The 144,179-nt window shown below is 45.7% G+C and overlaps 2 long non-coding RNA genes and 1 pseudogene across 11 annotated transcripts; 1 reads left to right on the plus strand and 2 right to left on the minus strand.

Annotated features, from left to right (window-relative positions):
• The first annotated feature begins 2,354 nt into the window (after positions 1-2,354).
• LOC134937819 (5S ribosomal RNA) lies at positions 2,355-2,473 on the plus strand (annotated as a pseudogene).
• A 17,339-nt stretch (positions 2,474-19,812) lies between these two features.
• LOC134933170 (uncharacterized) lies at positions 19,813-51,104 on the minus strand. 9 transcript variants are annotated; one of them, XR_010179632.1, is made up of 10 exons: positions 50,912-51,104; positions 44,834-45,047; positions 43,771-43,967; positions 39,977-40,185; positions 38,914-39,110; positions 35,118-35,331; positions 34,058-34,254; positions 23,267-23,480; positions 22,203-22,394; positions 19,813-20,444 (listed from the first exon to the last, which is right to left on the minus strand). It is a non-coding gene; the product is annotated as an uncharacterized LOC134933170 (long non-coding RNA). The 9 variants fall into 9 exon arrangements; XR_010179631.1 differs by having other exon boundaries at positions 35,118-35,326; positions 39,977-40,190; XR_010179629.1 differs by having other exon boundaries at positions 23,267-23,475; positions 39,977-40,190.
• An 874-nt stretch (positions 51,105-51,978) lies between these two features.
• LOC134935544 (uncharacterized) lies at positions 51,979-94,735 on the minus strand. 2 transcript variants are annotated; one of them, XR_010180236.1, is made up of 5 exons: positions 94,518-94,735; positions 86,684-86,831; positions 85,364-85,478; positions 75,783-75,984; positions 51,979-52,188 (listed from the first exon to the last, which is right to left on the minus strand). It is a non-coding gene; the product is annotated as an uncharacterized LOC134935544 (long non-coding RNA). The 2 variants fall into 2 exon arrangements; XR_010180237.1 differs by lacking the exons at positions 85,364-85,478; positions 86,684-86,831.
• Between the last annotated feature and the right edge of the window lie 49,444 nt (positions 94,736-144,179).

Raw genomic sequence — 144,179 nt, forward strand, 5'->3', positions numbered from 1 at the left:
TAATATTTTCTTCATAATTTTTTCATAACAAATTTTTTTTTCATAATTTTTTCACAATATCTTTTTTAAATACAACGATTTTTGTATAATTTTTGCTTAATTAACAGGCATAGAGAATGGTATCATCATTTTCATTTACACAACAGCCCTTCCTTCCCCCCTTTTTTCACGGCCATTCCATTGTACTTTAATACTTTGCTTTTCACACATCACCTTTCATCCCTAACAATTCTCCACTTACCTTCACTTTTTCCCTTCCTACTCATTTTCCTAACACTTTTCTCCTTACGTTCCTTCACCAGTCTCATAATTTTCACATTTTCATTCACTACTCATTTTGGCACAAGTTATTCACACCATATTAAGTTCCATTTATCACATATCAGTCTAGTCCTGTGTTTGTCCTTACTAATTATCAATATAATAAAATTATTTTTCCCTCACATTTTTATGTCACATTCACACACCTTCTAAATTTCACCCTTTTTCTCACATATTATCCCTACCACTATTACACAATTCTATCTCATTTTTAGATCTGGTTGTTAAACCAGTCACATCCAGCAATTTGTACCAATTAACAATAATTATTTTTGTTTATTTATTTTTTAATTTATTTATTTACTTTCAGACCTTCACCGCAGCTTTTTTCATTTTACACTCTGGTACACACAACAATGGATAGTTATTTAAGTGTACTTATATGTTCATATTTTCAGATTTATTCAACCATTACAATACAGCATTCTAAGTAGTACTACTTTGCGTTATGACATCTGTTTTGCATTCTCCTTATTAAGCTCACAAGTCACAGTGCTTTCTCAGGTTTCCCCGCTTCTGCCGTCCCATTGGTTCTCAAACATGTCCATCATGCTTTCCCACAAGCGCATTGGCTAAAGCTTTTGTTAAGAGACACACTCGGAGGGCTCACAGATCAGACGATCATGTGAACAAGCTCCTCCCAGCGAAACGCGCGTCACTTCCAGTCCGGCACCCGACTTCCGGGACCTCCGCGACGGGGCTCCGGCGGGCGGACTCCTCTCCAGCCTCAGCAGCAAGTATAATACCGCTCTATGTAGCGGACTCAGCTCCCAGGTCAGATCACCTCCCTGTGCATCCTGCACTGGAATAGAGGAGACCTTTTTCCACACTGATTAAAACGGCACCAGACAGGTCTGTTTCCCCCGCAACTACAGAGTAGGGCATAACACCTGTCTAGTGGTTTCCATGGTAACTGTATACATACAGAGCATTAACCCAGAGCAGGGAAACCACTCATCAACCGTTGAATAATGAATGCCCTGTATAGACACTAAATCGATATACATGATATTTATGCGATGCAGGGAAGCATTTATTAGCTGCTTATTAATTCTAAAATCAGTGTGGCAATTATTTGATCATCTGTATCCTGACTACAGGCGAGCTTCTATTATTAACAATACTATCATTGTTTTTCTATTTATAGTTTGTTTTTCTCATTTGAGACAATCAATTAATATAATTGATTTCTTTTTTGTCCAAACAAACCTACAGCTGCTCTCTATATGCTGGATTCTAGATGAACCCTTCTTTTTCATATGATTATATGGGTCAGCATATTCTTTGTAAATATTTATTCATGAGATAATTAGTTGAATACCAATGCGTCTTTTTGCAACAACTGTACAGTTACTCTTGTTATTTATTGTATCTAAGTGAATTCTTATCAGCCATTATACTATATTCTATGTGAAATTATAGAACAAATTGATAGCTGTTCTTGCAGCCTTTGTGCTGTACTCTATATGAATTCTCATTAGTCACTGTACTGTATTCTATGTGAAGTTTCAGGTTGCAGTTATGAATTAGCAATTTTTTCTGCATTATACTCACTAACCCATTTAAGTGATCATTATTGTACCCGTCAGCAACTTATGGTTAACCTTCCAGGCAATCCGTGTGCTGGAATCTTCTAGTCCATATGCTCTATATGATCCAACATAGGTGCACTAGGGACACCATTTCTTACTGCAATCTCCACACCAACAATTCAGGTTGCATGTTTGTGGAGTAATTGTGATGCTTCTGAGCATGTGCTCTCACTTCAGTCCTTATTTCATTGTATTTTGTAAAGGGCTTATCGTGGACTACTTGTGTTACATTTCACACATGCCCGTACTATAATTTCAGTTTGTGGAAAAAATCTTTAGGGGAGAGAATTTGACCTCTCTGTTATGTTTAAGACCCCCCTATTCATTCACAAGTCATTTCAGGGGTGACCTATTGGTCAGTGACCATTGTTGGTCCTCTGATATTTTTTAAATTGACTCCATTAGTGGCCTCCATTTATGCCGATAGGTATTTTCTTGACCTACTACAGTCATACCATGCTGGACATGCCCGATCTCGCCTGATCTTGGAAGCCAAGCAGCATTGGGCCTGGTCAGTACCAGAAAGGGTGACCCTCTGGGAATACCGGGTACTGTAGCATTAAGGAAGATATCTTCCGCTGATCAGCAAATTTCATTACAGATCATCTTGCAATTTATTTACCCTAGCTGACCCATCATACAGGAGTCCTTACTTATACAAGCCGGTTTCCTATTATCATCTTTTTTATGACTATACAGGTGTATATAATATCATAATTCATAGAGATAACAGGATTATCTTATATTTTTGCTTCTGACAAACATCAACACTCACTTATAAATCAGTGGATTTACAGATAAACTTCCTGTCATCCTCTTTATACAAGCGAGTTACACTTTGTCACTTGAATTTTGTTGTTTAATACTTATTTTAACATATTGCTGATACACAGCAATATTTTTATCATCTTTTCGTCTGTGTACAATATTAAAAGTTAAAGTTTTATCTAATTCCATACATAAATCATGATACCTCATCTACATTTCCATTTTTCTATCAATTTACAGAAATTAAGAATGCCCCTGAGAGACATAATTAATAGTCCTTCTCTTTTTGCCTCTTTGCAAAACAACCCTTTAACAGTTTATTTCTGAACTAATATCTGGGAGCACCACCAACCTTGTTCTACTACAAAAGCCGTAACAGGCGAAGTTGGTAGCTTTATGTTGGTTGAATTACATTTGTCATAGATAATAAATACAAATTGAATTACTATCATAGTATAATCAGGACCAGTGCAGATCCCCAAAAAACCCCACCCAATATAGATGAGGAGCTAGTAGAGGGAGATGGCGGTGAGGGGACAGGCTACGCATCAGCCCCCGGGTGTTGCTGTGCAGGGGGGTTTCTGGAAAACCTCTCCAGTTTAGCTGCAGCCACAGAGTTATGATGATGTTTAACCATTGTGGTCGCTAGCAGATTAAAAAAAAAAAAGATCTTTTTGACTGCAGTCAAGCAATATGTTCCAAGTGCAGCGTGCCACTCACCTTCAGCAGGATTTGAGTCATAGTGGATGAAACAGCAACAAGGAGAAAGGTGATATGTAGCACTGAATGTCACAATGTGAGACCAAGGATAATCCCAACAGAGCTATATAGCCACAGCTGCAGGTATACACTGACCAAACTCCAGCATGTATGATAAATTGACTGAGGCTGGTAATACACAAGGGAAGCTTAGCAGCACTCCTCCATAGACTTTCCAAAGCAATTACACAGCAGTAGCCAGACACCCGAGGTATGCAAGTGCAGCAAAGGATAATGCAGCAGATCCCAAAAGAATGATCTCACCAGCAGGAGGGTATCTGTACATGGCACAGAATCGTCCCAGCACCACAGCAACCCGGTCTGGCAGTGGCAGGGCTCTTAGCAGGGGGGCAGAGAGGAAGCCGGGAAAGTGCGCTCCGTAGCAGTGGGAGCCCCACATGGTGCGGCTGTCCCCGGGTCTCCAGTGAAGCAGCGTGGAGAGATAAGCGGGCAGACAGGCAGCAGACCAGCACCTGGCAGCAGGACACAGCAGCTCTCAGTCAGGCGGATGCAGCAGATGAGGGCAGGGAGAGGTGTTCAGCAGGGCGCCCAGCGTTGCATGAAGAGGGAAAGGGAGCAGCATCCCACGTGAAGCGGCTTTCTTCCGTGCCTCACAGTACAATCGTCACACAGCGGGTGGCAGGGGCTGGACAGGCTCAGAATTGGGCACCACTATCCACCACACTTTTATAAAGAAACGCCCTAGGGGACGACGACACATGATGTTGTTGAGGGATGAAAAAGCCAGAGAACTACACAACCTGTGTGCTACTCCATGCACGTCGTAGTCACGCCCGACCCCCCCCCCCCCCCCCCACACCTTCCCTGCTCTTTTCCATCCTCTCCCTCCACTTTTTCTTTGTTTTTAAGTATTGTAAGTATTGGTTAACTGCATATTTTGATTTGTAAAAAAAGGAGATTTACTGTATGGTAAGACTTACCATTGTTAAATCTTTCTGCGAGGTACACTGGATTCCATAGGGAATAACATCGGGGTGTAGAGTTAGATCTTGATCCGAGGCACTAACAAGCTAAAGCAGAGGTTCTCAAACTCGGTCCTCAGGGGCACACACAGTGCATGTTTTGCAGGTAACCCAGCAAGTGCACAGGTGTATTAATTACTCACTGACTCATTTTAAAAGGTCCACAGGTGGAGCTAATTATTTCACTTGTGATTCTGTGAGGAGACCTGCAAAACATGCACTGTGTGGGCCCCTGAGGACAGAGTTTGAGAACCCCTGAGCTAAAGGTTTGACTGTTCCCAGGATGCACTGCACTGCCTCCTCTATTTCCCCGTCTCCAGGAACTAGAGCTCAGTTTTGTTAACCAGTCCAATGCAGTAGCAGGTAAGAGAGACGATAGTAGTTAGCCACATAGAACCACATTCTCATGACAGGAGAAGGTACCAGCAGCTAATGCCATACAAACCCAAAGAAGCTAAGTGCGTCGGGGTGGGTGCCCTGTGGAATCCAGTGTACCTCGCAGAAAGATTTAACAATGGTAAGTCTTACCATAAATCTCCTTTTCTGCAGCGGGGTACACTGGCATTCCACAGGGAATAACATTGGAGATGTCCTAAAGCAGTTCCTCATGGGAGGGGACGCACTGTAGCGGGCACAAGAACCTGGCGTCCAAAGGAGGCATCCTGGGAGGCGGAGGTTTCAAAGGCATTGAACCTGATGAACGTGTTCGCTGAGGACCATGTAGCCGCCTTGCACAATTGTTCTAGGGACGCGCCACGGCGGGCCAGGTGTGGTATTGAAAGTCGACAGTAACTAGGTCGACAATGTCTAGGTCGACCACTATTGGTCGACAGTAACTAGGTCGACAGGGTCAAAAGGTCGACATGTTCTAGGTCGACATGAGTTTTTAATGTTATTTTGGTGTCGTTTTCTTCGTAGAGTGACTGGGAACCCCAATTAGTGCACCGCATTCGCTCGCCATGCTTCGGGCTTCGCTCGGCACAGATTACCTTTCCAATCGTAGTCCACGTGGATCGTTAAGTATGAAAAGGTTAAAAAAAAATTGTGAAAAACTCATGTCGACCTTTTGACCCGTCGACCTAGAACATGCCGACCTTTTGACCCTGTCGACCTAGTTACTGTCAACCAATAGTGGTCGACCTAGACATTGTCGACCTAGTTACTGTCGACTTTCAATCCGGATCCCCGGCGGGCCGCCTAAGAAGGTCCAAAGACTGAGTAGAATGGACCTGGATATCAGCAGGAGCTGGAAGTCCAGCCTGCGCATAAGCTTGGCAACCACTATTCTAATCCATCTGGCCAAAGTTTGCTTATTCGCAGGCCAGCCACGTTTGTGAAAACCAAAAAGGACAAAGAGAATCAGATCTCTTAAGGGATGCAGTTATCTTCACATAGATACGGAGAGCACGTACCACATCCAAAGACCGCTCTTTGGAGGACAAACCAAGAGAGATAATGGCCGGAGCCACAATCTCTTGGTTAAGGTGGAAAAACAACACCTTAGGTAGATAACCATGGCAAGTTCTATGAACCGCATGGTCACAGTGAAAAATCAGAAAGGGTGACCAACAGGATTAGTCACCCAAGTCTGAAACCCGTCAAGCAGAGGCAATAGCCAGCAAAAATAAGACGTTAATCGTAAGCCATTTAAAGTCCACAGACTCAAGAGGTTAAAATGGAGACTCTTGTAGGGTATTCAGAACAGACAGATCCCATGGAGCCACAGGAGACATATAGGGAGGTTGAATCTGTAAAACACCCAGAGTGACAGCGTGAATGTCAGGAAGAGACGCAATCTTTCTCCGAAACCACACCGATAAGGCAGATATATAAACCTTGAGGGAGGACAGTCGAAGGCCTAAGTCCAGGCCCTATTGCAGAAAAGCAAAAAGTTTGGCAGTATTGAACTTATATGCGTCGAAATTCATAGCCGCACACCAGGTGAAGTAAGAATTCCAGACCCTATAATAAATCCGAGCCGAAGCTGGTTTACGGGCTTTCAACATAGTTTGAATGACCGCCTCAGAAAAACCTTTTGCCCTCAGGAGTGAAGCTTCAAGCGACACGCCGTCAAAGTAGTCGGGCCATACCCTGGTAGACTCAAGGGCCCTGAACAAGGAGGTCTAGGCATTGAGGAAGTAGAAGAGGGTGCTCTATCAAGAGACCCTGCAGGTCTGAGAACCAATGCCATCTGGGCTACGCTGGAGCGATTAGAAGTAGTATGCCTCCTTGTTGAACTTCCAAATTACCCTGGGCAGGAGTGACACTGGGCGGGGGGGGAACACGTATGGCAGCCGAAAGTTCCATGGAATTGCCAGTGCGTCCACGAACACTGCTTGAGGATCCTTGGTCCTTGCTCTGAAGACCAGAACCTTGTGATTGTGTAGAGATGACATCATGTCTACATCTGGTAGGCCCTACTTGTCCACTAGGAGTTGAAAGACTACCGGATGAAGATTCCACTCTCTGGCGTGTACATCCTGACAACTGAGGAAGTCCGCTTCTCAGTTGAGGAATGAACACTGCCGATAAGTCTGGCAGATGGCGTTCCACCCATTGAAGAATCTTTGACACTTCCATCATTGCCATGCGGCTTCACGTGGCGCCTTGATAATTTGTGTACGCCACTATGGTGGCGTTGTCCGACTGTACTTGAACAGGCCTGTTCTGTACCACAGGCCAGGCAAGTTTCAAAGCATTGAACACTGCCTGCAACTACAGAAACTTTATCGGGGGGAGAGATTCCTCCCTGGTCCACCGACCCCAAAAGTGTTGCTCCAACACTGCGCCCCAACCCGGCAGACTGGCATCCATCATTATGAGGACCCAGTTGGAGATCCAGAAGGGACGACCCCTGCTCAATTGTAAATCCTGTATCCACCAGCTCAGTGACAGACGAACCTCTGGAGTCAAGATGATCATGTGAGATCTGATCTGGTGAGGCAGGCCACCCCACTGGGCAAGTATTAGCTTCTGCAGAGGGTGAGAGTGAAATTGAGCGTACTCTACCATGTTGAAAGCAGACACCATGAGGCCTAGTACTTGCAATGCCGAGTGTATAGACACTCGTGGGTGAGAAAGGAAGCATTGTATCCTGTCCTGAAACTTCAAGACCTTCTCTGGAGACAAGAACAAACGTTGGTTGTGTGTGTCCAGTAGTGTCCCCAGGTGCACCATGCTCTGAGCAGGGACCAGTGAGGACTTCTTCCATTTGATGAGCCACCCGTGTGCTTGTAGGAATTGGACCGTCAGTTCCAGATGGCGGATGAGAACCTCTGGGGAGTTTGCCAGGATCAGCAAGTCATCCAAAAACTGCAGGATCTGGATACCTTGCCGACGGAGAGTGGCCGTCATAACTGCCATGACCTTGGTGAAGATCCGAAGAGCTGTAGTCAGTCCAAAGGGCAAGGCTTGGAACGGATTATGTAGGTTGCCAATAGCAAACCGCAGATACTGCTGATGAGACATGGCAATAGGTACGTGTAGGTAAGCATCTTGTATGTCCAGGGATACCATATAATCATTGGACTCCAAAGCCAGAACAATAGAGCGTAGAGTTTCCATACGGAATTTGGATACCTTCACAAATTTGTTCAAAAATCTGAGGCCGAGAATGGGCCGGGAGGATCCATTCGGCTTCGGAACTAGGAACAGTGTTGAATAGTTCCCCCTGCCCCTCTGAGACAGAAGTACCAGCACTATCAATCCTATGTCCAGGAGGGATTGCACCACCAAATGTAGAGTTTTTGCTTTTAACGAATCCAGAGGGATAATCATCTAGCAAAACCTGTAAGGGGGGTGTAGTATGGTTTGCCAGTGGTCGGAATCACGGCCACCGGCATACAGACAGCTGGGTGAGCGCAAATGAGCCCCTTGTGGGCACGCCGCGATACGCTATCTATTCTTCCTCCAGGGGGGTCGTGGACCCCCAAGAGAGAAAAGATGTCTGTATGCCGGCGGTTGGGATTCCGGTGCCAGTATGGTGGTCGCCGGGAGCCCGGCCGCCGGCAACCTGAAGACCATCTGTGAGGGGGATGTTTCTTGAAAGATATGGCGTATCCGCGAGTGACGACTTCCTTCACCTAGGCATTTGAAGTGGTCTGTAACCATACGTGGGTGAACCGCAGAAGTTGGCCCCCCACCCTGGGGGAAGCCGCCCCATCATGCAGCAGTCTTGTCTGGTTTGGAAGCAGGCTGACGGGCAGCCCAAGAACATTTAGGCTTGGGCTTAGAGGTTTTGGAAGTACAACCTTGTTTCGGGTATGCCCGACCCTTTGCTTTAGTTGGAGGTCGAAAGGAGGTACTCAACCTTCGGAGCTGAAGGATTAGTACTTGGTAGACATGCAGTCTTAGCAGATGCTGAGTCAGCAACAATCTTGTACAAATCTTCCCCGAATAGTATGTCTCTCTTAAAAGGGATCACCTCCAAAGTCTTTTGAGAGTCCAGGTCCACTGACCAGGACTGCAACCACAGAATGGACGTAGTAGATGCTTTGGCCGTCAGAACACCGGCATCAGAGGCCGACTCCTGAATGTAATGAGAGGCTGTGGTAATATATGAAAGACACTGTCTGGCATTATCAGAAAAATTCAGAGGTAGCTCTGCCTCAACAGCTTGAATCCAGGCTTCAATACCCTTGGCAGCCCAAGAAGCTGCTATAGTGGGTCTATGTACGCACCCGCAAGAGTGTAAATAGACTTCAAGCAACCCTCCACACACTTATCCGTTGGTTCCTTCAGAGAGGGGACGGTAGTGACAGGCAGAGTAGAAGACACCACAAGACTAGCGACATGTGAGTCCACCAGTGGTGGTGGTTTCCCAATACTTACTTAACTCTGCAGAGAGGTGATAACGAGCTAGCATCTTTTTAGACAGGGAGAATATCTTTCCTGGAGATTCCCAGGATTCCTGACGTAGGTCAACTAAACGGTCAGAATGTGGCAAAACTCATTTAGTAACCTTCTGACGTATGAACTTATCAGGTTTCCCAGACGTATCTGGAGGGTCAGTTTTATCATCAATCTGAAGAATCAGGGGCAGATTTACTAAGCCTGGTGAAGTGATAAAGTGGAAGGTGATAAAGGACCAGCCAGTCAGCTCCTGTCATTTTTCAAACACAGCCTGTGACATGGCACTTAGGATCCGACTGGGTGGTCCTTTATCACATTACAAACCTTAATAAATCTGCTCCTCAGTTTAATGGCCTCCAATAGGTCAGGAACATCAACCTGTGTTGTAGATTCCCCTCTAGAAGCATCTGCATCAGTGTCTGGTGGATCAGTATATACCCCATCTTCATTAGCTGACTCAACCGAAACATGAGTGGATTGTGAGGAAGAAATGGCCCGCTTAGATGACCCTTTGGTCCTAGGAGAGCGAGGGTTAGGCTTTTGTTTAACCAAAGACTGATTTAATTGCTGAAACGGAGTTGACAGAGTATCCGCCCATGGCGGATTAACTGCAGGGACAATATGTGGTTGTAATGGTACAGGAGGTCCCACAGGGGGCGCAAGTCTCGTTACTAGCGTAGTCCGTAAATTAGAAAAAGCAGCCCAAGAGGAGTCTTGGTGAGCCACCGATGCTGCAGACTGACTGGGGGGTGCAGAATCCCCAGTACCTAAACCCTCAGCTGGAATTTTTTCCTCAGCTAAATCCGCAACGTCAGCACTGCATGATGCAGGATCAGCCACGGATCTCCACCCCTGTGCAGTAGACATTATATGGAAATGTAGCCTTAGGGCGTAACAGTACAATATAGCCAGACACAGTACCTGACAAAAACCCCCTGTGCAGTGTGACTGCAAATGCAGAACACAGAGGATTTAAGTGGTATATGGTGACTGAAATACACAGAAAAATACAAAACAGTATATCCTGTGAAACACATATATATATATATATATATATATATATATATATATATATCTCTATCCCTAATGCCCTTAGCCCCCTCAGGGCACAGAATACAGTGACAGCAATATGTGATACACTGAATGGAAACCACACAGCAGCTATAGGCACACAGTCACATGTACAATGCAGAAATTATTACACACAACAATAAGACTGCACTGGACTAGTATTACTACATAAAACTATGTATGTATACAGATATAACAATGCACAGTAAACACTGGATGTATATCACAGAATACTTGTACTAAATATCCCTGTAGTTATGCACTTGTTCTTAAGTATTGTACATGTCGTTTAGACAGTGTTAGTTAAGTGTCCCGTAAATGCACAGTGCTGATGAGGCAGGTGGCTTTACAGAGGAGACAGTGTCCAGCAGTCCCAGAATCAACGCAGTTCTGTGCAATGGCGCCCAAACGCTGACAGGGAGTGAGGGAGAAAGAGATGCAGCTCCAGGACGGGAACATCTGCTGTAGATGGCGCCTGGGGGAGGGGCTACAGGTCAGCGTCTTATCCCCTCTGCTGGACTTCACCACCGGGTACTATGGAGTCTGTAATAAATGGATTTTAGAAAATGCGACCTGTGCTCCTTGCCCTGGTGGATATAGTGGGGTCCCTGTATGGCCAGTGTCCACACCAGCAGCACTGCCCATCTCCAGATACCACAGCCGGATCGCAATTTCAGCGGGTCCCACCTGGGGGCCCCTCTTACCTCCTCTCTAACTTGTGCGGCCACGTGATCCAGGAGAGCAGCGGCAGTATGTATGCTTGATGACACAGGAGCGCCTCCGCTGTAAGTACTTGGAGTATACAGCGCCGCTGGGGGAGGTGATAGAGCCACAGCACAATGTCATTTTGACATATAGCATCAAGTGCCTATGCTGCGGCCCTTGAAGTCTTCTTTCTTGTCAGAAAAGCTCTTTTCAGGGCTGCCAAATACAGCCCTCCCTGTTAGCTGCCTGCACTGCAGGCACCATCTTACAAACTGGGCAGTGCATCCTGGGAACAGTCAAAGCTTTAGCATGTGGGTGCCTCGGATCAAGATCCAACTCTACAATACGATGTTATTCCCTGTGGAATACCAGTGTACCTTGCTGCAGAAAATTCTTGAAACAAACAGGTATTGTGAATTTGTCGTCTCCCTGAATAAATAAGGCACCTAGAAGGAAGGGTTAGGGTAGATTAGGTGGAGGGTTAGATTACTTACCACCCCTTGTTGGGATTTCGACTGTCAGGATGCCACTGTCGGTCTTCTGACCGCCACCATCCAGACAGCCGGCATTTTAAACCCAACCCTTCTGAACCTCACTAGTGTTTGGGGTAAATGGAATAGCCAGTGACTTGCATGCATCACCTGGTTTCCGCTGAGACTGCCCAATGTTTTAAAAGGCAAATCGTTTAAAAGGCAACAAATTGTTTAAAAGGGGCAATCATTTAAAAGGCAAATCCAACCTGGTTTTGCCTTTTAAATGATTGCTCCTTTAAAACATTGTGCAGACTTTTGGGATTCGCAGATGCTTGCATTGCTTGGACTATTACATTTATCCCTTTGTCTCAGTCACTTCAATGCACAATGTGGCTGATTCACTCCCCAATCCTGGTGTTCAGGGTCAAATGTATGGGTCAGGTCACCCCTAGGCACAACATTATCAGTTGCCCCCAATCATGTCAATGCCCCCTTTATGTTGGGGCCTCCCGACTGCCAAGCAGCACCAACCTCACCCACCCCGCTACCACATTTTACAGACAATTGCCTCCTCCACCCTCACCAGTTACAAAATAAAAAAGTCATAAATGACAAAAAAAAGAAGAATCGAATCACCTGGCCATCAGCCAAGCCGAACTCTCAAGCAGGCGACTATTTCTCGATAGGAGTCTTTTAGCCTAGGGGGTGCCATGAAAAAATGCTGCTGCTCTAGAGCTGTGATTCAGAAAAGTCTGGCAACATCTGGTCTAGGCAGTCCACTGTGACTACCACTAAACCCTAAATGCAAGTTGGTTGATATAAGGAGAATTCTATTACATGTGAAAAAAATATTTAACAGGCTGATAAGTAAAGATATTTTATTTTATCATGGACATTTTTTTTTTTTTTACTCTCTTTACATCAGGTCTCTTGTCAGTAACCATAATGAAGGCCACAGCAAGAAGCCTTTACAAGTTTACTAGCTGTTCTACTCATTCACACAGGAGTTTCTGATTTTCACTGTTGTAAATATAAAAAAAAAAAAGTGAAAAATGTGGTAAATCTGTAGAGATGTGAATTTTGGACGTTATCAGTAATGATGTCATTACGTCAACCCCCTTGTCATCCCCTTAGGGGAGGTTTATTAAAATTCTGATTGTGTAGATTTCCTATTTCCCACCTGCAGAATACATGTTACATTTCAGCTTCCTAACATATCGGGAAGTAAGAGAATTAGTGATGTGTCAGTGAGTGATAATACCCCTTTCCACCTAAATACTGGGTCCAACCCAGGATTTTTAACCCCGCTCCAATCCGCATCGGACCCGGCTTCAGATGCAGTTTCCACTGCACTTCGACCTGGGTTATTCCCAGGTTGGCTTTGTTTCCACTGAAACCAGGTAAGCTCTGTAAAAGCTTATTGATGTCATTAAAAATGGACTTTTCTGACTCAACAAGATGAAGTCACAAAAAGGAGTGGTGGGAACTGCTCACAGCATTGAAGCAATGGAGGCCGATGGAGAAGCGGTGTCTAGCCTCGAGTTGCAGGCTGCAGTTTTCTGCCGTTTAATTCTGCTACAGACAGCTTGATGTAGCTTCTCACCCTGTGCTACCTACTGTTGCGCTGGAGGAGGGTGCAATTCTTTGTGGAAAAGACTAGTTGTCATCGCTATTATTGGAAAAGGAGTGCTGATGTCAGCCAGCGTTACTTCTATGAGAACGAGCACTGCACCAGGCTGAAGAATGTGGGTGAGAGACCACAGACATGGAGAAGCATTCATGCAGACAGTTTTAGGTTTTTAGGACCAGTGGATGGCACATTTCAGGATGTCTTGTGCTACATTCTAATTTATTTTGGAACTACTGTCTCCCGCAATTACCAAGCAGTCCACCAACATCCGAAAGCCCATTGAGCCAAGCAGGAGATTAGCAATTGCTCTCTGGTGGTGCTACCCCTGGAGAGTATCGCACACACTCCTGTTTATTTGAAGTAGGAATTTGCATGGTCTGCAAGATTGTCCACCAGGTCACATGGGCATCGCTGGATACCCTGACCATCGCTTAATTTCTTTTCTACAAGGACAGCAGCTAGATGACACTATAAAAGAATTCATGAGGTGTGATTACACACAGTGCTGGGGCCACAGATGGGACCCACATCCCCATCATTGCCCCACTGTGACAACCCAGCAGACTACTATAATCGCAAGGGGTGGCATTCAATTGTCAAGCAAGCCGTAATGGACCACAAATACTGGTAAGAACTATTTTACCAATGTGTTTTTTTAATAGGCTCACTTTTTTAACATTTTTGTGTTAAAGCATAAAATGTAATAAACCTTTATTTTTAGTTTCACAGATGTCTTCATAGGGTGGCCCTGATGCTCACGACGTGAGGGTTCTCACAAACTCTGATCTCTTCAATATTGCAGAGGACAAGCTAGGTAGATGGCTTTTCCCTAGAGAGTGAAGAATATTTACTCCTAACGTTCACCCATAAACCAATATTCATATTTTAAACCAGGAATAATATTAAATATTTTATTAACAGAAATCGGTGACTGTAGATTGTGTGGGCATCCCGGGTCCACCTCATCTCCCAAAGAGATATCCTATACTCATGCCTAAGTTCGGCCCGTATGGCAGTTGAGAATGCATTTGGCCGCTGAAAAGGATGCTGGCGATGCGTCATGAAGAGGAATGATGCCAGGTATAGTAGCAGTCTTCTGCATTCTTAATACTGTATATGTGAGATACAAAGGGAAAACTTTCTCCCAGAGTGGAATGTGCTGGATCATGAGGTGGGGGGCACTGTACATGATGCAGCAGGCTATGAAGGGGACATGACATAACCATCGAGCGCATCAGGGCCACCATTGCAGCAAATCTTCCCTCAATGTTGCAGTAGAGAAGACAGACAAGTTTTTGTAAGCAAACAATTGTTTATTTTGTTTTCTACAATTTATCATTTATAAAAATTGCTTAAAAGTTATTAGTTGTATATCTTTTTTGAAACCGTTGGCACACTCTGAATTTACATAAATTGCTAATTCTAAAAACATTGTGAAAATTTTAAAGTATTATAAGGTACACAATTTAGACATTGCAAAACTGAAACACCAGACTGAGACTGGGTATACACCAGAACGATGGTCATATGACCCGTAGGAAAACTACTTGTGTGTATCAAGAAAAGAAGCCATATATATATCACGGTAACCCAAACTGGGTCCTCAGGTCAGGTTAACAGGCAAAGGTTTTAGGATATTCCTGCTTGTTCATTCACCTATGCTTTAATACGCATTCCCTTAACACCTACTCTGTTAGGCCGACCTGAGAAGCCAGTTTGGAACCCACTGCCGTACATCCTTGAGGTAACAATATAAAATATTCAAGTGCACACTCTGTAAAATCCCCATACGTTTGTCTTTCTAGGTATCAGGGTAACCCAAATATTTAGACCCCACATCGTTGAGGTAACAATATAAAATTGTCATCATGGTGAAGTCTAATTAAGGACGAAACGCGTTGGGACTGATGCACCTGAACTTCCCTTATGGGCAGAGAAGCTGTTTTAATATTTATTTTTTGTACGTTTGAATTTCTACTATCTTGGATGTTTATGGAAAACCTGATGTATCCCATTCCTGATATAGACAGATAAGCTTGTCATTCATTTTTATCTTGTACGCTCGCATTACTTCTACTTTTTATGTTTTATGTGTTTTATTAAATATTGTGAAAAATTTTAAAAAATCCCTGGCTGTAGATTTTAAATTGTGGGATTTGCTCTTACCCAGAAAGTTTTTTATAACACATAATTGGTTCATTTGATCTGTAGATTGAAAAATTGCATAAAAACAGTACGCGCTATGTTATCTTGTTCTTCTTGTTTCATGTACCCATACTGGTCTTATGACTGAAGCAAAAGTCTGTTTATGCCAGATAAGTAGCGTCCTGTTCTCAATCACACCAGTTCTTTTTTACATAATCTTATTAGACACTAGTAGGCGCCCTTTTCTTCACTTCCCAAAAAATCTCCATTTAGGTGTTTTCCAAGCACATATTTATTGTTTAAGGTTGCAGCCACTCTCACTTTAGAGGAAGTGTCACTTATCGTATACACTCAATTTTGTATGTATCACTGGTAGTGCACTGTGACATCTGAGCGCCCCCGTGTCTATTTGTTCGATATATATATATATATATATATATATATATATATATATATATGAACATACCATTGATAACGGTATTTCTCCTCATTCCACAGGTTCCGCAGGATAACATTGGGATATGAAGAAGCGACAACGGATTTGCACAAGTCAAAGCTTTTCGGCCTCCCAGCATGCACCAGGCCCGTCCATATATCCCTGCCTTCTGGCTCATGCAAATCAGTTTTTTGTTTGGTGCGGCAGGAGCCGGACCATAGTCAGAGGGCTGCTGGTTTTTAGCAGCCCTAAGCTTTCTTATTTTATTTTTACAGTCTTACTATTTTTTCATGAGTAATCTTTCTAAAAAGAGTCTTACAAGTACCTTGGAAAGAGTTGCGCCAGCAACTCTCCGCCGGGTCGCGACAACCCTTACCCACGAGTACAGTGCTGTTTCGGAGGACGTCTGTGTCGGATATAGTAGCAGGTCCAGCAGACGTCACCAGCCGGAACACGGGGAGAAAGTAAGGCATCGGTTTCGCTTAGAAGGGGTATACGGACATAGCCGCACTCTCTTGGGAGGAGACAACCAGTCGCCGACACGGCTGCCACTTCGGCCTTGGGGATCAGAGGCTCCAAAAATGATGCTGCAATCCCTGGCTCAGGCAAATCGGTTGTATTCCCAAAGCTCAATGCAGGAGCATCACAGATAGCCCTAATCAGGCGAGAACACCACACATACACACCCTTCCGTACAAGAAGGAAGAGGTTAGTGAGTAAAAGGATCCTCAAATCAGGTGCGTCAGGGTGGGATCCCTGTGGAGTTAGGAGAAATATCGTTATCAAAGGTAAGTTCTTACCATAACGTATATTTCTCCAACAGGGTCCGAAGGTTATCCACAGGATAACATTGGGATTTCCCAAAGCAATTTAGTGGTGGGGACGCTCCTAATGCATAGGAGAAGCCTTCGCCCAAATTCAGCATCATGAGAGGCAAAGGTATCTAAGACAATGTCTATTGCAGGTGTAAACAACCCTGTTCTGTTTAGGCACCACATTGTGCTGCCCAAAAAAGGACCCACCTTACGGGTAGTATGAACAGAGACATTAGCAAGAATAGGGAGATCAGCTTAGAGAATATGCTTCTGAAATTGTCCTCTGAAGCTATCTTGCCAGCATCTTCTAATCAGCCTGCCATCCTCTCTTATTAAATCAATAACGAATAAAGAGGGAATCTTTCCTGATGGCACTGGTATATTACACGTAGATCCCTTATGCACGGATCGCGTCTAGTGATGCATCTCCTGCAGCAAAGCCCAGAACCTGAAAAACCGAGACATTTTCCTCGTTAAGGTGGAACTTAGTCATCACCTTGGAAATATACCTCAAACCTAGTTCTGAGAACTGGTTTATGTGGCTAAAAGATCAGGAATGGGGAACAAGACCATGCCCCCAAGTCTGATATTGCTCTAGCTGACACCTTAGTCAGTAGAAAACACATTTCTGACCCATTTTAACCAATGGTTTAAATTGGGCAATTTGAAGGGTTTTTAAAGGACTAACACCAGTCCCACGGCACTGTAGGAGGAACAACCAGAGGCTGAATGCGCCGCATAACCTGGAAAAAAGTACACACATCCTGTAAGTTGTTTATTTAGTTTTGGAATCCTAGTGTCAATGACGACCTTCAAAGCTTTATCCATTCGTACCCGAAAGTATGCTAAGACCCCAGAACTCTGAAAGATCTAAGATCCAACCTCACTGCAAGCCTGAACCTAGGCTTGCCATATTTAGTGATAAAGGCAAGCTAAGGAAGTCCTTGTTCTAACCTCTTGTTTAAATCACCTGCTGCAAATATCATGTTACCTTCAGGACAAATGTATCAAGGCCATGCCATCAAGTAACGTAGATCCAAATATCTGTGATATCCAGGACCCTGCATCAGTAGTTCTGGACCTTGGGAGAGCAGAAATGAAGTATTCATTGCCATTCTCTGCTGGTTTTCCTGTTTAGCTTTCTCACCAACCTGGCTAATAGGGCGACTGGAGAAAACAATAACCAGAAGTCAGTCATCTCACCGATAAGACATCCACAAAGATCACTCTGGGATACATTGTTTTTGACCTCTATGTGAGCACTTTGTTGTTCCGACAAAAACGCCATAAGCTATAGCTCCGGCAAACACCTATAGTTCACCGAAATCTAGAACCCTCCGTGTGTAGAGCCCATTCATTTTCCTGAATGGTGTGTCAACTTGAGAAAGTCCGCTTCCCCTTTAGGATTCCCGGAATGAAAATAGTGTACCCGGTTGAACAACGACGTTCTGCCCATCTTAGTATGTGTTTTACCTTTTTCATCGCTTTTCGGCTGCGAGTTCCTTCCTGATGTTGAGGTACGCGCATAGTCTGCACGGCACTGGACTGGTTTTCCTTGAAGACTCTCCTGTGCCTACACCGGTGGCCTATATGTGGCCCAAGGTTCCACCTTTAATTGGCATACAATCTACTTCTTTGTGAACACAACCTTCCTGACACTGTTCCTCAGTGTCAGAATTTTTCCAATCTGATAACCAAAAGGATTTCCCTTTGTACAGCTGGGATGCCCCATTTCCACCAGGCTGACGACCTTCTTACTTTTATCTTAAGTACCATTCCGTTTTCATTATGTGAAGCCTTCCATAATTACCTACAGCACCTTGTATTACCAGGTGGTTCCTGCAAGTACCAACCCGGAAACCACTGCCCATCTTCCACGATCCAATGAGATTGGGCAAATTTAGTGTGGTGTGACTGTAGATTCTATTTGGTAAAATTCAGACGCTGCAAAGACGTCAAGTGGAATTGTGCATACTTCACTCTGTTGATGTAGACACCATCAAACCCATCACCCGCTTTGTTGCATGAATGGATCAGTTTGACTTACAAAAACTTGAATCTAGACTACAACCTGGATATTTTATTGCAAGGTGAAAATTACTTCTCGCAGACCTGATCCAGTACAACCCCTGCAAGTGAATCATCCGATGTGACGGAACTGGAAACACTAATTGGTTCATTATTGATTCAGTTGTGCCTCTGCATACAGACTGCTTTATGCAAGCCTCGTCCTTTGTCTCTACCCGAGATGGCTGTGAGGGCAAAAACATACCTAGTACTGTGTCAGAACTGAAGAAATCGCCCCACCCCACCCCAAGCCTGGGGTCCCCATGCAGAGGCCCATACCATGCTATTGATGGTTTATCTTTCTACAGCACCTGTCCAGATGGTCTCGCATCAGAGTATCAACCAGACTCAACACTGCAAACTCAGATAACATTGGGCCTATCCAGTGTGGTGTAGCTGTAGATCCAACTGAACTTTTGGAAGCCCCATGCCTTATTAGTCCTCCTAGGAATCAAACCCAGGGTCCGAAAAGCAGAACTTTAAGTTTAAAACTGTATGTGGAAGAAAGTTGACTTTTTGGAGTCTGCTCCTGATTTCAGAATATCTGTTAATTCTTTACCAAAGAAAAACTTTCGAGAAAGGACAATGATTCCGAACCTTTCCTAAATTCTGAATCGACTTCCACCTTCCAGCCAAAACTGTTCTGCGTGCATATGATTGGGGCTAATGCCCTGGAGGAAATAATGGCCAAATCTATTAGTGCTTCTCCAGGATCATTGCACTATATGAGAACTTTGTCGTTATTGAAAAGATTCTCCTTCAGTTGCATTAGCCCAGACAACCACTGTCTTTGCCATTTAAGCCAAAACCAAGGCTTGGCCCTATGACTGCCCTAGACAGGGAAAGAAAATATAAAAGTAGATCACTTGCATAACTACTTTAGGAGCCACCTCTTTTTAAACATACTTAACTGGAAGAAGATAATCAATTTCTTAGGATTCTAACTTTTATTTGGGCATAGCCCCAATCATTTCCCTGATCTGACTCTGCTACGCAGAACCGATGCCTTACCTTCTCTCCGTGCTCCGCCACAGCCTGGAAACGTCTGATGGACCAGCTAGTATATCCGACACAGACGTCCAACAGCACTTGGGTAAGCATTGTCGCGACCCGGCGGAGAGTTGTTGGAGCGACTCTTTCCAATATACGTATAAAACGCTATTTAGAAAAATCACTCAAAAAATAGTAAGACTAATAATAAAATAAGAAAGCTTGGGGCTGCTAAAGAAACAGCAGCTCTCTGACCATGGTCCGGCTCTTGCTGCACCAAACAAAAAACTGATTTGCCTGAGCCAGGCGGTGGGGATATATGGACGGGTCTGTTGCATGCTGGGAGGCCAGAAAGCTTTGACTGATTTGTGCAAATCCGCTGTCGCTCCATCATATCCCATTTGTTATCCTGTTGATAACCTGTGGACCCTGCCGGAGAAAAAGGATGATAATAACAACAACCCCACTTTTCACGTTAAGAAAATAAATTGCAGATAATATTTATAGATGAGTGGGTCCGGTTCCCTGAGAACCGGACCAACCCAAACTTCCTGATCCAGGCCAGGATCCGTGTCCAGCTTCGGTTTTCCCTCCAGGTCTCAAAACGAGGACAAACGTCATCCTCCTGCTGTTGTATTCTCACGGGTTATGGAATCTATATAAGGCCCCCGGTGATCGGCGCCATTTCAATCCGGCTGTGAAGCTTGTAGTGAGCGGATGTGTCCGTGCTGTGTTGTCTATCCAGGATACTGCACTGTTGTCCATCAAGGTGCTAGGGGTGCTCTGTCCATGCTGTATCCATCCAGGGGTGCTCTGTCAATCTAGGGGTACTCTGCCCCTGTGTAAAAAAAAAGAAAAAGAAAAGAAAGAAAAGAATTGAAAAAATATTTATTTTTTAGTGCTATATCCCAGTGTACTATACTATTATTTTTCTGTGGCACTGTCAGTCACACCACAGAACACCATAGAACGTATTGTGAAGTCAATAAACAGAGTCCAGCAGCTTCGGAGACGCAATAGTCTGCAACACTGGATCCAGATGCTCGCATTTAATGTCACCCACACAGCTGTCCTCCGTGTTTGAAGACATTGGCTTCCTCTTGCAAATTTGCAAATGGATGAAGCAAACCATTTTCTTTCAGGTACCCAAAAACCTCAACATTCAATAGAGTATCTGCACTAGTGAGAAGTGGAAACAATACTAGTAAGTAAAGTCTGTAAACAATATAAAACAGACAATTTTAAATGCACAACACCCTACAGGAAGTCAACATGTAACATGATGCCATAATGCAAGGCACCTTACAGAACTGGATATACTTAAAACTTGGACCATTAAGGTGCCTTGAAAACCAAGTTTGAGAATCTCTGTATTAAGATATTAAGTAAAAGCTAGCTGGAAATCGGAGTGAAATCTTTAGGTAGACACCATACAGAACATTGCCATGCCACACCACATCATTTTAGAGAACCAGTACATTCTGACATGAAAACTATATAAATCTATATGTCTGATGAAAACTATTAGGCCAGGCCAGCTGTTGTAAAACTACAAGTCCCATCATGCTTAGCAAAACTGTAGCAATTAGGGAAGGCTAAAACTGTGGCAGGGCATGCTGGGATGTGTAGTTTCACAACATCTGGAGAGCCACAGGTTGGCCAGGCCTGTATTAGGCTATTAAGAGCAAACTGGATATTGGACTCCAAATGTTAGGAAAGTACCATACAGCACAATGTCACACCATATGGCACAAGAGCACATAGTTTTAGAGACGCAATACATTCTGAAACAGAAATTGTTAGGATTTAGGAAGAGCAAGCAGGTTATAGGACTGAAAATGCCAGGCAGGCATCAGACAGCACAATGCCACAATATACAGCACAATGCTATACTTGCGGTTTTAGGGACAATGAAAATATTTAGACAAACTCGTAGGATAATAAGTAAAAGGAAGCTGGTATAGGACTGAAAATGCCAGGTAGACATCAGATAGCACAATGACGCAATGTACAGCACAATGCTATACTTACGGTTTTAGGGACGAAGGATTTATTTAAACTTTAAGGATATTAAGAAAAAGCAAGCTAATATAGGACTGAAAACACCAGGAACCATACAGCACAATGACGCGCCATACGGCACAGCATGATGTAATGGATGTAGGGACAATGATAATAGTTTCGACTGCTAGGTGTAACCCATTAGGATATTAAAGTAAAAGCAAGCTGGATATGGGGCTGACCATGTCAGTAAAGCACAATACTGCATAATGCAAAAGCCGCACAGTGCCATACGGCAAAGCACCACACAGCATGATGCCATACTAACGGTATTCAGGACGGTGATAATAAATTACACCCAGAAATACAAACTATTACGATATTAGGGAAGAGCAAGCAGGATATAGGACTGAAAACACAAGGAAGGCACTATACTGCACAATGCCATACCTTGTATTTCTATACGGCAAAACACCAAAGAGCATGATGCCAACTAAGTGTTTTAGGGAGCATTAAACAGGGTTCTCCCAGCAATACAAACTGTTCCGATATGAAAGGAATCTAGTTGTACAAAATGTATACAGGATATATTTACCTGTGCACTGAACTAAATACACATCTTGTCCAGCAGTATCCGAAACTCTAGTCTGCAGCACTGGATCCTGATGCTTTTATTGCCCACCACAGAGCCATTTAGAACATCCAAGATTGTTTGAAGACATTGCCAATGGAAGAAGCAAACCATTTTCTTTCAGGTACCCAAAAACCTCAATATTCAATAGAGTAGCTGCGCTAGTGAGAAGTGGAAGCAATACAAGTCAGTCTGTAAACAATATAAGACTACCAACTTTAAATAACTGGCACAACACGTCTACACAACGCCATACAGCAAGGTTCCGTACAGAACTGAATATACTTAAAACATGGAACGATAGAGACAGTTTGAGAACCTTTGTGTTAGGATATTAATTACCTCAATATTCAATAGAGTAGCTCCCTAGTGAGAAGTGTAAACAGCAGTAGTAAATAAAGCCTCTTAACAATATAAAACGGCAAATTTTAAATGCACAACACCCTACAGAAAGTCAACATACCACATGAAGACATACTGCAAGGCACCATACAGCACAATGCCAAGCGGCACTATACGGCACAGCATGATCCTATACTAACGGCGATAGCAAGCTTACCCTACCGGCACAAGTGGCAATTAAGTCTAACGGTTGTAGGGATGCTGAATACTGGGTTTAACCCAGATATTCAAACTAATTAGGATATTAAGAAGCAGCAAGCTGGATAGGGACTTAAAATGGTACAAAAGCACCATAACAGCACCATGCCATACGGTACAGCACCGCATAGTTTTAGAAAGGCAAACTACAAGGATTTAAAATGAAAGCATGCTGGAGACGGGACCATATAGCGCAATCCTCTGCCGCACGGCAAGCGGCAATTAAGTCTAACGGTTGTAGGGATGCTGAATATTGGTTTAACCCAGATATTCAAACTATTAGGATATGAAGAAAAAGCAAGATGGATATGGGCTGACAACTTCAGCAAGGCACAATACAGCCATCAAAACATGTTATACCCAGCAATACAAACTATTACAATATGAAAGGAATATTGTTATCTAAAACGAATACAAAAGATATTTACCTGTGCACCGAAGTCAATAAACATTGAGTCCGGCAGCTTCGGAGACACAATAGTCCGCAGCACTGGATCCTGATGCTTGCTTTTAATGTCACCCACACAGCTGTCCTCCGTGTTTCTAGACATTGGCTTCCTCTTGCAAATTTGCTAATGGATGAAGCAAACCATTTTCTCTTTCAGGTACCCAAAAACCTCAACATTCAATAGAGTACCTGCCCTAGTAAAGTCTGTAAACAATATAAAACAGACAATTTTAAATGAAACGCACAACACCCTACAGGAAGTCAACATGTCACATGATGCCAAAATGCAAGGCACCTTACAGAACTGGATATACTTAAAACTTGGACCATTAAGGTGCCTTGAAAACCAAGTTTGAGAATCTCTGTATTAGGATATTAAGTAAAAGCTAGCTGGAAATCGGAGTGAAATCTTTAGGTAGACACCATACAGAACATTGCCATGCCACACCGCACAACACCACATAACTTTAGAGAACCAGTACATTCTGACATGAAAACTATTAGGCTATTAAGAGCAAACTGGATATTGGACTCCAAATGTTAGGAAAGTACCATACAGCACAATGTCACACCATATGGCACAAGAGCACATAGTTTTACAGACGCATTACATTCTGAAACAGAAATTGTTAGGATAAGCAAGCAGGTTATAGGACTGAAAATGCCAGGCAGGTATCAGACAGCACAATGCTGCAATATACAGCACAATGCTATACTTACGGTTTTAGGGACGATGGATTTATTTAAACTTTAAGGATATTAAGAAAAAGCAAGCTAATATAGGACTGAAAACACCAGGAAGGAACCATACAGCACAATGACGTGCCAAAACGGCACAGCATGATGTTATGGATGTAGGGACAATGATAATAGTTTCTACTGCTAGGTGTAACCTATTAGGATATTAAAGTAAAAGCAAACTGGATATGGGGCTGACTACGTCAGTAAAGCACAATACTGCATAATGCAAAAGCCGCACAGTGCCATACGGCAAAGCACCACACAGCATGATGCCATACTAACGGTATTAAGGACGGTGATAATAAATTACACCCAGAAATACAAACTATTACGATATTAGGGAACAGCAAGCAGGATATAGGACTGTAAATGCCAGGTAGGCACAAGACAGCACAATGCTGCAATGTACAGCACATAGGTATCTTTACGGTTTTAGGGACGATGGATTTATTCAAACTTTTAGGACAATTATTAAGAAATAGCAGGCTCATATAGGACTGAAAACACCAGGAAGGTGCTTGAAAAGCAAGTTTAAGAATCTGTGTATTAGGATATTAAGTAAAAGCAAGGTGGAAATCGGAGTGAAAACTTTAGGTCGATACCATACAGAACATTGCCATGCCACACCGCACAACACCACATAGTTTTAGAGAACCAGTACATTCTGACATGAAAACTATTCCAGGCCTGGCCAACCTGTGGCTCTCCAGCTGTTGTAAAACTACAAGTCCCATCATGCTTTGCTACAGTTTTGCTATTCGGGAAGGCTAAAAAACTGTGGCAGGGCATGCTGGGATGTGTAGTTTCACAACATCTGGAGAGCCACAGGTTGGCCAGGCCTGTATTAGGCTATTAAGAGCAAACTGGATATTGGACTCCAAATGTTAGGAAAGTACCATACAGCACAATGTCACACCATATGGCACAAGAGCACATAGTTTTAGAGACGCAATACATTCAAAAAACAGAAATTGTTAGGATTTAGGAAGAGCAAGCAGGTTATAGGACTGAAAATGCCAGGCAGGCATCAGACAGCACAATGCCACAATATACAGCACAATGCTATACTTGCGGTTTTAGGGACAATGAAAATATTTAGACAAACTCGTAGGATAATAAGTAAAAGGAAGCTGGTATAGGACTGAAAATGCCAGGTAGGCACAAGACAGCACAATGCTGTACTTACGGTTTTAGGGACGATGGATTTATTTAAACTTTAAGGATATTAAGAAAAAGCAAACTAATATAGGACAGAAAACCCCAGGAAGGAACCATACAGCACAATGACGCGCCATACGGCACAGCATGATGTAATGGATGTAGGGACAATGATAATAGTTTCTACTGCTAGGTGTAACCCATTAGGATATTAAAGTAAAAGCAAGCTGGATATGGGGCTGACCACGTCAGTAAAGCACAACACTGCATAATGCAAAAGCCGCACAGTGCCATACGGCAAAGCACCACACAGCATGATGCCATACTAACGGTATTCAGGACGGTGATAATAAATTACACCCAGAAATACAAACTATCATGATATTAAGGAAGAGCAAGCAGGATATAGGACTGAAAATGCAAGGTAGGCACCAGACAGCACCATGACGCAATGTACAGCACAATGCTATGCTTACAGTTTTAGGGACGATGGATTTATTTAGACAAACTTTTAGGATAAGAAACAGCAGGTTGATATAGGACTGAAAACACCAGGAAGGTGCCTTGAAAAGCAAGTTTGAGAATCTCTGTATTAGGATATTAAGTAAAAGCTAGCTGGAAATCGGAGTGAAATCTTTAGGTAGACACCATACAGAACATTGCCAATGCCACACCGCACAACATCACATAGTTTTAGAGAACCAGTACATTCTGACATGAAAACTATTAGGCCAGGCCTGGCCAACCTGTGGATCTCCAGCTGTTGTAAAACTACAAGTCCCATCATGCTTTGCTACAGTTTTGCTATTAGGGAAGGCTAAAACTGTGGCAGGGCATGCTGGGATGTGTAGTTTCACAACATCTGGAGAGCCACAGGTTGGCCAGGCCTGTATTAGGCTATTAAGAGCAAACTGGATATTGGACTCCAAATGTTAGGAAAGTACCATACAGCACAATGTCACACCATATGGCACAAGAGCACAGTTTTACAGACGCATTACATTCTGAAACAGAAATTGTTAGGATAAGCAAGCAGGTTATAGGACTGAAAATAAGAATTTACTTACCGATAATTCTATTTCTCGGAGTCCGTAGTGGATGCTGGGGTTCCTGAAAGGACCATGGGGAATAGCGGCTCCGCAGGAGACAGGGCACAAAAAGTAAAGCTTTAGGATCAGGTGGTGTGCACTGGCTCCTCCCCCTATGACCCTCCTCCAAGCCAGTTAGGTACTGTGCCCGGACGAGCGTACACAATAAGGGAGGAATTATGAATCCCGGGTAAGACTCATACCAGCCACACCAATCACACCGTACAACTTGTGATCTAAACCCAGTTAACAGTATGATAACAGCGGAGCCTCTGAAAAGATGGCTCACAACAATAATAACCCGATTTTTGTAACTATGTACAAGTAATGCAGATAATCCGCACTTGGGATGGGCGCCCAGCATCCACTACGGACTCCGAGAAATAGAATTATCGGTAAGTAAATTCTTATTTTCTCTATCGTCCTAGTGGATGCTGGGGTTCCTGAAAGGACCATGGGGATTATACCAAAGCTCCCAAACGGGCGGGAGAGTGCGGGTGACTCTGCAGCACCGAATGAGAGAACTCCAGGTCCTCTTTTGCCAGGATATCAAATTTGTAGAATTTTACAAACGTGTTCTCCCCTGACCACGTAGCTGCTCGGCAGAGTTGTAATGCCGAGACCTCTCGGGCAGCCGCCCAAGATGAGCCCACCTTCCTTGTGGAATGGGCCTTAACCGATTTAGACTGTGGCAGGCCTGCCTCAGAATGTGCAAGTTGAATTGTGTTACAAATCCAACGAGCAATCGCCTGCTTAGAAGCAGGCGCACCCAACTTGTTGGGTGCATACAGTATAAACAGCGAGTCAGATTTTCTGACTCCAGCTGTCCTGGAACATATTTTCAGGGCCCTGACAACTCCTAGCAACTTGGAGTCCTCCAAGTCCCTAGTAGGTGCAAGGCACCACAATAAGCTGGTTCAGGTGAAACACTGACACCACCTTAGGGAGAGAACTGGGGACGAGTCCGCAGCTCTGCCCTGTCCGAATGGACAAACAGATATGGGCTTTTTTGAGAAAAAACCACCAATTTGACACTCGCCTGGTCCAGGCCAGGGCCAAGAGCATGGTCACTTTTTATGTGAGATGCTTCAAATCCACATATTTGACTGGTTTTAAACCAATGTGATTTGAGGAATCCCAGAACTACGTTGAGATCCCACAGTGCCACTGGAGGCACAAAAAAGGGGTTTGTATATGCAATACTCCCTTGACAAACTTCTGGACTTCAGGAACTGAAGCCAATTCTTTCTGGAAGAAAATTTACAGGGCCGAATTTGAACCTTAATGGACCCCAATTTGAGGCCCATAGACACTCCTGTTTGCAGGAAATGCAGGAAACGACCGAGTTGAAATTTCTTTGTGGGGCCTTCCTGGCCTCACACCACGCAACATATTTTCGCCACACGTGGTGATAATGTTGTGCGGTCACCTCCTTTCTGGCTTTGACCAGGGTAGGAATGACCTCTTCCGGAATGCCTTTTTTCCCTTAGGATCCGGCTTTCCATCGCCATGCCGACAAACGCAGCTGCGGTAAGTCTTGGAACAGACATGGTACTTGCTGAAGCAAGTCCCTTCTTAGCGGCAGAGGCCATAAGACCTCTGTAAGCATCTCTTGAAGTTCCGGGTACCAAGTCCTTCTTGGCCAATCCGGAGCCATGAGTATAGTTCTTACTCCTCTACGTCTTATAATTCTCAGCACCTTAGGTATGAGAAGCAGAGGAGGGAACACATACACCGACTGGTACACCCACGGTGTTACCAGAACGTCCACATCTATTGCCTGAGGGTCTCTTGACCTGGCGCAATACCTGTCCCGTTTTTTGTTCAGACGGGACGCCATCATGTCCACCTTTGGTATTTCCCAACGGTTTACAATCATGTGGAAAAAACTTCTCAATGAAGTTTCCACTCTCCCGGGTGGAGGTCATGCTGAGGAAGTCTGCTTCCCAGTTTCCATTCCCGGGATGAAAAACTGCCGACAGTGTTATCACATGATTTTCCGCCCAGCGAAAAGTCCTTGCAGTTTCTGCCATTGCCCTCCTGCTTCTTGTGTCGCCCTGTCTGTTTACGTGGGCGACTGCCGTGATGTTTTTCCCACTGGATCAATACCGGCTGACCTTGAAGCAGAGGTCTTGCTAAGCTTAGAGCATTATAAATTTACCCTTAGCTCCAGTATATTTATGTGGAGAAAAGTCTCCATACTTGATCACACTCCCTGGAAATTTTTTCCTTGTGTGACTGCTCCCCAGCCTCTCAGGCTGGGCTCCGTGGTTACCAGCATCCAATCCTGAATGCCGAATCTGCTGCCCTCTAGAAGATGAGCACTCTATAACCACCACAGGAGAGACACCCTTGTCCTTGGATATTGGGTTATCCGCTGATGCATCTGAAGATGCGATCCGGACCATTTGTCCAGCAGATCCCACTGAAAAGTTCTTACGTGAAATCTGCCGAATGGAATTGCTTCGTAGGAAGCCACCATTTTTACCAGGACCCTTGTGCAATGATGCACTGTTTTTAGGAGGTTCCTGACTTGCTCGGATAACTCCCTGGCTTTCTCTTCCGGGAGAAACACCTTTTTCTGGACTGTGTCCAGAATCATCCCTAGGCACAGCAGACGTGTCGTCGGGATCAGCTGCGATTTTGGAATATTTAGAATCCACCCGTGCTGATTGTAGCAGTATCCGAGATAGTGCTACTCCGACCTCCAACTGTTCCCTGGACTATGCCCCTATCAGGAGATCGTCCAAGTAAGGGATAATTAAGACGCCTTTTCTTCGAAGAAGAATCATCAATTCGGCCATTACCTTGGTAAAGACCCCAGGGTGCCGTGGACAATCCAAACGGCAGCGTCTGAAACTGATAGTGACAGTTCTGCACCACGAACCTGAGGTACCCTTAGTGAGAAGGGCAAATTTGGGACATAGAGGTAAGCATCCCTGATGTCCCGGGACACTATATAGTCCCCTTATTCCTGGTTCGTTATCACTGCTCTGAGTGACTTCATCTTAATTTGAACCTTTGTAAGTGTTCAAAAACAAATTTTTAGAATAAGTCTCACCTAGCCTTCTGGCTTCAGTACCACAATATAGTGTGGAATAATACCCCTTTTCTGTAGTAGGAGGGGTAATTTAATTATCACCTGCTGGGAATACAGCTTGTGAATTTTTTCCCATACTACCTCCTTGTCGGAGGGAGACTTGGTAAAGCAGACTTCAGGAGCCTGCGAAGGGGAAACGTCTCGACATTCCCATCTGTACCCCCGGGATACTACTTGTAGGATCCAGGGGTCCTGTACGGTCTCAGCGCCATGCTGAGAACTTGTCAGACGCGGTGGAACGCTTCTGTTCCTGGGAATGGGCTGCCTGCTGCAGTCTTCTTCCCTTTCCTCTATCCCTGGGCAGATATGATCTTATAGGGACGAGAGGACTGAGGCTGAAAAGACGGTGTCTTTTTCTGCAGAGATGTGACTTAGGGTAAAAAACGGTGGATTTTCCAGCAGTTGCCGTGACCACCAGGTCCGATGGACCGACCCCAAACAAGTCCTCTTCCTGTATACGGCCATACTGTGCCGTTTGGAATCTGCATCACCTGACCACTGTCGTGTCCATAACATCTTCTGGCAGTTATGGACATCGCGTTTATTCATGATGCCAGAGTGCAAATATCCCTCTGTGCATCTCGCATATATAGAAATGCTCTATAGTCAATAAAATACTGTCCCTGTCAAGGGTATCAATATTTTTAGTCAGGGAATCCGACCAAGCCACCCTAGCTCTGCACATCCAGGCTGAGGCGATCGCTGGCCGCAGTATAACACCAGTATGTGTGTATATACTTTTTATTATATTTTCCAGCCTTGTCAGCTGGTCCTTGAGGACGGCCCTATCTATAGACGGTACCGCCACTTGTTTTGATAAGCGTGTGAGCGCCTTATCCACCTTAAAGGGTGTTTCCCAACGCGCCCTAACTCTGGCGGGAAAGGGTATACCGCCCATAATTTTCTATCGGGGGGAACCCACGCATCATCACACACTTTATTTAATTTATCTGATTCAGGAAAAACTATGGTAGTTTTTTCACATCCCACATAATACCCTCTTTTGTGGTACTTGTAGTATCAGAAATACGTAACACCTCCTTCATTGCCTTTAACGTGTGGCCCTAATAAGGAATACGTTTGTTTATTCACCGTCGACACTGGATTCAGTGTCCCTGTCTGTGTCGACCGACTAAAGTAAACGGGCGTTTTAAAACCCTTGACGGTGTTTTTGAGACGTCTGGACCGTACTAATTGTTTGTCGGCCGTCTCATGTCATCAACCGACCTTGCAGCGTGTTGACATTATCACGTAATTTCCTAAATAAGCCATCCATTCCGGTGTCGACTCCCTAGAGAGTGACATCACCATTACAGGCAATTGCTCCGCCTCCTCACCAACATCGTCCTCCTACCTGTCGACACACACGTACCGACACACAGCACACACACAGGGAATGCTCTGATAGAGGACAGGACCCACTAGCCCTTTGGAGAGACAGAGGGAGAGTTTGCCAGCACACACCAAAAACGCTATAATTATATAGGGACAACCTTATATAAGTGTTTTCCCTTATAGCATCTTAATATATATATAAGCATATCGCCAAATTAGTGCCCCCCCTCTCTGTTTTAACCCTGTTTCTGTAGTGCAGTGCAGGGGAGAGCCTGGGAGCCTTCCCTCCAGCCTTTCTGTGAGGGAAAATGGCGCTGTGTGCTGAGGAGATAGGCCCCGCCCCTTTTTCGGCGGCCTCGTCTCCCGCTCTTAACGGATTCTGGCAGGGGTTAAATATCTCCATATAGCCTCCGGAGGCTATATGTGAGGTATTTTTAGCCAAAATAGGTATTCATTTGCCTCCCAGGGCGCCCCCCTCCCAGCGCCCTGCACCCTCAGTGACTGCCGTGTGAAGTGTGCTGAGAGGAAAATGGCGCACAGCTGCAGTGCTGTGCGCTACCTTTAGAAGACTGAGGAGTCTTCTGCCGCCGATTCTGGACCTCTTCTTACTTCAGCATCTGCAAGGGGGCCGGCGGCAAGGCTCCGGTGACCATCCAGGCTGTACCTGTGATCGTCCCTCTGGAGCTGATGTCCAGTAGCCAAGAAGCCAATCCATCCTGCACGCAGGTGAGTTCACTTCTTCTCCCCTAAGTCCCTCGTTGCAGTGATCCTGTTGCCAGCAGGACTCACTGTAAAATAAAAAACCTAAGCTAAACTTTCCTAAGCAGCTCTTTAGGAGAGCCACCTAGATTGCACCCTTCTCGGCCGGGCACAAAAATCTAACTGGCTTGGAGGAGGGTCATAGGGGGAGGAGCCAGTGCACACCACCTGATCCTAAAGCTTTACTTTTTGTGCCCTGTCTCCTGCGGAGCCGCTATTCCCCATGGTCCTTTCAGGAACCCCAGCATCCACTAGGACGATAGAGAAAATGCCAGGCAGGTATCAGACAGCACAATGCTGCAATATACAGCACAATGCTATACTTACGGTTTTAGGGACGATGGATTTATTTAAACTTTAAGGATATTAAGAAAAAGCAAGCTAATATAGGACTGAAAACACCAGGAAGGAACCATACGGCACAATGACGTGCCAAAACGGCACAGCATGATGTTATGGATGTAGGGACAATGATAATAGTTTCTACTGCTAGGTGTAACCTATTAGGATATTAAAGTAAAAGCAAACTGGATATGGGGCTGACTACGTCAGTAAAGCACAATACTGCATAATGCAAAAGCCGCACAGTGCCATACGGCAAAGCACCACACAGCATGATGCCATACTAACGGTATTAAGGACGGTGATAATAAATTACACCCAGAAATACAAACTATTACGATATTAGGGAACAGCAAGCAGGATATAGGATTGTAAATGCCAGGTAGGCACAAGACAGCACAATGCTGCAATGTACAGCACATAGGTATCTTTACGGTTTTAGGGACGATGGATTTATTCAAACTTTTAGGACAATTATTAAGAAATAGCAGGCTCATATAGGACTGAAAACACCAGGAAGGTGCTTGAAAAGTTTAAGAATCTGTGTATTAGGATATTAAGTAAAAGCAAGGTGGAAATCGGAGTGAAAACTTTAGGTCGATACCATACAGAACATTGCCATGCCACACCGCACAACACCACATAGTTTTAGAGAACCAGTACATTCTGACATGAAAACTATTAGGCTATTAAGAGCAAACTGGATATTGGACTCCAAATGTTAGGAAAGTACCATACAGCACAATGTCACACCATATGGCACAAGAGCACATAGTTTTAGAGACGCAATACATTCTGAAACAGAAATTGTTAGGATTTAGGAAGAGCAAGCAGGTTATAGGACTGAAAATGCCAGGCAGGCATCAGACAGCACAATGCCACAATATACAGCACAATGCTATACTTGCGGTTTTAGGGACATTGAAAATATTTAGACAAACTCGTAGGATAATAAGTAAAAGGAAGCTGGTATAGGACTGAAAATGCCAGGTAGACATCAGTTAGCACCATGACGCAATGTACAGCACAATGCTATGCTTACAGTTTTAGGGACGATGGATTTATTTAGACAAACTTTTAGGATAAGAAACAGCAGGCTGATATAGGACTGAAAACACCAGGAAGGTGCCTTGAAAAGCAAGTTTGAGAATCTCTGTATTAGGATATTAAGTAAAAGCTAGCTGGAAATCGGAGTGAAATCTTTAGGTAGACACCATACAGAACATTGCCAATGCCACACCGCACAACATCACATAGTTTTAGAGAACCAGTACATTCTGACATGAAAACTATTAGGCCAGGCCTGGCCAACCTGTGGATCTCCAGCTGTTGTAAAACTACAAGTCCCATCATGCTTTGCTACAGTTTTGCTATTAGGGAAGGCTAAAACTGTGGCAGGGCATGCTGGGATGTGTAGTTTCACAACATCTGGAGAGCCACAGGTTGGCCAGGCCTGTATTAGGCTATTAAGAGCAAACTGGATATTGGACTCCAAATGTTAGGAAAGTACCATACAGCACAATGTCACACCATATGGCACAAGAGCACATAGTTTTACAGACGCATTACATTCTGAAACAGAAATTGTTAGGATAAGCAAGCAGGTTATAGGACTGAAAATGCCAGGCAGGTATCAGACAGCACAATGCTGCAATATACAGCACAATGCTATACTTACGGTTTTAGGGACGATGGATTTATTTAAACTTTAAGGATATTAAGAAAAAGCAAGCTAATATAGGACTGAAAACACCAGGAAGGAACCATACAGCACAATGACGTGCCAAAACGGCACAGCATGATGTTATGGATGTAGGGACAATGATAATAGTTTCTACTGCTAGGTGTAACCTATTAGGATATTAAAGTAAAAGCAAACTGGATATGGGGCTGACTACGTCAGTAAAGCACAATACTGCATAATGCAAAAGCCGCACAGTGCCATACGGCAAAGCACCACACAGCATGATGCCATACTAACGGTATTAAGGACGGTGATAATAAATTACACCCAGAAATACAAACTATTACGATATTAGGGAAGAGCAAGCAGGATATAGGACTGAAAACACAAGGAAGGCACTATACTGCACAATGCCATACCTTGTATTTCTAAACGGCAAAACATCAAAGAGCATGATGCCAACTAACTGTTTTAGGGAGCATTAAACAGGGTTCTCCCAGCAATACAAACTGTTCCGATATGAAAGGAATCTAGTTGTACAAAATGTATACAGGATATATTTACCTGTGCACTGAACTAAATACACATCTTGTCCAGCAGCATCCGAAACTCTAGTCTGCAGCACTGGATCCTGATGCTTTTATTGCCCACCACAGAGCCATCTAGAACATCCAAGATTGTTTGAAGACATTGCCAATGGAAGAAGCAAACCATTTTCTTTCAGGTACCCAAAAACCTCAATATTCAATAAAGTAGCTGCCCTAGTGAGAAGTGGAAGCAATACAAGTCAGTCTGTAAACAATATAAAACTACCAACTTTAAATAACTGGCACAACACGTCTACACAACGCCATACAGCAAGGTTCCGTACAGAACTGAATATACTTAAAACATGGAACGATAGAGACAGTTTGAGAACCTTTGTGTTAGGATATTAATTACCTCAATATTCAATAGAGTAGCTCCCTAGTGAGAAGTGTAAACAGCAGTAGTAAATAAAGCCTCTAAACAATATAAAACTGCAAATTTTAAATGCACAACACCCTACAGAAAGTCAACATACCACATGAAGACATACTGCAAGGCACCATACAGCACAATGCCAAGCGGCACTATACGGCACAGCATGATCCTATACTAACGGCGATAGCAAGCTTACCCTACCGGCACAAGTGGCAATTAAGTCTAACGGTTGTAGGGATGCTGAATACTGGGTTTAACCCAGATATTCAAACTATTAGGATATTAAGAAGCAGCAAGCTGGATAGGGACTTAAAATGGTACAAAAGCACCATAACAGCACCATGCCATACGGTACAGCACCGCATAGTTTTAGAAAGGCAAACTACAAGGATTTAAAATGAAAGCATGCTGGAGATGGGACCATATAGCGCAATCCTCTGCCGCACGGCAAGCGGCAATTAAGTCTAACGGTTGTAGGGATGCTGAATATTGGTTTAACCCAGATATTCAAACTATTAGGATATGAAGAAAAAGCAAGATGGATATGGGCTGACAACTTCAGCAAGGCACAATACAGCCATCAAAACATGTTATACCCAGCAATACAAACTATTACAATATGAAAGGAATATTATCTAAAACGAATACAAAAGATATTTACCTGTGCACCGAAGTCAATAAACATTGAGTCCGGCAGCTTCGGAGACACAATAGTCCGCAGCACTGGATCCTGATGTTTGCTTTTAATGTCACCCACACAGCTGTCCTCCGTGTTTCAAGACATTGGCTTCCTCTTGCAAATTTGCTAATGGATGAAGCAAACCATTTTCTCTTTCAGGTACCCAAAAACCTCAACATTCAATAGAGTACCTGCCCTAGTGAGAAGTGGAAACAATACTAGTAAGTAAAGTCTGTAAACAATATAAAACAGACAATTTTAAATGAAACGCACAACACCCTACAGGAAGTCAACATGTCACATGATGCCATAATGCAAGGCACCTTACAGAACTGGATATACTTAAAACTTGGACCATTAAGGTGCCTTGAAAACCAAGTTTGAGAATCTCTGTATTAGGATATTAAGTAAAAGCTAGCTGGAAATCGGAGTGAAATCTTTAGGTAGACACCATACAGAACATTGCCAATGCCACACCGCACAACATCACATAGTTTTAGAGAACCAGTACATTCTGACATGAAAACTATTAGGCCAGGCCTGGCCAACATGTGGATCTCCAGCTGTTGTAAAACTACAAGTCCCATCATGCTTTGCTACAGTTTTGCTATTAGGGAAGGCTAAAACTGTGGCAGGGCATGCTGGGATGTGTAGTTTCACAACATCTGGAGAGCCACAGGTTGGCCAGGCCTGTATTAGGCTATTAAGAGCAAACTGGATATTGGACTCCAAATGTTAGGAAAGTACCATACAGCACAATGTCACACCATATGGCACAAGAGCACATAGTTTTACAGACGCATTACATTCTGAAACAGAAATTGTTAGGATAAGCAAGCAGGTTATAGGACTGAAAATGCCAGGCAGGTATCAGACAGCACAATGCTGCAATATACAGCACAATGCTATACTTACGGTTTTAGGGACGATGGATTTATTTAAACTTTAAGGATATTAAGAAAAAGCAAGCTAATATAGGACTGAAAACACCAGGAAGGAACCATACAGCACAATGACGTGCCAAAACGGCACAGCATGATGTTATGGATGTAGGGACAATGATAATAGTTTCTACTGCTAGGTGTAACCTATTAGGATATTAAAGTAAAAGCAAACTGGATATGGGGCTGACTACGTCAGTAAAGCACAATACTGCATAATGCAAAAGCCGCACAGTGCCATACGGCAAAGCACCACACACCATGATGCCATACTAACGGTATTAAGGACGGTGATAATAAATTACACCCAGAAATACAAACTATTACGATATTAGGGAACAGCAAGCAGGATATAGGACTGTAAATGCCAGGTAGGCACAAGACAGCACAATGCTGCAATGTACAGCACATAGGTATCTTTACGGTTTTAGGGACGATGGATTTATTCAAACTTTTAGGACAATTATTAAGAAATAGCAGGCTCATATAGGACTGAAAACACCAGGAAGGTGCTTGAAAAGCAAGTTTAAGAATCTGTGTATTAGGATATTAAGTAAAAGCTAGCTGGAAATCGGAGTGAAATCTTTAGGTCGATACCATACAGAACATTGCCAATGCCACACCGCACAACATCACATAGTTTTAGAGAACCAGTACATTCTGACATGAAAACTATTAGGCCAGGCCTGGCCAACCTGTGGCTCTCCAGCTGTTGTAAAACTACAAGTCCCATCATGCTTTGCTACAGTTTTGCTATTCGGGAAGGCTAAAAAACTGTGGCAGGGCATGCTGGGATGTGTAGTTTCACAACATCTGGAGAGCCACAGGTTGGCCAGGCCTGTATTAGGCTATTAAGAGCAAACTGGATATTGGACTCCAAATGTTAGGAAAGTACCATACAGCACAATGTCACACCATATGGCACAAGAGCACATAGTTTTAGAGACGCAATACATTCTGAAACAGAAATTGTTAGGATTTAGGAAGAGCAAGCAGGTTATAGGACTGAAAATGCCAGGCAGGCATCAGACAGCACAGTGCCACAATATACAGCACAATGCTATACTTGCGGTTTTAGGGACAATGAAAATATGTAGACAAACTCGTAGGATAATAAGTAAAAGGAAGCTGGTATAGGACTGAAAATGCCAGGTAGGCACAAGACAGCACAATGCTGTACTTACGGTTTTAGGGACGATGGATTTATTTAAACTTTAAGGATATTAAGAAAAAGCAAGCTAATATAGGACTGAAAACACCAGGAAGGAACCATACAGCACAATGACGTGCCAAAACGGCACAGCATGATGTTATGGATGTAGGGACAATGATAATAGTTTCTACTGCTAGGTGTAACCTATTAGGATATTAAAGTAAAAGCAAACTGGATATGGGGCTGACTACGTCAGTAAAGCACAATACTGCATAATGCAAAAGCCGCACAGTGCCATACGGCAAAGCACCACACAGCATGATGCCATACTAACGGTATTCAGGACGGTGATAATAAATTACACCCAGAAATACAAACTATCATGATATTAAGGAAGAGCAAGCTGGATATAGGACTGAAAATGCAAGGTAGGCACCAGACAGCACCATGACGCAATGTACAGCACAATGCTATGCTTACAGTTTTAGGGACGATGGATTTATTTAGACAAACTTTTAGGATAAGAAACAGCAGGCTGATATAGGACTGAAAACACCAGGAAGGTGCCTTGAAAAGCAAGTTTGAGAATCTCTGTATTAGGATATTAAGTAAAAGCTAGCTGGAAATCGGAGTGAAATCTTTAGGTAGACACCATACAGAACATTGCCAATGCCACACCGCACAACATCACAGTTTTAGAGAACCAGTACATTCTGACATGAAAACTATTAGGCCAGGCCTGGCCAACCTGTGGATCTCCAGCTGTTGTAAAACTACAAGTCCCATCATGCTTTGCTACAGTTTTGCTATTAGGGAAGGCTAAAACTGTGGCAGGGCATGCTGGGATGTGTAGTTTCACAACATCTGGAGAGCCACAGGTTGGCCAGGCCTGTATTAGGCTATTAAGAGCAAACTGGATATTGGACTCCAAATGTTAGGAAAGTACCATACAGCACAATGTCACACCATATGGCACAAGAGCACATAGTTTTACAGACGCATTACATTCTGAAACAGAAATTGTTAGGATAAGCAAGCAGGTTATAGGACTGAAAATGCCAGGCAGGTATCAGACAGCACAATGCTGCAATATACAGCACAATGCTATACTTACGGTTTTAGGGACGATGGATTTATTTAAACTTTAAGGATATTAAGAAAAAGCAAGCTAATATAGGACTGAAAACACCAGGAAGGAACCATACAGCACAATGACGTGCCAAAACGGCACAGCATGATGTTATGGATGTAGGGACAATGATAATAGTTTCTACTGCTAGGTGTAACCTATTAGGATATTAAAGTAAAAGCAAACTGGATATGGGGCTGACTACGTCAGTAAAGCACAATACTGCATAATGCAAAAGCCGCACAGTGCCATACGGCAAAGCACCACACAGCATGATGCCATACTAACGGTATTAAGGACGGTGATAATAAATTACACCCAGAAATACAAACTATTACGATATTAGGGAAGAGCAAGCAGGATATAGGACTGAAAACACAAGGAAGGCACTATACTGCACAATGCCATACCTTGTATTTCTATACGGCAAAACATCAAAGAGCATGATGCCAACTAACTGTTTTAGGGAGCATTAAACAGGGTTCTCCCAGCAATACAAACTGTTCCGATATGAAAGGAATCTAGTTGTACAAAATGTATACAGGATATATTTACCTGTGCACTGAACTAAATACACATCTTGTCCAGCAGCATCCGAAACTCTAGTCTGCAGCACTGGATCCTGATGCTTTTATTGCCCACCACAGAGCCATCTAGAACATCCAAGATTGTTTGAAGACATTGCCAATGGAAGAAGCAAACCATTTTCTTTCAGGTACCCAAAAACCTCAATATTCAATAAAGTAGCTGCCCTAGTGAGAAGTGGAAGCAATACAAGTCAGTCTGTAAACAATATAAAACTACCAACTTTAAATAACTGGCACAACACGTCTACACAACGCCATACAGCAAGGTTCCGTACAGAACTGAATATACTTAAAACATGGAACGATAGAGACAGTTTGAGAACCTTTGTGTTAGGATATTAATTACCTCAATATTCAATAGAGTAGCTCCCTAGTGAGAAGTGTAAACAGCAGTAGTAAATAAAGCCTCTAAACAATATAAAACTGCAAATTTTAAATGCACAACACCCTACAGAAAGTCAACATACCACATGAAGACATACTGCAAGGCACCATACAGCACAATGCCAAGCGGCACTATACGGCACAGCATGATCCTATACTAACGGCGATAGCAAGCTTACCCTACCGGCACAAGTGGCAATTAAGTCTAACGGTTGTAGGGATGCTGAATACTGGGTTTAACCCAGATATTCAAACTATTAGGATATTAAGAAGCAGCAAGCTGGATAGGGACTTAAAATGGTACAAAAGCACCATAACAGCACCATGCCATACGGTACAGCACCGCATAGTTTTAGAAAGGCAAACTACAAGGATTTAAAATGAAAGCATGCTGGAGATGGGACCATATAGCGCAATCCTCTGCCGCACGGCAAGCGGCAATTAAGTCTAACGGTTGTAGGGATGCTGAATATTGGTTTAACCCAGATATTCAAACTATTAGGATATGAAGAAAAAGCAAGATGGATATGGGCTGACAACTTCAGCAAGGCACAATACAGCCATCAAAACATGTTATACCCAGCAATACAAACTATTACAATATGAAAGGAATATTGTTATCTAAAACGAATACAAAAGATATTTACCTGTGCACCGAAGTCAATAAACATTGAGTCCGGCAGCTTCGGAGACACAATAGTCCGCAGCACTGGATCCTGATGTTTGCTTTTAATGTCACCCACACAGCTGTCCTCCGTGTTTCAAGACATTGGCTTCCTCTTGCAAATTTGCTAATGGATGAAGCAAACCATTTTCTCTTTCAGGTACCCAAAAACCTCAACATTCAATAGAGTACCTGCCCTAGTGAGAAGTGGAAACAATACTAGTAAGTAAAGTCTGTAAACAATATAAAACAGACAATTTTAAATGAAACGCACAACACCCTACAGGAAGTCAACATGTCACATGATGCCATAATGCAAGGCACCTTACAGAACTGGATATACTTAAAACTTGGACCATTAAGGTGCCTTGAAAACCAAGTTTGAGAATCTCTGTATTAGGATATTAAGTAAAAGCTAGCTGGAAATCGGAGTGAAATCTTTAGGTAGACACCATACAGAACATTGCCAATGCCACACCGCACAACATCACAGTTTTAGAGAACCAGTACATTCTGACATGAAAACTATTAGGCCAGGCCTGGCCAACCTGTGGATCTCCAGCTGTTGTAAAACTACAAGTCCCATCATGCTTTGCTACAGTTTTGCTATTAGGGAAGGCTAAAACTGTGGCAGGGCATGCTGGGATGTGTAGTTTCACAACATCTGGAGAGCCACAGGTTGGCCAGGCCTGTATTAGGCTATTAAGAGCAAACTGGATATTGGACTCCAAATGTTAGGAAAGTACCATACAGCACAATGTCACACCATATGGCACAAGAGCACATAGTTTTACAGACGCATTACATTCTGAAACAGAAATTGTTAGGATAAGCAAGCAGGTTATAGGACTGAAAATGCCAGGCAGGTATCAGACAGCACAATGCTGCAATATACAGCACAATGCTATACTTACGGTTTTAGGGACGATGGATTTATTTAAACTTTAAGGATATTAAGAAAAAGCAAGCTAATATAGGACTGAAAACACCAGGAAGGAACCATACAGCACAATGACGTGCCAAAACGGCACAGCATGATGTTATGGATGTAGGGACAACGATAATAGTTTCTACTGCTAGGTGTAACCTATTAGGATATTAAAGTAAAAGCAAACTGGATATGGGGCTGACTACGTCAGTAAAGCACAATACTGCATAATGCAAAAGCCGCACAGTGCCATACGGCAAAGCACCACACACCATGATGCCATACTAACGGTATTAAGGACGGTGATAATAAATTACACCCAGAAATACAAACTATTACGATATTAGGGAACAGCAAGCAGGATATAGGACTGTAAATGCCAGGTAGGCACAAGACAGCACAATGCTGCAATGTACAGCACATAGGTATCTTTACGGTTTTAGGGACGATGGATTTATTCAAACTTTTAGGACAATTATTAAGAAATAGCAGGCTCATATAGGACTGAAAACACCAGGAAGGTGCTTGAAAAGCAAGTTTAAGAATCTGTGTATTAGGATATTAAGTAAAAGCTAGCTGGAAATCGGAGTGAAATCTTTAGGTCGATACCATACAGAACATTGCCAATGCCACACCGCACAACATCACATAGTTTTAGAGAACCAGTACATTCTGACATGAAAACTATTAGGCCAGGCCTGGCCAACCTGTGGATCTCCAGCTGTTGTAAAACTACAAGTCCCATCATGCTTTGCTACAGTTTTGCTATTAGGGAAGGCTAAAACTGTGGCAGGGCATGCTGGGATGTGTAGTTTCACAACATCTGGAGAGCCACAGGTTGGCCAGGCCTGTATTAGGCTATTAAGAGCAAACTGGATATTGGACTCCAAATGTTAGGAAAGTACCATACAGCACAATGTCACACCATATGGCACAAGAGCACATAGTTTTAGAGACGCAATACATTCTGAAACAGAAATTGTTAGGATTTAGGAAGAGCAAGCAGGTTATAGGACTGAAAATGCCAGGCAGGCATCAGACAGCACAATGCCACAATATACAGCACAATGCTATACTTGCGGTTTTAGGGACAATGAAAATATTTAGACAAACTCGTAGGATAATAAGTAAAAGGAAGCTGGTATAGGACTGAAAATGCCAGGTAGGCACAAGACAGCACAATGCTGTACTTACGGTTTTAGGGACGATGGATTTATTTAAACTTTAAGGATATTAAGAAAAAGCAAGCTAATATAGGACTGAAAACACCAGGAAGGAACCATACAGCACAATGACGTGCCAAAACGGCACAGCATGATGTTATGGATGTAGGGACAATGATAATAGTTTCTACTGCTAGGTGTAACCTATTAGGATATTAAAGTAAAAGCAAACTGGATATGGGGCTGACTACGTCAGTAAAGCACAATACTGCATAATGCAAAAGCCGCACAGTGCCATACGGCAAAGCACCACACAGCATGATGCCATACTAACGGTATTCAGGACGGTGATAATAAATTACACCCAGAAATACAAACTATCATGATATTAAGGAAGAGCAAGCAGGATATAGGACTGAAAATGCAAGGTAGGCACCAGACAGCACCATGACGCAATGTACAGCACAATGCTATGCTTACAGTTTTAGGGACGATGGATTTATTTAGACAAACTTTTAGGATAAGAAACAGCAGGCTGATATAGGACTGAAAACACCAGGAAGGTGCCTTGAAAAGCAAGTTTGAGAATCTCTGTATTAGGATATTAAGTAAAAGCTAGCTGGAAATCGGAGTGAAATCTTTAGGTAGACACCATACAGAACATTGCCAATGCCACACCGCACAACATCACATAGTTTTAGAGAACCAGTACATTCTGACATGAAAACTATTAGGCCAGGCCTGGCCAACCTGTGGATCTCCAGCTGTTGTAAAACTACAAGTCCCATCATGCTTTGCTACAGTTTTGCTATTAGGGAAGGCTAAAACTGTGGCAGGGCATGCTGGGATGTGTAGTTTCACAACATCTGGAGAGCCACAGGTTGGCCAGGCCTGTATTAGGCTATTAAGAGCAAACTGGATATTGGACTCCAAATGTTAGGAAAGTACCATACAGCACAATGTCACACCATATGGCACAAGAGCACATAGTTTTACAGACGCATTACATTCTGAAACAGAAATTGTTAGGATAAGCAAGCAGGTTATAGGACTGAAAATGCCAGGCAGGTATCAGACAGCACAATGCTGCAATATACAGCACAATGCTATACTTACGGTTTTAGGGACGATGGATTTATTTAAACTTTAAGGATATTAAGAAAAAGCAAGCTAATATAGGACTGAAAACACCAGGAAGGAACCATACAGCACAATGACGTGCCAAAACGGCACAGCATGATGTTATGGATGTAGGGACAATGATAATAGTTTCTACTGCTAGGTGTAACCTATTAGGATATTAAAGTAAAAGCAAACTGGATATGGGGCTGACTACGTCAGTAAAGCACAATACTGCATAATGCAAAAGCCGCACAGTGCCATACGGCAAAGCACCACACAGCATGATGCCATACTAACGGTATTAAGGACGGTGATAATAAATTACACCCAGAAATACAAACTATTACGATATTAGGGAAGAGCAAGCAGGATATAGGACTGAAAACACAAGGAAGGCACTATACTGCACAATGCCATACCTTGTATTTCTATACGGCAAAACATCAAAGAGCATGATGCCAACTAACTGTTTTAGGGAGCATTAAACAGGGTTCTCCCAGCAATACAAACTGTTCCGATATGAAAGGAATCTAGTTGTACAAAATGTATACAGGATATATTTACCTGTGCACTGAACTAAATACACATCTTGTCCAGCAGCATCCGAAACTCTAGTCTGCAGCACTGGATCCTGATGCTTTTATTGCCCACCACAGAGCCATCTAGAACATCCAAGATTGTTTGAAGACATTGCCAATGGAAGAAGCAAACCATTTTCTTTCAGGTACCCAAAAACCTCAATATTCAATAAAGTAGCTGCCCTAGTGAGAAGTGGAAGCAATACAAGTCAGTCTGTAAACAATATAAAACTACCAACTTTAAATAACTGGCACAACACGTCTACACAACGCCATACAGCAAGGTTCCGTACAGAACTGAATATACTTAAAACATGGAACGATAGAGACAGTTTGAGAACCTTTGTGTTAGGATATTAATTACCTCAATATTCAATAGAGTAGCTCCCTAGTGAGAAGTGTAAACAGCAGTAGTAAATAAAGCCTCTAAACAATATAAAACTGCAAATTTTAAATGCACAACACCCTACAGAAAGTCAACATACCACATGAAGACATACTGCAAGGCACCATACAGCACAATGCCAAGCGGCACTATACGGCACAGCATGATCCTATACTAACGGCGATAGCAAGCTTACCCTACCGGCACAAGTGGCAATTAAGTCTAACGGTTGTAGGGATGCTGAATACTGGGTTTAACCCAGATATTCAAACTATTAGGATATTAAGAAGCAGCAAGCTGGATAGGGACTTAAAATGGTACAAAAGCACCATAACAGCACCATGCCATACGGTACAGCACCGCATAGTTTTAGAAAGGCAAACTACAAGGATTTAAAATGAAAGCATGCTGGAGATGGGACCATATAGCGCAATCCTCTGCCGCACGGCAAGCGGCAATTAAGTCTAACGGTTGTAGGGATGCTGAATATTGGTTTAACCCAGATATTCAAACTATTAGGATATGAAGAAAAAGCAAGATGGATATGGGCTGACAACTTCAGCAAGGCACAATACAGCCATCAAAACATGTTATACCCAGCAATACAAACTATTACAATATGAAAGGAATATTGTTATCTAAAACGAATACAAAAGATATTTACCTGTGCACCGAAGTCAATAAACATTGAGTCCGGCAGCTTCGGAGACACAATAGTCCGCAGCACTGGATCCTGATGTTTGCTTTTAATGTCACCCACACAGCTGTCCTCCGTGTTTCAAGACATTGGCTTCCTCTTGCAAATTTGCTAATGGATGAAGCAAACCATTTTCTCTTTCAGGTACCCAAAAACCTCAACATTCAATAGAGTACCTGCCCTAGTGAGAAGTGGAAACAATACTAGTAAGTAAAGTCTGTAAACAATATAAAACAGACAATTTTAAATGAAACGCACAACACCCTACAGGAAGTCAACATGTCACATGATGCCATAATGCAAGGCACCTTACAGAACTGGATATACTTAAAACTTGGACCATTAAGGTGCCTTGAAAAGCAAGTTTGAGAATCTCTGTATTAGGATATTAAGTAAAAGCTAGCTGGAAATCGGAGTGAAATCTTTAGGTAGACACCATACAGAACATTGCCAATGCCACACCGCACAACATCACATAGTTTTAGAGAACCAGTACATTCTGACATGAAAACTATTAGGCCAGGCCTGGCCAACCTGTGGATCTCCAGCTGTTGTAAAACTACAAGTCCCATCATGCTTTGCTACAGTTTTGCTATTAGGGAAGGCTAAAACTGTGGCAGGGCATGCTGGGATGTGTAGTTTCACAACATCTGGAGAGCCACAGGTTGGCCAGGCCTGTATTAGGCTATTAAGAGCAAACTGGATATTGGACTCCAAATGTTAGGAAAGTACCATACAGCACAATGTCACACCATATGGCACAAGAGCACATAGTTTTACAGACGCATTACATTCTGAAACAGAAATTGTTAGGATAAGCAAGCAGGTTATAGGACTGAAAATGCCAGGCAGGTATCAGACAGCACAATGCTGCAATATACAGCACAATGCTATACTTACGGTTTTAGGGACGATGGATTTATTTAAACTTTAAGGATATTAAGAAAAAGCAAGCTAATATAGGACTGAAAACACCAGGAAGGAACCATACAGCACAATGACGTGCCAAAACGGCACAGCATGATGTTATGGATGTAGGGACAATGATAATAGTTTCTACTGCTAGGTGTAACCTATTAGGATATTAAAGTAAAAGCAAACTGGATATGGGGCTGACTACGTCAGTAAAGCACAATACTGCATAATGCAAAAGCCGCACAGTGCCATACGGCAAAGCACCACACAGCATGATGCTATACTAACGGTATTAAGGACGGTGATAATAAATTACACCCAGAAATACAAACTATTACGATATTAGGGAACAGCAAGCAGGATATAGGACTGTAAATGCCAGGTAGGCACAAGACAGCACAATGCTGCAATGTACAGCACATAGGTATCTTTACGGTTTTAGGGACGATGGATTTATTCAAACTTTTAGGACAATTATTAAGAAATAGCAGGCTCATGTAGGACTGAAAACACCAGGAAGGTGCTTGAAAAGCAAGTTTAAGAATCTGTGTATTAGGATATTAAGTAAAAGCAAGGTGGAAATCGGAGTGAAAACTTTAGGTCGATACCATACAGAACATTGCCATGCCACACCGCACAACACCACATAGTTTTAGAGAACCAGTACATTCTGACATGAAAACTATTAGGCCAGGCCTGGCCAACCTGTAGCTCTCCAGCTGTTGTAAAACTACAAGTCCCATCATGCTTTGCTACAGTTTTGCTATTCGGGAAGGCTAAAAAACTGTGGCAGGGCATGCTGGGATGTGTAGTTTCACAACATCTGGAGAGCCACAGGTTGGCCAGGCCTGTATTAGGCTATTAAGAGCAAACTGGATATTGGACTCCAAATGTTAGGAAAGTACCGTACAGCACAATGTCACACCATATGGCACAAGAGCACATAGTTTTAGAGACGCAATACATTCTGAAACAGAAATTGTTAGGATTTAGGAAGAGCAAGCAGGTTATAGGACTGAAAATGCCAGGCAGGCATCAGACAGCACAATGCCACAATATACAGCACAATGCTATACTTGCGGTTTTAGGGACAATGAAAATATTTAGACAAACTCGTAGGATAATAAGTAAAAGGAAGCTGGTATAGGACTGAAAATGCCAGGTAGGCACAAGACAGCACAATGCTGTACTTACTGTTTTAGGGACGATGGATTTATTTAAACTTTAAGGATATTAAGAAAAAGCAAACTAATATAGGACAGAAAACCCCAGGAAGGAACCATACAGCACAATGACGCGCCATACGGCACAGCATGATGTAATGGATGTAGGGACAATGATAATAGTTTCTACTGCTAGGTGTAACCCATTAGGATATTAAAGTAAAAGCAAGCTGGATATGGGGCTGACCACGTCAGTAAAGCACAATACTGCATAATGCAAAAGCCGCACAGTGCCATACGGCAAAGCACCACACAGCATGATGCCATACTAACGGTATTAAGGACAGTGATAATAAATTACACCCAGAAATACAAACTATCATGATATTAAGGAAGAGCAAGCAGGATATAGGACTGAAAATGCAAGGTAGGCACCACACAGCACCATGACGCAATGTACAGCACAATGCTATGCTTACAGTTTTTGGGACGATGGATTTATTTAGACAAACTTTTAGGATAAGAAACAGCAGGCTGATATAGGACTGAAAACACCAGGAAGGTGCCTTGAAAAGCAAGTTTGAGAATCTCTGTATTAGGATATTAAGTAAAAGCTAGCTGGAAATCGGAGTGAAATCTTTAGGTAGACACCATACAGAACATTGCCAATGCCACACCGCACAACATCACATAGTTTTAGAGAACCAGTACATTCTGACATGAAAACTATTAGGCCAGGCCAACCTGTGGATCTCCAGCTGTTGTAAAACTACAAGTCCCATCATGCTTTGCTACAGTTTTGCTATTAGGGAAGGCTAAAACTGTGGCAGGGCATGCTGGGATGTGTAGTTTCACAACATCTGGAGAGCCATAGGTTGGCCAGGCCTGTATTAGGCTATTAAGAGCAAACTGGATATTGGACTCCAAATGTTAGGAAAGTACCATACAGCACAATGTCACACCATATGGCACAAGAGCACATAGTTTTACAGACGCATTACATTCTGAAACAGAAATTGTTAGGATAAGCAAGCAGGTTATAGGACTGAAAATGCCAGGCAGGTATCAGACAGCACAATGCTGCAATATACAGCACAATGCTATACTTACGGTTTTAGGGACGATAGATTTATTTAAACTTTAAGGATATTAAGAAAAAGCAAGCTAATATAGGACTGAAAACACCAGGAAGGAACCATACAGCACAATGACGTGCCAAAACGGCACAGCATGATGTTATGGATGTAGGGACAATGATAATAGTTTCTACTGCTAGGTGTAACCTATTAGGATATTAAAGTAAAAGCAAACTGGATATGGGGCTGACTACGTCAGTAAAGCACAATACTGCATAATGCAAAAGCCGCACAGCGCCATACGGCAAAGCACCACACACCATGATGCCATACTAACGGTATTAAGGACGGTGATAATAAATTACACCCAGAAATACAAACTATTACGATATTAGGGAACAGCAAGCAGGATATAGGACTGTAAATGCCAGGTAGGCACAAGACAGCACAATGCTGCAATGTACAGCACATAGGTATCTTTACGGTTTTAGGGACGATGGATTTATTCAAACTTTTAGGACAATTATTAAGAAATAGCAGGCTCATATAGGACTGAAAACACCAGGAAGGTGCTTGAAAAGTTTAAGAATCTGTGTATTAGGATATTAAGTAAAAGCAAGGTGGAAATCGGAGTGAAAACTTTAGGTCGATACCATACAGAACATTGCCATGCCACACCGCACAACACCACATAGTTTTAGAGAACCAGTACATTCTGACATGAAAACTATTAGGCCAGGCCTGGCCAACCTGTGGCTCTCCAGCTGTTGTAAAACTACAAGTCCCATCATGCTTTGCTACAGTTTTGCTATTCGGGAAGGCTAAAAAACTGTGGCAGGGCATGCTGGGATGTGTAGTTTCACAACATCTGGAGAGCCACAGGTTGGCCAGGCCTGTATTAGGCTATTAAGAGCAAACTGGATATTGGACTCCAAATGTTAGGAAAGTACCATACAGCACAATGTCACACCATATGGCACAAGAGCACATAGTTTTAGAGACGCAATACATTCTGAAACAGAAATTGTTAGGATTTAGGAAGAGCAAGCAGGTTATAGGACTGAAAATGCCAGGCAGGCATCAGACAGCACAATGCCACAATATACAGCACAATGCTATACTTGCGGTTTTAGGGACAATGAAAATATTTAGACAAACTCGTAGGATAATAAGTAAAAGGAAGCTGGTATAGGACTGAAAATGCCAGGTAGGCACAAGACAGCACAATGCTGTACTTACGGTTTTAGGGACGATGGATTTATTTAAACTTTAAGGATATTAAGAAAAAGCAAACTAATATAGGACAGAAAACCCCAGGAAGGAACCATACAGCACAATGACGCGCCATACGGCACAGCATGATGTAATGGATGTAGGGACAATGATAATAGTTTCTACTGCTAGGTGTAACCCATTAGGATATTAAAGTAAAAGCAAGCTGGATATGGGGCTGACCACGTCAGTAAAGCACAATACTGCATAATGCAAAAGCCGCACAGTGCCATACGGCAAAGCACCACACAGCATGATGCCATACTAACGGTATTCAGGACGGTGATAATAAATTACACCCAGAAATACAAACTATCATGATATTAAGGAAGAGCAAGCAGGATATAGGACTGAAAATGCAAGGTAGGCACCAGACAGTACCATGACGCAATGTACAGCACAATGCTATGCTTACAGTTTTAGGGACGATGGATTTATTTAGACAAACTTTTAGGATAAGAAACAGCAGGCTGATATAGGACTGAAAACACCAGGAAGGTGCCTTGAAAAGCAAGTTTGAGAATCTCTGTATTAGGATATTAAGTAAAAGCTAGCTGGAAATCGGAGTGAAATCTTTAGGTAGACACCATACAGAACATTGCCAATGCCACACCGCACAACATCACAGTTTTAGAGAACCAGTACATTCTGACATGAAAACTATTAGGCCAGGCCTGGCCAACCTGTGGATCTCCAGCTGTTGTAAAACTACAAGTCCCATCATGCTTTGCTACAGTTTTGCTATTAGGGAAGGCTAAAACTGTGGCAGGGCATGCTGGGATGTGTAGTTTCACAACATCTGGAGAGCCACAGGTTGGCCAGGCCTGTATTAGGCTATTAAGAGCAAACTGGATATTGGACTCCAAATGTTAGGAAAGTACCATACAGCACAATGTCACACCATATGGCACAAGAGCACATAGTTTTACAGACGCATTACATTCTGAAACAGAAATTGTTAGGATAAGCAAGCAGGTTATAGGACTGAAAATGCCAGGCAGGTATCAGACAGCACAATGCTGCAATATACAGCACAATGCTATACTTACGGTTTTAGGGACGATGGATTTATTTAAACTTTAAGGATATTAAGAAAAAGCAAGCTAATATAGGACTGAAAACACCAGGAAGGAACCATACAGCACAATGACGTGCCAAAACGGCACAGCATGATGTTATGGATGTAGGGACAATGATAATAGTTTCTACTGCTAGGTGTAACCTATTAGGATATTAAAGTAAAAGCAAACTGGATATGGGGCTGACTACGTCAGTAAAGCACAATACTGCATAATGCAAAAGCCGCACAGTGCCATACGGCAAAGCACCACACAGCATGATGCCATACTAACGGTATTAAGGACGGTGATAATAAATTACACCCAGAAATACAAACTATTACGATATTAGGGAAGAGCAAGCAGGATATAGGACTGAAAACACAAGGAAGGCACTATACTGCACAATGCCATACCTTGTATTTCTATACGGCAAAACATCAAAGAGCATGATGCCAACTAACTGTTTTAGGGAGCATTAAACAGGGTTCTCCCAGCAATACAAACTGTTCCGATATGAAAGGAATCTAGTTGTACAAAATGTATACAGGATATATTTACCTGTGCACTGAACTAAATACACATCTTGTCCAGCAGCATCCGAAACTCTAGTCTGCAGCACTGGATCCTGATGCTTTTATTGCCCACCACAGAGCCATCTAGAACATCCAAGATTGTTTGAAGACATTGCCAATGGAAGAAGCAAACCATTTTCTTTCAGGTACCCAAAAACCTCAATATTCAATAGAGTAGCTGCCCTAGTGAGAAGTGGAAGCAATACAAGTCAGTCTGTAAACAATATAAAACTACCAACTTTAAATAACTGGCACAACACGTCTACACAACGCCATACAGCAAGGTTCCGTACAGAACTGAATATACTTAAAACATGGAACGATAGAGACAGTTTGAGAACCTTTGTGTTAGGATATTAATTACCTCAATATTCAATAGAGTAGCTCCCTAGTGAGAAGTGTAAACAGCAGTAGTAAATAAAGCCTCTAAACAATATAAAACTGCAAATTTTAAATGCACAACACCCTACAGAAAGTCAACATACCACATGAAGACATACTGCAAGGCACCATACAGCACAATGCCAAGCGGCACTATACGGCACAGCATGATCCTATACTAACGGCGATAGCAAGCTTACCCTACCGGCACAAGTGGCAATTAAGTCTAACGGTTGTAGGGATGCTGAATACTGGGTTTAACCCAGATATTCAAACTATTAGGATATTAAGAAGCAGCAAGCTGGATAGGGACTTAAAATGGTACAAAAGCACCATAACAGCACCATGCCATACGGTACAGCACCGCATAGTTTTAGAAAGGCAAACTACAAGGATTTAAAATGAAAGCATGCTGGAGATGGGACCATATAGCGCAATCCTCTGCCGCACGGCAAGCGGCAATTAAGTCTAACGGTTGTAGGGATGCTGAATATTGGTTTAACCCAGATATTCAAACTATTAGGATATGAAGAAAAAGCAAGATGGATATGGGCTGACAACTTCAGCAAGGCACAATACAGCCATCAAAACATGTTATACCCAGCAATACAAACTATTACAATATGAAAGGAATATTGTTATCTAAAACGAATACAAAAGATATTTACCTGTGCACCGAAGTCAATAAACATTGAGTCCGGCAGCTTCGGAGACACAATAGTCCGCAGCACTGGATCCTGATGTTTGCTTTTAATGTCACCCACACAGCTGTCCTCCGTGTTTCAAGACATTGGCTTCCTCTTGCAAATTTGCTAATGGATGAAGCAAACCATTTTCTCTTTCAGGTACCCAAAAACCTCAACATTCAATAGAGTACCTGCCCTAGTGAGAAGTGGAAACAATACTAGTAAGTAAAGTCTGTAAACAATATAAAACAGACAATTTTAAATGAAACGCACAACACCCTACAGGAAGTCAATATGTCACATGATGCCATAATGCAAGGCACCTTACAGAACTGGATATACTTAAAACTTGGACCATTAAGGTGCCTTGAAAACCAAGTTTGAGAATCTCTGTATTAGGATATTAAGTAAAAGCTAGCTGGAAATCAGAGTGAAATCTTTAGACACCATACAGAACATTGCCATGCCACACCGCACAACACCACATAACTTTAGAGAACCAGTACATTCTGACATGAAAACTATTAGGCCAGGCCTGGCCAACCTGTGGCTCTCCAGCTGTTGTAAAACTACAAGTCCCATCATGCTTTACTACAGTTTTGCTATTAGGGAAGGCTAAAACTGTGGCAGGGCATGCTGGGATGCGTAGTTCCACAACATCTGCAGAGCCACAGGTTGGCCAGGCCTGTATTAGGCTATTAAGAGCAAGCTGGATAGGGACTTAAAATGGTACAAAAGCACCATAACAGCACATTACCATGCCATACGGTACAGCACCGCATGGTTTTAGAGAGACAAACTATAAGTATTTTAAATAAACGCAAGGTGGAAATGGGAGAAACATCAGGAAGGCACCATATAGAATGGAATGGCACCGGCAAGCTTGCCTTATCGGCACAAGCGGCAACTAAGTCTAACGGTTGTAGGGATGCTGAATACTGGTTTAACCCAGATATTCAAACTATCAGGATATTAAGAAAAAGCAAGCTGGGTAGGGACTTAAAATGGTACGAAAGCACCAAATAGAGCACATTGCCATGCCATAAAACACAGCATAGTTTTAGAGATGCATTACATTCTGAAATGCAAACTATTAGGATTTGAAATTTCAAGCAAGCTGCAAATGGGACGGATGTCAGGAAGGCACCATATAGCACAATGCTATGCCGCACAGCACTTTACGACATAGCATGATGCTATACTAACAGTGATGGCAAGCATACCCTAGCGGCGCAAGCAGAAATTAAGTCTAATGGTTGTAGGGATGCTGAATACTGGTTTAACCCGGATATTCAAACTATTAGCATATTAAGAAAAAGCAAGCTGGATAGGGACTTAAAATGGTACGAAAGCACCATATACAGCACATTACCATGCCATACGGTACAGCACTGCATAGTTTTAGAGGCAAACTATTAGGATCTTAAATAAACGCAAGCTGGAAATAGGAGAAACATCAGGAAGGCACCATATAGCACAATCCTCTGCTCTCGGCAAGCATACCCTACCAGGGCAAGAAGCAATTAAGTATAACGGTTGTAGGGATGCTGAATACTGGTTTAACCCAGATATTCAATTTATTAGCATATTAAGAAAAAGCAAGCTGGATAGGGACTTAAAATGGTACGAAAGCACCATATACAGCACAGTACCATGCCATACGGTAAAACAACGCATAGTATTAGGAAGGCAAACTATAAGGATTTTACATGAAAGCAAGCTGGAAATGGGACACACGTAAGAAAGGCACCATATAGCAGAAATATCTGCCGCACGGCAAGCATACCCTACCAGGGCAAGCAGAAATTAAGTATAACGGTTGTAGGAATGCTGAATACTGGTTTAATCCAGATATTCAAACTATAAGGATATTAAGAAAAAGCAAGCTGGATGGGGACTTAAAATGGTACAAAAGCACCATAACCGCACATTACCATGTCATACGGTACAGCACCGCATAGTTTTAAAGAGGCAATCTATTAGGATTTTAAAAGACAGCAAGCTGAAAATGGGACAGACGTCAGGAAGGCACCAAATAGCACAATCCCATGCCGAATGGCACAGGCAAGCTTACCCTATCGGCACAAGCGGCAACTAAATCTAACGGTTGTAGGGATGCTGAATACTGGTTTAACCCAGATATTCAATGTATTAGCATATTAAGAAAAAGCAAGCTGGATAGGGACTTAAAATGGTCCGAAAGCACCAAATACAGCACATTGCCATGCCATAAAACACAGCATAGTTTTAGAGATGCATTACATTCTGAAATGCAAACTATTAGGATTTGAAATTTCAAGCAAGCTGCAAATGGGACAGATGTCAGGAAGGCACCATATAGCACAATGGTATGCCGCATGGCACTATACGACATAGCATGATGCTATACTAACGGTGATGGCAAGCTTACCCTAGCGGCGCAAGCAGAAATTAAGTCTAATGGTTGTAGGGATGCTGAATACTGGTTTAACCCAGATATTCAATTTATTAGCATATTAAGAAAAAGCAAGCTGGATAGGGACTTAAAATGGTACGAAGGCACCATATACAGCACATTACCATGCCATACGGTAAAGCACCGCATAGTATTAGGAAGGCAAACTATAAGGATTTTACATGAAAGCAAGCTGGAAATGGGACACACGTAAGAAAGGCACCATACAGCAGAAACCTCTGCCGCACGGCAAGCATACCCTAACAGGGCAAGCAGAAATTAAGTATAACGGTTGTAGGAATGCTGAATACTGGTTTAACCCAGATATTCAAACTATCAGGATATTAAGAAAAAGCAAGCTGGATAGGGACTTCAAATGGTACGAAAGCACCATATACAGCACATTACCATGCCATACGGTACAGCACTGCATAGTTTTAGAGGCAAACTATTAGTATTTTAAATAAACGCAAGCTGGAAATGGGAGAAACATCAGGAAGGCACCATATAGCACAATCCTCTGCTCTCGGCAAGCATACCCTACCAGGGCAAGAAGCAATTAAGTACAACGGTTGTAGGGATGCTGAATACTGGTTTAACCCAGAAATTCAAACTATCAGGATATTAAGAAAAAGCAAGCTGGATAGGGACTTAAAATGGTACAAAGGCACCATATACAGCACATTACCATGCCATACGGTAAAGCACCGCATAGTATTAGGAAGGCAAACTATAAGGATTTTACATGAAAGCAAGCTGGAAATGGGACACGCGTAAGAAAGGCACCATACAGCAGAAACCTCTGCCGCACGGCAAGCATACCCTAACAGGGCAAGCAGAAATTAAGTATAACGGTTGTAGGAATGCTGAATACTGGTTTAACCCAGATATTCAAACTATCAGGATATTAAGAAAAAGCAAGCTGGATAGGGACTTAAAATGGTACGAAAGCACCATATACAGCACATTACCATGCCATACGGTACAGCACTGCATAGTTTTAGAGGCAAACTATTAGTATTTTAAATAAACGCAAGCTGGAAATGGGAGAAACATCAGGAAGGCACCATATAGCACAATCCTCTGCTCTCGGCAAGCATACCCTACCAGGGCAAGAAGCAATTAAGTACAACGGTTGTAGGGATGCTGAATACTGGTTTAACCCAGATATTCAAACTATCAGGATATTAAGAAAAAGCAAGCTGGATAGGGACTTAAAATGGTACGAAAGCACCAAATACAGCACATTGCCATGCCATAAAACACAGCATAGTTTTAGAGATGCATTACATTCTGAAATGCAAACTATTAGTATTTTAAATTTCAAGCAAGCTGCAAATGGGACGGATGTCAGGAAGGCACCATATAGCACAATGCTATGCCGCATGGCACTATACGACATAGCATGATGCTATACTAACGGTGATGGCAAGCTTACCCTAGCGGCGCAAGCAGAAATTAAGTCTAATGGTTGTAGGGATGCTGAATACTGGTTTAACCCAGATATTCAATTTATTAGCATATTAAGAAAAAGCAAGCTGGATAGGGACTTAAAATGGTACGAAGGCACCATATACAGCACATTACCATGCCATACGGTAAAGCACCGCATAGTATTAGGAAGGCAAACTATAAGGATTTTACATGAAAGCAAGCTGGAAATGGGACACACGTAAGAAAGGCACCATACAGCAGAAACCTCTGCCGCACGGCAAGCATACCCTAACAGGGCAAGCAGAAATTAAGTATAACGGTTGTAGGAATGCTGAATACTGGTTTAACCCAGATATTCAAACTATCAGGATATTAAGAAAAAGCAAGCTGGATAGGGACTTAAAATGGTACGAAAGCACCATATACAGCACATTACCATGCCATACGGTACAGCACTGCATAGTTTTAGAGGCAAACTATTAGTATTTTAAATAAACGCAAGCTGGAAATGGGAGAAACATCAGGAAGGCACCATATAGCACAATCCTCTGCTCTCGGCAAGCATACCCTACCAGGGCAAGAAGCAATTAAGTACAACGGTTGTAGGGATGCTGAATACTGGTTTAACCCAGATATTCAAACTATCAGGATATTAAGAAAAAGCAAGCTGGATAGGGACTTAAAATGGTACGAAGGCACCATATACAGCACATTACCATGCCATACGGTAAAGCACCGCATAGTATTAGGAAGGCAAACTATAAGGATTTTACATGAAAGCAAGCTGGAAATGGGACACACGTAAGAAAGGCACCATACAGCAGAAACCTCTGCCGCACGGCAAGCATACCCTAACAGGGCAAGCAGAAATTAAGTATAACGGTTGTAGGAATGCTGAATACTGGTTTAACCCAGATATTCAAACTATCAGGATATTAAGAAAAAGCAAGCTGGATAGGGACTTAAAATGGTACGAAAGCACCATATACAGCACATTACCATGCCATACGGTACAGCACTGCATAGTTTTAGAGGCAAACTATTAGTATTTTAAATAAACGCAAGCTGGAAATGGGAGAAACATCAGGAAGGCACCATATAGCACAATCCTCTGCTCTCGGCAAGCATACCCTACCAGGGCAAGAAGCAATTAAGTACAACGGTTGTAGGGATGCTGAATACTGGTTTAACCCAGATATTCAAACTATCAGGATATTAAGAAAAAGCAAGCTGGATAGGGACTTAAAATGGTACGAAAGCACCAAATACAGCACATTGCCATGCCATAAAACACAGCATAGTTTTAGAGATGCATTACATTCTGAAATGCTAACTATTAGTATTTTAAATTTCAAGCAAGCTGCAAATGGGACGGATGTCAGGAAGGCACCATATAGCACAATGCTATGCCGCATGGCACTATACGACATAGCATGATGCTATACTAACGGTGATGGCAAGCTTACCCTAGCGGCGCAAGCAGAAATTAAGTCTAATGGTTGTAGGGATGCTGAATACTGGTTTAACCCAGATATTCAAACTATCAGGATATTAAGAAGCAGCAAGCTGGATAGGGACTTCAAATGGTACGAAAGCACCATATACAGCACATTACCATGCCATACGGTACAGCACCGCATGGTTTTAGAGAGGCAAACTATAAGGATTTTAAATAAACGCAAGGTGGATATGGGAGAAACATCAGGAAGGCACCATATAGAATGGAATGGCACCGGCAAGCTTGCCTTATCGGCACAAGCGGCAATTAAGTCTAACGGTTGTAGGGATGCTGAATACTGGTTTAACCCAGATATTCAATGTATTAGCATATTAAGAAAAAGCAAGCTGGATAGGGACTTAAAATGGTACGAAAGCACCAAATACAGCACATTGCCATGCCATAAAACACAGCATAGTTTTAGAGATGCATTACATTCTGAAATGCAAACTATTAGTATTTTAAATTTCAAGCAAGCTGCAAATGGGACGGATGTCAGGAAGGCACCATATAGCACAATGCTATGCCGCATGGCACTATACGACATAGCATGATGCTATACTAACGGTGATGGCAAGCTTACCCTAGCGGCGCAAGCAGAAATTAAGTCTAATGGTTGTAGGGATGCTGAATACTGGTTTAACCCAGATATTCAATTTATTAGCATATTAAGAAAAAGCAAGCTGGATAGGGACTTAAAATGGTACGAAGGCACCATATACAGCACATTACCATGCCATACGGTAAAGCACCGCATAGTATTAGGAAGGCAAACTATAAGGATTTTACATGAAAGCAAGCTGGAAATGGGACACACGTAAGAAAGGCACCATACAGCAGAAACCTCTGCCGCACGGCAAGCATACCCTAACAGGGCAAGCAGAAATTAAGTATAACGGTTGTAGGAATGCTGAATACTGGTTTAACCCAGATATTCAAACTATCAGGATATTAAGAAAAAGCAAGCTGGATAGGGACTTAAAATGGTACGAAAGCACCATATACAGCACATTACCATGCCATACGGTACAGCACTGCATAGTTTTAGAGGCAAACTATTAGTATTTTAAATAAACGCAAGCTGGAAATGGGAGAAACATCAGGAAGGCACCATATAGCACAATCCTCTGCTCTCGGCAAGCATACCCTACCAGGGCAAGAAGCAATTAAGTACAACGGTTGTAGGGATGCTGAATACTGGTTTAACCCAGATATTCAAACTATCAGGATATTAAGAAAAAGCAAGCTGGATAGGGACTTAAAATGGTACGAAAGCACCAAATACAGCACATTGCCATGCCATAAAACACAGCATAGTTTTAGAGATGCATTACATTCTGAAATGCAAACTATTAGTATTTTAAATTTCAAGCAAGCTGCAAATGGGACGGATGTCAGGAAGGCACCATATAGCACAATGCTATGCCGCATGGCACTATACGACATAGCATGATGCTATACTAACGGTGATGGCAAGCTTACCCTAGCGGCGCAAGCAGAAATTAAGTCTAATGGTTGTAGGGATGCTGAATACTGGTTTATCCCAGATATTCAAACTATCAGGATATTAAGAAGCAGCAAGCTGGATAGGGACTTCAAATGGTACGAAAGCACCATATACAGCACATTACCATGCCATACGGTACAGCACCGCATGGTTTTAGAGAGGCAAACTATAAGGATTTTAAATAAACGCAAGGTGGATATGGGAGAAACATCAGGAAGGCACCATATAGAATGGAATGGCACCGGCAAGCTTGCCTTATCGGCACAAGCGGCAATTAAGTCTAACGGTTGTAGGGATGCTGAATACTGGTTTAACCCAGATATTCAATGTATTAGCATATTAAGAAAAAGCAAGCTGGATAGGGACTTAAAATGGTACGAAAGCACCAAATACAGCACATTGCCATGCCATAAAACACAGCATAGTTTTAGAGATGCATTACATTCTGAAATGCAAACTATTAGTATTTTAAATTTCAAGCAAGCTGCAAATGGGACGGATGTCAGGAAGGCACCATATAGCACAATGCTATGCCGCATGGCACTATACGACATAGCATGATGCTATACTAACGGTGATGGCAAGCTTACCCTAGCGGCGCAAGCAGAAATTAAGTCTAATGGTTGTAGGGATGCTGAATACTGGTTTAACCCAGATATTCAATTTATTAGCATATTAAGAAAAAGCAAGCTGGATAGGGACTTAAAATGGTACGAAGGCACCATATACAGCACATTACCATGCCATACGGTAAAGCACCGCATAGTATTAGGAAGGCAAACTATAAGGATTTTACATGAAAGCAAGCTGGAAATGGGACACACGTAAGAAAGGCACCATACAGCAGAAACCTCTGCCGCACGGCAAGCATACCCTAACAGGGCAAGCAGAAATTAAGTATAACGGTTGTAGGAATGCTGAATACTGGTTTAACCCAGATATTCAAACTATCAGGATATTAAGAAAAAGCAAGCTGGATAGGGACTTAAAATGGTACGAAAGCACCATATACAGCACATTACCATGCCATACGGTACAGCACTGCATAGTTTTAGAGGCAAACTATTAGTATTTTAAATAAACGCAAGCTGGAAATGGGAGAAACATCATGAAGGCACCATATAGCACAATCCTCTGCTCTCGGCAAGCATACCCTACCAGGGCAAGAAGCAATTAAGTACAACGGTTGTAGGGATGCTGAATACTGGTTTAACCCAGATATTCAAACTATCAGGATATTAAGAAAAAGCAAGCTGGATAGGGACTTAAAATGGTACGAAAGCACCAAATACAGCACATTGCCATGCCATAAAACACAGCATAGTTTTAGAGATGCATTACATTCTGAAATGCAAACTATTAGTATTTTAAATTTCAAGCAAGCTGCAAATGGGACGGATGTCAGGAAGGCACCATATAGCACAATGCTATGCCGCATGGCACTATACGACATAGCATGATGCTATACTAACGGTGATGGCAAGCTTACCCTAGCGGCGCAAGCAGAAATTAAGTCTAATGGTTGTAGGGATGCTGAATACTGGTTTAACCCAGATATTCAAACTATCAGGATATTAAGAAGCAGCAAGCTGGATAGGGACTTCAAATGGTACGAAAGCACCATATACAGCACATTACCATGCCATACGGTACAGCACCGCATGGTTTTAGAGAGGCAAACTATAAGGATTTTAAATAAACGCAAGGTGGATATGGGAGAAACATCAGGAAGGCACCATATAGAATGGAATGGCACCGGCAAGCTTGCCTTATCGGCACAAGCGGCAATTAAGTCTAACGGTTGTAGGGATGCTGAATACTGGTTTAACCCAGATATTCAATGTATTAGCATATTAAGAAAAAGCAAGCTGGATAGGGACTTAAAATGGTACGAAAGCACCAAATACAGCACATTGCCATGCCATAAAACACAGCATAGTTTTAGAGATGCATTACATTCTGAAATGCAAACTATTAGTATTTTAAATTTCAAGCAAGCTGCAAATGGGACGGATGTCAGGAAGGCACCATATAGCACAATGCTATGCCGCATGGCACTATACGACATAGCATGATGCTATACTAACGGTGATGGCAAGCTTACCCTAGCGGCGCAAGCAGAAATTAAGTCTAATGGTTGTAGGGATGCTGAATACTGGTTTAACCCAGATATTCAATTTATTAGCATATTAAGAAAAAGCAAGCTGGATAGGGACTTAAAATGGTACGAAGGCACCATATACAGCACATTACCATGCCATACGGTAAAGCACCGCATAGTATTAGGAAGGCAAACTATAAGGATTTTACATGAAAGCAAGCTGGAAATGGGACACACGTAAGAAAGGCACCATACAGCAGAAACCTCTGCCGCACGGCAAGCATACCCTAACAGGGCAAGCAGAAATGAAGTATAACGGTTGTAGGAATGCTGAATACTGGTTTAACCCAGATATTCAAACTATCAGGATATTAAGAAAAAGCAAGCTGGATAGGGACTTAAAATGGTACGAAAGCACCATATACAGCACATTACCATGCCATACGGTACAGCACTGCATAGTTTTAGAGGCAAACTATTAGTATTTTAAATAAACGCAAGCTGGAAATGGGAGAAACATCAGGAAGGCACCATATAGCACAATCCTCTGCTCTCGGCAAGCATACCCTACCAGGGCAAGAAGCAATTAAGTACAACGGTTGTAGGGATGCTGAATACTGGTTTAACGCAGATATTCAAACTATCAGGATATTAAGAAAAAGCAAGCTGGATAGGGACTTAAAATGGTACGAAAGCACCAAATACAGCACATTGCCATGCCATAAAACACAGCATAGTTTTAGAGATGCATTACATTCTGAAATGCAAACTATTAGTATTTTAAATTTCAAGCAAGCTGCAAATGGGACGGATGTCAGGAAGGCACCATATAGCACAATGCTATGCCGCATGGCACTATACGACATAGCATGATGCTATACTAACGGTGATGGCAAGCTTACCCTAGCGGCGCAAGCAGAAATTAAGTCTAATGGTTGTAGGGATGCTGAATACTGGTTTAACCCAGATATTCAATTTATTAGCATATTAAGAAAAAGCAAGCTGGATAGGGACTTAAAATGGTACGAAGGCACCATATACAGCACATTACCATGCCATACGGTAAAGCACCGCATAGTATTAGGAAGGCAAACTATAAGGATTTTACATGAAAGCAAGCTGGAAATGGGACACACGTAAGAAAGGCACCATACAGCAGAAACCTCTGCCGCACGGCAAGCATACCCTAACAGGGCAAGCAGAAATTAAGTATAACGGTTGTAGGAATGCTGAATACTGGTTTAACCCAGATATTCAAACTATCAGGATATTAAGAAAAAGCAAGCTGGATAGGGACTTAAAATGGTACGAAAGCACCATATACAGCACATTACCATGCCATACGGTACAGCACTGCATAGTTTTAGAGGCAAACTTAGTATTTTAAATAAACGCAAGCTGGAAATGGGAGAAACATCAGGAAGGCACCATATAGCACAATCCTCTGCTCTCGGCAAGCATACCCTACCAGGGCAAGAAGCAATTAAGTACAACGGTTGTAGGGATGCTGAATACTGGTTTAACCCAGATATTCAAACTATCAGGATATTAAGAAAAAGCAAGCTGGATAGGGACTTAAAATGGTACGAAGGCACCATATACAGCACATTACCATGCCATACGGTAAAGCACCGCATAGTATTAGGAAGGCAAACTATAAGGATTTTACATGAAAGCAAGCTGGAAATGGGACACACGTAAGAAAGGCACCATACAGCAGAAACCTCTGCCGCACGGCAAGCATACCCTAACAGGGCAAGCAGAAATTAAGTATAACGGTTGTAGGAATGCTGAATACTGGTTTAACCCAGATATTCAAACTATCAGGATATTAAGAAAAAGCAAGCTGGATAGGGACTTAAAATGGTACGAAAGCACCATATACAGCACATTACCATGCCATACGGTACAGCACTGCATAGTTTTAGAGGCAAACTATTAGTATTTTAAATAAACGCAAGCTGGAAATGGGAGAAACATCAGGAAGGCACCATATAGCACAATCCTCTGCTCTCGGCAAGCATACCCTACCAGGGCAAGAAGCAATTAAGTACAACGGTTGTAGGGATGCTGAATACTGGTTTAACCCAGATATTCAAACTATCAGGATATTAAGAAAAAGCAAGCTGGATAGGGACTTAAAATGGTACGAAAGCACCAAATACAGCACATTGCCATGCCATAAAACACAGCATAGTTTTAGAGATGCATTACATTCTGAAATGCAAACTATTAGTATTTTAAATTTCAAGCAAGCTGCAAATGGGACGGATGTCAGGAAGGCACCATATAGCACAATGCTATGCCGCATGGCACTATACGACATAGCATGATGCTATACTAACGGTGATGGCAAGCTTACCCTAGCGGCGCAAGCAGAAATTAAGTCTAATGGTTGTAGGGATGCTGAATACTGGTTTAACCCAGATATTCAAACTATCAGGATATTAAGAAGCAGCAAGCTGGATAGGGACTTCAAATGGTACGAAAGCACCATATACAGCACATTACCATGCCATACGGTACAGCACCGCATGGTTTTAGAGAGGCAAACTATAAGGATTTTAAATAAACGCAAGGTGGATATGGGAGAAACATCAGGAAGGCACCATATAGAATGGAATGGCACCGGCAAGCTTGCCTTATCGGCACAAGCGGCAATTAAGTCTAACGGTTGTAGGGATGCTGAATACTGGTTTAACCCAGATATTCAATGTATTAGCATATTAAGAAAAAGCAAGCTGGATAGGGACTTAAAATGGTACGAAAGCACCAAATACAGCACATTGCCATGCCATAAAACACAGCATAGTTTTAGAGATGCATTACATTCTGAAATGCAGCAAGCTGGAAATGGGACACACGTAAGAAAGGCACCATACAGCAGAAACCTCTGCCGCACGGCAAGCATACCCTAACAGGGCAAGCAGAAATGAAGTATAACGGTTGTAGGAATGCTGAATACTGGTTTAACCCAGATATTCAAACTATCAGGATATTAAGAAAAAGCAAGCTGGATAGGGACTTAAAATGGTACGAAAGCACCATATACAGCACATTACCATGCCATACGGTACAGCACTGCATAGTTTTAGAGGCAAACTATTAGTATTTTAAATAAACGCAAGCTGGAAATGGGAGAAACATCAGGAAGGCACCATATAGCACAATCCTCTGCTCTCGGCAAGCATACCCTACCAGGGCAAGAAGCAATTAAGTACAACGGTTGTAGGGATGCTGAATACTGGTTTAACCCAGATATTCAAACTATCAGGATATTAAGAAAAAGCAAGCTGGATAGGGACTTAAAATGGTACGAAAGCACCAAATACAGCACATTGCCATGCCATAAAACACAGCATAGTTTTAGAGATGCATTACATTCTGAAATGCAAACTATTAGTATTTTAAATTTCAAGCAAGCTGCAAATGGGACGGATGTCAGGAAGGCACCATATAGCACAATGCTATGCCGCATGGCACTATACGACATAGCATGATGCTATACTAACGGTGATGGCAAGCTTACCCTAGCGGCGCAAGCAGAAATTAAGTCTAATGGTTGTAGGGATGCTGAATACTGGTTTAACCCAGATATTCAATTTATTAGCATATTAAGAAAAAGCAAGCTGGATAGGGACTTAAAATGGTACGAAGGCACCATATACAGCACATTACCATGCCATACGGTAAAGCACCGCATAGTATTAGGAAGGCAAACTATAAGGATTTTACATGAAAGCAAGCTGGAAATGGGACACACGTAAGAAAGGCACCATACAGCAGAAACCTCTGCCGCACGGCAAGCATACCCTAACAGGGCAAGCAGAAATTAAGTATAACGGTTGTAGGAATGCTGAATACTGGTTTAACCCAGATATTCAAACTATCAGGATATTAAGAAAAAGCAAGCTGGATAGGGACTTAAAATGGTACGAAAGCACCATATACAGCACATTACCATGCCATACGGTACAGCACTGCATAGTTTTAGAGGCAAACTATTAGTATTTTAAATAAACGCAAGCTGGAAATGGGAGAAACATCAGGAAGGCACCATATAGCACAATCCTCTGCTCTCGGCAAGCATACCCTACCAGGGCAAGAAGCAATTAAGTACAACGGTTGTAGGGATGCTGAATACTGGTTTAACCCAGATATTCAAACTATCAGCATATTAAGAAAAAGCAAGCTGGATAGGGACTTAAAATGGTACGAAAGCACCAAATACAGCACATTGCCATGCCATAAAACACAGCATAGTTTTAGAGATGCATTACATTCTGAAATGCAAACTATTAGTATTTTAAATTTCAAGCAAGCTGCAAATGGGACGGATGTCAGGAAGGCACCATATAGCACAATGCTATGCCGCATGGCACTATACGACATAGCATGATGCTATACTAACGGTGATGGCAAGCTTACCCTAGCGGCGCAAGCAGAAATTAAGTCTAATGGTTGAAGGGATGCTGAATACTGGTTTAACCCAGATATTCAAACTATCAGGATATTAAGAAGCAGCAAGCTGGATAGGGACTTCAAATGGTACGAAAGCACCATATACAGCACATTACCATGCCATACGGTACAGCACCGCATGGTTTTAGAGAGGCAAACTATAAGGATTTTAAATAAACGCAAGGTGGAAATGGGAGAAACATCAGGAAGGCACCATATAGAATGGAATGGCACCGGCAAGCTTGCCTTATCGGCACAAGCGGCAATTAAGTCTAACGGTTGTAGGGATGCTGAATACTGGTTTAACCCAGATATTCAATGTATTAGCATATTAAGAAAAAGCAAGCTGGATAGGGACTTAAAATGGTACGAAAGCACCAAATACAGCACATTGCCATGCCATAAAACACAGCATAGTTTTAGAGATGCATTACATTCTGAAATGCAAACTATTAGTATTTTAAATTTCAAGCAAGCTGCAAATGGGACGGATGTCAGGAAGGCACCATATAGCACAATGCTATGCCGCATGGCACTATACGACATAGCATGATGCTATACTAACGGTGATGGCAAGCTTACCCTAGCGGCGCAAGCAGAAATTAAGTCTAATGGTTGTAGGGATGCTGAATACTGGTTTAACCCAGATATTCAATTTATTAGCATATTAAGAAAAAGCAAGCTGGATAGGGACTTAAAATGGTACGAAGGCACCATATACAGCACATTACCATGCCATACGGTAAAGCACCGCATAGTATTAGGAAGGCAAACTATAAGGATTTTACATGAAAGCAAGCTGGAAATGGGACACACGTAAGAAAGGCACCATACAGCAGAAACCTCTGCCGCACGGCAAGCATACCCTAACAGGGCAAGCAGAAATTAAGTATAACGGTTGTAGGAATGCTGAATACTGGTTTAACCCAGATATTCAAACTATCAGGATATTAAGAAAAAGCAAGCTGGATAGGGACTTAAAATGGTACGAAAGCACCATATACAGCACATTACCATGCCATACGGTACAGCACTGCATAGTTTTAGAGGCAAACTATTAGTATTTTAAATAAACGCAAGCTGGAAATGGGAGAAACATCAGGAAGGCACCATATAGCACAATCCTCTGCTCTCGGCAAGCATACCCTACCAGGGCAAGAAGCAATTAAGTACAACGGTTGTAGGGATGCTGAATACTGGTTTAACCCAGATATTCAAACTATCAGGATATTAAGAAAAAGCAAGCTGGATAGGGACTTAAAATGGTACGAAAGCACCAAATACAGCACATTGCCATGCCATAAAACACAGCATAGTTTTAGAGATGCATTACATTCTGAAATGCAAACTATTAGTATTTTAAATTTCAAGCAAGCTGCAAATGGGACGGATGTCAGGAAGGCACCTTATAGCACAATGCTATGCCGCATGGCACTATACGACATAGCATGATGCTATACTAACGGTGATGGCAAGCTTACCCTAGCGGCGCAAGCAGAAATGAAGTCTAATGGTTGTAGGGATGCTGAATACTGGTTTAACCCAGATATTCAATTTATTAGCATATTAAGAAAAAGCAAGCTGGATAGGGACTTAAAATGGTACGAAGGCACCATATACAGCACATTACCATGCCATACGGTAAAGCACCGCATAGTATTAGGAAGGCAAACTATAAGGATTTTACATGAAAGCAAGCTGGAAATGGGACACACGTAAGAAAGGCACCATACAGCAGAAACCTCTGCCGCACGGCAAGCATACCCTAACAGGGCAAGCAGAAATTAAGTATAACGGTTGTAGGAATGCTGAATACTGGTTTAACCCAGATATTCAAACTATCAGGATATTAAGAAAAAGCAAGCTGGATAGGGACTTAAAATGGTACGAAAGCACCATATACAGCACATTACCATGCCATACGGTACAGCACTGCATAGTTTTAGAGGCAAACTATTAGTATTTTAAATAAACGCAAGCTGGAAATGGGAGAAACATCAGGAAGGCACCATATAGCACAATCCTCTGCTCTCAGGAAGCATACCATACCAGGGCAAGAAGCAATTAAGTACAACGGTTGTAGGGATGCTGAATACTGGTTTAACCCAGATATTCAAACTATCAGGATATTAAGAAGCAGCAAGCTGGATAGGGACTTAAAATGGTACGAAAGCACCAAATACAGCACATTGCCATGCCATAAAACACAGCATAGTTTTAGAGATGCATTACATTCTGAAATGCAAACTATTAGTATTTTAAATTTCAAGCAAGCTGCAAATGGGACGGATGTCAGGAAGGCACCATATAGCACAATGCTATGCCGCATGGCACTATACGACATAGCATGATGCTATACTAACGGTGATGGCAAGCTTACCCTAGCGGCGCAAGCAGAAATTAAGTCTAATGGTTGTAGGGATGCTGAATACTGGTTTAACCCAGATATTCAAACTATCAGGATATTAAGAAGCAGCAAGCTGGATAGGGACTTCAAATGGTACGAAAGCACCATATACAGCACATTACCATGCCATACGGTAAAGCACCGCATGGTTTTAGAGAGGCAAACTATAAGGATTTTAAATAAACGCAAGGTGGAAATGGGAGAAACATCAGGAAGGCACCATATAGAATGGAATGGCACCGGCAAGCTTGCCTTATCGGCACAAGCGGCAATTAAGTCTAACGGTTGTAGGGATGCTGAATACTGGTTTAACCCAGACATTCAATGTATTAGCATATTAAGAAAAAGCAAGCTGGATAGGGACTTAAAATGGTACGAAAGCACCAAATACAGCACATTGCCATGCCATAAAACACAGCATAGTTTTAGAGATGCATTACATTCTGAAATGCAAACTATTAGTATTTTAAATTTCAAGCAAGCTGCAAATGGGACGGATGTCAGGAAGGCACCATATAGCACAATGCTATGCCGCATGGCACTATACGACATAGCATGATGCTATACTAACGGTGATGGCAAGCTTACCCTAGCGGCGCAAGCAGAAATTACGTCTAATGGTTGTAGGGATGCTGAATACTGGTTTAACCCAGATATTCAATTTATTAGCATATTAAGAAAAAGCAAGCTGGATAGGGACTTAAAATGGTACGAAGGCACCATATACAGCACATTACCATGCCATACGGTAAAGCACCGCATAGTATTAGGAAGGCAAACTATAAGGATTTTACATGAAAGCAAGCTGGAAATGGGACACACGTAAGAAAGGCACCATACAGCAGAAACCTCTGCCGCACGGCAAGCATACCCTAACAGGGCAAGCAGAAATTAAGTATAACGGTTGTAGGAATGCTGAATACTGGTTTAACCCAGATATTCAAACTATCAGGATATTAAGAAAAAGCAAGCTGGATAGGGACTTAAAATGGTACGAAAGCACCATATACAGCACATTACCATGCCATACGGTACAGCACTGCATAGTTTTAGAGGCAAACTATTAGTATTTTAAATAAACGCAAGCTGGAAATGGGAGAAACATCAGGAAGGCACCATATAGCACAATCCTCTGCTCTCAGCAAGCATACCCTACCAGGGCAAGAAGCAATTAAGTACAACGGTTGTAGGGATGCTGAATACTGGTTTAACCCAGATATTCAAACTATCAGGATATTAAGAAAAAGCAAGCTGGATAGGGACTTAAAATGGTACGAAAGCACCAAATACAGCACATTGCCATGCCATAAAACACAGCATAGTTTTAGAGATGCATTACATTCTGAAATGCAAACTATTAGTATTTTAAATTTCAAGCAAGCTGCAAATGGGACGGATGTCAGGAAGGCACCATATAGCACAATGCTATGCCGCATGGCACTATACGACATAGCATGATGCTATACTAACGGTGATGGCAAGCTTACCCTAGCGGCGCAAGCAGAAATTAAGTCTAATGGTTGTAGGGATGCTGAATACTGGTTTAACCCAGATATTCAAACTATCAGGATATTAAGAAGCAGCAAGCTGGATAGGGACTTCAAATGGTACGAAAGCACCATATACAGCACATTACCATGCCATACGGTAAAGCACCGCATGGTTTTAGAGAGGCAAACTATAAGGATTTTAAATAAACGCAAGGTGGAAATGGGAGAAACATCAGGAAGGCACCATATAGAATGGAATGGCACCGGCAAGCTTGCCTTATCGGCACAAGCGGCAATTAAGTCTAACGGTTATAGGGATGCTGAATACTGGTTTAACCCAGATATTCAATGTATTAGCATATTAAGAAAAAGCAAGCTGGATAGGGACTTAAAATGGTACGAAAGCACCAAATACAGCACATTGCCATGCCATAAAACACAGCATAGTTTTAGAGATGCATTACATTCTGAAATGCAAACTATTAGTATTTTAAATTTCAAGCAAGCTGCAAATGGGACGGATGTCAGGAAGGCACCATATAGCACAATGCTATGCCGCATGGCACTATACGACATAGCATGATGCTATACTAACGGTGATGGCAAGCTTACCCTAGCGGCGCAAGCAGAAATTAAGTCTAATGGTTGTAGGGATGCTGAATACTGGTTTAACCCAGATATTCAATTTATTAGCATATTAAGAAAAAGCAAGCTGGATAGGGACTTAAAATGGTACGAAGGCACCATGTACAGCACATTACCATGCCATACGGTAAAGCACCGCATAGTATTAGGAAGGCAAACTATAAGGATTTTACATGAAAGCAAGCTGGAAATGGGACACACGTAAGAAAGGCACCATACAGCAGAAACCTCTGCCGCACGGCAAGCATACCCTAACAGGGCAAGCAGAAATTAAGTATAACGGTTGTAGGAATGCTGAATACTGGTTTAACCCAGATATTCAAACTATCAGGATATTAAGAAAAAGCAAGCTGGATAGGGACTTCAAATGGTACGAAAGCACCATATACAGCACATTACCATGCCATACGGTACAGCACTGCATAGTTTTAGAGGCAAACTATTAGTATTTTAAATAAACGCAAGCTGGAAATGGGAGAAACATCAGGAAGGCACCATATAGCACAATCCTCTGCTCTCGGCAAGCATACCCTACCAGGGCAAGAAGCAATTAAGTACAACGGTTGTAGGGATGCTGAATACTGGTTTAACCCAGATATTCAAACTATCAGGATATTAAGAAAAAGCAAGCTGGATAGGGACTTCAAATGGTACGAAAGCACCATATACAGCACATTACCATGCCATACGGTACAGCACTGCATAGTTTTAGAGGCAAACTATTAGTATTTTAAATAAACGCAAGCTGGAAATGGGAGAAACATCAGGAAGGCACCATATAGCACAATCCTCTGCTCTCGGCAAGCATACCCTACCAGGGCAAGAAGCAATTAAGTACAACGGTTGTAGGGATGCTGAATACTGGTTTAACCCAGATATTCAAACTATCAGGATATTAAGAAAAAGCAAGCTGGATAGGGACTTAAAATGGTACGAAGGCACCATATACAGCACATTACCATGCCATACGGTAAAGCACCGCATAGTATTAGGAAGGCAAACTATAAGGATTTTACATGAAAGCAAGCTGGAAATGGGACACACGTAAGAAAGGCACCATACAGCAGAAACCTCTGCCGCACGGCAAGCATACCCTAACAGGGCAAGCAGAAATTAAGTATAACGGTTGTAGGAATGCTGAATACTGGTTTAACCCAGATATTCAAACTATCAGGATATTAAGAAAAAGCAAGCTGGATAGGGACTTAAAATGGTACGAAAGCACCATATACAGCACATTACCATGCCATACGGTACAGCACTGCATAGTTTTAGAGGCAAACGATTAGTATTTTAAATAAACGCAAGCTGGAAATGGGAGAAACATCAGGAAGGCACCATATAGTACAATCCTCTGCTCTCGGCAAGCATACCCTACCAGGGCGAGAAGCAATTAAGTACAACGGTTGTAGGGATGCTGAATACTGGTTTAACCCAGATATTCAAACTATCAGGATATTAAGAAAAAGCAAGCTGGATAGGGACTTAAAATGGTACGAAAGCACCAAATACAGCACATTGCCATGCCATAAAACACAGCATAGTTTTAGAGATGCATTACATTCTGAAATGCAAATTATTAGTATTTTAAATTTCAAGCAAGCTGCAAATGGGACGGATGTCAGGAAGGCACCATATAGCACATTGCTATGCCGCATGGCACTAAACGACATAGCATGATGCTATACTAACGGTGATGGCAAGCTTACCCTAGCGGCGCAAGCAGAAATTAAGTCTAATGGTTGTAGGGATGCTGAATACTGGTTTAACCCAGATATTCAAACTATCAGGATATTAAGAAGCAGCAAGCTGGATAGGGACTTCAAATGGTACGAAAGCACCATATACAGCACATTACCATGCCATACGGTACAGCACCGCATGGTTTTAGAGAGGCAAACTATAAGGATTTTAAATAAACGCAAGGTGGATATGGGAGAAACATCAGGAAGGCACCATATAGAATGGAATGGCACCGGCAAGCTTGCCTTATCGGCACAAGCGGCAATTAAGTCTAATGGTTGTAGGGATGCTGAATACTGGTTTAACCCAGATATTCAATTTATTAGCATATTAAGAAAAAGCAAGCTGGATAGGGACTTAAAATGGTACGAAGGCACCATATACAGCACATTACCATGCCATACGGTAAAGCACCGCATAGTATTAGGAAGGCAAACTATAAGGATTTTACATGAAAGCAAGCTGGAAATGGGACACACGTAAGAAAGGCACCATACAGCAGAAAGCTCTGCCGCACGGCAAGCATACCCTAACAGGGCAAGCAGAAATTAAGTATAACGGTTGTAGGAATGCTGAATACTGGTTTAACCCAGATATTCAAACTATCAGGATATTAAGAAAAAGCAAGCTGGATAGGGACTTAAAATGGTACGAAAGCACCAAATACAGCACATTGCCATGCCATAAAACACAGCATAGTTTTAGAGATGCATTACATTCTGAAATGCAAACTATTAGTATTTTAAATTTCAAGCAAGCTGCAAATGGGACGGATGTCAGGAAGGCACCATATAGCACAATGCTATGCCGCATGGCACTATACGACATAGCATGATGCTATACTAACGGTGATGGCAAGCTTACCCTAGCGGCGCAAGCAGAAATTAAGTCTAATGGTTGTAGGGATGCTGAATACTGGTTTAACCCAGATATTCAAACTATCAGGATATTAAGAAGCAGCAAGCTGGATAGGGACTTCAAATGGTACGAAAGCACCATATACAGCACATTACCATGCCATACGGTAAAGCACCGCATGGTTTTAGAGAGGCAAACTATAAGGATTTTAAATAAACGCAAGGTGGAAATGGGAGAAACATCAGGAAGGCACCATATAGAATGGAATGGCACCGGCAAGCTTGCCTTATCGGCACAAGCGGCAATTAAGTCTAACGGTTGTAGGGATGCTGAATACTGGTTTAACCCAGATATTCAATGTATTAGCATATTAAGAAAAAGCAAGCTGGATAGGGACTTAAAATGGTACGAAAGCACCAAATACAGCACATTGCCATGCCATAAAACACAGCATAGTTTTAGAGATGCATTACATTCTGAAATGCAAACTATTAGTATTTTAAATTTCAAGCAAGCTGCAAATGGGACGGATGTCAGGAAGGCACCATATAGCACAATGCTATGCCGCATGGCACTATACGACATAGCATGATGCTATACTAACGGTGATGGCAAGCTTACCCTAGCGGCGCAAGCAGAAATTAAGTCTAATGGTTGTAGGGATGCTGAATACTGGTTTAACCCAGATATTCAATTTATTAGCATATTAAGAAAAAGCAAGCTGGATAGGGACTTAAAATGGTACGAAGGCACCATATACAGCACATTACCATGCCATACGGTAAAGCACCGCATAGTATTAGGAAGGCAAACTATAAGGATTTTACATGAAAGCAAGCTGGAAATGGGGGACACGTAAGAAAGGCACCATACAGCAGAAACCTCTGCCGCACTGCAAGCATACCCTAACAGGGCAAGCAGAAATTAAGTATAACGGTTGTAGGAATGCTGAATACTGGTTTAACCCAGATATTCAAACTATCAGGATATTAAGAAAAAGCAAGCTGGATAGGGACTTAAAATGGTACAAAGGCACCATATACAGCACATTACCATGCCATACGGTAAAGCACCGCATAGTATTAGGAAGGCAAACTATAAGGATTTTACATGAAAGCAAGCTGGAAATGGGACACACGTAAGAAAGGCACCATACAGCAGAAACCTCTGCCGCACGGCAAGCATACCCTAACAGGGCAAGCAGAAATTAAGTATAACGGTTGTAGGAATGCTGAATACTGGTTTAACCCAGATATTCAAACTATCAGGATATTAAGAAAAAGCAAGCTGGATAGGGACTTAAAATGGTACGAAAGCACCATATACAGCACATTACCATGCCATACGGTACAGCACTGCATAGTTTTAGAGGCAAACTATTAGTATTTTAAATAAACGCAAGCTGGAAATGGGAGAAACATCAGGAAGGCACCATATAGCACAATCCTCTGCTCTCGGCAAGCATACCCTACCAGGGCAAGAAGCAATTAAGTACAACGGTTGTAGGGATGCTGAATACTGGTTTAACCCAGATATTCAAACTATCAGGATATTAAGAAAAAGCAAGCTGGATAGGGACTTAAAATGGTACGAAAGCACCAAATACAGCACATTGCCATGCCATAAAACACAGCATAGTTTTAGAGATGCATTACATTCTGAAATGCAAACTATTAGTATTTTAAATTTCAAGCAAGCTGCAAATGGGACGGATGTCAGGAAGGCACCATATAGCACAATGCTATGCCGCATGGCACTATACGACATAGCATGATGCTATACTAACGGTGATGGCAAGCTTACCCTAGCGGCACAAGCAGAAATTAAGTCTAATGGTTGTAGGGATGCTGAATACTGGTTTAACCCAGATATTCAAACTATCAGGATATTAAGAAGCAGCAAGCTGGATAGGGACTTCAAATGGTACGAAAGCACCATATACAGCACATTACCATGCCATACGGTAAAGCACCGCATGGTTTTAGAGAGGCAAACTATAAGGATTTTAAATAAACGCAAGGTGGAAATGGGAGAAACATCAGGAAGGCACCATATAGAATGGAATGGCACCGGCAAGCTTGCCTTATCGGCACAAGCGGCAATTAAGTCTAACGGTTGTAGGGATGCTGAATACTGGTTTAACCCAGATATTCAAACTATCAGGATATTAAGAAAAAGCAAGCTGGATAGGGACTTAAAATGGTACGAAAGCACCAAATACAGCACATTGCCATGCCATAAAACACAGCATAGTTTTAGAGATGCATTACATTCTGAAATGCAAACTATTAGTATTTTTAATTTCAAGCAAGCTGCAAATGGCACGGATGTCAGGAAGGCACCATATAGCACAATGCTATGCCGCATGGCACTATACGACATAGCATGATGCTATACTAACGGTGATGGCAAGCTTACCCTAGCGGCGCAAGCAGAAATTAAGTCTAATGGTTGTAGGGATGCTGAATACTGGTTTAACCCAGATATTCAATTTATTAGCATATTAAGAAAAAGCAAGCTGGATAGGGACTTAAAATGGTACGAAGGCACCATATACAGCACATTACCATGCCATACGGTAAAGCACCGCATAGTATTAGGAAGGCAAACTATAAGGATTTTACATGAAAGCAAGCTGGAAATGGGACACACGTAAGAAAGGCACCATACAGCAGAAACCTCTGCCGCACGGCAAGCATACCCTAACAGGGCAAGCAGAAATTAAGTATAACGGTTGTAGGAATGCTGAATACTGGTTTAACCCAGATATTCAAACTATCAGGATATTAAGAAAAAGCAAGCTGGATAGGGACTTAAAATGGTACGAAAGCACCAAATACAGCACATTGCCATGCCATAAAACACAGCATAGTTTTAGAGATGCATTACATTCTGAAATGCAAACTATTAGGATTTGAAATTTCAAGCAAGCTGCAAATGGGACGGATGTCAGGAAGGCACTATATAGCACAATCCTCTGCCGCTCGGCAAGCATACCTTACCGGGGCAAGCAGCAATTAAGTCTAACGATTGTAGGGATGCTGAATACTGCTTTAACCCAGATATTCAAACTATTAGGCTATGAAGAAAAAGCAAGATGGATATGGGCTGACAACTTCCGTAAGGCAAAATACATGTTATACCCAGCAATACAAACTATTACAATATGAAAGGAATATTGTTATCTAAAACGAATACAAAAGATAATTTACCTGTGCACTGAAGTCAATAAACAGAGTCCGGCAGCTTCGGAGACAAAAGTCTGCAGCACTGGATCCTGATGCTCGCTTTTAATGTCACCCACACATCTGTCCGTGTTTGAAGACATTGGCTTCTTGCAAATTTGCTAATGGATAAAGCAAACCATTTTCTTTCAGGTACCCAAAAACGTCAACATTCAATAGAGTAGCTGCCCTAGAGAGAAGTGGAAACAATACTAGTAAGTCTGTAAACAATATAAAACAGACCATTTTAAATGAACACCACCCTACAGGAAGTCTACATATCACATGATGCCAAGATGCAAGGCAAATTACAGAACTGGATATACTTTAAACCTGGACCATTTGGGTGCCTTGAAGATCAAGTTTGGGAAACTCTGTATTAGGATTTCAATTAAAAGCAAGCTGGTTGTTTGGATGACGAAGAGTGGGATCTCACTAGGGAATCCCTACGTACGGCTACCAAATCTCTTCGATTTCAGCAGTTCCAGTTTTATATACTTCACCGTAACTATATGACCCCTGTGACACTGAGCAGGATTGGGGATGGTCAATCCGCAATGTGCCCTAAATGCGGTGCTGCCCATGGTACCTTTCTGCATTTGCTGTGGGACTGCAATACTTTGCAGATATTCTGGATGGGGGTCAGGTCGATCCTGGGGGACACGGGTATTCCTTTAATATTATTGACTCCGAAAATTGTGTTCTTTGAGTGGATGCTTCTAGCTCTCCCCCAAATGGGAGGGTCTGTATGTTCATAATGTGTGTGCATTAGAGAAAGTGTGTATTGCTAGGGGATGGATGGCACATAAAGGTCCCACATTATCCGCTTTTAGAGCACTTGTTATTGACACCGTTTTTAAGGAACGATATGTTTACATGCAGAATAATGCTAATTCTAGTTTGAGAGAATATGGTCCTTTTGGCTTGATTCTCCTTATTCAGTATCGGATGTTTCTATATTATCTATGTGAAGACATGCTCAGTTCAGAGCGTATAGTCTTGGTCTTTCGGTTTATACTTTATTTGATATTGAATGTTAAGGTTTAAGTCAGCTAGTTGGGATCTTCGGATCACCTTAGGTTAGTTATAAGTTTTGTCAATATAATTTTTGTAAAATTGAGTATAATACACGTACAGTTCTTTCTTATTTGATCCTTTTATTGCATCACAGATTCAATGTTTTGTTGACTTGTTTTATGTTTGCTGAATATTTTTGCAATTGACTATGTATACAGCTTTTCCCTCTATGTGACACTGTTTATATTATGTATATATGTGCTACTCTTTCTTTTCCAATAAAAAAATTACTCTATTCAAAAAAAGCAAGCTGGTTATGGTAGTGACATTAGGTAGGCATCATACAGCATGATGCTATACTTAGTGCAGGGTTCGACCAATCCTGGATTCCAGGTCGCCAATGGCGATCAAATTCTGTTTCCTGGCAAACATTTTTTGCAGAAAGGGGGGAAGCAGATCCCGCACGTGAGCATGTCTCTATCATTGCAGTAGCCATTGTATGGACACAAGAGTGCATGTGCTGACTGCCTACTGTCCTGGCCTCTTTCCCAATTTCAGCTGGTATGCAAGGTCTAATATTGCTGAAGGGCTGTGTTGTGCGCCTTGTGGCTGTGGAGGTTGGTAGCTGTGGTTTACCCTATAAGCTGTGTGGCCACAGGTCAGGGGGTTTCATGTGGAGACGTCTCCAAATTCAGCCATCTATGGCGTCCTGTCTTGTTTGACAGGCTGTCTATCTCCGCTAGCCCCCTGACACCTATGGGACTCTCTCAACATTTACACACTGATCATTTCCTTGCCCCAGTACAGCCGGGCAGAAATGCCCGAAACCTCCCTCTCCTGCCAAAGCTTAAATTCAGCCACAGGAAGTGATGCCTGAACCCCCTCCTGCCGGAGCTTACATTGAGCGCGGGCATTGATGCTTGACCCCTCTTCTCGCCGAAGCTTATATTGATCGCGGGCAATGATGCCCAACACCCCTCCCCCTCCTGTAGAAGCCACCACCATCCACCCCCTAGTACCATGCTGTCATGGACGGTAATAGCTGCCACCCCTCCTCCCATGCCCCTGCAGCTTGCTGCAGCAGCTGGAAACATCCGCCACCTCCCAGGTCCCTTTGGCTTGCTGCTGTCAGCTGGTAACCATTCCCCGGGCTTACACAATAGTGTTCACGCTAGGTTTTGGGCAGGGTGCCGGACTGTGGGGGGCACAAGCGTGTGGCGAGCCGAAAAAGGGACATGGCCACCCAAAATAGCGAGCAGTTCAACCCACAGACGATAAAACAGGTGGCGTGGGCGGCCGGTGGCGTCACTGTTGGGGGCGTGCCCAGCACCTACGGAGGTGCCGGGATTCCCCAAAGCGCTCTCTCACCGTGAATGGAGCATTTGAGCTTTATACCAGCTGAGTGGATATATGTTGTCAGGACATTTCACCTAAGTGATGTTTTATATCTCCACTGATGTTACTATGTATATACCTTTAAAAGTTATTTGAATGTTAACCGAACCTGCCTATCTTGAGAAAGACCCAGTTATGGGGTCGAAACGTCGATCAAGGGCGAGTTGGTGCAACTGAATATTCGACTATTAAACTATGAATGTTTTATGCAATTTAATTGTATGTGTTATTCAACGGTGAGTGCCCCTTCCACCTGTGTGGAACCCCTGTTTTTGTATTTGTGGCTGACTTTGTCAGTTTCACTGGGTGCACCCTAAACATGTATGTATTTTTTTTGATGTGAGTGCGGATCTCCAATGATATAAATAAATATATATATATATATATATATAAAAATATAAATAAATATAAACATATATATATATATATATATATATATATAAAAAAATATATATAAATATAAATAAATATATATATATAAATAAATATATATAGATATATATATATATATATATATATATATATAGAGAGAGAGAGAGAGAGAGAGAGAGAGAGAGAGCGATGTGTGTATGTGTGTATTTAAATGTGTATATTGATACAAAAATGTTATAATGAATGCTGAAGTAAACTTTTCCTTCTCATGTGCTGGTCGCTCAGTTTAATAACTCAAGGTCAGCCGGGACATGATGATCTCAAATCACCACGAGGAGTCCGAGTGTTTCTTTTCCCGCCGTGAATAGAATAAAGTGAGAGTCAACCCCTGTCCGGCATGGGGCCCTGTCACAAAGGATCGTTTACAGGAAGCTAAGCGATGTTTTAATTATATGCTTTGATTATACTTGCATTACATGCGCAGAGGAGCGTGCTTGTATACAGGAATGGTCGGTTACTTTGTCATCCGATATAATTACCCTGGGGAGGGATGTGATACTCCTTAAGTTGGGTCATATCTAGCACTTTGTAGCATACTGCCGTACGACTACAAGGGTTGAGACTCTTGGGTGCGCGGGCCACTTCCATGGCGGTCTCTGGAAAGAAGTGGAGTCTCTTCCCCATGAAGGTGAAGCCTGGTTTGGTGATGGCCTTGTTAATATGCTCTCTGCAGGTGCCACGGGTACGTCTACCTTCTTCCCCTGTGTTCCCTCACAACAGTTGGTGACGCATTGTTGTAGGATGCAGTCATTTCGACCGAATAGATAAAGATTCCCCTTTTCCTTGCATGTAAAGGAAGGTAAAAAAGGTAAGAGATCAGCTGCCTTTTCAGGTTCACGGAAGCAGAAATCATCCGTTTGTTTCTGCCACCTCCAATGCAGGATGTTGGGTCTACCGGTGGGACCACGTCTAAAACTCTGCAGTCAGTCCTCGGAAGGACATGGACCAGTGAGTTAAGGATAGAATCCCTAGGAGGATATATGGGAGTTCCAGGCGTTCCCCTCACCGATTTTTTTCAAATCAGCCTTACCAATCCTCCTCATGACGGGGAGGTGGTATGTGAAGTGGTGTCAGGATCAGGTCGTGGTCCTGCTGTTCTAGTAAAAAAAAAAAAAGAGAAGCTGTTCTTCAAGCTTTTTCGTGCTCCCGAGGCCAGACGGCTTGGTCGGACAAATCCCAATATCCCTGCTTCAACTCCATGAGGAGATCTCTCATGGCGGGGTTCTCCACTCTGAAGGAAGATGAAGGAGGTCTAGTTACGGTGTCTTCCGCATTAGGCTTCCCTGAGGATTGTTGTTGCCATTTCACCAGGGTGATGGTGGTATGCTAGGTTTCCTTCGATGTTAAGGAGTCATATTTATTCTGTACTGGATCGCTCTCCTTGACAGTTCGTCAACAGGACTTGCCAGAATTCCTGTTGGTCCCAACGACACGGTGATCGGCTTGGGCAATATTATTAAATGCAGTACTGAGGAGACCTGCAACGGTGTAAATCCATCAATACATTCAATTGCTGAAAAAGATGGTTGCAGCCTATGAGGCCATTCAGTGAGCAGGTTGCAGGCCTGAGTGTTTAACGGGACCTGTTGGACAAGTGGTCCGGTTCCCATCTAAGATAATCATGGTTTTAAGACCAGTATCTCGCTCCTGGGGTAGCGATGTAATTCTCACCGAGGACAAAGGTCAAGTTTGGATACTTGTCACCTCATTAACGGTCTACAGTTACGGGCTGTTATAACCGTTTTCCACAGACAATAACCGGAGATGAAACAAAAGCTAGAGAGATTTCCCACTGGGCGACGAAAACAGTTACGCGCTCTATCAGCAAGGTTCGTTCCATGAGTGGCCAACCGGGGAAGCAGACTTCCTCGGTGGACACATTCTCCTTCCAGGAGGGTTGAGTCTTCATCAAGCAGTTTTGACAGAAGTGACAAGTCTTTGAAGAATTCTACAAATAGACAAGATGGCGTCTCGCCTCGACAAGAAAGTTTAGTCCAATAAATTTTTATAATATTTTGTAAAGAAAATATAAATGTGCAGGTGTAATACAGTAAATGTGTTGTTGGACTTGATTAGGAGGACGTTTTCAATCTGAAATTTGTAATGTTATTTACGGTCTCTTTCTAAATCTCCAACGAAATGTGGGCAAACTTTTTTTTTGGTGTTTTGCATAGCAGAAACTACTGAACGTCAAAACACTCATGATAGTGGGATAGATACAAATGATACACCCCTTTTACTGCAAAAAATCACAAGCAACATCAGAAACGCTCCACTGTGTCAGGATGCAGTTTGAAAATGCTTGTGGAAACAGGTTTGTATTATAAATTGTACCTTACTTTATAAAATATGGTGATTTTGCACACACAGGTTGTGTTTACAAATTAAAATAGCCAGAGATGTTTCATAGGTCATGCAGCAGGAGTTTTTGTTTTGTATATGCAGAGGTTATGTGCAGATATATCACCACATCCACCATGTCTAAGTGTGCCACTATGTCTTTGGAAACGTTTGGGATCCGTCACTAGCCTTGACTGTTCTAACACTAACAGGTGGTGTATTTAACAGATGGTAGTGTTCAATGACATTTCAGTACCTAAAGTGACTGTTGGCCCTGGGTGTAGAGTCTTGGAATTTCTGAACAGTGGCAACGATGCCTACTAATATTCAAGTTAACGTACATGTCAAGAGTATGCTTTTTAGAAGAGTCACACTGCATCAGCAGTATGTTGGTGAGCTGTTTGCTGATGATTTTGAAAGTTAATTGCGAAAATTTGCAGCTATACACCCAGGCGGACTAGTTGGTACTACATCTGGTGGTTACTATTGATACTTCCACTTTGTTTGTAAAGAAACATCAAGTGGCCCTGCTGCACCATTAGTGAAACTACTGTCCATGTCCTTGGGTTATTTCTTTTTTAATTTTTTTGTTAAACGTTACATTTTCACCACTCAAAAAAACAATCCAAAAATTAAATTCTGCTAACACTCTCTCTTTACAGACTCGCCATTACCCCCTGTAGACATTAGTGACATTGGCCACATTACTTATGTCATAGATCAACAAAGTATAGACACTATTTCAACGTATTCTCTACACTTTTGAGAAGTAACTCATTTTAACAAGTAATGGTTAGTTTTGCAACATTGCTTATGTATTTTTTTCTTTCATTTTGCATTTTCTAGAATCTCACATTACAGACTCTTCAAGTCAAGTCTGTGAGGTTGTCCTGATGATGGATTCATTTGAAAATGATTACATGTCTCTCCCAAATACCCTTTCTTTGTTGGACAATTGTGAGCCTGTGGATAATGATCAAATCAGCGTGGAATCGATAGTTTTGACACAAGAATCTGATTTTTCTGCTGCCTCAACACCGGCACCCTCTGAGATATACTCTCAACAAGATGAACAAAGTCACATATTCAATACCAATCATATGTCTCAGGGCCTTAGTGATCCCTCCCAAATCAATAGAATGTTTGTCGAATACATGGAAGAGTATAGAAATGTATTACGAAACGAGTTTGGTGAGATTGCCAAAGGAATAAATAGTTTCCATAGTACAGTTAGTGTAATGATTGAAAAACAGCTAAATCAAAACACCAATCTCCTTTCGACAATAAATTCCATAGCCAAATCTTCGGAGACCCTGGTGGTGTTAAAAGCAAAGGAAGTACAGTACCCCTCAAATTTGTTGCCCAGGTCAGACAATAGTCAAGTGTTTGGTGCTAGTACGGTGGATCCAATTCCTGCTTGGACAGGACCGGTACGTGATTTTAAGTCTGGTGCTTTGGAACATGTTAGTGGCAATGATTTTTTTTTTTTTTTAAAGAAAAAAAACCAATATCTACTAAGATAGTCGAAATTATATGTTCACAAACAGTTTGTTTTTACAGTAATTTCAAACGAATATAATGTAATTGGAATACCACACAAAAACAAATTTGGATTAGTGGAAAAAATGGCCAAAACACTGGTTAAAAAAGGCTGCATAGATCAGAGGAAACCACCACACTGTTCCGCATTAAACCCAATTCTAATTAAACCAATTTAGATTGGGTCACACAGAAGAACCAAACCCACATACCGTATATACTCGAGTATAAGTCGACCCGAATATAAGCCGAGGCACCTAATTCTACCACAAAAACCTGGGAAAACTTATTGACTCGAGTATAAGCCTAGGGTGGGAAATGCAGCTCTAGCCGTACACAGCCCTCAGTGCCAGATATGCCCTCATAGTGCCAGATATGCCCCCACAGTGCTGCCAGATATGCCCCCACAGTGCTGCCAGATATGCCCCCACAGTGCTGCCAGATATGCCCCCACAGTGCTGCCAGATATGCCCCCACAGTGCTGCCAGATATGCCCCCACAGTGCTGCCAGATATGCCCCCACAGTGCTGCCAGATATGCCCCCACAGTGCTGCCAGATATGCCCCCACAGTGCTGCCAGTTATGCCCCCACAGTGCTGCCAGTTATGCCCCCACAGTGCTGCCAGTTATGCCCCCACAGTGCTGCCAGATATGCCCCCACAGTGCTGCCAGATATGCCCCCCACAGTGCTGCCAGTTATGCCCCCACAGTGCTGCCAGTTATGCCCCCACAGTGCTGCCAGATATGCCCCCACAGTGCTGCCAGATATGCCCCCACAGTGCTGCCAGATATGCCCCCACAGTGCTGCCAGATACGTTCCCTCCCCAAGTGCCAGGTATGCCCCACAGTGCTGTTACTTACCCCTCCGTCGATCCCGCGCTGTCTTCTGGAGGGACACGAAGCACACAGCGTGCGCGGCTCTCCTGTGTCCCTCCTGCATCTTCGGCGGCCGCGGCGGGTCTATTATAGGAAGTGCCGGTTCGTGATCAGAGGTCACGAACGGGTATTTCCTGTAATAGAACCGCCGCTGCTGCCGCCGGAGATGCAGGAGGGACACAGGAGCGCCGCGCGCTGTGCGCTCCATGTCCCTCCTTCACACTGCTCTGCCTCTGCCTGCACTGACTCGAGTATAAGCCGAGGTGGCTTTTTCAGCACAAAAAAAAGTGCTGAAAAAGTCGGCTTATACTCGAGTATATACGGTAATTGTCATGGGGGGGACCTCCACAATAAGCTAAAAAGTGTCTGCAATGGTGTTGCTCTGATAGTTGGCATTTTGTTTTTTTAAACACATCACTAGCAACCCAATACTATCGTCTTCTGTATAAAGTAGCTACGGTTGTCCATTTTGTCAGTTTGGCAGATTGTCGGCCAGTCAAGTAATGTCTATGGCCCCTAAGCCAATCCATATCTCCAGCTCTTTTTTTCTAATCATGCCCCATTAAAACAGTGTGTTACAATACCAAGACAAGGAAACATTTACTATGCCTGAACTAACGGCTGGATTTTGGATTCACAATGCTATTTGGCTTGCTACTTCTCAAGATATTTCCGTGAATTCAACATTAAAAATACAACAATAACACTATTGCAGTAACTTGGTGCTTTTTGTGGGAGGGATACTGAATCAGCTTTTCAAGGTGAACCCTCCCCGATAAACTTTTTTTTATTCAGTCTTCTTTGATGGACTCCAAGGTGTATGTGGCCAAATATTAATATTGTGCTTAAAGTCACACAAAATGGGCAGCCAAATGTAAATGCTACACATAACAATAAACATTCCACCTTGACATTATTTTATGCGCAAATATGCCCCACATTTTCTTGCCCCAAATATTGTGTCAATGGTTACTTTAGTCCATTTTGTCATTTAAGACACGTTAGCCCTTTCTACTGTTTTTACGGTTATCCTTATGTTGAGACCGCTCCAAAAACAAGGTTCAAAGTTAGGCATACAATGTAATTGCTACAAGTTCATGTACTTGCACATCTCAGTTACAGTATCAATGTGAATTGCAGGCCACATGGTGCTTCCTTGCCAGCAACACATCAATTGTAGTAAGATGCGTTGGAGACCTTTAATCTGTGTTATAGACTATAATCCTTTTTGAAAATTGGAAACGTATAGTTGCAGATTGACAATTGCCTCCTTATAAGTTGTTTAAATACTTTAGATAATTTTTGGAACAACAATGTAATGTATTTTTAAAAAACTGGATTGTTCACGTTACCCTTTAGCAGAGGAAAGTGAATTGTACACTTTGGTGGTTACTGTATGTTGCACAATAAACTGTTGCCAAATTAAGCATTAAAAATATTTGGATGAGTTCAACCATTTCCAACTGATGTTTAATTTGAGAATTTAATAGTCCTATGTCTTTGTAGAATTATATTATGTACATTTAAACAATTAATACATTTCCTAATGTTAACATGTTACTTTGCAGCAGGACTGGTTAGCTCCTTACTTTTAATTTATTTGCTTTTTTCAAAAACTAAAACATTGTGGACATCACAATACAACTTACACAATAATTTTCACAACATATGTGTATGCGTCTAAAGATGTAAACTGTACGTAAACTGCTCTCTATTTATATTAGTACTAACCCAAAGTTCTCATTGGAAGTACCCTGAAATTAGGTTACGTCTAATGTAATTACCTTGACCTGTACAATCGTCATTAACTGGTAACATATTGGGCTCTGGGTTATTTAGTTTCCTCCTCTTAATCCTAATTTTTTGGTCAATACAAATGTGTATTATACAAGATACCACAAACATTTTGCAAATTTTCTGAGGGGTATACAGCAAAGTGCCCCCACTTTTGTCCAGGCACCTGAACCTACTTTTCAACAGGCCAAAAGTCCGCTACATGTGCTTTGTTGTACTTTTTATCAGCTCGAGTAAGGGGTTTAGAAACAGGAGTCAGAAGCCAGGGCATGGCTGGAAAACCAGCATCACCTGTGGACGCCCAAAAAAACAAATATTACTGAATTAATTCAACTTCAACATGTCAACCAAACAGATTCAAACATCATAATTTACAACACCACTCCATCGAAAAACAAATGTAAGTATAGAGTCCACTATTACTAATTGGGCAAGCATTCAATTCCAAGACCCCTATCCTTGTTCGGGGTATGCATATTTGCATATAATTACCAGTTCCAACTAACTTGTGCCTACTGTTAATGGATTGTGTCTTACGACATTATATTTCTTTGTGGACACATTTATGTTACATAGAATTTGAGTTAAAAAGGTATCTGCACACGTGATGCAGAGTATTTTACCCAGTTCCAAAAGTGCAAGCCACTCGTGCCTAATAAGTTTCTGCTATTAACAACTTAAATCACAAATATACATGCAACATAAAAGTAAGGCAAGCATAGCTGACCTGCCAGACACCTGCAGATGTTCATTTGAGCATGTGCACGCACCAATGCATTTTCCCAAGCACAAAAACAGATTTGCTCCATAGCTGTGGAGAACGCTGTCTGCAAGCTATAAAGAAGATGTCCATTGGAGCATTCATCAGCGCTAGCCTAATGTAGTGTCTACTAATAGGCTAAGTTGGAGAGGGGAGCTTACACTCCCTCCAGGGTCACACTCGCAATGGACCTGATGATGCTGCTGCTCCAGGTCCACTACAAAATATGCCCCCATCTTATGGTATAAATTCCACATAATAGAATTCTGAGATCTTCGTTACACATATTTGCGCAAATGTGTGAAAATGCCCCAAAGCCGCATCAAGGCGTCTCTGTATATTTGGTGTCCCGAGCGCTATATCTAGGTGCAGGGTGTGGCACCCCAAAACACCAGCATAAGCCAGAAAGCCCAGCATAGCATACCATTGAAAAAACTATAGTGTTAATAAATTAGTATTTAGGAAGCCAAAGCTATAGAGACAGTGAGTCAAAAATTAAATGCAATTAAAATAAAGAAATAGTGTTAAAAAATTAATAAGTGAAAAGTGTTAGTAGAATGTAAAGGTATGCCCCACTAACCCTTTTAAAGTCTTAAAGTGCCCATGTCTCCTGTAGATCCCGTCTATACCCCATGGTTCTATGATGACCCCAGCATCCTCTACGGACTAAGAGAAAAGGATTTCCCGCTAGGTATTAAAATCCTATTTTGAAATAAAAAAACAAAGATATACATACACCCAATCGATAGATACTAAGATCGGTCATATCTTTGAGTATTATCGCCCAGTGCAGTGGTTCCCAAACTGTGTGCCGTGGCTCCCTGGGGTGCCTTGGGACACTTGCAGGGGTGCCTCGGGTTGGTGGTCCAGAACCAATTCAAAATCTGCATGGTCAATGTAAAAAGCAAAATTAGTGTTAATGGCTGCCAATCATAAAATATATTGACAATCAGAAGCAAATCTGGTCCCTCACCACATAAGGATGACATATAGAGACAATTTACTTAATTTAATATTTATTTTCTACATTTTTCAATAAGAAACTATTGGCTTAGGGGTGCCGTGAAAAAAATTCTGATACTCTAGGGTGCCGTGATTCAAAAAAGTTTGGGAACCACTGGCCCAGTGTGTAGGGCCTATAAAAATGTCTTGCTTGTCATCATTCCACATTCCTGTCAAATTTTTGAAATGGTTAAACTTAAACGTCTACTATGTCATGGGACAATGTAAACAACAATATACCTACCAACTAGCCAACCTCCTGATATTTTTTTACTTTCAAACTCAGTGTAGACTGATGAATTTCGTAAGATATGCGAGTCATGTGTGGATCCAGGGAAAGCAGCGCACACACTCATAATTCTGCAGTTCACATCACAAATAGCCAACATGTTCATAGAATGATAATATTTACGATTCCTAGAGACCTCTTCCATGTTTTCTCTGGGCATATACGCCACATGTGTACAGTCTACTGCTCCTAATACATTTGGCAAACCTGCCACCTTATAAAAAGACTGCTTCAGTTCCAGCCACTCTCCTGAACTAGTCGGCCAATGAATTAATTCCTGTACATGTTCCAGAATTGCATCAAGAACTCTATTGAAGAACCTTGAAAAAGTGGCCTGTGTAATTCCACCTACTTCAGCTACTGTGCTCTGGAAGGAGCCAGAAGCAAGGAAATGCAACGTTGCACGTAGTTTGCAAATACCCGGAACTGCATTTGATCGCTTTGTGGCTGGCTCGATTCTTTCCTTTATTAAATCAGATAGCATTTTGATACTGGCACTTGATAAACAATACAATTGAATTACTTTTTCCTCATGCAAAGTAGATAAAGTGTGTCTGACACAATACACCCGAGGCTTTCGAAACCGTATTCGTCTACGTCTTTGATTTTTAGCCCGTCCTGACTTGACATTTGTGGTACTAGAAGCCAGTTTGGAAATCACGTTAATACGCATATACTCGAAAAAAAAAGATCATTTTGGTATCTTCCTGAGTAGATATAGATCTACCTAAAAGTATCAACCTAAAAAAACCAAAACACAATTATGTGAAAAGACATCATCTAATTTAAAAAGCATGATTTTTAATGATTTACAGTCACATGGTTTCATCCGTATTTAAAAACTGATTTATGCTACGGTACTCAGCCACTACATGCTTTAGTCACAGATGTGTACAAAAAAACTCACGCTGAAGTGCGAATAGTAGAGAGACAAACATTATGTATTGTGTAGCCATTATTATTACCAATGTATGCGTATTTATGTATTCCATGTTGACCTATAGTCATAAAAACAAACACTCTTATTGGTGACACCTGTCTCTGCGTTCTTATGGTGCCAGAAGTGTGGCACCAGTTTAAAAATTTTTTGGGAGACTTGGGGGGCACACACCCAAGCTGCCATATTTATGTGATTTCCAAATTATTATATAGATATATATACACACACACACACTTAGACTAAGCCTAATCCACTCCCTCCCCCTATCCAGGAAAAAAGCTTCCGGTGGCCAAGGTGCAAGGTCTCCACAATTTCTCTATGTTGTGTCGTCTGTACGTTTCCCAGCTCATGTATTATGTCCAGATGGAGCCACTGTCATCTAATGCAGCTCCTTGCAAACGTACCTTACCAGCACAACTACCCAATCCTGCACCTACACACACTGCGGAGGGTGCACATAGACATTTCCACTGCAGTCAATCGGGTGCATGCACGTCCAAAATGCTGCCATAGGCGCAACCACCGAGGCAAATGGAGACACGCCTAACATGGCTCCGTGGGTAATTGTCCAATTCAGTGCACCAGCAACTTTCCTAAATAGTAGTTTTCCTTGGACTACGTTAGCTGCATTCCAGAAAATCTGGATAGGGATGGAGAAACAGGGCGTAGAATCCTGCAGTTTGGCAGTTATGTGAAAATTGCAGGCCAGACTGCCAGTTCGAGAGGATTCACCTCCCAATGAGACTGCCTGTAGTGTCTAAGACCGACAGGTAGGACTTCCAATAGAAAGCATCTGCCATTCTCAATGAAACTAGTGCTGTGTCACAGACTGCATCTTGGTTTGGTGCCATGAGCTGTTTGCCACCTTTTAGCAGCGGGCGTTGCTGTCCTGCAGCACATAGGGGGGTAAAACAGCCCACACCCTAAATCACCGCAGCCTAAGCCTCCCCACACAGCCTAGATTACCCTCCCCCTAAAGGCTCAACCAAAACTCTGGTGGACTTCTGTCCACCTTTCTGCCTGTGAAAATGGTGCCAATGATAATGTGACAAGTGTAGCCATGGCGGCACCATCAATGGAACTGTCAGCATCCCAATCTTCAGGCTTCCAAATAAAGGGGCTCATTGAGACCTGAACACTGCTATGCGCTTACAGATAGCTGCAATTGAGTGTGAACTGCGCAACGACCCAGGCCAGACTGCCAACATCTGTCTTAGCCCTGCATTTGCCTCTTCCGGATTCACAGGCAGAGGCAATTGCTGTGCGAGAAGGAGCAGTCCAACAGCATTTACATATCATTTAGGAGGCGTGACCATACCGTTGGAGGGGCGGCCCACAGGTGAATGCATGATGTCACATGCAGCAGCTGCAACCTGAGAAACGACAAGTAGCTCCCTGGCAGCTTACAGAAACTGCGCTGGCTGACAGCTACTCTTCCAGTCCAAAAGCTTGGCTGCTGTGCGATTATTTAGAGCTAGTGCATAGGGGGTTAGCCCTGACAAGCGGCCCGGACTAGCCCTGTGCTAGGCGTCCCCCCGCATGTATAAACACTGATCGTAGATGTGCTAAATATAGAACATCTACAATCACACCTGACTTCGGTCCGAAATCCCATATATATCTAAACATATATATTTACACACAGTGGTCAAAATGGGTCGCTATGCAGCAGGATGGCATACCAGCACTTCCTTACCACTAATCAGGAAGTGCCCTCTGTTTATAAAAGAGAAAAAATGCAGCAGGAGCCTGGGATAGACGGCAGCCTGTCGCACTAACAGGATGGTCATGTCCCTGTGCTCACTTGCGTTGCAGCCAACTGTCCTGGCCAGCAAGAAACACATGTGGATTGTGCCAGGGTCTTAACCCTGCCACCAACGCAGACCCAACAGCTGTCCATGTGTGGAGCACACGGCTAGCATCATTGCTGTCGCCATAGCCCCTGTACCTGGTGCCGACAGGTAGGCAACAGGCTTCAATAAATTAAAATCAACAATATGTCCCTCTCCCACCCTTCTACCCACTCCCCACCACCCTGCATCCTCTCCCCCCCAACACAACTGGCACCCCACACCCACCATGTATCCTCTACCATCCTGCAACCCACTCACCCTGCATCCGCTCCCACCATGCACACCACTTCCACTCTGCGTCTTCTCCCAATCTTCACACCACTCTCAGCCTGCGTCATCTCCCACCCTGCACCACACTCAGCCTGCGTCATCTCCCACCCAGCACCCCACACTCACCCTGCGGATTTTCCCACCCTGCACCCCACTTTCACTCTGCATCCACTCCCACTCTGCAGTCCACTGTCACCCTGCATCCCCACTCACAGCCTGCATGCCCACTCACAACCACTAACCACCTCTTCCTCTGTCCCCCTCCACAAAATAATCCTCCATCATCCTTGCATCCCCGTTCTCCCTTCGTACCCCTCTACCATCCTGCATCCACCGTCTGCCTCTTTCCCTCTACCCAATATGTCCGACTCACACCCCGCAACCACGCTCCTACCCTGCAACCCTCTCCCATCCAGTATCTGAAACACAAATATGTTCAACTCCAACCCGGCATCCCCCCCATTCCTCTATCCCCAATATGTCCTTATTCCACCCAGCATCCTCCCCCTCACACAATGCCCCATTCCCCCTCAGCTTTTCCAACACCATCTGTCCTCCCTCTCATCCAATGCTTCATAAAGACATGGGGGGTCATTCCGAGTTGATCGCTAGCTGTGGTTGTTAGCAGTGCAGCGAACAAGCTAAAAATTGTAACTTCTGCGTATGGGGCGCAATGTGCACATGCGGTGTACTTTCACAACAAACGATACAGTTTCACACAAGGACTAGCGACGCTTTTCAGTCATACTGCTGGCCGCAGAGTGATTGACTGGAAGTGGGTGTTTCAGGGTGGTAACGGACCGTTTTCAGGGAGTGTGTGTAAAAACGCAGGCGTGACAGTTACAAACGCAGGCGTGCCTGGGGAAACGAAGGCGTGGCTGGCCAAACTATGGGCGTGTTCGTGACGTCAAAACAGGAACTAAATATTAAGTGATTGCAAGCTAGGAGTAGGTCTGGAGCTACTCTGAAACTGGTCGAAAATATTTTGCAGCAGAACTGCGATCCGTTCGTTGGCACTTCTGCTAAGCTAAGATACACTCCCAGAGGGCGACAGCTTAGCGTTTGCACGGCTGCTAAAAGCAGCTAGCGAGCGATCAACTCGGAATGAGGGCCATGCACGTTTGCATTCGGCACACCCCTTTTTCAACACACAGGCCTTTGCCCTGCGCAACAGTACACCCTGGGATGGACACTACCCCTTTCAAATTCCACACCCCCACTTTAAAATTTCCACTTCCAGCACTTTTTAGACATACAAAAACACAGACCGAAAGAGTAAATTTCATATACAATGCATCCATAAAGTATTCAGAGCGCTTCACTCTTCCAACATTTTTATATATTCCACCCTTATTCTACATTACACTTAATCCCTTTTTGGCCCTCCAAATTCAACACACAATACCCCATAATGAAAATGTGAAACAAGCATTTTTACAGTGTTTGCAAATTTATTACAACTAAAAAACAAATAAATCACATGTACAAAAGTTTTCACAGGCTTTGAACCAAACTTTGTTAATGCACCTTTGGCAGCTATTACATCCACAAGCCTTTTGAAATATGAGGCCGCAAACTTGGCACACCTACATTTGCCTAGTTTTCCCCTTTCCACCACCTCTCCAGCTCCATCAGGTTGGATGGGAAGTGTCGGTGCACAACTAATTGCAAGTCTCTACAGAGATGTTCCATCAAATTTAAGTCTGGCCTCTGGTTGGGCCACACAAGGACATAAACAGAGTTGTCCTGAAGCCACTCTTGATATCTTTGCTGTGTGCTTAGGGTAGTTGTACTGCTGAGAGATGAACTGTCGCCACAGTCTAAGGTCATAAGCGCACAAGAGCAGGTTTTCATCCAGGTTGTCTCTGTACATTGCAACATTTATCTTCCCCTCTAGCCAGCTGCCACCACCATGCTTCACTGTAGGGATGGTATTGACCTGGTGATGAGCGGTGCCTGTTTGCTCCAAACAGGAGGCCTGCCATTCACGCCAAAGAGATTAACATTTGTCTCATCAGACCAGAGTATTTTATTGCTCATGGTCTGAGAGCCCTTCTGTTGCATGTGGCCAAACTCCAGGCATACTGCCATTTGTGCCTTCCATCTGCCCACTGTACCATACAGGGCTGATTGCTAGATTGCTGCAGAGATGGTTGTCCTTCCAAAAATACCTGGATTAACAGTGACACTCGACAAAGTAACTACTCCACTCTCTTCACAATACCATAGATAGATAGATAGATAGATAGATAGATAGATAGATAGATGAAAAAGTCAATTGAAGGTACCGCTGCTGACAATGACCTGCTGGCCAAATCAGGAACATTTTGGTTTTAAAAGTAAACATTATCTATTGGTGCAAAACTAGCATCTACAATGTATGCATTCCACCACGTAAACATGAGGGCTAAAAAAAAAAACCATAACAATTAACAAACATGCCCTTTACAAACTTGTTCCAAATATATATAAAGACTGTTCCAAATATATATATATATATATATATATATATACACACACACATATTTTGAATTAAAAATTATATGTACAGCTTAACTTAAAGATGCAAAAAGCCCAAGGCTTCCATCGCATTTCATCCGGTGCACTTCACCAAGGGTAACACATTGTTAATCTTGACCACACCACTTAAAAGTTAAAACACATAAAAATTAATATATATATATATAAATGAAAAAATTCTTCGTTTTACACATTAATCTGTGTAAATTTAAAACTAGTTGTTAAAGTAACAGTTTCTTTACTATATTGGCCGCTTTTATTTTGCCCTCCCTTTGGACTTTGGTCAGATGTATGAAAGTGCGCTGTGGTTCCCGCTGACCACAGCGCACCTTAAGGCAGCATTTTGCCCTGCTCCCAAATGTATGAACGGCGCGTTAACGCTGTATGCACTGGCCACCACGTGCCCCCGCCACTTACTGCTTCCCCGCAGTAGTGAATGGGAGATGAAGAGCAGAGGCAATGTATGATTGCCTCTGCTGTCCCTTCTCGTCTCCTGAAGCTGCCAGTCCTGAATGCCTCCTCTGGCCAACCAGTGTTTCTAAAGCATTATTTATATATATTTTTTAGTCCATTTTAAAAATGTATTGGCCGCCGACACCACGTTACCCCTTTGTCCTTTGACGTAAATCCACACGCCTCCTCACTGCCCAGCACCTCGCGCCGTCTTTACAGCCGAACCACACATGCTACTGCAGCTTGCGGCAATAAGTCTGGCTGATGTGGGAGGACGCGTATCACAGGACAGGTGACATAGTAGCCTCCCACATCAGAGGGGGCCAGTATAATACATTGTGGCGCAAGGTCCGGCCATATCACCACGATAATGTGGTGATACAGCCCCAGGCACACAACGCCTGTTAGTACGTGTTTCATACATCTGCCCCTTTGTTCAATGCATACATTTTGGATGAACAATACATGAGTTTACAAAGAAAACAAAGATTGGATTTTAAAAAAAAAAAGACACCAGCAAAAACTGCAATTGTCTTATTGACAAATACATACCCATGTGATCAAATACTTATACCAGTGTTTGCTGGTAGATATATATATAAAAAAAAGAGAGAGAGAGCGATATGTGTGTCTTTTTTTTGGAGAGGGGGTTTGCCTAATAGACACAAATATAATGGTGTGTCACAGGTATTAACAGTGATTGCCCCTACACACTAAAAACTACCTTGTGCAAACGTTCACACACATTCAACTCAATAAACTGCCAATGACAGGCTCTCGGCACGAACGCTGCTGGGAGTTGAGATTGCTTTTGTCAAGTAACAATAAAGCTTTAGTGTTCAAGATCTCTGGAAAAAAAAACTACGAATACACTCCAGCCACACAACGCCAGCTCGGGGGTGACGTTCCGGACAGGCGGCTTCAGGAGACGAAAAGGGGCAGCAGAGGAAATCATACATTGCCGCTGCTCTTCGTCTCCCGTTCACTACAGCGGGGTAGCGGTAAATGGCGTGGGCGCGCGGCGGCCAGGCCATACGGCGTTAACACGCCGTTCATACATATGGATGCAGCGCAAAGTGCTGCCTTAAGGTGCGCTGTGGTCAGCGGGAACCACAGCGCACTATCACACATCTGTCACTGGGACACTGCGGCTAGGTGCGCAGCTCCCGCATTACGGCATGTTACCGGCATCACCCGCCTCACTACCCCAGGCTTCGCGGCCACTGCGCCACAATAAGCTCACCTGGCCGCCTTGGTTTGGTGGAGGCCGGCGGCAGCGGGTAACATCCGCATCGGTCTTCTCACAAGCCGCTTCCCGGGTGGAACGTTACTTCCGGTCACCAGCTGCTGCAGTGCAGCACGTGTATACATTTCTTCTGTAGGAAGATGCGCGCCACTTCACGGCGTTTTAAATACTGTACGGAAGTGACGTTACATCTGACGTCACACGCTGGCTTCCTAGTCAACTTGTTTCCCAGGCAACGGGACTGCGGCGTGACACGCACAGAACAGAAAGAGAGGTTCCCTCCTGTGCAGTTACGAGTCTGACGTCAGTAGCTCATGTGACTGCAGCCATCGCGCGATGGTAGCGTCTAGGATGCCTTCGCCCGAAGGACCTAGTGCACGTCAGGCAGTGGGCGGTGCTGGGGGCGGAGTCGAAAGAAGTGACGCGCTCGTACGCGTGTTACGCGGGAACTTTAAATACCAGTGCAGTGCAGTCAGTGACAGAGGCACGGAATTCCGGGATAGTGCGGCTGCGGTATGGAAGTGCTCCGTGGCCTATCCCAGTGTTATCTTATCGTGACCGGGTGTTATGTGTGTGAGCTGCTCAGTGTGCCTGGTGAGGTTGTGAGTGGGTTAATGCCTCTCCTCATGCCCTCACTGAGTGGGTTAATGGACCCCCCCCCCCCTCTCATGCCCTCACTGAGTGGGTTAATGGACCCCCCCTTCATGCCCTCACTGAGTGGGTTAATGGACCCCCCCTTTCATGCCCTCGCTGAGTGGGTTAATGGACCTCCCCTTCATGCCCTCGCTGAGTGGGTTAATGGACCTCCCCTTCATGCCCTCGCTGAGTGGGTTAATGGACCCCCCCTTCATGCCCTCGCTGAGTGGGTTAATGGACCCCCCCTTCATGCCCTCACTGAGTGGGTTAGTGCCCCCCCTCCTCATGCCCTCACTGAGTGGGTTAATGATTCCCCTGCTCCGCATGCCCTCACTGAGTGGGTTAATGACCCCTCCGCATGCCCTCACTGAGTGGGTTAATGACCCCTCTGCATGCCCTCACTGAATGGGTTAATGACCCCCCCCTTCATGCCTTCACTGAGTGGGTTAATGGACCCCCCCCCCTTTCATGCCCTCACTGAGTGGGTTAATGATCCCCCCCCCCTTCATGCCCTCACTGAGTGGGTTAATGATCCCTCCCCCTCCGCATGCCCTCACTGAGTGGGTTAATGATCCCTCCCCCTCCGCATGCCCTCACTGAGTGGGTTAATGATCCCTCCCCCTCCGCATGCCCTCACTGAGTGGGTTAATGATCCCTCCCCCTCCGCATGCCCTCACTGAGAGGGTTAATGGTCCCCCCCCCCCCTCCGCATGCCCTCACTGAGAGGGTTAATGGTCCTCCCCCCCCCCCCCCTCCGCATTCCCTCACTGAGTTGGTTAATGATCCCCCCCCTCCGCATGCCCTCACTGAGTGGGTTAATGACCCCTCCGCATGCCCTCACTGAATGGGTTAATTACCCCCCTTTCATGCCTTCACTGAGTGGGTTAATGGACCCCCCCCCCTTTCATGCCCTCACTGAGTGTGTTAATGGACCCCCCCCTTTCATGCCCTCACTGAGTGGGTTAATGGACCACCCCTTTCATGCCCTCACTGAGTGGGTTAATGGACCACCCCTTCATGCCCTCACTGAGTGGGTTAATGGACCCCCCCCTTCATGCCCTCACTGAGTGGATTAATGGACCCCCCCTTTCATGCCCTCACTGAGTGAGTTAATGGACCCCCCCCTTCATGCCCTCACTGAGTGGGTTAATGGACTACGCCTGCCCCCCCCCCTCTCCTCATGCCCTCTCTGAGTGGGTTAATGGACCCCCCCCCCTCTCATGCCCTCTCTGAGTGGGTTAATGACCCCCCCCCTCTCATGCCCTCTGAGTGGGTTAATGGACCCCCCCCCCTCTCATGCCCTCTTTGAGTGGGTTAATGGACCCCCCCCTTCATGCCCTCACTGAGTAGGTTAATGGACTACCCCCGCCCCCCTCTCCTCATGCCCTCACTGAGTGGGGTAGTGCCCCCCCTCCTCATGCCCTCACTGAGTGGGTTAATGGACCCCCCCTCCTCATGCCCTCACTGAGTGGGTTAATGGACCCCCTTCATGCCCTCACTGAGTGGGTTAATGATCCCTCCCCCTCCGCATGCCCTCACTGAGTGGTTTAATGCCCCCCCCCCCTCCTCATGCCCTCACTGAGTGGGTTAATGGACCCCCCCGCACCCCCCTTCATGCCCTCACTGAGTGAGTTAATCCCCCCCCTTATGCCCTCACTGAGTGGGTTAATGGACCCCCCCCTTCATGCCCTCACTGAGTGGGTTTATGGAAACCCCCCCCCCCCCCCCTCCTCCTCATGCCCTCACTGAGTGGGTTAATGGACCCCCCTCATGCCCTCACTGAGTGGGTTAATGGACCCCCTCCTCATGCCCTCGCTGGGTGGGTTAATCACCCCCCCCCCCCTTCATGCCCTCACTGAGTGGGTTAATGATCCCCCCCCCCCTTCATGCCCTCACTGAGTGGGTTAATGATCTCCCTCCCCCCCCCCTTCATGCCCTCACTGAGTGGGTTAATGATCTCCCCCCCCCCCCCCCCCTTCATGCCCTCACTGAGTGGGTTAATGATTCCCCCCCTCCGCATGCCCTCGCTGAGTGGGTAAATGATCCCTCCCCCTCTGCATGCCCTCGTTGAGTGGGTAAATGATCCCTCCCCCTCTGCATGCCCTCACTGAGTGGGTTAATGATCCCTCCCCCTCCGCATGCCCTCACTGAGTGGGTTAATGATCCCCCCCCCCCCCGCATGCCCTCACTGAGTGGGTTAATGATCCCCCCCCCTCCGCATGCCCTCACTGAGTGGGTTAATGACATCCCCCCTCCACATGCCCTCACTGGGTGGGTTAATGATCCCCCCCCCCCCCTCCGCATGCCCTCACTGAGTGGGTTAATGATCTCCCCCCCTCCGCATGCCCTCACTGAGTGGGTTAATGATCCCCCCCCTTATGCACTCACTGAGTGGGTTAATGGACACCCCCCCCCCCCCTTCATGCCCTCACTGAGTGGGTTAATGGACCCCCCCCCCCCCTTATGCACTCACTGAGTGGGTTAATGGACACCCCCCCCCCCCCCCCCCTTCATGCCCTCACTGAGTGGGTTAATGGACCCCCCCCCTTCATGCCTCACTGAGTGGGTTTATGGAAACCCCCCCTCCTCCTCATGCCCTCACTGAGTGTGTTAATGGACCCCCCCCTCATGCCCTCACTGAGTGGGTTAATGGACCCCCTCCTCATGCCCTCACTGAGTGGGTTAATCATCCCCCCCCCTTCATGCCCTCACTGAGTGGGTTAATGATCCCCCCCCCTTCATGCCCTCACTGAGTGGGTTAATGATCCTCCCCCCCCCCCCCCCCCCTTCATGCCCTCACTGAGTGGGTTAATGATCCCCCCCCTTCATGCCCTCACTGAGTGGGTTAATTATCCCTCCCCCTCCGCATGACCTCACTGAGTGGGTTAATGATCCCCCTCCGCATGCCCTCACTGAGTGGGTTAATGACATCCCCCCTCCACATACCCTCACTGAGTGGGTTAATGATCCCCCCCCCCCCTCGGCATGCCCTCACTGAGTGGGTTAATGATCCCTCCTCCGCATGCCTTCACTGAGTGGGTTAATGGACCCCCACACACACCCTGCATGCCCTCACTGAGTGGGTTAATGGACCCCCCCCCCCCCTTCATGCCCTCACTGAGTGGGTTAATGGACCCCCCCCCCCCCCCCCCCCCTTCATGCCCTCACTGAGTGGGTTAATGATCCCTCCTCCGCATGCCTTCACTGAGTGGGTTAATGGACCCCCACACACACCCTGCATGCCCTCACTGAGTGGGTTAATGGACCCCCCCCCCCCCCCCTTCATGCCCTCACTGAGTGGGTTAATGATCCTCCCCCCCCCCCCCCCCTTCATGCCCTCACTGAGTGGGTTAATGATCCCCCCCCTTCATGCCCTCACTGAGTGGGTTAATTATCCCTCCCCCTCCGCATGACCTCACTGAGTGGGTTAATGATCCCCCTCCGCATGACCTCAATGAGTGGGTTAATGATCCCCCTCCGCATGCCCTCACTGAGTGGGTTAATGACATCCCCCCTCCACATACCCTCACTGAGTGGGTTAATGATCCCCCCCTCGGCATGCCCTCACTGAGTGGGTTAATGATCCCTCCTCCGCATGCCTTCACTGAGTGGGTTAATGGACCCCCACACACACCCTGCATGCCCTCACTGAGTGGGTTAATGGACCCCCCCCCCCCCCTTCATGCCCTCACTGAGTGGGTTAATGGACCCCCCCCCCTTCATGCCTTCACTGAATGGGTTAATGACCCCCCCCCCCCTCCGCATGCCTTCACTGAGTGGGTTAATGATCCCCCCCTCCGCATGCCCTCACTGAGTGGGTTAATGATCCCCCCCCCCCTCCGCATGCCTTCACTGAGTGGGTTAATGGACCCCCCCCTTTCATGCCCTCACTGAGTGGGTTAATGGACCCCCCCTTCATGCCCTCACTGAGTGGGTTAATGGACCCCCCTTCATGCCCTCACTGAGTGGGTTAATGGACCCCCCCCCATGCCCTCACTGAGTGGGTTAATGAACCCACCCCCCCTCCTCATGCCCTCACTGAGTGGGTTAATGGACCCACCCCCCTCCTCATGCCCTCACTGAGTGTGTTAATGACCCCACCCCCCCTCCTCATGCCCTCACTGAGTGGGTTAATGGACCCCCGCACCCCCCCCTGCATGCCCTCACTGAGTGAGTTAATGCCCCCCCCCTTCATGCCCCCACTGAGTGGGTTAATGAACACCCCTTATGCCCTCACTGAGTGGGTTAATGGACCCCCCCCCCCTTCATGCCCTCACTGAGTGGGTTAATGGACCCCCCCTTCATGCCCTCACTGAGTGGGTTTATGGAACCCCCCCCCCTCCTCCTCATGCCCTCACTGAGTGGGTTAATGGACCCCCCCTCCTCATGCCCTCACTGAGTGGGTTAATGGACCCCCCCCTCCCTCATGCCCTCACTGAGTGGGTTCATGGACCCCCCTCCCTCATGCCCTCACTGAGTGGGTTCATAGACCCCCCCTCCCTCATGCCCTCACTGAGTGGGTTAATGGACCCCCCCTCCCTCATGCCCTCACTGAGTGGGTTAATCATCCCCCCCCCCCCTTCATGCCCTCACTGAGTGGGTTAATGATCCCCCCCCCCCTTCATGCCCTCACTGAGTGGGTTAATGATCCCCCCCCTCCGCATGCCCTCACTGAGTAGGTTAATGACCCCCCCCCCCCTACTCATGCCCTCACTGAGTGGGTTAATGGACCCCCCCCCCCCCCCTTCATGCCCTCACTGAGTGGGTTAATGATCCCCCCCCCTCCACATGCCCTCACTGAGTGGGTTAATGGACCCCCCCCTTCATGCCTTCACTGAGTGGGTTAATGATCCCCCCCCTCCGCATGCCTTCACTGAGTGTGTTAATGATCCCCCCCCCTCCACATGCCCTCACTGAGTGGGTTAATGGACCCCCCCTTCATGCCCTCACTGAGTGGGTTAATGGACCCCCCCTTCATGCACTCACTGAGTGGGTTAATGTTCTACCCCCGCCCCTCTCCTCATGCCCTCACTGAGTGGGTTAGTGCCCCCCCTCCTCATGCCCTCACTGAGTGGGTTAATGATCCCTCCCCCTCCGCATGCCCTCACTGAGTGGTTTAGTGGACCCCCCCCCCCCCCTCCTCATGCCCTCACTGAGTGGGTTAATGGACCCCCCCCCCCCCCCTGCATGCCCTCACTGAGTGAGTTAATGCCCCCCCCCCCCCCCTTCATGCCCTCACTGAGTGTGTTAATGGACCCCCCCCTTCATGCCCTCACTGAGTGGGTTAATGGACCCCCCTCCCCTTCATGCCCTCACTTAGTGGATTAATGATCCCCCCCCCCCCCCCTTCATGCCCTCACATAGTGGGTTAATGAAACCCCCCCCCCCCCCCCTCATGCCCTCACTGAGTGTGTTAATGGACCCCCCCCTCCTCATGCCCTCACTGAGTGGGTTAATGATCCCCCCTCCCCTTCATGCCCTCACTTAGTGGATTAATGATCCCCCCCCCCTTCATGCCCTCACTGAGTGGGTTAATGATCCCTCCCCTCCTCATGCCCTCACTGAGTGGGTTAATGATCCCCCCTCCCCTTCATGCCCTCACTTAGTGGATTAATGATCTCCCCCCCCCCCCCCCCTTCATGCCCTCACCGAGTGGGTTAATGATCCCTCCCCCTCCGCATGCCCTCACTGAGTGGGTTAATGATCCCTCCCCCTCCACATGCCCTCACTGAGTGGGTTAATGACCCCCCCCCCCCCCCTCCGCATGCCCTCACTGAGTGGGTTAATGCCCCCCCCCCCTCCGCATGCCCTCACTGAGTGGGTTAATCCCCCCCCCCCCCCCTCCGCATGCCCTCACTGAGTGGGTTAATGACCCCCCCCCCCTCCGCATGCCCTCACTGATTGGGTTAATGACATCCCCCCTCCGCATGCCCTCACTGAGTGGGTTAATATTCTCCCCCCCCCCTGCATGCCCTCACTGAGTGGGTTAATGGACCCCCACACCCCCCCTGCATGCCCTCACTGAGTGGGTTAATGGATCCCCCTCCGCATGCCCTCACTGAGTGGGATAATGATCCCCATCCCCTCCGCATGCCCTCACTGAGTGGGTTAATGATCTCCCCCCCCCCCCCCCCCTCCGCATGCCCTCACTGAGTGGGTTAATGATCCCCCCCCCCCCCTTCATGCCCTCACTGAGTGGGTTAATTATACCCCCCCTCCGCATGCCCTCACTGGGTGGGTTAAGGACCCCCCCCCCCCCACATGCCCACATGCCCTCACTGAGTGGGTTAATGATCCCCCCCCCACACCCTCTGCATGCCCTCACTGAGTGGATTAATGATCCCCCCTCCCCCCCCCCCCGCATGCCCTCACTGAGTGGTTTAATGGACCTCCCCCCCCTCCTCATGCTCTCACTGAGTGGGTTAATGGACCCCCCACCCCTGCATGCCCTCACTGAGTGGGTTAATGGACCCCCCCCCCCCTTCATGCCCTCACTGAGTGGGTTAATGGACCCCCCCCTTCATGCCCTCACTGAGTGGGTTAATGATCCCCCCCCCCTCCGCATGCCCTCACTGAGTAGGTTAATGACCCCCCCCCCCCTACTCATGCCCTCACTGAGTGGGTTAATGGACCCCCCCCCCCCTTCATGCCCTCACTGAGTGGGTTAATGATCCCTCACCCTCCGCATGCCCTCACTGAGTGGTTTAATGGATCTCCCCCCCCCCCCCCCCCCTCCTCATGCCCTCACTGAGTGGGTTAATGGACCCCCCCCCCCTTCATGCCCTCACTGAGTGGGTTAATGATTCCCCCCCCCCCCCTTCATGCCCTCACTGAGTGGGTTAATGATCCCCCCCCCCCCCCTTCATGCCCTCACTGAGCAGTGATCGCAAAAACGCGCTATGGCGCGTTTTTTACCCGTTTTTGAAGACACGGGACTCCAGTATACAAAGTGGGAGGGTCCCCGGGGACGCGCTCCTCATTCCGCGAATCCGTAGGGGGATTTGTTTGATTGACATGCTGGCCTCGTGGTGAATGCTAGAAAGAGGAGGTGGAGCCAGTTCCCCCTCCTCTTTGGCGCCTGGCTGATTGCGGATGCCGGCTGACTCGCGGTGTCTGTAAGTGTATCGGGGGCGGGGGTTGTCACAGGGATTAGAGGTGCTGGCAATGTGCAGGGATCGGCGTCCGTGATCTAGTGGCTAAAGCTGGGCAAAGTGACTGGGGCTTCCCGCGGTGCCGTCTGAGGCAGTGGCCGCGCTGCCGCTCTTGCCTTTGATGTGTTCTCTCAAAGCAAGAGCGGCAGCGCGGACACTGCCTCAGACGGCACCGCGGGAAGCCCCAGTCACTTTGCCCAGCTTTAGCCACTAGATCACGGACGCCGATTCCTGCTGACGTGGTGCGCTCGAATCCCGTGAGTCTGTCCGCTATGGAGACCCGGTGAACTTGGTGGCGGTAATGTATAGCTGCGGCCGTGACGCGTGTTAGTCACGGCCGTGTCAGTCACTATGCCTGGGTTTGCTGACTGGTGTCCGGGGTTCCCGCAGGGAGACTAATTGGTCAGTAATTGCAGGCGCTGTAAAGGTTCCTTGGCTGGCTGGCGTCTTCGGAGGGAGGGGGGCTGGAGCTGTGGTCGGCTGTGTTTTTCCCCATCACCACAGGTTATGTGGTGAATCACCACCTACCCCCTACTACTACTGCACCCATCCTGCCCCCTGCTACCACCACTACTGCACCCATCCTGCCCCCTGCTACCACCACTACTGCACCTATCTTACCCCCTGCTATCACTACTGCACCTATCCTACCCCCTACTGCACCCATCCTGCCCCCTGCTACCACCACTACTTCACCAATCCTGCCCCCTACCACTACTGCACCTATCCTACCCCCTGCTACCACTACTGCACCTATCCTACCCCCTGCTACCACTACTGCACCTATCCTACCCCCTACTGCACCCATCCTGCCCCCTGCTACCACCACTACTGCACCCATCCTGCCCCCTACCACTACTGCACCTATCCTACCCCCTGCTACCACTACTGCACCTATCCTACCCCCTGCTACCACTACTGCACCTATCCTACCCCCTACTGCACCCATCCTGCCCCCTGCTACCACCACTACTGCACCCATCCTGCCCCCTACCACTACTGCACCTATCTTACCCCCTGCTACCACTACTGCACCTATCCTACCCCCTACTGCACCCATCCTGCCCCTGCTACCACCACTACTGCCCCCATCCTGCCCCCTACCACTACTGCACCTATCTTACCCACTGCTACCACTACTGCACCCATCCTGCCCCCTGCTACCACCATTATTGCTCCCATCCTGCTACCAGTACTGCACCTATCCTACCCCCTACCACTGCTGCACCTATCTTACCCCCTGCTACCACTACTGCACCTATCATACCCCCTACGACTACTGCACTCATCCTGCCCCCTACCACTGCTGCACCTATCTTACCCCTTGCTACCACTACTGCACCTATCATACCCCCTACCACTACTGCACCGATACTGCCCCCTACCACTGCTGCACCTATCTTACCCCCTGCTACCACTACTGCACCTATCATACCCCCTACGACTACTGCACTCATCCTGCCCCCTACCACTGCTGCACCTATCTTACCCCTTGCTACCACTACTGCACCTATCATACCCCCTACCACTACTGCACCGATCCTGCCCCCTACCACTGCTGCACCTATCTTACCCCCTGCTACCACTACTGCACCCATCCTGCCCCCTGCTACCACTACTGCACCTATCCTACCCCCTACTACTCCTGCACCCATCCTGCCCCCTGCTACCACTACTGCTCAAATCCTGCTACCAGTACTGCACCTATCCTACCCCCTTCCACATCTACTGCACCCATTCTGTCCCACATACCCACACAGTGCCCATTATAAACACCCCCATACCCACACAGTGCTCATTATTCACAATGCCCAGTATACACACCCCATCATACGCACACCCATACCACACAGCGCCCATCATACGCACACCCATACCACACAGCGCCCATCATGCGCACACCCATACCACACAGCGCCCATCATGCGCACACCCATACCACACAGCGCCCATCATGCGCAAACCCATGCCACACAGCGCCCATCATACGCACACCCATGCCACACAGCGCCCATCATACGCACACCCATGCCACACAGCGCCCATCATACGCACACCCATGCCACACAGTGCCCATTATACACACTTACAATGCTCATAGCACCCTCTATACCCACACACTGGCCATCATACGCACCACCCATACCCACACAGTGCTCATTATACACCCCCCCCCCCCCCCCCAGCGCCTAGCATATGGGTACTCCATACCCACAGTGCCTATGATACATCCCCCCATACACAGTGACCAGCAAACAAACTCCCATATCCACACACAGTGCTCAGCATAGACACAAACAATCCCCAAACCAAAGCAGTGCCCAGCATACGCACACACCTCGTGTTATAGCGGTAGGGCTTCAACAAGGACACAGAGAAGCTGATCTTAAAAGTTGACGGGGAGCAGGACTCACCGAATCCTGGGTACTGATGCCTCCCTACCCCTAACACTGCCTACAGCACTTCCTGCACCTAACCCCCCATTTGCCCCGCAATACTGCCATAACTGCTGTCTACCATGTGGGGTGGTCTAATGCTATGTGGGGAGGCATAAGGGGAGCTCAAAAGCATACATTGCTATGGGACCCAGAAACTGTGAAGTAGGACCCCAATTTTTTAAAGTGAGGGGTCCCCGGGACCCACAATTTTTTCTGCTCAGCGCGATCACTGCTGAGTGGGTTAATGATCCCCCCCCCCCCCTTCATGCACTCACTGAGTGGGTTAATGATCCCTCCCCCTCCGCATGCCCTCACTGAGTGGGTTAATGATCCCCCCCCCCCCCTTCATGCCCTCACTGAGTGGGTTAATGACCCCCCCCCCTCCGCATGCCCTCACTGAGAGGGTTAATGATCCTCCCCCCCCCCCCCCCCCTCCCCCCCGCATGCCCTCACTGAGTTGGTTAATGATCCCCCCCCCTCCGCATGCCCTCACTGAGTGGGTTAATGACCCCTCCGCATGCCCTCACTGAATGGGTTAATGACCCCCCCTTCATGCCCTCACTGAGTGGGTTAATGGACCCCCCCCCCTTTCATGCCCTCACTGAGTGTGTTAATGGACCCCCCCCCCCCCTTTCATGCCCTCACTGAGTGGGTTAATGGACCACCCCTTCATGCCCTCACTGAGTGGGTTAATGGACCCCCCCCCCCCCCTTCATGCCCTCACTGAGTGGATTAATGGACCCCCCCTTTCATGCCCTCACTGAGTGGGTTAATGGACCCCCCCTTCATGCCCTCACTGAGTGGGTTAATGGACTACGCCTGCCCCCCCCCTCTCCTCATGCCCTCACTGAGTGGGTTAATGGACCCCCCCCCCCTCTCATGCCCTCTCTGAGTGGGTTAATGGACCCCCCCCCTCTCATGCCCTCTCTGAGTTGGTTAATGACCCCCCCCCCCTCCTCATGCCCTCACTGAGTGGGTTAATGATCCCCCCTCACCTTCATGCCCTCACTTAGTGGATTAATGATCCCCCCCCCCCCCCCTTCATGCCCTCACTGAGTGGGTTAATGATCCCTCCCCCTCCGCATGCCCTCACTGAGTGGGTTAATGATCCCTCCCCCTCCACATGCCCTCACTGAGTGGGTTAATGCCCCCCCCCCTCCGCATGCCCTCACTGAGTGGGTTAATGACCCCCCCCCCTCCGCATGCCCTCACTGAGTGGGTTAATGACCCCCCCCCCCCTCCGCATGCCCTCACTGAGTGGGTTAATGACCCCCCCCCCCCTCCGCATGCCCTCACTGAGTGGGTTAATGACCCCCCCCCCTCCCTCCGCATGCCCTCACTGAGTGGGTTAATGACCCCCCCCCCTCCCTCCGCATGCCCTCACTGATTGGGTTAATGACCCCCCCCCCCTCCGCATGCCCTCACTGATTGGGTTAATGACATCCCCCCTCCGCATGCCCTCACTGATTGGGTTAATGTTCTTCTCCCCCCCCCCCCCCCCCCCCCTGCATGCCCTCACTGAGTTGGTTAATGGACCCACACCCCCCCCCTGCATGCCCTCACTGAGTGGGTTAATGGATCCCCCCTCCGCATGCCCTCACTGAGTGGGATAATGATCCCCATCCCCTCCGCATGCCCTCACTGAGTGGGTTAATTATCTCCCCCCCCCCCCCCCCCCCTCCGCATGCCCTCACTGAGTGGGTTAATGATCCCCCCCCCCCCCCCTTCATGCCCTCACTGAGTGGGTTAATTATACCCCCCCTCCGCATGCCCTCACTGGGTGGGTTAATGACCCCCCCCCCCCCACATGCCCTCACTGAGTGGGTTAATGATCCCCCCCCCACACACCCTCTGCATGCCCTCACTGAGTGGGTTAATGATCCCCCCCCCCCCCCCCCGCATGCCCTCACTGAGTGGTTTAATGGACCTCCCCCCCCTCCTCATGCTCTCACTGAGTGGGTTAATGGACCCCCCACCCCTGCATGCCCTCACTGAGTGGGTTAATGGACCCCCCCCCCTTCATGCCCTCACTGAGTGGGTTAATGGACCCCCCCCTTCATGCCCTCACTGAGTGGGTTAATGATCCCCCCCCCCCTCCGCATGCCCTCACTGAGTAGGTTAATGACCCCCCCCCCTTCATGCCCTCACTGAGTGGGTTAATGATCCCTCACCCTCCGCATGCCCTCACTGAGTGGTTTAATGGATCTCCCCCCCCCCCCCCCTCCTCATGCCCTCACTGAGTGGGTTAATGGACCCCCCCCCCCCCTTCATGCCCTCACTGAGTGGGTTAATGATCCCCCCCCCTTCATGCCCTCACTGAGTGGGTTAATGATCCCCCCCCCCTTCATGCCCTCACTGAGTGGGTTAATGATCCCCCCCCCCCCTTCATGCCCTCACTGAGTGGGTTAATGATCCCCCCCCCCCTTCATGCCCTCACTGAGTGGGTTAATGACCCCCCCCCCTCCGCATGCCCTCACTGAGAGGGTTAATGATCCTCCTCCCCCCCCCCCCCCCCCGCATGCCCTCACTGAGTTGGTTAATGATCCCCCCCCCCTCCGCATGCCCTCACTGAATGGGTTAATGACCCCCCCTTCATGCCTCCACTGAGTGGGTTAATGGACCCCCCCCTTTCATGCCCTCACTGAGTGTGTTAATGGACCCCCCCCCTTTCATGCCCTCACTGAGTGGGTTAATGGACCACCTCTTCATGCCCTCACTGAGTGGGTTAATGGACCCCCCCTTCATGCCCTCACTGAGTGGATTAATGGACCCCCCTTTCATGCCCTCACTGAGTGGGTTAATGGACCCCCCCCTTCATGCCCTCACTGAGTGGGTTAATGGACTACGCCTGCCCCCCCCCCCTCTCCTCATGCCCTCACTGAGTGGGTTAATGGACCCCCCCCTCTCATGCCCTCTCTGAGTGGGTTAATGGACCCCCCCCTCTCATGCCCTCTCTGAGTGGGTTAATGGACCCCCCCCCCTCTCATGCCCTCTTTGAGTGGGTTAAAGGACCCCCCCCTTCATGCCCTCACTGAGTGGGTTAATGGACTACCCCCGCCCCCTCTCCTCATGCCCTCACTGAGTGGGTTAGTGCCCCCCCTCCTCATGCCCTCACTGAGTGGGTTAATGACCCCACCCCGCCCCCTCCTCATGCCCTCACTGAGTGGGTTAATGGACCCCCCCCTCCTCATGCCCTCACTGAGTGGGTTAATGGACCCCCTTCATGCCCTCACTGAGTGGGTTAATGATCCCTCCCCCTCCGCATGCCCTCACTGAGTGGTTTAATGCCCCCCCCCCCTCCTCATGCCCTCACTGAGTGGGTTAATGGACCCCCCGCACCCCCCCTTCATGCCCTCACTGAGTGAGTTAATGCCCCCCCCCCCTTATGCCCTCACTGAGTGGGTTAATGGACCCCCCCTTATGCCCTCACTGAGTGGGTTAATGGACCCCCCCCTTCATGCCCTCACTGAGTGGGTTTATGGAAACCCCCCCCTCCTCCTCATGCCCTCACTGAGTGGGTTAATGGACCCCCACACCCACCCCCTTCATGCCCTCACTGAGTGGGTTAATGGACCCCCCCCCCCCTCATGCCCTCACTGAGTGGGTTAATGGACCCCCTCCTCATGCCCTCGCTGAGTGGGTTAATCATCCCCCCCCCCCCTTCATGCCCTCACTGAGTGGGTTAATGATCCCCCCCCCCCCTTCATACCCTCACTGAGTGGGTTAATGATCTCCCCCTCCGCATGCCCTCACTGAGTGGGTTAATGGACCCCCCCCTTCATGCCCTCACTGAGTGGGTTAATGATCCCCCCCCCCCCCCTCCGCATGCCCTCACTGAGTGGGTTAATGATCCCCCCCCCCCCCCTCCGCATGCCCTCACTGAGTAGGTTAATGACCCCCCCCCCCCCTACTCATGCCCTCACTGAGTGGGTTAATGGACCCCCCCCCCCCTTCATGCCCTCACTGAGTGGGTTAATGATCCCTCACCCTCCGCATGCCCTCACTGAGTGGTTTAATGGACCTCCCCCCCCCCCCCCCCCCCCCCTCCTCATGCCCTCACTGAGTGGGTTAATGATTCCCCCCCCCCCCCCCCCCCTTCATGCCCTCACTGAGTGGGTTAATGATTCTCCCCCCCCCCCCCTTTATGCCCTCACTGAGTGGGTTGATGATCCCCCCCTCTTCATGCCCTCACTGAGTGGGTTAATGATCCCCCCCCCCCCTTCATGCCCTCACTGAGTGGGTTAATGATCCCCCCCCCCCTTCATGCCCTCACTGAGTGGGTTAATGATCCCTCCCCCTCCGCATGCCCTCACTAAGTGGGTTAATGATCCCTCCCCCTCCGCATGCCCTCACTGAGTGGGTTAATGACCCCCCCCTCCGCATGCCCTCACTAAGTGGGTTAATTATCCCCCCCCCCCTCCGCATGCCCTCACTAAGTGGGTTAATGACATCCCCACTCCGCATGCCCTCACTGAGTGGGTTAATGTCCCCCCCCCCCCCCCCTCCACATGCCCTCACTGAGTGTGTTAATGGACCCCCACACACCCCCTGTATGCTCTCACTGAGTGGGTTAATGGACCCCCCCTTCATGCCCTCACTGAGTGGGTTAATGATCCCTCCCCCTCCGCATGCCCTCACTGAGTGGGTTAATGATCCCCCCCCCCTCCGCATGCCCTCACTGAGTGGGTTAATGATCCCCCCCCCCCTCCGCATGCCCTCACTGAGTGGGTTAATGATTCTCCCCCCCCCCCCTCTGCATGCCCTCACTGAGTGGGTTAATGATCCCCCCCCCCGCATGCCCTCACTGAGTGGTTTAATGGACCTTCCCCTATCCCCCTCCTCATGCCCTCACTGAGTGGGTTAATGGACCCCAACACCCCCCCCCCCCCCCTGCATGCCCTCACTGAGTGGGTTAATGGACCCCCCCCCGCCTTCATGCCCACACTGAGTGGGTTAATTATACCCCCCCCCCCCCCCGCATGCCCTCACTGAGTGGGTTAATGATCCCCCCCCCCTCCGCATGCCCTCACTGAGTGGGTTAATGATCCCCCCCCTCCGCATGCCCTTACTGAGTGGGTTAATGATCCCCCCTCCGCATGCCCTCACTGAGTGGGTTAATGATCCCTCCCCCTCCTTATGCCCTCACTGAGTGGGTTAATAGACCCCCCCATCCTCCGCATGCCCTCACTGAGTGGGTTAATGGACCCCCCTCCGCATGCCCTCACTGAGCTGGTTAATGATTCCCCCCCGCCCTCCGCATGCCCTCACTGAGTGGGTTAATGACCCCCCCCCCTCCTCATGCCCTCACTGAGTGGGTTAATGGACCTCCCCCTCCCCCCCCCCCCCCCCTCCTCATGCCCTCGCTGAGTGGGTTAATGGACCCCCACACACCCCCCTGCATGCCCTCACTGAGTGGGTTAATGATCCCCCCCCTTCGCATGCCCTCACTGAGTGGGTTAATGATCCCCCCCCTTCGCATGCCCTCACTGAGTGGGTTAATGATCCCCCCCCTCCGCATGCCCTCACTGAGTGGGTTAATGATCCCCCCCCCCCCTCCGCATGCCCTCACTGAGTGGGTTAATGATCCCCCCCCCCCCCCCCCCCGCATGCCCTCACTGAGTGGGTTAATGATCCCCCCCCCCCTCCGCGTGCCCTCACTGAGTATGTTAATGGACCTTCCCCCCCCCCCTCCCCCTCCTTATGCCCTCACTGAGTGGGTTAATGGACCTCCCCCCCCGCATGCACTCACTGAGTGGGTTAATGGACCCACCCCCTTCATACCCTCACTGAGTGGGTTAATGGACCCGCCCATCCTCCGCATGCCCTCACTGAGTGGGTTAATGGACCCCCCTCCGCATGCCCTCACTGAGTGGGTTAATGATCCCCCCCTCCGCATGCCCTCACTGAGCTGGTTAATGATTCCCCCCCGCCCTCCGCATGCCCTCACTGAGTGGGTTAATGATCCCACCCCCCTCCGCATGCCCTCACTGAGTGGGTTAATGATCCCACCCCCCTCCGCATGCCCTCACTGAGTGGGTTAATGATCCCACCCCCCTCCGCATGCCCTCACTGAGTGGGTTAATGATCCCACCCCCCTCCGCATGCCCTCACTGAGTGGGTTAATGATCCCACCCCCCTCCGCATGCCCTCACTGAGTGGGTTAATGGACCCCCCCTCATGCCTTCACTGAGTGGGTTAATGACACCCCCCCCTTTCCTTCATGCCTTCACTGAGTTGTTTAATGGACCCCCCCCCCCTTTCCTTCATGCCCTCACTTAGTGGGTTAATGGACCCCCCCCCCCCTCGGCATGCCCTCACTGAGTGGGTTAATGATCCCCCCCTCCGCATGCCCTCACTGAGTGGGTTAATGGACCCCCCCCCCTCATGCCTTCACTGAGTGGGTTAATGACACCCCCCCCCCCCTTTCCTTCATGCCTTCACTGAGTTGTTTAATGGACCCCCCCCCCCTTTCCTTCATGCCCTCACTGAGTGGGTTAATGGACCCCCCCCCCCTTCATGCCCTCGCTGAGTGGGTTAATGGACCCCCCCCCCCCCCCCCTTATGCCCTCACTGAGTGGGTTAATGGACCCCACCCCCCCTTCATGCCCTCACTGAGTGGGTTAATGGAAACCCCCCCCCCCCCCCCTTCATGCCCTCACTGAGTGGGATAATGGACCCCCCCTACCCTCATGCCCTCCCTGAGTAGGTTAATGGACCCCCCCTCATGCCCTCACGCCCCCCCCCCCCCATGCCTGCACTGAGTGTGTTGATGACCCACCTCACTTGGTTGCCCCCCCTCATGCCCTCACTGAGTGGGTTAATGGGGCCACAGATATTTGGTGCATATATATTCTAATGAACAGCAGCACTTTTCACATATATCGTTTGGTGGGATATATGGGTGCTGTGGTGTGAGCTGGCATACTCACTCTGTGTTTTCTCTATCCGTGCTTCCTTGTGAGTTTGTCCCCTAGCTGAGGCAGTGTGGGTGTTTTGGTACTACGTGTCGGCATGTCTGAAGCTAAGTGTTACTCCCCGGAGGGTTTGTTTAATGGGAAAAACCTGAGGTGACGTCCCCCCCTGCATGAAATTAATACTTTTTGTGAAAAGGCTTGGGAGTCGCCGGACAAGAGGTGGCAGATTCCCAAGAGTTTTTCATGGCGTATCCTTTCCCCTCTGACAGGGAAAAATGGGAGTCGTCTCCGAATGTCGACAAGGCTCTATCCCGTTTGTCTAAGAAGGTGGCGCCTCCTTCCCCTGACACGGCAGCTCTCAAACATCCGGCGGATCGCAAGCTGGAGACGTCTCTGAAGGCCATTTTCGCTAATACGGGTGCATTGCTCAGACCTGCTGTGGCGTCGGTATTGGTGAGTAGTGCTATTGCTAAATGGGCTGATAATTTAGCTTCTGATATGGATACCCTTGATAAAGATAATGTTCTTTTGACTCTTGGTTATATCAAGGACACTGCAGATTACCTGAAGGATGCGGTGAGGGATGTTGGTCTCTTGGGATCAAGAGCCAATGCCATGGCGGTCTCGGCCAGGAGGGCGCTGTGGATCCATCAATGGAATGCTTATGCCGACTCAAAGAAAGCTATGGAAGCTCTCCCCTTCAAAGGTAGTGTTTTGTTTGGTGACGGCTTGACTGACCTGGTGTCTACTGCGACTGCGGGTAAGTCATCTTTTCTTCCTTATGTTCCCACACAGCAGAAAAAGGCACCCCATCAGCAGATGCAGTCCTTTCGTCCAAATAAATACAAGCGAGAAAGTCCTTTCTCGCTTCAAAGGGTAGAGGACGGAGAAGAAAGTCTCCTGCAGTATCAGGCGCTCAGAACCAAAAGTCCTCCCCCGCCACTACCAAGTCCACCGCATGACGCTGGGGCTCCCCTGGGGGAGGCCTGACTGGTGGGGGGCCGTCTGCGGATCTTCAGTCAGGTCTGTGTTCACTCAGGCCTGGATCCTTGGGTCCTAGAAATAGTGTCTCAGGGATACAGGCTGGAGTTTCAGGAAATGCCCCCTCACCGGTTTTTAATTTCGGCCTTGCCAGTGTCTCTTCCGGACAGGGAGGTCATGAAGGCAGCAATACAAAAGTTGTGTCAACAGAGGGTCATTGTTCCCGTTCCCCCGTCCCAACGGGGGGAGGGGTTCTACTCAAGCCACTTTGTTGTACCGAAGCCGGACGGTTTGATCAGACCTATTCTGAACCTAAAATCCCTCAATCATTACTTGAAAGTTTTCAAGTTCAAGATGGAATCACTTCGAGCTGTGATCTCCAGCCTAGAAGGGGGGGGGGGGATTTTATGGCGTTAGTCTATATACAGTATGCCTATTTACACGTCCCGATGTATCCTCCGCATCAAGCTTTCCTCAGGTTTGCGATACAAGATTGTCATTACCAATTTCAGACGTTGCCGTTTGGGCTTTCCACGGCGCCGAGGATTTTCACCAAAGTCATAGCGGAAATGATGGTTCTCCTTCGCAAACAAGGGGTTACAATTATCCCGTACTTGGACGATCTCCTGATAAAGGCGAGGTCCAAGGAAAACTTGTTAAGAAATGTGGAATTGTCTGTCTGTTCTGCGACAACACGGTTAGGTTCTAAATTTACCAAAGTCTCAGTTGATTCCAACCACTTGGCTACCCTTTCTGGGCATGATTCTATATACGGAGGTACAGAGTGTTTCTTCCGGAAGACAAAGCTCTGGAACTACAGACAATGGTCAGGGAGCTTCTGAGGACGACAAGTGTGTCGATTCATCAGTGTACTCTGGTTCTGGGGAAAATGGTTGCGACGTACAAAGCCATTCCGTTTGGCAGGTTTCATGCCCGGGTGTTTCAGTGGGACCTGCTGAGCAAATGGTCCGATTCTCACCTGCACATGCACCGGAAAATAAGTCTATCCTCCAGGGCCAGGATTTCTCTCCTGTGGTGGCTGCAAAGCTCTTACCTTCTAGGAGGGCGCCGATTCGGAATCCAGGACTAGGTCCTACTGACAACAGATGCAAGTCTCCGAGGCTGGGGCGCAGTCACCCAAGGATGAAATTTCCAGGGGAAATGGTCAAACCAGGAATCTTGTCTCGACATAAATGTCCTCGCGTTAAGAGCCATTTACAACGGCCTGCTACAAGCAAAGAGCCTTCTTCAGGGTCGACCTGTCCTGATCCAGTCGGACAACATAACAGCGGTGGCGCATGTAAACCATCAAGGCGGAACAAGAAGCAGGGCGGCTATGGTGGAGGCCACAAGAATCCTTTGCTGGGCAGAACGGCACGTGAGCGCTCTGTCGGCAGTCTTCCTCCCGGGAGTGGACAGCTGGGAAGCAGTCTTACTCAGCAGATACGATCTCCATCCGGGAGAGTGGGCTCTTCACCAAGAGGTATTTGCAGAAGTGATGAAGCGTTGGGGAATTCCTCTGATAGACATGATTGCGTCTCGCCTCAACAAGAAGCTTCCGAGGTATTGTTCCAGGTCAAGGGGCCCTCAAGCCAGTGCAGTGGACACCCTGGTGACTCCGTGGGTGTTTCAGTCGGTATGTGTTCCTTCCACTTCCTCTCATTCCAAAGGTGCTGGGAACTTATACGACGAACAAGGGTTTAGGTGATTCTCGTAGTTCCAGATTGGCCGTGCAGGGCCTGGTATCCGGATCTTCAGGAATTTGGCTGCTCCCTCTAAGAGAGGACCTGTTACGGCAGGGTCCATGCGTATTTCCGGACTTACCGCGGCTACGTTTGACGGCATGGAAGTTGAGCGACTAATTTTAGTTCGAAAGGGTATTCCTGGGGAGGTCATCACCACTCTCCTTAAGGCGAGGAAGGAGGTTATGGCGAAACATACTTTCTCCAAATACAGTGATAATGTTTCGTGGTATGAGACCAAAACTGATCCTGCAGAGGAATTTCACTTGGGTCGGTTTCTCCATATTTATTTTTATTTCTCTGACTTCCTAGTGGATGCTGGGAACTCCGTAAGGACCATGGGGAATAGCGGCTCCGCAGGAGATTGGGCACAAATAGAACGCTTTAGGACTACCTGGTGTGCACTGGCTCCTCCCCCTATGACCCTCCTCCAAGCCTCAGTTAGATTTTTGTGCCCGGCCGAGCTGGGTGCAATCTAGGGGGCTCTCCTGAGCTTCTCAGAAAAAAGTTAGTTTTAGGTTTTTTATTTTCAGTGAGACCTGCTGGCAACAGGCTCACTGCATCGAGGGACTAAGGGGAGAAGAAGCGAACCTGCCTGCTTGCAGCCAGCTTGGGCTTCTTAGGCTACTGGACACCATTAGCTCCAGAGGGATCGAACACAGGCCCAGCCTCGGAGTCCGGTCCCAGAGCCGCGCCGCCGGCCCCCTTACAGAGCCAGAAGCAAGAAGAGGTCCGGAAAAGCGGCGTCAGTAGACATCAGTCTTCATCAAGGTAGCGCACAGCACTGCAGCTGTGCGCCATTGCTCCTCATGCACACCTCACACTGCGGTCACTGATGGGTGCAGGGCGCTGGGGGGGGGCGCCCTGAGCAGCAATATTAACACCTTGGCTGGCAAAAATACATCACATATAACCCCCAGGGCTATATGGATGTACATTAACCCCTGCCAGATTCTACAAAAAAGCAAGAGAAAAGTCAGCCGAAAAGGGGGCGGAGCTATCTCCTTCAGCACACTGGTGCCATTTTCCCTCACAGCTCCGCTGCAAGGACGTCTCCCTGACTCTCCCCTGCAGTCCTGCACTACAGAAAAGGGTAAAAAAGAGAGGGGGGGCACTATTTAGGCGCAGTATTACATATAACAGCAGCTATAAGGGAAAACACTCTATATAGTGATATCCCTGTATATGTATGTATGTATGTATGTATATATATATATGTATGTATGTATGTGTATATATGTGTGTATATATATATATATATATATATATATATATATATATATATATATATATATATATATATATATATATATATATATATCGCTCTGGTGTGTGCTGGCATACTCTCCCTCTGTCTCCCCAAAGGGCTAGTGGGGTCCTGTCCTCTTTCAGAGCATTCCCGGTGTGTGTGCTGTGTCGGTACGGCTGTGTCGACATGTATGAAGAGGAAAATGAGGTGGAGGCGGAGCAATTGCCTGTAGTGGAGATGTCACCCCCTAGGGGGTCGACACCTGAGTGGATGGGCTTATGGAAGGAATTACGTGAAAGTGTCAACTCTTTACATAAGAAGTTTGATGACATGGGACAGCCGGCTTCTCAGCTTGTGCCTGTCCAGGCGTCTCAAAGGCCATCAGGGGCTCTAAAACGGCCGCTACCTCAGATGGCAGATACAGACGTCGACACGGACACTGACTCCAGTGTCGACGACGAGGAGACAAATGTAACTTCCAGTAGGGCCACACGTTACATGATTGAGGCAATGAAAAATGTTTTACACATTTCTGATAATACCACAGGTACCACTAAAAAGGGTATTATGTTTGGTGAGAAAACTACCTGTAGTTTTTCCTGCATCTAAGGAATTAAATGAAGTGTGTGATGAGGCGTGGGTTTCTCCCGATAAAAAACTGATAATTCCTAAGAAGTTATTGGCAGTGTACCCTTTCCCGCCAGAGGATAGGGCACGTTGGGATCCACCCCCTAGGGTGGATAAAGCGCTCACGCGCTTGTCCAAGCAGGTGGCACTATCGTCTCCGGATACGGACGCCCTTAAGGAACCTGCTGACAGAAAGCAGGAGACTATCCTAAAGTGTATATACACACACACTGGTGTTATACTGCGACCAGCGATCGCCTCAGCCTGGATGTGCAGTGCTGGGGTGGCTTGGTCAGACTCCCTGACAGAAAATATTGATACCCTGGATAGGGACAGTATATTACTGACTGTAGAGCATTTAAAAGATGCATTTTTATACATGCGTGATGCACAGAGGGATATTTGCTGACTGGCATCAAGAGTAAGTGCTATGTCCATTTCCGCCAGAAGGGGGTTATGGACTCGGCAGTGGTCAGGTGATGCCGATTCTAAAAGGCATATGGAAAGGGCAAGCGGGCAAAAGGCTCCTCCTTTCTGCCCCGTGGCAGAGGGAGAGGAAAAAGGCTGCAGCAAACAGCCAGTTCCCAGGAACAGAAGTCGTCCCCCGCTTCCGCCAAGTCCTCAGCATGACGCTGGGGCTCTACAGGCGGACTCGGGTACGGTGGGGGCCCGTCTCAAGAATTTCAGCGCACAGTGGGCTCGCTCACAAGTAGATCCCTGGATCCTTCAGGTAGTATCTCAGGGGTACAAATTGGAATTCGAGACGTCTCCCCCTCGCCGTTTCCTAAAGTCTGCCTTACCGACGACTCCTTCCGACAGGGAGGCGGTATTAGAAGCTATTCACAAGCTGTATTCCCAGCAGGTGATAATCAAGGTACCCCTCCTGCAACAAGGAAAGGGGTATTATTCCACAATGTTTGTGGTACCGAAGCCGGACGGCTGGGTGGGACCCATTTTAAATCTAAAGTCATTGAACACTTACATAAAGAAGTTCAAATTCAAGACTGAGTCACTCAGAGCGGTTATCTCGAGCCTGGAGGAAGGGGATTATATGGTGTCACTGGACATCAAGGATGCTTACCTGCATGTCCCAATTTACCCTTCTCACCAAGGGTACCTCAGGTTTGTGGTACAGAACTGCCACTATCAGTTCCAAACGCTGCCGTTTGGATTGTCCACGGCACCGCGGGTCTTTACCAAGGTAATGGCCGAAATGATGATACTCCTTCGAAGGAAGGGAGTTTTAAATATCCCGTACTTGGACGATCTCCTGATAAGGGCGAGATCCAGGGAACAGTTGGTAGTCGGGGTAGCACTATCTCAAGAAGTGTTACGACAGCACGGTTGGATTCTCAATATTCCAAAATCGCAGCTGATCCCGACGACACGTCTTCTATTCCTAGGGATGATTCTGGACGCAGTCCAGAAAAAGGTATTTCTCCCGGAGGAGAAAGCCAGGGAGTTATCCGATCTAGTCAGAAACCTCCTAAAACCAGGTCAAGTATCGGTGCTTCAATGCACAAGGGTCCTGGGAAAAATGGTGGCTTCTTACGAAGCAATTCCATTCGGCAGATTCCACGCAAGAACTTTCCAGTGGGACCTGCTGGACAAATGGTCCGGATTGCATCTTCAGATGCATCAGAAGATAACCCTGTCACCAAGGACAAGGGTGTCTCTCCTGTGGTGGTTGCAGAGTGCTCATCTTTTAGAGGGCCGCAGATTCGGCATTCAGGACTGGGTCCTGGTGACCACGGATGCCAGCCTTCGAGGCTGGGGAGCAGTCACACAGGGAAGAAATTTCCAGGGAGTGTGGTCAAACCTGGAGACCTCACTTCACATAAATATCCTGGAGCTAAGGGCCATTAACAATGCCCTAAGCCAAGCGAGACCTCTGCTTCAGGACCAGCCGGTGTTGATCCAGTCGAACAACATCACGGCGGTCGCCCACGTAAACAGACAGGGCGTCACAAGAAGCAGGAGGGCAATGGCAGAAGCTGCAAGGATTCTCCGATGGGCGGAAAATCATGTGATAGCACTGTCAGCAGTGTTTATTCCGGGAGTGGACAACTGGGATGCAGACTTCCTCAGCAGACACGACCTCCACCCGGGAGAGTGGGGACTTCACCCGGAGGTCTTCCACATGATTGTAAGCCGTTGGGAAAAACCAAAGGTGGACATGATGGCGTCCCGCCTCAACAAAAAACTAAAAAGTTATTGCGCCAGGTCAAGGGACCCTCAGGCGATAGCTGTGGACGCCCTGGTAACGCCGTGGGTGTACCAGTCGGTTTATGTGTTCCCTCCTCTGCCGCTCATACCCAAGGTACTGAGAATTATAAGACGGAGAGGAGTAAGAACTATACTCGTGGCTCCGGATTGGCCAAGAAGGACTTGGTACCCGGAACTTCAAGAGATGCTCAGAGAGGACCCGTGGCCTCTACCTCTAAGAAGGGATCTGCTCCAGCAGGGACCCTGTCTGTTCCAAGACTTACCGCGGCTGCGTTTGACGGCATGGCGGTTGAACGCCGGATCCTGAAGGAAAAAGGCATTCCAGAAGAAGTCATCCCTACTATGATAAAAGCCAGAAAGGATGTAACCGCAAAGCATTATCGCCGCATTTGGCGAAAATATGTTGCGTGGTGCGAGGCCAGGAAGGCCCCGCCGGAGGAATTTCAACTGGGTCGATTCCTGCATTTCCTGCAATCAGGAGTGTCTATGGGCCTCAAATTGGGATCCATTAAGGTTCAGATTTCGGCCCTGTCGATTTTCTTCCAGAAAGAACTGGCTTCAGTTCCTGAAGTTCAGACGTTTGTCAAGGGGGTGCTGCATATACAGCCTCCTTTTGTGCCTCCAGTGGCACCTTGGGATCTCAATGTAGTTTTGGGGTTCCTAAAATCACATTGGTTTGAACCACTTAAATCTGTGGATTTAAAATATCTCACGTGGAAAGTGGTCATGCTGTTGGCCCTGGCTTCGGCCAGGCGCGTGTCGGAATTGGCGGCTTTATCCTGTAAAAGCCCTTATCTGATTTTTTCCATTCGGACAGGGCGGAATTGAGGACTCGTCCTCAGTTTCTCCCTAAGGTGGTTTCAGCGTTTCACCTGAACCAGCCTATTGTGGTGCCTGCGGCTACTAGGGACTTGGAGGACTCAAAGTTGCTAGACGTTGTCAGGGCCCTGAAAATATATATTTCCAGGACGGCTGGAGTCAGAAAATCTGACTCGCTGTTTATCCTGTACGCACCCAACATGCTGGGTGCTCCTGCTTCTAAGCAGACTATTGCTCGCTGGATTTGTAATACAATTCAGCTTGCGCATTCTGTGGCAGGCCTGCCACAGCCAAAATCTGTAAAAGCCCACTCCAGAAGGAAGGTGGGCTCATCCTGGGCTGCTGCCCGAGGGGTCTCGGCTTTACAACTTTGCCGAGCTGCTACTTGGTCAGGGTCAAATACCTTTGTAAAATTTTACAAATTTGACACTCTGGCTGAGGAGGACCTTGAGTTTTCTCATTCGGTGCTGCAGAGTCATCCGCACTCTCCCGCCCGTTTGGGAGCTTTGGTATAATCCCCATGGTCCTTACGGAGTTCCCAGCATCCACTAGGACGTCAGAGAAAATAAGAATTTACTTACCGATAATTTTATTTCTCGTAGTCCGTAGTGGATGCTGGGCGCCCATCCCAAGTGCGGATTGTCTGCAATACTTGTACATAGTTATTGTTAACTAATCGGGTTCTTGTTGTGAGCCATCTATTCAGAGGCTCCTCTGTTATCATGCTGTTAACTGGGTTTTGTATCACAAGTTGTACGGTGTGATTGGGTGTGGCTGGTATGAGTCTTACCCGGGATTCAAAATCCTTCCTTATTGTGTCAGCTCTTCCGGGCACAGTATCCTAACTGAGGCTTGGAGGAGGGTCATAGGGGGAGGAGCCAGTGCACACCAGGTAGTCCTAAAGCTTTCTATTTGTGCCCAGTCTCCTGCGGAGCCGCTATTCCCCATGGTCCTTACTGAGTTCCCAGCATCCACTACGGACTACGAGAAATAGAATTATCGGTAAGTAAATTCTTATTTTTTTATTTTATTTTTTAAAGCGAATTGGCCGTCCTTCCAGAGGTTCAGACCTTTGTGAAGGGAGTGCTGCATATCCATCCTCCATTTGTGTCGCCGTGGGTCTTGAAGTGGTCTTGCAGTTCCTTATGTCTCCTTCGTTTGAACCTTTTGCGTAAGGTTGAGTTAGTTTCTCACGTGGAAGGTAGTCATGCTTTTGGCTCTGGCATCTGCCAGGCGAGTGTCTGAGTTGGCAGCCTTATCTCACGAGTCCATATTTGATCTTCCATTCGGATACAGCAGAATTGAGGACTTGTCAACAATTTCTGCCGAAGGTAGTTTCTTCCTTTCACATTAACCAACAGATTGTGGTGCCTGTGGCTACGGATGCTGTGGCATTTCCAAAGTCTCTTGATGTTTTAAGAGCTTTGAAGATTTACATCGCCAGAACGGCTCTTGCCAGGAAAACTGAGGCTCTTTGTCCTGTATGCTTCCAACAAGATTGGAAATCCTGCTTCTAAGCAGACTATTGCATGCTGGATTTGTAGTACAATTCAGCAAGCTCATTCTTCGGCTGGGCTGCCGTTGCCGAAGTCGGTAAAGGCCCATTCTACCAGAAAAGTGGTCTCGTCTTGGGCGGCTGCCCGAGGGGTCTCGGCACTTCAGCTTTGCCGAGCTGCTACTTGGACGGGTTCAAACACCTTTGCTAAGTTTTTTTTTTTTTTTTTTTTTTTACAAGTTTGATACCCTGGCTGATGAGGACCTCATGTTTTGCTCAATCTGTGCTGCAGCACTCTCCCGCCCGGTCTGGAGCTTTGGTATAGACCCCATGGTCTTTTTTGGAGTCCCCAGCATCCTCTAGGACGTAAGAGAAAATAGGATTTTAGTACCTACCGGTAAATCCTTTTCTCCTAGTCCGTGGAGGATGCTGGGCGCCCGTCCCAGTGCGGACTGTTACTTGCAGTGTATTATTGCTGGTTAAATTTCTTTACATGTGGGTTTTGTATTATTTTCAGCTTGTTGCTGTTAGTTCATACTGTTATCTGGTTTCATGCTACTCCAGTTGTACGGTGTGTTTGTGGTGTGGGCTGGTAGATTTTCTCACCCTTGGTTTAAACAAAAATCTTTTCCTCAAAATGTCAGTCTCTCCTGGGCACAGTTCCTATAACTGTGTCTGGAGGAGGAGCCAGTTCACACCCAGTCAGTCTTTTTTTTCAGTGTACCTAAGCTCCTGCGGATCCTGTCTATACGCCATGGTCCTTTTTGAGTCCCCAGCATCCTCTACGAACTAGGAGAAAAGGATTTACCGGTAGGTATTAAAAATATATATTATAAAAAAATGTTTTTGTATAAAGCCAGTAATATTTAATAAATATGCCCATAATGCTTCACATCTAGGTATACCCTGGAAAGACATGATGCTTCTAAATATTATTTCCATGTAACTAGTACACTACCTGCTGTACGGTGTATGTCCTGTCTGGCACCCAGCACATCATATGGGAAGATGCGATGAATGTGTGTAAATCAGATTGTGCTCACAACTACACAATGGCGGTGCAGTTACAATCCCGACAAGATACCGGCTGCAGAATTACGAAAGGTGACAGAACACTGACACTGGAATTCCAACTGTTGGGATCTCGATCATCTACACATTGAGGTGGGTAAGTACTACGCCAGGGATGTGAGGGTTAGGTTTAGGCACCTCCCCCTGTCCGGGGACTTAAATCGATATGTACTAAACAGTGATGACAGTGTAGAAATGAGCCAGAGGAGAAGTTGCCAATGGCAACCAATCAGCATTGACGTAACATTTTTAATTTGCATACTATAAAAGTATACAGACCAGCTGATTGGTTGCCATTGGCAACTTCTCTGGCTTACATCTCCACTTTTATCACTGTTTAGTACATGTCCTTCTTACAGTGAGTGTGTGTGGGTAGGGTTACGTTTAGGGAGCGGGAAGGGAGGGTTACTAAGAGTTCGGGGGGTGGCGGTGGTTGGGGTTATGCACCTAGCCGTAGGGTTACAATGTCAGCCTTTCAAGTGTCAGAATGTCGCTTTCTCCTGACCGCCAGCATTTCAGACCCAAACCACACAATGGGCCTAGTTCATATCTGATCACTTCCGTGCATTTTAATACAGCAAATGATCAAATCCAAACTGCTTATGCACCACAGTACGCATTGGACGGCTACAACGGGCATCGTCTATCAGCAACAGGATGTTGCAAAGAATCCAGTTGCACAGGCGTTTGCAAGGAAGAAGCCGTTTGTGGGTGGCAACTGAAAGGTTTTCAAGTAGTGTACGGAAAAACTCAGGTGTGTCCAAGCGTTTTTTTTTTTTTTTTTAGGGAGGGTGTCTGATGTCTGCTCTGGCCCCGATCAGGCAGGGTTCAATAGTGTCACGATCCAGATACTGAGACACCATTTTCCTTCTGGATGTACGTCCTCCATGGGCCTCTGCTGCCACTCCTGTCTCGCTGACCGCCGCGCGCCACTGGGCGCATGATATTCTGCTACTGCGGCCTACATCGCAAGTGTTGCACCTTCCCTATAGTACTTAATTCCCCTTCTTTGTCTGTTCATGGGGGCAGCCATGTTAGACTCCAGTCACATGACATTATTCCTCCTATCCACGGTGCTGGAGCCTTGTCATAATTGCTCAGCCAATCCCTGCTATGCAGCAGGTATAAATATCCGGTCCCAGCTCCCAAAAGATCGTCAGTGCTTTCATTGTCATCTGTGATTCCAGCCTACAAGCTTCACTACAGATTTTCTCCTGCAATTCCATTCTGCAGATCAGCCTGACTTCCCTGGTGATTACACTCTGCCTGTGTAACCCGACTCTCCAGTGTTAACCCCCTACAGCCTACTTTGGATTCCTCTGTTTGAACTTTTGCTTTGCAGTAATCATCCTTCATTCTTCAGTTCCTGCGCACTCCAGTTTCATTCCTCATTTTCCAGCGAACCACAGCTTCATTCCTCATCTTCCAGTGAACCCCAGCCTCATTTATTGTTTACAGGACTTTCTTCCATATTCCAGGTTACTGGCCTTCACAGATTGTGAACTTAATTATCACGTGTGACTTTATATTATTCTTTTGCACGTTATTTGACTTTTTATTTAATAAAAGCACTTAAGGAATTCCCAGTTGTCGTGGTCACGCCCTCGGGCATTCTTTGCTGCTGTCAATACGTATGTCCAGGAGTCACATAGCTCCTCCTAAATTTAAGTACCCGTCAGCCCCTACAACTGAGGCTCCCAGTCACGGTCCCCAGCCCTCAGTTGTGACAGTAAGCACTGACCAAATGGATCCAGCCGGAGACCTGTCCCAAGCGCTTAGGCTGATACAAGAATTGGCAACCCGCCTTGAACGTCAGGAGGCTGCTCAGGACCATGTTGTTCGCTGTCTCCAGGACCTCTCCTCCTGGCTGGATGAAATTCAAGCGGCCCTCCGTGGATCAGGGGCGTCCAGTGTGCCGACTCCAGCGCCTCCGGTGGTGTCCCCACCCACCGTACCTGTTCCTGTTCCCTATCTTCACTTGCCGACTCCTGCTAAATATGATGGATCCCCTAAAGCCTGCAGGGGTTTCCTAAACCAGTGCGAGATCCAATTTGAATTGCAACCCAGCAGTTTCCCTACTGACCGCATTAAGGTGGCATACCTTATTTCTCTACTCACTGGTGCCGCTCTAGACTGGGCCTCACCTATATGGGAAAGGTCTGATGTCCTGTTGTCATCCTATGCTAACTTCGTGGCAATGTTCAGACGAATTTTCGACGAGCCAGGTCGAGTGACATCAGCTTCCTCAGAGATCCTTCGACTGCGTCAGGGGACGCGAACTGTCGGTCAGTATTTGGTGCAATTCCAGACCTTGGCATCTGAAGTCTCCTGGAATGATGACGCTCTTTATGCAGCCTTCTGGGGAGGGCTATCCGAGCGTATCAAAGATGAGCTCGCTGCTAGAGACTTGCCTTTAACTTTAAACGAGCTCATTTCCCTCTGCACTAAGGTCGATTTACGGTTCCGTGAAAGGGCTGTTGAACGAGGAAGATCTACATTTCCCAGGATTCCTACGGTTTCCATCCCTCGTCAGCCATATCCGTCTCTGGAGGAACCTATGCAGATAGGTCGCTCTCGTTTATCTCAGGCAGAGCGTAGTAGACGTCTCGCTGAGCGTCTGTTTGTATTGTGCCGAATCTTCTCACGTTATCAAGTCCTGTCCCAAGCGTCCGGGACAACCTCAAGTCCTAGCCCTCCAAGGAGAAGGTCAGCTAGGAGTGACGAATTTCTCTCCATTTCCAAGTAACTGCAATCTCTGTTTCTCTGCAGGTGGCTCCGCGTACAAAGAATCTCACTGCCTTATTGGATTCTGGAGCAGCCGGAAACTTTATTACAGAGAAGTTCGTTAAGCAGTGGTCTCTTCCCACTGAGAGACTGTCATCACCGATATCTCTAACTGCCGTGGACGGCAGTAGGATTCCTGAGGCGGTGATTACCTCCAAGACCCTACCTATCCGTCTGAAGGTAGGGGACCAGCATACAGAGTTGATTTCTTTCCAGGTTATCCCAAGGGCCACCCATCCTGTGGTCCTAGGCCTTCCATGGCTACGTCTGCATAATCCTCAAGTTGATTGGAAGTCGACCCGTATCCTGGCATGGGGTCCTTCCTGCTCAGAGACCTGTCTCCAAAAAGGGCTTCCAGTTCGCATATCCTCCTACAAGTCTTCTGATGTCCTGTCTCCTCTGTGCCAAGACTCCAAGCTACAGTTTTGTCCAGGGTCACCGAATCACAAGGCTGATGCTCTTTCCCGCTCTCGGGAGCAAGAAAATGAGTCTGAGTCTACTGACAAGCATTGTATTGTTGATCCAGTGGCGTTCTCCGCAGTGAGCATGGACTCTATGCCCCCGCCAGGGAAAAATTTTGTGAAGCCGGCTTTCAGGAAGAAGCTCTTGCATCGGGCACATTCCTCTCGCTTTGCCGGACACGCGGGCATACGCAAGACCTTAAAATTCGTCTCCAGGTCAAATTGGTGGCCGACCCTAAAGAAGGACATTGCTGAATTTGTGGCCTCCTGCCCGAAATGTGCCCAGCACAAAGTATCCCGCCAGTTACCCACTAGGCAACTGGTTTCCTTGTCTGATCCTCATCGTCCGTGGTCTCATCCCTCGATGGATTCTGTCATGGATTCCCCACTTCCAAGTTGGCACAAGTCTTCATCCAGAAGTTCCATTCCAGATGGCCAGGTAAACTTAAGAAGTGTCCTGGGGCCACTCCTAAAAGGAGGGGTACTGTCACGATCCGGATACTGAGACACCATATGCCTTCTGGATGTACGTCTTCCATGGGCCTCTGCTGCCACTCCTGTCTCGCTGACCGCCGCGCGCCACTGGGCGCATGATATTCTGCTACTGCGGCCTACATCGCAAGTGTTGCACCTTCCCTATAGTACTTAATTCCCCTTCTTTGTCTGTTCATGGGCGCAGCCATGTTAGACTCCAGTCACATGACATTATTCCTCCTATCCACGGTGCTGGAGCCTTGTCATAATTGCTCAGCCAATCCCTGCTATGCAGCAGGTATAAATATCCGGTCCCAGCTCCCAAAAGATCGTCAGTGCTTTCATTGTCATCTGTGATTCCAGCCTACAAGCTTCACTACAGATTTTCTCCTGCAATTCCATTCTGCAGATCAGCCTGACTTCCCTGGTGATTACACTCTGCCTGTGTAACCCGACTCTCCAGTGTTAACCCCCTACAGCCTACTTTGGATTCCTGTGTTTGAACTTTTGCTTTGCAGTAATCATCCTTCATTCTTCAGTTCCTGCGCACTCCAGTTTCATTCCTCATCTTCCAGCGAACCACAGCTTCATTCCTCATCTTCCAGTGAACCCCAGCCTCATTTATTGTTTACAGGACTTTCTTCCATATTCCAGGTTACTGGCCTTCACAGATTGTGAACTTAATTATCACGTGTGACTTTATATTATTCTTTTGCACGTTATTTGACTTTTTATTTAATAAAAGCACTTAAGGAATTCCCAGTTGTCGTGGTCACGCCCTCGGGCATTCTTTTGCTGCTGTCAATACGTATGTCCAGGAGTCACATAGCTCCTCCTAAATTTAAGTACCCGTCAGCCCCTACAACTGAGGCTCCCAGTCACGGTCCCCAGCCCTCAGTTGTGACAAATAGCACTGGTTAAGTAATGGTGCCCATACACCTTTGAGATATGGCATACAATCCTTCGATTTCTCATACGTCCTAGAGGATGCTGGGCCCCACTTCAGTACCATGGGGTATAGACTGTTTTGCAGGAGCCATGGGCTCGTTAAGACTTTTAGGGTGTGAATTGGCTCCTCCCTCCAGACCTCGGTTTAGAAAATGTGCCCAGGCTGACTGGATGCACTCCAGAGGAGCTCTACTGAGTTTCTCTGTAAGACTTTGTTAGGTTTTTTATTTTCAGGGAGGACTGGAGAATTGTATAGTAGGCTGCACTGTGATGTAAAGCTGCTCAGGTTGTTTAGAGGTGAGTTGTTAGGATTTTATCTTAGACCGAGCGCTGTCTGTTCTAATGTTCTATGCAATGTGTGGCAACTAAAAAAATTATGTGCAATGTGTAACAACCAAAAATAATAATAAAATAAAATGAAAATCTAATTGAAAAAAATAAATAAAAAAGTATAATATTGAAGAAAATATAAAATAAGAAAATGAAATAAAAATATTTTTATTTCATTTTCTTATTTTATATTTTCTTCAATATTATACTTTTTTATTTATTTTTTTTTCAATTAGATTTTCATTTTATTTTATTATTATTTTTGGTTGTTACACATTACACATAATTTTTTTAGTTGCCACACATTGCATAGAACATTAGAACAGACAGCGCTCGGTCTAAGATAAAATTCAGGGAGGACTGCTGGCAAGTCTCCCTGCTTCGTGGAACTTAGGGGGCAGAAGTAGAAACCAACTTCCTGAATAGTTCCATGGCTCTGCTTCTGGCTGACGGGACACCATTAGCTCCTGAAGGGTACTGAACGCTTGCTGCGGCTATGTGCTCACTCCTACAGCGCGCCGTCAACCCCCTTGCAGAGTCAGAAGACAGGCGAGTATACAAGAAGGCTCTTCATCGTGACGACTAAAAGGTACTGTGCAGCAGGTGGGAACACTACGCGCCATGCTACCTAGTAACACAGGCACAGCAGGGTGGGGGGTGCCCTGGGCAGCATGTAACCTATTCAAACTGGCAGATAAGGGGACATAAGATGCTGAGGCACAGTCCTACCCCTGCCAGTATAAAAATGTGTATTAAAAAAATCTGAGAGGAAACGCGCCATTACAGGGGCGGGGCTTCTTCTTCAGCCAGCCAGCACACTGCCCAGTGCCATTTTCTCTCCTAGCGAACTGCAGAGAAGAACGCTGGTCCTCCACTTCTGAACCAAGTATCTGGGTGCAAAACGGGGTTGGGGGGGGGGGGGGGGGGGGGGGGCACAGTAAAATTTGGTGCTATATTGTGTATTTATCAATTTAAAAGCGCTATACGTTGGTGGGCATTTTGTGTTTCACAGGTTTTTTATAACTGGCGCTTGGTTGTGAACTGGCAAAGCCTGTCTGTCCTTCTGACAGATTTTACTGTGGGTCTGTCCCCTATTAGTCCCGGAGTGTCTGTGGTGTGTTTGTGCACGTGTGACATGTCTGAGGCAGGGAGCTCTTCCCCTGAGGGAGCCATTTTAGGGATACAGAGTTGTAATGTGGTGGCGCTGCCAGCACACCAGGAGCCTGAATGGGTGAAAGAATTACATGATAGTGCGAATCATATCAGTAAGAGATTAGAAAGCTCCAGCGTCACGCTGCAGATTTGGCAGAAGCAGGTGTTGATTTCAGTTCCTGTGATCCTGGGGCAAACCCTGAAAAGAAATTTCAGATTCTGTTAGGGTCTCCTGCCCTGTGCTGCCACGTCGTCATGGCAACCGGGAGACAAGTGCTAGCGGAGTAACCTGAGCGCAGCTGATACTCCGGTTCGGGTCTTTTGCTGTGCAGTGGTTACAGGCTCTGTGCACGGCAGGGGATCCGGTGCAGGTTTTTGTGCTCACAGTCTGTGAAGTCTGAGTGGGGCGTGGACAGCACCTGCTTTATAAACCCTCTTCTCAGGTTAAGCAGATGCTGCTGAATCTTTGTTAGTCAGTTCCTGAAAGTTAGCCAGTACTGTGTAGCTTTGTATTTGTTGTTGCTTACTGCAAATAGGCCTGGGGATTTGGTACTACACTCTGCCAATCTAGACCTAGCAGTAAGACTGGAGTCAGTCGTTTAACTTGCTGGGGTTCTTTTGCTACTCTGTGAACTTAGCAAGTTTGCGGCTGTATTCTCAGACTTGCCTGCCAAAATCCTTTCTCACTGTGCAAGGTGTTCAGGTGTCAGTTTAGTGGCAGTAAGCTGAACCTGTGCACTGCAAGTGAGGATTAGGATTGTGGAGACTCTCCTTGTGTCTATTATTCCATCTCTGACCAAGGAGTTTACTGCCACACCCGTTGGTAACCCTTTAGGGTTTTGCTGTTGCCCTTAGCAACAGCATTTCGGGTTCTCTACGTATTAAAACACAACATCTTGCTTTTTTCCATCTGAGCATTCCAAATACTAGGGAGACACCCAGTTTCTTAGCCTCTGGGCTTCTCTGTTCACTTTGTGTTTATTTTGTTACCCTATCACCTTCTGTGTACGTAATGTCATATTCCCCAGTCTGTCTGTGAGTTCATTTGTTTTGCATCCCTCTCCGTTCAGACACCAGTACATTCCTGCAGGCACTGGTGTGCATAACAGTTCAGACACCAGTACATTCCTTAACCAAAAATAGGACGGCTCCCAAGCGCTGTTATTATACGTATGTACGGATCCCTTTCTGTCGGACTTCAACACTGTCAATCCACAGGGAAAAAACAAAGAGGAATATATTCATCCGTTAAAAATATTCATATATATGTCTATTCACGTTGATTGTCCTCAACTGACCTTTGGGCAATGCCCTATGTGCACATCAAGGTATCTTTACAATCTTCAATAATCATATCATAAAAGCAACCTTCTTCTTAGCTTATTGGTATATGGCTTACCTTTGGTAAATGCCCTATATGCATCAAAAGGTATCTTTCTTGCACTCCTTCCCCAAGACAGAACTGGAACCGGTCCAGCTGTTCTCTTTTTAGGATTTAGTGGAGCACACCAGCGAGAAAGTCCAAGCAATATTGGGTATAAACCAATTTATTTACATAAAAACATATAAAATATATGAAAAAAAGTTATCACTAAACCATAGGCCACAAGCACCGGAAATATTCTTAGTTGGCAGGATCTATTACACCACACACCCCTCAGAGGAAAAATGGGGGGAGAGTGGGAATCACAGATGGTATAGATCGAAAAAAGGTAATAGATCTCCAACGGAATGGTATATAGGTCCTTTACCAATCTCTCCTGGAAAGTGCCAAATTACACCGACGCGTTTCGGAACCGGATGTTCCTTCTTCAAGGTGTGGGGTAGTAATGGACCCTGCCAGTCCTTTTATCCCCCCTGGTTTGGTCACATGTCATTAATTAACCTTGATCTGTAATGTGGGAGGATTAATTGGAGAAAAAGGAGAAGCTCACTGTGATCCTTATACTACGAAAACGCGATGGACGGAAATACGTGCGGTTGCTATGGCAACCGAGGACATTTTTTGTTGCTTGATCTCGGAAAGCATTATGGGAATGTTGCTATTGCATTGTGGGAAAAAGTCAGAGGGAATATGCGGTTCTCATATAGATTGAAAATGCTAGTCAGGATACTTATTGTCTAGGTAGCTTTGGGATTTACGAGTTCAGTACATACTTTGGATTTCACTCAATTTATGTAAAATGTAATTTTAAGAAGTTTTACAGTATTTTAAGAAATATGGAGAGGCTGATTTTGTCTTATATGAAATTTCCTTCCTGATAATGATGGAAGGTGATTTGTTATGTTTATGTGTATATGGCTTTTTTAAATGAATTAAGTCTGGTTGGTTAATTAATGACGTGACCAAACCAGGGGGGATAAAAGGACTGGCAGGGTCCATTACTACCCCACACCTTGAAGAAGGAACATCCGGTTCCGAAACGCGTCTGTGTAATTTGGCACTTTCCATAGGTCAGACAGAGTCACTCACCAGGAGAGATTGGTAAAGGACCTATATACCATTCCGTTGGAGATCTATTACCTTTTTTCGATCTATACCATCTGTGATTCCCACTCTCCCCCCTTTTTTTCCTCTGAGGGGTGTGTGGTGTAATAGATTCTGCCAACTAAGAATATTTCCGGTGCTTGTGGCCTATGGTTTAGTGATAACTTTTTTTCATATATTTTATATGTTTTTATGTAAATAAATTGGTTTATACCCAATATTGCTTGGACTTTCTCGCTGGTGTGCTCCACTAAATCCTAAAAAGAGAACAGCTGGACCGGTTCCAGTTCGGTCTTGGGGAAGGAGTGCAAGAAAGATACCTTTTGATGCATATAGGGCATTTACCAAAGGTAAGCCATATACCAATAAGCTAAGAAGAAGGTTGCTTTTATGATATATGATTACAATCTTCAATAAAGATACCTTGATGTGCACATAGGGCATTGCCCAAAGGTCAGTTGAGGACAATCAATGTGAATAGACATATATATGAATATTTTTAACGTATGAATATATTCCTCTTTGTTTTTTCCCTGTGGATTGACAGTGTTGAAGTCCGACAGAAAGGGATCCGTACATACGTATAATAACAGCGCTTGGGAGCCGTCCTATTTTTGGTTGTAGATTGGTTCAAGGAGTGGTGCTCTTTGGGAGCGGTATTCCGAGCTGCAGTTATTACTTTTTGGCGCAAGTTATTTTTATCCTTTTGTTGTACCAGTACATTCCTGCAGGCACTGGTGTGCATAACAGTTCAGACACCAGTACATTCCTGCAGGCACTGGTGTGCATAACAGTTCAGACACCAGTACATTCCTGCAGGCACTGGTGTGCATAACAGTTCAGACACCAGTACATTCCTGCAGGCACTGGTGTGCATAACAGATTCCCAAAAGAATTCAGGTTGCTTATCGTTTCCCGGCAGAGGACAGGAAAAGGAGGGAGTCGCCCCCAGTTTTAGACAGTGCCCTGTCACGATTAACTAAAAAGGTGATGCTCCCTGCGCCTGGGACGGCTTCACTAAAAGAGCCGTCAGACCGCAAGTTGGAGACTACGTTAAAAGATATTGATGTGGCCAATATTGTGCTGCTCAGACTCAGTCCTCAAATAGAGCATCCTGATTGGATGGATATGTGGAAGGTGTTAAATGATAATGTAAACTCCTTGCATAAAAGGTTGGATAAAGCTGAAGACTTGGGACAGTCTGGGTCTCAACCCATGCCTGATCCTACAGCGCAGAGGCAGTCAGGGTCTCAGAAGCGCCCACTATTTCAAATTGTTGACACAGATATCGACACGGATTCTGATTCCAGTGTCGATGGCGATGAGGCAAGATTGCAGCCTAAAATGGCTAAAGCCATCCGCTACATGATTATAGCAATGAAAGATGTGTTACACATAACAGAGGAAACCCCGGTCCCTGACAAGAGGGTTCATATGTATGGGGAGAAAAGGCAAGAGGTGACCTTTCCCCCTTCACATGAGCTAAATGAGTTATGTGAAAAAGCATGGGATTCTCCCGATAGGAAAGTGTTGATTTCCAAAAGGTTACTTATGGCGTACCCTTTCCTGCCAACGGACACGGTGCGATGAGAATCCTCCCCTAGGGTAGACAAAGCTTTGACACGCTTATCTAAGAAGGTGGCCCTGCCGTCACGGCATCCCTAAAGGATCCTGCAGATAGGAAGCAGAAAGGTATCCTGAAGTCTGTTTATACACATTCCGGTACTCTACTGAGACCGGCGATTTGCGTCAGCCTGGATGTGTAGTGCAGTAGCAGCATGGACAGATACTGTCAGAGGAACTGGATACCTTAGACAAGGATACTATTTTACTGACCCTGGGGCTTATAAAAGACGCTGTCCTATATCTATCTATATATCTATATATATATATATATATATCTATATATAATATGGGATGCCCAGAGGGACATTTGCCTACTGGGCTCTAGAATAAATGCAATGTCGATTTCTGCCAGAAGGGTCCTGTGGACTCGGCAATGGGCAGGTGATGCCGACTCAAAATAGCACATGGAGGTTTTACCTTATAAGGGTGAGAAATTGTTTGGGGACGGTCTCTCGTACCTAGTTTCCAAGGCTACGGCTGGGAAGTCACATTTTTTGCCATATAATCCCTCACAGCCTAAGAAAGCACCGTATTACCAAATGCAGTCCTTTCGATCACAAAAAGGCAAGAAAGTCAGAGGTGCTTCCTTTCTTGCCAGAGGCAGGGGTAGAGGAAAAAAGCTGCACCACACAGCTAGTTCCCAGGAACAAAAGTCCTCCCCGGCTTCCACTAAATCCACCGCATGACACTGGGGCTCCACAGGTGGAGCTGTGGGGGGCGCATCTCCGAAATTTCAGCCACCAGTGGGTTCGCTCACGGGTGGATCCCTGGGCTATGCAGATTGTGTCTCAGGGGTACAAGCTGGAATTCGAAGTGATGCCCCCTCACCGTTACCTAAAATCGGCCCTGCCAGCTTCCCCCATGGAAAGGGAGGTAGTGTTAGCGGCAATTCACAAACTATATCTCCAACAGGTGGTGGTAAAGGTCCCCCTCCCTCAACAAAGAAAGGGTTGCTATTCCACAATCTTTGTGGTACCGAAACCGGACGGTTCGGTCAGACCCATACTGAATTTAAAGTCCCTGAACATTTACCTGAAAAGGTTCAAGTTCAAAATGGAATCGCTCAGAGCGGTCATTGCAAGCCTGGAAGAGGGGGATTTTATGGTGTCTCTGGACATCAAGGATGCTTACCTGCATGTCCCCATTTATCCACCTCATCAGGAGTACCTCAGATTTGTGGTACAGGACTGTCATTCCCAATTCCAGATGTTGCCGTTTGGTCTGTCCACAGCACTGAGAATATTTACCAAGGTAATGGCGGAGATGATGGTGCTCCTTCGAAAGCAAGGAGTCAGTTATCCCATACTTGGACGATCTCCTCTTAAAGGCGAGATCCAGAGAGCAGTTACTGATCAGCGTAGCACACTCTCAGGAAGTGTTGCAACAGCACGGCTGGATTCTGAATATTCCAAAGTCGCAGCTGATTCCTACGACGCGTCTGCCCTTCCTGGGCATGATTCTGGACACAGACCAGAAGAAGGTGTTTCTCCCGGCGGAGAAGGCTCAGGAGCTCGTGACTCTGGTCAGAGACCTCCTAAAACCAAAACAGGTGTCGGTGCATCACTGCACGCGAGTCCTGGGAAAGATGGTGGCATCATACGAAGCCATTCCCTTTGGCAGGTTCCATGCGAGGATCTTTCAGTGGGATCTGTTGGGCAAGTGGTCCGGATCGCATCTTCAGATGTATCTGCTGATCACCCTGTCCGCCAGGGTGTCTCTTCTGTGGTGGCTGCAGAGTGCTCACCTTCTCGAGGGCCGCAGGTTCGGCATACAGGACTGGGTCCTGGTGACCACGGATGCAAGCCTACGAGGATGGGGGGCAGTCACTCGGGGAAGAAACTTCCAAGGGCTCTGGTCAAGTCAGGAGGCTTGTCTGCACATCAATATCCTGGAACTAAGGGCCATATACAACGCCCTGAGTCAAGCGGAGCCCCTGCTTCGCAACCAACCGGTGCTGATTCAATCAGACAACATCACCGCAGTAGCTCATGTAAACCGCCAGGGCGGCACAAGAAGCAGGGTGGCAATGGCGGAAGCCACCAGGATTCTTCGTTGGGCGGAGAATCACGTGCTAGCACTGTCCGCAGTGTTCATTCCGGGAGTGGACAACTGGGAAGCAGACTTCCCCAGCAGACACTACCTCCACCCGGGAGAGTGGGGACTTCATCAAGAGGTCTTCACACAGATTACAAATCATTGGGAACTGCCACGGGTGGACATGATGGCATCCCGCCTCAACAAAAAGCTGAAAAGGTATTGCGCCAGGTCAAGAGACCCTCAGGCGATAGCTGTGGATGCAGTAGTAACACCGTGGGTGTTCCAGTCGGTCTATGTGTTTCCTCCTCTTCCTCTCATACCCAAGGTGCTGAGAATCGTAAGAAAAAGAGGAGTGAGAACAATGCTCATTGTTCCAGATTGGCCAAGAAGGACTTGGTACCCGGAACTGCAAGAAATGCTCACAGAGGACCCATGGCCTCTACCTCTCAGACAGGACCTGCTGCAACAGGGACCCTGTCTGTTCCAAGACTTACCGCAGCTGCGTTTGACGGCATGGCGGTTGAACGCCGGATCCTAGCGGAAAAAGGCATTCCGGATGAAGTAATTCCTACGCTAATAAAGGCTAGGAAGGACGTAACGGCAAAACATTATCACCGTATATGGCGAAAGTATGTTGCTTGGTGTGAGGCCAGGAAGGCCCCTACAGAGGAATTCCAGCTGGGCCGGTTCCTGCACTTCCTACAGTCAGGAGTAACTATGGGCCTAAAATTGGGGTCCATAAAGGTCCAGATTTCGGCCCTATCCATTTTCTTTCAAAGAGAACTGGCTTCACTTCCTGAGGTTCAGACATTTGTTAAGGGAGTGCTGCATATTCAGCCCCCTTTTGTGCCTCCAGTGGCACCTTGGGATCTTAATGTGGTGTTGAGTTTCCTGAAGTCACACTGGTTTGAGCTTCAGCTAGGCGTGTGTCAGAATTGGCGGCTTTGTCACATAAAAGCCCCTATCTGGTTTTTCATATAGATAGGGCAGAGTTGCGGACTCGTCAGCAATTTCTGCCGAAGGTAGTGTCATCCTTTCATATGAACCAACCTATTGTGGTACCTGTGGCTACAAGGGACTTGGAGGATTCCGAGTTACTAGATGTAGTGCGGGCTTTGAAGATTTACGTGGCCAGAACGGCCATGGTCAGGAAAACGGAGTCGCTGTTTATCCTGTATGCATCCAACAGGCTGGGTGCTCCTGCTTCAAAGCAAACTATAGCTCGCTGGATCTGTAATACGATTCAGCAGGCTCATTCTGCGGCTGGGTTGCCGCATCCAAAATCAGTAAAGGCCCATTCCACAAGGAAAGTGGGCTCTTCTTGGGCGGCTGCCCGAGGGGTCTCGGCATTACAACTTTGCCGAGCAGCTACTTGGTCGGGTTCAAACACATTTAGCATCCACTTACGACGTTAGAGAAAATAAGATTTTATTCACCGGTAAATCTATTTCTCGTAGTCCGTAGTGGATGCTGGACGCCCGTCCCAAGTACGGACTTCTTCTGCAATACTTGTATATAGTTATTGCTTAATAATTCAAAGCTAAAAGGAATATTCCATATCTCTTGTAAAAGTGACCCTATATCAGTATTATAATAATTTCCACCTATCCTTATTAATAAACATTTCCAACAAACTCATAAGAACTGAAATGCAGAATAGATCATACAACCCAAAATAAACATTAATTAATATAAACAAGTACAAGATATAACTATAATAATAATTGGAGAAATAGAATTTACAACATCATATGGCAGGGTTCCATATGAGAAGGAAGATTCGGGAGTATGTTTATTTAATATAGGACCTAATTTAGAGGCATGATTATTGGGAAACTCGATATATGCCAGCCAACTTAAGATATAAATTAACATCATGGAAGATATCCATACTAATACAAACGTACAAGAAGATTTGGTGATATGAGTATAATGTCCATTGGAATTACCTAATTGATATACACAGAGGCCGGGGTACGAGGGTCCCGTCCCACACATCCCCGCTAGTTTAGCATACAACCTAGCCGCAATGGTAAACAAACAACACGATTGGATAGCGGCGGCACATGGGACCAATAAGCGGTTCCTATTGGTTGGCGGCTGCGGGTGACGTATCGGGACGCTGCCGATCAGCGATTGGCGGGCGTCCCTATGTGAAGAGATACCAGGCGCTGATTGGGCTATGCAAATAGGATATATTCATGCCTAATGGAGCCGCTCGTGTTGCTCCCTGACGAAGCTGCCATAGACTCAGTGAAACACGCGTGTAGGGCACGGCGTGTCCACGTGTGCCTCACTTTATAAAATGTTGAAAACTATTACATATGACTGTAACATGTTGCCTAGTAATTTTCACCAATAGAAAACCGACATTGATTTAGATAGGAATAGATTAGTGGCAAGTTAATCTGACCGAGTTCAGGATAAATACAATAGAGAGAAATGCCTAATTGAACTGCTGTAAAGATTCACTAAACGCTGTATGGATTGCATTACCTTTATGCACTACTAGTTGTGTCATTGTGCTAACTACAATATATTTAGAAAGTGTCTGTGGTATACTAATACACCTGGAGAGTTAGCAAGGCAGCTCTATGTCTCAGCAGGATATGCATATATAAATAATGAAAAATGCAGTGTGACAAAATCCCTTCTGGCAACACTGAAAGGCTGAAAAGCAGCTGCATATTTCACTAGTAGTTGCATTTGCAACAGTATCCTTACTAGCAGCTGTATTTGTAACAGTATGTTTACTAAAGACTGTTAAAAATAGACACATTTTTTCAAGTGAATCAAGCAGTTGGGTGTCCCAACAGCACATAATAGTCTATACTTTGCAACAGTTCAAAAGCAACAGATAATGGGGCAGATGTATTAACCTGGAGAAGGCATAAGGAAGTGATAAACCAGTGATATGTGCAAGGTGATAAAGGCACCAGCCAATCAGATCCTAACTGTTATTTTACATATTGGAGCTGATTGGCTGCTGCCTTTATCACCTTGCGCATATCACTGGTTTATCACTTCCTTATGCCTTCTCCGGGTTAATACATCTGCCCCAATGAATCAAGCAGCAGCAGTATATTTCATTGGCCTATTTTCTCTGACACAATGTTGAAATGAATTAATTTCATCCAGGGAATAGTCAAGACACAATTACATGAAACTGGTCACTGCCATATTCCCGTATATACATTATATTTAAGCATATAATCCATATTAATGAATGTGAACATTGGCAGAATAGATAACAGACTTTTCCATAGATGGTAAAATTCATTTATGAATTGATTAAAGATAGTTTAATTTGCTCCTACTCCTCTCTCCTTGTTATATAATAGGTCAATATCTATCCCTAGGACCTATTAGGACTACCACATATATAACAAAAGGAACTAATATAGCTCACACTGGCAGAATTGCACTGTAAAATAATAAGGAATATTCCTTTAACAGTGCAGTGAGAAGCTAATAAAACCTTAGATATATGTAATATAGCAGTTGCCAGTAATAACTGACATGGGGTAGGATGAATTATACTGTCTGCTTTCTAAAATACTAGAGATTGCCATACCTCTTAAGAAAGCAGTACCGTTTATACCTATAAAGGAAGAGTGCTATATAGGATAATTGGAATTGCTACATTCCTCTAAGCAACTCTACCTGTCAATAATAGCTGACACGGAATCAGATGAAGCAAGTTGTCTCAGTTATTACATGTGCTTCCCAATAGATTTGAGATTGCTATATCTCTAGGGAAAGCAACATCGATCCTATTGAAATCATTCCGAAAAGGGTCTGATTAGTATTACAAAGGAAGAGGGCTATATTTGATCACTGGAATTGCCACATTCTTTATAGCAATCACATTTGCAAGTATCCTATCAAACAAATAGACCCTATAATTGAATTGGAGCAACTTCCCTCTGTCGGGATAACAATAAATATAAAACATCTCAAGTTTGAAGATCTATTCTTCACACTAATTATTGAACTTATCCATCTGTGGAAATATAATCGGGAATATAGCTTTAAGGGACATAGAGGTATAGTGATCCCCTATGATCGGTCAAGTTCATAACTGTGTCACTGATAACATCACATTATAGAATTATTTACATCAGTAATTGGTCAGTGTCATAACTGTCACCAACAATACCACATAACGCAGAACTGTTTACACCAACAACCTGGTCACATACAGGATAGTTTTGTGAAGGCGGCACAATAAAGAATCACACGTGGACACGCCTTTTAATCTTTCATTCACATCTCTTTATTTTCTTTATTCACTTATATGTTTGTTTTGTGATTTTAAACCTTATGTTTCACTGCGAGTTTGGGATAAAACATATAAATGTACATCTCCTTTTAATACATATCTAATAAAGGTTACTTTTTAGTATACAATCATCTCTGTCTCAAGTGCGTCATCAGTACAGACTTCTCCTTGTTTTTTTCCCCACCCCAATTCTAGTTATTGCTTAACAAAGGGTTATGTTATGTTTGCATCAGGTTGGCTGATGTTCTGTATTTGTTCATGCTGTTACCTGGGTTTGGTTATCATAAGTTATACGGTGTGATTGGTGTGGCTGGTATGAGTCTTACCCTGGATTCCAAAATCCTTTCCTTGTAATGTTAGCTCGTCCGGGCACAGTTTCCTTAACTGAGGTCCGGAGGAGGGACATAGAGGGAGGAGCCAGTGCACACCAGTAGACCTAATTCTTCTTTTAGAGTGCCCTATCTCCTGCGGAGCCCGTCTATTCCCCATGGTCCTTACGGAGTCCCCAGCATCCACTACGGACTACGAGAAATAGATTTACCAGTGAGTAAAATCTTTTTTTTTTTTTTTTTTTTTATGTGTGGAATTATATGCCAGTAATATATCAATAGCAATGGCCTACTGTACCGTACTGCTATATATTATATACTGGTGGTCAGCAAAATTCTGCACTGTCCTACTATATAATACTGCGCACAACTAAAATGCACCACAGGTATGGATGGATAGTATACTTGACGACACAGAGGTAGGTAGAGCAGTGGACTACTATACCGTACTGCTATATAATACTGGTGGTCACTGGTTAGCAAAATTCTGCACTGTCCTCCTATACTACAATGCAGCACAGATATGGAGCGTTTTTCAGGCAGAGAATGTAGATATTTGCAGCACACTGAGCACAGATATTTTCGGCACACTGAGCACAGAAACTGAGAGAACGCTGCACGTCCTCTCCCTATCATCTCCAATGCACGAGTGAAAATGGCGGCAACATGCGGCTCCTTATGTAGAATACGAATCTCGCGAGAATCCAACAGCGGGATGATGACGTTCGGGCACGCTCTGGTTAACCGAGCAAGACGGGGAGGATCCGAGTCTGCCTTGGAACCGTGTAAAATGGGTGAAGTTCGGATTCCGAGAAACCAAACCCACTCATCACTAGTTTGTAGTTACATAAGTGTTGTGTTACGGTAATTTCTCTGATGTCCTAGTGGATGCTGGGGACTCCGTAAGGACCATGGGGAATAGACGGCTTCGCAGGAGACTGGGCACATCTAAAGAAAGATTTAGGACTATGGTGTACACTGGCTCCTCCTCCTATGACCCTCCTCCAAGCCTCAGATTTCTGTGCCCGGCTGAGCTGGTTGCACACTAGGAGGCTCTCCTGAGCTCCTAGAAAGAAAGTATAGTTTAGGTTTTTTATTTTACAGTGAGACCTGCTGGCGACAGGCTCACTGCAACGAGGGACTAAGGGGAGAAGAAGCGAACCTACCTAACTGGTGGTAGCTTGGGCTTCTTAGGCTACTGGACACCATTAGCTCCAGAGGGATCGCACACAGGACCTGACCTCGTCGTCCGGAGCCGCGCCGCCGTCCCCCTTACAGAGCCAGAAGCAAGAAGTGGTCCGGAAAATCGGCGGCTGAAGACTTCTGTCTTCTCCAAGGTAGCGCACAGCACTGCAGCTGTGCGCCATTGCTTCTCATGCACACAACACACTCCGGTCACGGATGGGGGGGGGGGCGCCTTGAGCAGCAATATAAACACCTTGGCTGGCAAACTGACACCATATATAGCTCTAGGGGCTATATAGGTGTAAATTAACCCCTGCCAGAATTATAAAAATAGCGGGAGAAAGCCTGCCGAAAAAGGGGCGGAGCCATCTCCCCCAGCACACTGGCGCCATTTCCCTCACAGCTCCGCTGGAAGGATCGCTCCCTGGCTCTCCCCTGCAGTCCTGCACTACAGAAAGGGTAAAAAAGAGAGGGGGGGCACAAATTTAGGCACAGTATAAGATATATCTGCAGCTATAAGGGAAAACACTCTCTATGGGTGATATCCCTGTGGTATATAGCGCTCTGGTGTGTGCTGGCATACTCTCCCTCTGTCTCCCCAAAGGGCTTTGTGGGGTCCTGTCCTCTGTCAGAGCATTCCCTGTGTGTGTGCTGTGTGTCGGTACTGCTGTGTCGACATGTATGATGAGGATAATGATGTGGAGGCTGAGCAAATGCCTGTGAATGTGCTGTCACCCCCTGCGGGGTCGACACCTGTGTGGATGGACTTATGGAAGGAATTACGTGACAGTGTCAACTCCTTACACAAAAGGTTTGACGACATAGGACAGCCGGCTACTCAGCTTGTGCCTGTTCCAGCGTCTCAAATGTCATCATGGGCTTTAAAACGCCCGCTACCTCAGATGACAGATACAGATGTCGACACGGATACTGACTCCAGTGTAGACGACGATGAGACTAGTGTACCCTCCAATAGGTCCACCCGTTACATGATTGAGGCAATGAAAAATGTATTACACATTTCTGATAATACCCCAGGTACCACAAAAAAGGGTATTATGTTTGGTGAGAAAAAACTACCAGTAGTTTTTCCTGCATCTGAGGAATTAAATGAGGTGTGTGAGGAAGCGTGGACTTCCCCAGATAAGAAATTGATAATTTCTAAAAGGTTATTGGCAGCGTACCCTTTCCCGTACGCTTATTAAAAAAGGTGGCACTACCGTCTCCGGATACGGCCGCCCTAAAGGAACCTGCTGATAGAAAGCAGGAGACTACCCTTAAAGCTATTTACACACACACGGGCATTATATTGAGACCAGCTATTGCATCGGCATGGATGTGCAGTGCTGCAGCTGCGTGGTCAGATTCCCTGTCGGATAATATTGATACTATGGACCGGGACAATATTTTGCTGACGATAGAGCATATAAAAGACGCCGTCTTATACATGCGTGATGCACAGAGGGATATTTGCCGGCTGGCATCAAAAATAAGTGCTATGTCCATTGCCGCAAGAAGGGGGTTATGGACTCGGCAATGGTCAGGAGATGCCGACTCGAAACGGCACATGGAAGTTCTGCCCTATAAGGGAGTGGAACTATTTGGGGATGGTCTTTCAGACCTCGTTTCCACAGCTACTGCTGGGAAATCGACTTTTTTGCCACAGACTACCCCATAGCAAAAGAAAGCACCGTATTATCAGGTACAGTCCTTTCGGCCCCAGAAAAGCAAGAGGGCTAGAGGCTCATCCTTTCTGCCGAGAGGAAAAGGTAGAGGGAAAAAGCTGCAACATACAGCTAGTTCCCAAGAGCAGAAGTCCTCCCCTGCGTCCGGTAAGTCCACAGCATGACGCTGGGGCTGCTCAGGCAGACCCGGGTATGGTGGGGGCCCGTCTCAGAAATTTCAGCGCACAGTGGGCTCTCTCACAGGTGGATCCCTGGGTCCTTCAAGTAGTTTCTCAGGGGTACAGGCTGGAATTCGAGACGTCTCCCCCGCCGCCGTTTCTTAAAATCTGCCTTACCGGCAACTCCCTCTGCCAGGGAGGCAGTGTTGGTGGCTATTCAAAAACTGTATTCACAGCAAGTGATTGTCAAGGTACCCCTCCTTCAACAAGGAAAGGGTTACTATTCCACAATGTTTGTGGTACCGAAACCGGACGGTTCGGTGAGACCCATTTTAAATTTGAAATCCTTGAACACATATATAAAAAGATTCAAGTTCAAGATGGAATCGCGCAGGGCGGTTATTGCAAGCCTGGACGAGGGGGACTACATGGTTTCACTGGACATCAAGGATGCTTACCTGCATGTCCCCATTTACCCTCCTCACCAGGAGTACCTCAGGTTTGTGGTACAGGACTGTCACTACCAGTTCCAGACGCTGCCGTTTGGGTTATCCACGGCACAGAGGGTCTTTACCAAGGTAATGGCCGAAATGATACTCCTTCGAAAGAAGGGAGTTTTAATTAGCCCGTACTTGGACGATCTCCTGATAAAGGCGAGATCCAAGGAACAGTTGTTGGTGGGGGTAGCACTTTCTCGGGAAGTGCTACAACAGCACGGTTGGATTCTCAATATCCCAAAGTCACAGCTGGTCCCTACGACACGTCTTCTGTTCCTGGGAATGATTCTGGACACAGACCAGAAAAAAGTGTTTCTTACAGAGGAGAAAGCCAAGGCGTTGTCATCTCTAGTCAGAAACCTCCTAAAACCAGGACAGGTGTCGGTGCATCAATGCACGCGAGTCCTGGGAAAGATGGTAGCTTCATACGAAGCAATTCCATTCGGCAGGTTCCACGCAAGAACCTTCCAGTGGGACCTGTTGGACAAGTGGTCCGGATCGCATCTTTAGATGCATCAGCGGATAACCCTGTTGCCAAGGACCAGGGTGTCTCTACTGTGGTGGCTGCAGAGTGCTCATCTTCTAGAGGGCCGCAGATTCGGAATACAGGACTGGGTCCTGGTGACCACGGATGCCAGCCTTCGAGGCTGGGGGGCAGTCACACAGGGAAGAAATTTCCAGGGACTGTGGTCAAACCAGGAGATTTCACTACACATAAATATTCTGGAGCTAAGAGCCATTTACATCGCCCTAAGCCAAGCAAGACCCCTGCTTCAAAAACAGCCGGTACTGATCTAATCAGACAACATCACGGCGGTCGCCCATGTAAACAGACAGGGCGGCACAAGGAGCAGGAGGGCAATGGCAGAAGCCACAAGGATTCTCCGATGGGCGGAAAATCACGTGTTAGCACTGTCAGCAGTGTTCATTCCGGGAGTGGACAACTGGGAAGCAGACTTCCTCAGCAGACACGACCTCCACCCAGGAGAGTGGTGACTTCATCCAGAAGTCTTCCAGATGATTGTAGACCGTTGGGAACGGCCAAAGGTGGATATGATGGCGTCCCGCCTCAACGAAAAACTAAAAAGATATTGCACCAGGTCAAGGGACCCTCAGGCGATAGCTGTGGACGCTCTAGTGACACCGTGGGTGTACCAGTCTGTTTATGTGTTCCCTCCTCTGCCTCTCATTCCCAAGGTACTGAGAATAATACGAAGGAGAGGAGTAAGAACTATACTCTTGGTTCCGGATTGGCCAAGAAGGGCTTGGTACCCAGAACTTCAAGAGATGCTCTCAGCGGTAGAGGCCATGGGTCCTCTAAGGCGGGACCTACTGCAGCAGGGGCCCTGCCTGTTCCAAGACTTACCGTGGCTGCGTTTGACGGCATGGCGGTTGAACACCGGATCCTGAAGGAAAAGGGCATTCCGGAGGAAGTCATCCCTACCCTGATCAAAGCCAGGAAGGATGTAACTGCAAAACATTATCACCGCATTTGGCGGAAATATGTTGCTTGGTGTGAGGCCAGGAAGGCCCCAACGGAGGAATTTCAACTGGGTCGATTCCTGCATTTCCTGCAAGCAGGGCTGACGATGGGCCTCAAATTGGGGTCCATTAAGGTCCAGATTTCGGCTCTGTCGATTTTCTTCCAGAAAGAACTGGCTTCACTGCCTGAAGTTCAGACATTTGTCAAGGGAGTTCTGCATATTCAGCCCCCTTTTGTGCCTCCAGTGGCACCTTGGGATCTCAATGTGGTTTTGGGGTTCCTGAAATCACATTTGGTTTGAGCCACTTAAAACCGTGGATTTGAAATATCTCACGTGGAAAGTGGTCATGCTGTTGGCCCTGGCTTCGGCCAGGCGTGCATCAGAGTTGGC

The sequence above is a fragment of the Pseudophryne corroboree genome, chromosome 6, assembly GCF_028390025.1.
Source record: "Pseudophryne corroboree isolate aPseCor3 chromosome 6, aPseCor3.hap2, whole genome shotgun sequence".
NCBI classification, from domain to species: domain Eukaryota; kingdom Metazoa; phylum Chordata; class Amphibia; order Anura; family Myobatrachidae; genus Pseudophryne; species Pseudophryne corroboree.